The following is a 121,896-nucleotide window of genomic DNA, read 5'->3' as shown; positions in this document are numbered from 1 at the left end:
CCAAATCTGCCTCATTGGATGATGCAAGGACATGATGTCCAGCATGGATCCGATGAGAGCTCTAGGGATGCAGGAGGAGGCAGCAGAGACTTCTCTTGTCACTCGCAAGTTCTCTTCTAGCATCTTTTGTTGGAAGGAACTACGTAAAATTCAGGAGGACGAGAGCAAGAACACCAAGGAAAAGCCATGATCGCTATACTTTGGTGCTTTTGGCAAAAGCCTCTACCTTGCCTTTTATAGCCACAAGGAGACTTGCTGAAGGAGAACCCGTGAATCAACAGTGCATGTTTCACGGACGCATTCATGGCAGCATTCATGGACGCAGTCAAAGCTGCAATAATGTAGATTCTCCAAATAGTAACATCACATGTGAGTACTGAATAAAGAGCCGTACATCCCGGGTTTTATTCCTGAAATTATTTTGGGTGCAATCAGTGTGGCGGATCCAATTGTATCATTTTCCTGGGATTTTACCCGAAAAAGAGGTCTTTTCGGATTCCGGATCTGATGAATCCTGCAAATAATCTGAAGGATAAAATCTGATGCCATGACTTAAATCCTTAATTCCAAATCTACGCTCGGGGGCTACTCGCAGCAAAAGGGATTTTGATTCAAGGCTCGGGGGTTGTTGGATATAGGCATCACAGATTTATTTTTCAATTTTTTTTAGAAAATAGTCTGAAGTAACCCTCAGCCTGATTCAGCGATTCAACCTAAGGCTCGGGGGCTACTCCATATGGAGCGCGAGTACTTCGCGCACCATATATGATCAAGATTTCAGGGCTTGAGCACCTCACAGCCTCGAAGCAAACGGAAGTACTTGAAGGACTACTCGACGTATCTGAAGAAAGGACCAAAAGTAACCAGAAGGATGTTCTGACAACTTGAAGTACTCGAAGACGCCCAGCCAAGTACTCGATGCCTGCAGGACTCGGCTACGAAGAGCTAGGGGGCTTGTCAGACCCGGGACAGCTCATGGATGTACATTACCTCTTTTGTAACTACCTGAATAGACATAGAACTAGCTGCAGTACAAAGGAAACTACCCAATTGTGTTGTAGTAGGACTCCAACTGTACTCGACTAGAACTTTCCATGTAACCCTGTCCCCCCGGATATATAAGGGCGGGCAGGGACCCCCTCCAAACAATCATCATCAACACCTAAGGCAATACAAACCACACAGGACGTAGGGTATTACGTAAACTCGTGACCTGAACATGTCTAAATCTTTGTGTTCCTTGTACCATCGAGTTCTAGAGCAGTCGATCCCTACCTACAAACCCTACTGCTAAGGGTATCCCTGAGCAGGCTTGGCGGTAAACACCGTCAGAGTAGTCGACTAGATTTTTGATAAAGTTTCCTTTACCAAGGGTGCTCCGAGGGATTTGCGGAGTGTGTTGCACTCGAAAACTGTGTGGGAGCTCTTTGGATGCATAAAGCACTTGCGTAGGAGCATTTTGTTGATCTTGTCTCCTCCAATAGTGTTTCTCCACGGTGTTGACCGCGGGGCATGCCCTGAGGAGGGGTACTCACCTGCTTACATTTCCTGAAGGATCCAGAGACATGTGCCGGGATGTGATAGTTGGAAGAAGGGTTGTAAGCCTCTATTTCCTCACGCTCTTTTTTCCTTGAGATGATCACATTGCGTGCGTCACGGCCAATGTTGATCACATTGCGGAAATCACTGTTTGAGTAGTCGTAGTTGTCTCTCTGCTATTCTTGTTGACGGTTGGCGACACGCTGGTGCCTGAATGCCCTTTTCTAGTTGAGCACGCGATGGCGCTCATAGAGATCCTCTGCCACAGGCTCATCCTCCAATTGGACGGTCACCGTCACGGCTGGTGGAGCTGCGGGTGGATCTTGCTTGATAGTAGTCTTTACTTCTATGATTGCTGTGGGAGTAGCTTCCATGTTGTCAGAGAGGTACTCATCGTAATCATCAGAATTGTAGTCGTCGAGGTTGAGACGCTCCAACGAATCACAATCTGATTTGTGGAGCTCGGAGATGCGAACCATGAGAACTTTGCAGCAAAGATCCTTGCTGTACTGGTTCATGGAGCTCGGACTTGGAGTTCTTAGTCGAGTTGGATTCGACTTCCTTGCTGTACTGGATCAGATGATCCAGCTCATCCTTCGAGCCGTAAGAGTACTTGGAGTCGAAATCGGTGGCCTATCTGTTAGGCCACCGATTTTGGAGTATGTGTGTTTTGGGTGAGCGAGAAGTGGGATGCCCATCTCTACACGGAGAGCATTCTCGTTCATCCAATATAGCCAGGATTGGTTGGGCGTTAGCCCTTCTAGTTCTTTAATCCAAGGCTTGTCGAAAATCAACTCGCTGCTTTTTTCAGGGATTTTGGATGCTCCTTTTTTCTTTTTGAGCTTAACTAGCTCCCAGAGGGCATTTGCCATGTGTGGTGGGTGAGACATGACATCCATAAACAAGTTGATGTCGTCTGACCAGTCCTCTAGATCATCATATGGTTCGAGGTTGCCGAGACTTTCCATGAACTGGTCGAAATCCTGATTGAATAAGGGGTCAGAGATGTCGGTTGGTTCAGGAGTCCACTTGTGAGTAGGTTTCGACGGGACATTCTGGGGTTTCCCTGAGAGAGACGGTCCCATCGGATCAAACCGAGGGTTTGCCTTCTCGGGCTTCCCACAGATTTCTCTTCCCAGATTCTGCTTCTTATTTTGCAGAGTACTCTCGGCCATGTTAATGCAGTTGATGAGTGTAGAATCTACTCGATCAATTCCTGAGAACATGTCGCCCGACCGATCTTGTGGTGGGATTAGTGTTTCTGGGGTCTGCTGCATTTTGGATGAGCTGAGAACGGATTCTGCTAGCTTGATGCATCCCTCAATTGATCGTGATACTCGGTCTACTCCATCGAGTAGTTCTGGGCGTTTAATTGACTTGAGATAAGCCACATATTTTCCGAGGGTTTCGGAAAACTGAGGGTTTTCGGAGTCAGAGTTTGCGTTGGACTCAGCTAACTTGTCAATTCGAGTTGGAGTCGACACGCTCTCAGTAATGTCCGAGTCGGCTTCGAATAGAGCTCGGTTTCTGCCGAGTTCTGCATTGTTGCTGGTTTCGATGAATTGTTTGTGGGATTTAAATTCTAGTGTTTTGGGCGTGACGAGGTGGCTAGAGAAGCCGCCTGATCCATCAGCCATAACGGCCCAGGAACCGAAAATTAAACAAGGGTCGTGCCCTTGGGCACGATGTTGGCGTCGCTTGATCCGGCCATCGAATTCGCCGATAAACTCGGCGAATCCCCTACCTGGCGCTCCAGCTGTCGTTGTTTACCACCAAGCCTACTTAGGGATACCCTTAGCAGTAGGGTTGTAAGTAGGGATCGACTAGCTCTGAAACTCGATGGTGCAAGGAACACAAGGATTTAGACAGGTTCGGGCCGCGTGATGCGTAATACCCTACGTCCTGTGTGGTTGCTTGTATTGCCTTAGGTGTTGATGTCTTTTGAGGGGGTCCCTGTCCGCCCTTATATATTCTGGGGGACAAGGTTACTTGGAAAGTCCTAACCGAGTACAGTTGGAGTCCTACTACAACCCGGTCAGGTAGTTTCCTTGTATTGCAGCTAGTTATACGTCTATTCGGGTAGTTACAAGAGAGACAAGGTACAACCATGCGCTATCCCTTACTCTAGAACATTCTATGCCTATAAGCAGTCCCGCTGCCCTGGGTCTGACATTATGTTTGCCCGCCTCTGTTAAGTTCCCTATAAATATCCACCAGGCCTCTTCTTCCTTCGCGCAGCTCCTCTTCCATTATTTGGTGTTTTGAGCTCAAAACACGAAAATTTGCCATTTGGGGGGGGGGGGAGGTTTTGCCTTTGGATTTTGTGAAGGGGGCACCACTAGAGGTTGATTTTTTACTCTCCAACTCTCATCCTCTCTTTTTTCCATGATTTTCATGTTTTTTTCTAGATCTAGATCTAGACCTAGAATGAGGAGAGAGGAAACCAGATCTTGAGATGACACCACTTTAATTTTTCGCTGCGTGTGCGCAACAAGTCTAGAGGCCGCCAGGGTTGCGGCTGCTTTGATCGAGTGACCACAATCATCTAGGGGGGGCGATCCATCCATTGGAGTTGAGGGAGAGATGGGAAGGGTATGACAGCAGGAGGAGTGGAAGAAGGAACAGTAACATCGGGCGTCGGTGCTTAGGGTGGCGTTGGCCTTAGAGGGATGGAGGAGCGTCATGTAGATGAATCGACGATCGATCAATGTACAAAAGGCAGAAGGGCAAAAGGTTCACAAGTGGGCAAAATACATGTATTTTAGGTTAACAAATTGATTAAAAACACCAAATGTCATGTATAACAATGCGCCAGCATTAAAGATCATTTTAGCAAAGTCGGCATTTGGTGTTCTATAATTACAAAGCACATTGTTTCGCGTTCTATAATTGCAATTTTCTGTAGAAGGGAACCCGTGGAGCACAAGCGATTGACATTTTAAAGAAAAGATTTGGACACTGAAAATGCCTTGTTATACCAATTTGTTAACCCATATGGTTGAGGTCATGCAGTTGCTTTATTAAGGCTATGATGGTCTTTCTCTCTTTAATACAAAAGATAGATAAAAATATTGGAAATGTTAGGGATAGGGCTCCGACGGATCGGACACCCGCTCCCACTGCACTGCTTGCTCCCCCGCCAGCTGCGCTCGCATAATCCTCCGCCGGCCTTCTCGCTTGCTCCCACGCCGGCTACGGCTAGCTCACGCCGACCCTGCCGCGCCCATGGCCGGCCAGCTAGCCCCCGCCCGGACCGTCCCCAGCCATAGCGAGCCCCGCGGTGGCGGGGTGGCGTGGTGGCGCCGGGTGGAGCGATGGTTCCGAGGAGGAGCGGTGGCGCAAGGTGGTGCCACAGCGTGAGATCGGCGGCGGTGACCTCCGTGTGGCCGTAGCCAGCAGTGGCGGCAACCATGGCACAAGCATGGCCATGGAGTGCAGAGGCAGAAGACGAGGCCGAGCTTAACGGCGCGCATGCTGTCAGCATATGTTTCAAGTGAAGATATTCCAGAAAGAATATTGTAAGTGTTTCACGTGGATATTGCAAAATTAGATCTAAATATTGCAATGTTGTATATATTTTATATACATATTGCAAGTGTTTGATCTGGATGTTGTATCTTCAGTGAGAGATTTGAATGTTCCATATAACATAAAATAGATGTTACCTCACTAGCTGCATCATTGCCCCAAGCGCAAAGATCTATTGCTTTCATGCCCCTTCTCTCGTGCAGTATGGTTTCAGGTCTTGCGCGCGGTTGGGATATGAGCGCTGATTACATCCTGGATTGGTGGGCACATGCACGGAAGCTGATTCCCAAAGTTTGGCGTCGAGGATTTGACTCTCTAGTGGTGCTCATTTGTTGGCTTCTGTGGAAGGAAAGAAACGATAGAACTTTTGATCGCCGAAGTCACACGGTCGATGATATCGTGGGAAGGGTCTCTGATGAGATCATCACTGGGTCCCAAGCCGGTTTTAGGCATTTAGAATCGTTTGCAAATTTGGTGGTACCAGGTCGCGAAATTTTGGCCATGTAATAGGGACCGGAGAAAACTCTTAGGGCCGGCCCCAATGTGACCGGTTCCTCTTGTAGCTACTTTTTTTCTTCCTCTTAATGAAAAACGTGCCCAGGCACGATCGCGAAAAACATAAAATAGATGTTGCAATAGGTTTTTCCTCATCATCAAGGGATGGCTAATAATTTTTTTCAATATATTTTTTGATGTTGCAAACAGTGATTACCTATGTTGCAGATGCTTATTTCTATGTTGCAAACATATTATTTGATGCTGCGATGTAGCAACGGAGCATCCGAGACATCCGGGCCTGCCAAGTTTATGGTCGATCGTAAGGAGGGGTTACTTACCGTCGATCTTCCGACCGTTCATGTTTTTTCTAATTTTAGTAAGTTTTTTTATCTTTTTGTAATGAAAAAAAAAGTTTAGAAAAAAATTTAAGAAAACTTTTGGAGAGACAGAAATTTTTTCAAGGAAAAATTGAAGAGGCGGAAAAAATTCAAGTAAAAATGTTGGAGAGCAGAATTTTTTTTCAAGAAAAAATTGAGGCAGCGTTAAAAACTTTCAAGAAAAAATTTGAAGACACAGAAAAAAATTAGGAGAGAGGAAAAACTTTCAAGAAAAAATGTCGGTAAAAATTTTGTTATATCAAAAAAAACTACTGACCCCGCTCGCCCGCCGACGAACAACCCAGCGGCGGCAACCCAAGGAAGCGGCGCACGGCCGCACACACCCAGCGGCGACGGCCGTTCCGGAGAGGAGAGGGAAGCCACTTCGGTCGGGATCCCGATCTCACCTCGCTGCGCTGCCGCCGCCCCACACCAGCCGCGCCGCTCCGTCCAACCGCCGCCGCTGCGAGCTCGCGCTGAGGAGGTCGCCCCTGCTCCGCCTGGGAAGCTCGTCGCCGCCGCTGCCGCGCTCTATGCCATCTCTGCCGCCTGCCGCGCTCATAGAAAAGAGATAGAATAAAGAGAGAGAAGGCCGGTGGGAAGAAAAGTGAAGAGACCGAGCGAATTCTGATTAGATATCAGCAGGCCCCACCATGTGCGCACGGATGGGCGGACAGATTGACCGTAAAATCAGTTGCGTCCGGCCAACTGCAAAAGCAACACTGGGGAGACGTCCGGGCGCTGTAGTAAAAAGATATGCAAATCGGCTCTTCAAAAAAAAATATGCAGATCTATTGCATGTTCCGAAGAAAAATAGTTCCGCCCCCTTAGAGCAACTCCAACAGATTGATCTTCCTCTTTTCTTTTTCTCACCATATAAGGAATTCCCCTTTCTCAATTTCAACATATAAGGAAGAAGTGCTCCAACAGATTGATTTCCCCCCTTTCTATATGGAAAGGGAGATGTGATGTCTCCCCTTTCTATTGGGGATTGGAGAGAAATTATTGGAGATTGAGAAAAAATAAAGGGGAAAGGGAGATGGAAAATCAATCTGCTAGAGTAGGTTTTTTCAACATCAATCCCCTATATTGAGAAAAAATGGAAAGGGGAAAGGGGAAGATCAATCTGTTGGAGTTGCTCTTAGAAGTTAGAGCGATGGAGCAAATGAATCCCAACTAACAATTTTTGGTTTGTAGTAAAAAGATATGCAGATCGGTTCTTAAAAAAAATATGCAGATTTATTGCATGTTCCGAAGAAAAATAGTTCCTTCCCCTTAGAAGTTAGAGCGATGGAGCAAATGAATCCCAACTAACAATTTTTGGTTGCTGGATAGTTGGTGGTCTAGAATTAACCAAGACACAAAAAGTTACCAAAATGATGAAAATGGACTAAACCCCTATTATTTTTCCGTTTAAGTGGTAAACTGAAAAATAAATGGCTGTTTATTGTTGTCTTTGCAATACCAAAGCGAACGGGCCTCTAACACATTTGGTTAATTAGAAGCTCTTGTAGCACTCCTAAGGTCTTCAACTATCTGTGGGAGCGGATTTCAAACTGAGTTTAAAAAAAATTCCACTCGCTGGCGTAGCCAGGTTTCGGCTCGGCCGGAAAACCCAATGTTGCTTCCACTAGTGAAAAACGGTGGAGCCATGTTACCCCACTCAACCAGTGGCGGAGCTGCCTTGTACCATTGGGGTCGTCGGACCCCGATGAATTTTGCAAAAATGAGTGTAAGATACTGTTCACTAATGTATTTGACCCTGTTGTGCTAATAGAGCTGACCCTGGTGATTTGATCGGCTAGCTTCGCCACTGCACTCAACCCCACCTTACCCCCCCCCCCCCCCCCCCCCCCCCAGAAAAACAGGCAGTGGCAAACAAGTAGCTTGGGGATATTTTTGACAGTCAACAAGTTAGAAGTATTGACGAGAAAAGAGAACCAAAAAGAACATTAACCCAAACTGGTAGGATCTCCGTTTGTTAATTATTAATACAGGGGAAGTCTGGTAATGAGAAAAGTGTATTTGCACGATGGTAGAACTATAAGAGGTATATACTGGCTTAAATCAGCGATGAAAGAACTTACGAAATATCTCAAGTCTACACTTGTGCAAGATCCCAAATAACTTTGGTGTAATCAGTTAATTTAGAGAGATAGAAACTTGCACAAACAGCGATGCTCTGAAGATGACCTCACACCAAACACCAGCATCAATAGATTACTAGTCGGAACAATTTCATGCCCCCTTCGTCAAGTCAACACGCGCATTCGGTTACAAGAAGTTCCATTGTCAAAATCGTTCAGTTTTTTATGGTATATATCTAAAGATCAGCTCTTTTGATGGTATAGATCTAATTGTGCCTTTTTTGAACTAGGTTAATCCTGGTTAAATGCACAATAATTGGATCTCAAATAAACAAAAAATGCATGATCTTAGCCTACCAGGGCAACACACTTCACAGACTCAGACTTCGCAAACGCTGGTAGTTGAGAGAGCAACTCAAGCCATCCTATTCCTAGCTAATACTCTTCACACATTTTGGCGCAGCTCAAAATGCAGCCAAAACTGGAGGAGATGAATTCCCTGTTGGAGTGATACTAGACTTGGGTACGCTGGTGGGAAAAAATAGCCCGGACCAGCATTCAAATGGCCTGGAAGATTTTTATGCAGCTCATAAAAACTACAACACAAAGATAGTACTTCACATTGTTACGATATAGAAGAGGAAGAAGATGAGTGAAACTGTCTGTATGTATTGAGAGAGGTCCTTTGGGCAATATATAGAGTACACAGGACACTCTAAACCCTAAACACTAGTACATTTACCATTATACCCTTAACACCCCCTCTCAAATGCAACGTGAATGCAATGACGTTGTATTTGGAAAGTTGACACTAGACTTAATAAAAATGAAATTGATACATCCAAGTCTAAAATCTTGATGTCGTCAAAGCGAGCAACTCTTGGATATGTCGATATAGATGGGCTCCTTCACAAGAGGGTATTGCCTTCACAACCGTTCTTGAGCAAATACCACGAATCTTCACAAACGAGTACATCAACTCCTCAAACACGACTACACGAGTCTTGCTTTGGAGACTTGAACTTGACAATAACTTGAGATGTGTCAAACTAGCCAAACGGAGAGGAGAATGAGAGATCATTGCTGCAAGACGGCAAGCAGGAGGATGACAAGGTGATGACGACAAATAAACGGCATTGTTGCACCACAATGATGATGTGATTAGCTAAATCGACGGGACTCAGCTAACCATAAAACAAGCACAAAGAAATTAGCTAATCTGACAATGAATTAGTGGACATGCACAACTTTGACGAACTGGAGAAATATGTGGACTTGGATTGATAATGGTGGAATGTGAGACTGACTGAGATGCATACCGGGTTAAAAAACCGTTGTCAAACCGGTCCGGGCCGGTTCCGGTTTCGGCCGGTACCCAACCGGCCCAAATTCAAAATTCAAATTTGAATTCAAAAAAATGAAAATTCCCAAAACATTCCTAAAAATACTTCAATTTGCGACGAATCTAATGGTGTCAAATTTTTTCAAATATTCGTTCATTTAGTATACTTTGCGAGCATTCGAAGTTAAACAAAAAAATGTGCATACAAAAGTATACAAATACAATGTAAAAGTAGTACAAAAGAGAGTTGGAGGGTTCATTTAGGCTAAAACATGTTATACAAACATTCATTTAGTATACTTTGCGGGCATTTGAATTTAAACCAAAAAAGAAAAAAAAATTGAATTTGGCCGGTTACCACTCAAACCGGACGGTTACCAGTCAAACCGGACCGGTAACCGGTCAAACCGGTCAGTAAGCCGATCGGAACCGGTTGAACAGGCGCTTTTGAATTTGGTTTTGAATTCCACCGATTTCCAACGGTTTCCGATCAAACCGATCCGGTAAACCGCTACCGGAGGGCGGCGGTTTGACCGGACCGGTCGGGGAAAAAAACCCTAGATGCATATAGCAGAACATGAAACATGAAACTTGAGGTAGCATTTAGTTCACAAATTTTTTTGCACCGTAGATGTCAAATTAAGGTTTCGAACACATGCATGGAGCATTAAATACAGTTGGAAAAAATAACTAATTACACGGTTTAACTGATTCATACGAGATGAATCTAATGATGTTAATTAATTAATGATTGGATATTAATTGTTAAGTAACAACAAAACGTGATAGGTACCCAAACCCAAACTTTTTCGCCAACTAAACACCCCTTGAATAGAAGATACTGGCAGCAGCAAGCAACAAGCAAAAGATGATATAGATGGACAGTGATGGAAATATGACACAATATAGTTGAACCAGACAGATAGCAGCAGCTCCAAAAGAGCAGTTACCACCATGACAAATGAATCTGCAGTCTGCAGAGAGATAGCCAGCCAGCAGAGCAGAGTACGTAACAGAACAGAGGAACCTCATGCAGTAGCAGCTGCAGGTGGAGAAGTCACAGCAGCCACAATCAGGCGGACGGATGAACGACGTCCGCGGCTCCGCGCCTGCAGCAGACCTGAAGTGATGTCAATGCAGCTGCAGACCACCAGATACAGGTGGAGACGAGGGGCAGCCAGCCAGCAGCAGATGAAGACGGGCGCCGCAACGGGCGGATTCCCTGACGACGAGCGGATGGCGGACGGCGGCGGCGACGGGCTGTGGGCGGCGGAGATCCGCGCGGACGGCGTGGATGGGGGCGCGACGGCGCGGACGGGAGAGGACGGCGCGGACGGGCTCCGCGTGACGGGCGTGGATGGATGGCAGAGGGCCGGCGGACAGGGGCCGCACGTGCGCAGACGGCGCGCGGTGGCGGCAGGAGATGGCCGCGACGAGCTGATTCGCGACGGGCGGGCGGACGGCCGGCCACAGATGGCCGCGGCGGGTGGCGCCAGGAGGAGCTGCGACGGGCGGGCGGACGGCTCCGCGACGGCGGCGCAGAAGGAGGCCGTGACAGGCGGATCCGCGACGGCGGACGGAGGTGCTGCAACGGCAGGCGAGGGAGGTGGCCGCGGCGCGTAGAGGGCTCGCGGACGGGCGAACGGACGGGCTGCCGGGGAGGCCGTGAAGGTGAAGCAGATCGACGACGAGCGGGTGCTGGACGAGCTGCTGCTGCTATGCCACGAAGGAGGGCCGGTGACGACTGGGCCTCCTCGATCTGCGGCCGGGAAAGCCAAATCGAGACCCGACGGTGCTCGATCTGCGCCCAAGGACGACGAATCGAGGGCCAGACGGGCGGATGGTGGATGACGAATCGAGGGCCGAATGGGCGGATGGTGGAGATCCGAAGGCCGGGAAAGCCAAAGCGAGACCCGACGGTGCTCGATCTGTGCCTAAGGACGACGAATCAAGGGCCGGACGGGCGGATGGTGGATGACGAATCGAGAGCCGGATGGGCGGATGGTGGAGATCCGAATGGCAACAGCTACTACAACTCAACTACTAAAAAAGGAATGGGTTTGGGGCAGCTGGAGGAGATGCTGCCGCCCCCAGGAGCAAGACGAAGCTCCCAGGGGCAGCGCAGCGGGGCGACGAAGGTGGCAGACCGAATCAAACCTAGAACTGTGATACCATATTACAATATTTTTTTTACCATGTTACGATATAGAAGAGGAAGAAGATGAGTCAAACTGTTATGTATTGGGAGAGGTCCTTTGGGCAATATATAGAGTACACAGGACACTCTAAATCCTCGACACCAATACATTTACCATTATACCCTTAACACACATCAGGTATTCCCATAGCAATAACGTCCAAGCTGCATCAGCAGGTAATTAGTAATTGCTCTGTACGTGCATACAGCTATATTGTTTGACAGTTGAGATCACATCAGGGATTCCCATAGTCAGTCACTTGCTTTTGCATCTCTGCTTTGCCCAACAGCACGGCATACCGTTCGACAGTTGAGATCAATGATTTGATTTTTTGAAAAACGAAGTGAAAGATCCGGCACCAACTATATTTTTTTAACGAAACAGGAGGGGATCCCCTATTGATTATATATTAAATAAAAAGGTAAAAAGGCACCAACTATATTGTTCGATGAAAAATTCCAGTAAGAAATGTTCTATTACGTCAGGTTAATAAAAATCATGCCACTAAGAAATACTCTTCCAAAAAATAATTATTAACTAGAGAATATAACTACTTGCATGCTGTGCATCGGACCACTTCTGGTGAATGAAAATAGGTCATCTTAACTCCTTCGGAAAGCTTGGCATTAGCATGAAACATCGCAATAATCTCTATCATTCCGTGAAATGTAAAATTAGCCTTAAGCAAAAAGAAAAAGAATAAAAACTAGCATGCCTGAGTATTACTATCACCGTTGTCAGATAACAACGGTTCTGAAAGATTGGTCTGAGACTGTACCCTAACATCGATACAGTCTGAATCTACTCCGCCTTTCGAACCACTAGAATTGATTGCCAGACTCTCGCTCTTCACGTCATCAGCTTTGCCCCACAGCACCACATACAAGCCCACAATGATAGTAATAGCTCCTAATATGCTGCACAAAACAATGTTCACTATGAAGAAGCACAAGAAAAGCGATTATCTGGGTGCTAGTATCACATCGAAGCATACCTTCCAATATGGAGTTCTTCATGCAGGAAGAGCGTAGATAATATTGCTGTGATCACTGCACTCAGGGGCGTAAAGATTGCGCTATAAAGGGGGCCTTTCACAGATATGCACCAGGATTGGAGGAAAAAGTTTGCGCCTGAGCCAAACACTCCCTACAAAAAGGTGTCAATTTGATTAACCAGTATGCGGTGCAATTGAAAGTTTCCGACTAGTGTGTAGGCTATTGATCAAGCATGGATTTAGGTGAACTTACTCCGTACAAGATGCAGGGGACCTCCCAGAACGTGCTGAGCTTCCAAATTTGCAAGTAGTTTGACTCTAGGAAGAAGGCCATGACCACACATTGCAAGGTCCCTAAGAAACACATCCAGGTCGCTAGAGATAGTGGATCAAGATACGATTTGCAGAAAGGCACCTGCAACCATTTGATGCAGCAGCATCACTTGACCAGTCACCTAACCCCCCACCCCCAAAATAGCGTGCTGAATTTTGCCAATGCAGGACGGTTGCAAGCATCACAATCACCGCAATTGGTTACCTGGAGGATATACCAGATGGAGACGCAGACAGCATTTCCGACGAGATAGATCCCTCCTTTCACCCAGTCACCGGTCGCCGAGACCATAACTGCGCCGAGGAGCTTAGGACCCTTGAATAACGCCATGAACACCGCTCCGGCGAGGCAGATGGCAGTGCCGATGATCTTGGCGACGCTTCTCAAGCCTCTGATATCCACCTTCTCTAACCTACGAGAGCCGAATCAAAAAGAGGCCGGAGGGAGTAAGAAATCGGGCTGGTACGGCGAGGTCATAGTTCTATCCAAATGGGCTGGCTGTTCATGATGACATTGGGCTACTACCTTGGGCGGTTTTTTTATTTTTTTTATTTTTTATTTTCGTTTTTTACAAAAATATATTTTCGATTTGGAAATTTACAGGAATATACCCGGCCGCCCCGCTGCCGGGCGGCCGGGACCTGGCCGCCCGGCACCGGGGCGGCAGGGGCATTTCTGGAAAAATTTCGCGGAGAAAATTGCGCGCAGGTCCCTGGGGGCCGGTCGCCCGGCAGCGGGGCGGCCGGCCCTGGCCGCCCGGCTGCAGGGCGACTGGCCGTAATTTTTGCAATTTAGCCCTTTTTGCGAAATAATTTCACATATGTGCTTTTTTGTAACTTTTTGCAGAAATAGACCCTGAGGGTCGGCGCCGTAATATGTGGCGTCGAGATAACACGTCTTGGCGCCACAAATCATGGCGCCGAGGTGCCACGCACGCACAAGCAATCTAGTGAATCTTCGAACTTGCCTTTAATATTTTCGGACCTTTTCAGAAGACTAGAATACTGTGAACCACACATTAAATATAATGGTAAGAATTAAGAACTAAAAATTGCATTACACAATGTAAACCATAGGAATTACATCATAATACAATGTTAATGAAACACACATCAGACATGCATTGGCATGGCAGAACCCGTTGCAACTACGGTAAACAGATTCTGAACTAAGCTAACATGCCTTAGGTAATTTAAAAAAACACAACAAACACAACGATGCAGTATGTCACTAGCACTAGGTAGTCCTAGTAGCCGTACCCCCACGTAGCAAACTGCGTTGAGCCTTCTCTGCAGTATCCACCCATTGCAGGTGGTGCATGCGGTGGTGCCGAAGGGGCAGGGCCCTTCTTCTTGTGACAAGGGCAGTTGTAGTAAGAAATATTGCATGGTTCATCCTGTGAAGCGGTAGCATTGCTGGTATCATCATCTTCGTCGTCTTTGTTACCCTCGCTCACTTCCTCGTAATGGTTTACCTTGCATTCCAGATCAAAGATCTTTATCTGGAGGTACTCGATGAACTCCTGAACTGAATCAATTAGTGCAGGATCGACCCACCTGGTAAAATCACAGTTTTCTGGAGCATCTGAAGACTGCAAAATAAATTTCATGTAAGGTGTCTCAATGAAGATAAAGAAATAAAACAACCGAATATTACCCATGCGTGTGGGCATTTGAAGAAACGCCGACCGCCATCCATCCCGTTGGTGCACATCTGCACTAAGCAGTCCTCACCATGTCTGCATTTTGGCCACGGTTCTCTACGGTTATCGTATTGTCGAAGAGGAGTTTCATTGGTAAATTCACTCTTGTGCTGTGGCGAAAACTCAAACACTGGTTCCGGAAAGGAATCAGGTCCAAGAGACCCCTCCCATATTATGGGGTCTCCCTTTCTTCCCCCTTTTCCTTTCCCAAAACCGTAGTAATTCTTCCCGCTAGACTCACCTCCAGACATTGGGTATACAATGAGCTTTGGTGTTTGAGTGCTGCTGGGAGTTCACAAACTTCGAAGTTCACTGGCCGGTTGGATTGGGACATCAACACGGCCAAACTCTATTCACAACAACGACAGAGGGAAAAAGGCACAACCGCATCTTCCACATACCATCGCACTCTTGCGGCTATCGAAACAACTGAAGTGTTCCAGCATTGATAGAGGAGTAGAAGGGGCAGACACCACCACACCAGGAGGCCACTGCTGTGCAGGATCCAACGCCGCAGTGCTGCTGCACCCAAACCGACCGCCCGATGGCATGAAAAACACCAAGTCCGGAGCAACCCAACGCACGGGGCCTCGCCACTTCCGCCATTGGACGCCACTCTCGCGTGCGCGGGGACCTCCAACCCGCCACTCAGCACGCCTCGCTCGTGTGCGGGGACCTCCAACCTGCCACACGGCACCACGCTCCGTACTCGTTTCAGGGATTACCGTCGAGGCAGCAAGAAGAGGTGCCCCCCCCGGGGGAACAAAACCAAGCCGCCAGACCACCGCCGTGGTTCGAAATCATCACGTTGCTTCCCCCCTCGCACAAGACGCCGCCCTCGAGCCAGAAGACCGAAGATGTCGCCCGCGCCGTCTTTCGATGTTGTACCGCACCAGAAGGGTTCAGCCGTGCTGAACACCCCGCCGCGATCCGCTGCAGGTCAAGTCGTCACTGATTGTCGTTGCCGCTAGCGCCGTCCTTCAAACACTGTCCCGCACTGCACTGGAGACTGCTACACAGCTCCAGGCGCCGCGGAATGCTACAAGCAGGCGAACAACAGCCGAGTGATGACCCCCGGCCACCAACAGAAGAGCAAGCGTCTTGGCGTGAGGTAGGCAACCCCCTTCTCCGCACGCCCTCCGACAGATTTGTCATCACCGGCCGAAGTAAACCGCGAGCAGCAGGCCAGCCAAGTCGCCGAATGGTGTCTCTAGAGACGATGCCTCCAAGGAGGTCACGACGCCCACAGGCGCCGCCGTCGCTCGTCCAGGAGCTGGACCGGGTTTTCACCCAAAGACCTCGTGTATGAGGGTTACAACTCCAAAATAACGCCCTCAACAGGGAGAGCAACGCCCGGAGGCGCCGCCGCCATTTCACCAGAATGAATATGGCGAGGGCTTTCGCCCGGAGTGCCAGCACCATCACTGCACGCGTTTGCCGCCTCAAGCCAGCACCATCACTGCGGCCGCCCCAACCGAGGGACGTTACTGTCACAGTTCCACAAAAACCCGCTACCGAAGCTCCAACTCCCTCCGCCGTCCTCGCGACCCGGCAACGCGCCGGCGCCACACCGCACCTCCTCGGTTGCACCTCGCGCAGAAGGACGCCCACGACGCCGTGCTCGCATGCCGCCATTGGATGACGCCCGCACAAGGCACGCCTGCCCGCGCACGGCCGCGCCGCCCTGCCGCCAGGCCAGCCTACAGCGCCACCGCGGTAGCGGCCGCCGCCGCGCACCGCAGCCGCCCACGCAGACGACGCCCATGGCCCCAAGCGCCAGCCGGACCACGGCGTCGCAAGAAGCAGCCTACGCAGAAGGACGCCCACGGCCCCAAGCGCCAGCCGGACCACGGCGTCGCAAGAAGCAGCAATGCAGGCCGCCGGTGGCCACGCCACCATGGCATAACCGAGAGCTTCGCAGGCACAACCTCTCCACGCCACCGCTCCATTGCAGCACAACAGCACGCCAACGCCTAGCCGCTTGAGCACCCGCTCGCCACCGTCGCCCCCACATGGCGCGATGCCTCCTCATGGGCGCAGGGCCACCTCCACCACGGCCGCCTCCACCGCGGCCGCTTCCGCACTCGCGCGCCCCGGCGCCTCCTCGCCGTCTACGCTTGCGCGCACATGGTGCCACCGCGCCCATGCCCGGTGGCGCCCACGCTGCAGCGACAGGATTTAGGGTCGGAAGAGCATGGCCATGTCTTCCCCCGTTGGCCCCAACGCCAACCTCACCACCACCTCCCGCAGAGACGTCGTGCCCCTACCGGCCAAGCCTCCTGCACCGCAGTCGCGCTGCCACCTCCCCGCGGGGAGCTCGCGTCGCCGGGGGAGATTGCCTGTGGGGAGGTCGCATCGCCGGGGGAGCTCGCCGCCGGAGGAGGAGAGGGCCTTCACAAGAGCATTGAGGAGCCGCTCTAGGACCGTTGGCTCAACATCATCTCCACTGGCTCGAGAGGAATGGAGAAGAGTGAAGTATGTGGAGGATGGAAGCTCGTGAGAAAGGGAAGAGAGATCCACTTGCTCGAGAGGAATGGGAAGAGAGATATAAGCCATGCCATGATTGTGGATCAGGATGAAAATGGGTTGGCATTGGTTGACCCAAACACTAACCCACCATACCCAACAAATTATTACTGGGTTTTGGGTTGACCCAGTCGAGATCTATCCTGGGTTTTGGTGTTTTGGGTCGACCCAAAGAAACATCAGCAAGCTGTGTACACTCCTGCAGCAATCACCGAGAAGCCAACCTGCTCCTCATTCTTCGGGTCTCTGCTCCTCGTCGGCTGATATTGTTGTGCTCCTTGTCCACAGCTTATCTTTAATATACCGACAGTTGTGATGCCGTCTTCTTGCTAGGCCTCGCTGCCGTCGCGGGCGGCACTGCCACGCCGCAAGGTAGGAAAAGCTCAGCTCATGACGGTGGCCTCTGAGTACCAGTGCTGGCGGCAGGCCTCGCTAGGCAGCCATTGGCTTGGCCTCATCCATGGCTGCTCGCCGCCTCATCCGCAACTACTTCAACCACTGCGTCGATCCACCGGTGCCGCGAAGGATGATGGCGCCCGGGTAGCAAGCGAAGCGAAACAGCAGACAAGGCAGCACTGGGACGTTAGAAGGATACAGCTCCGTCAAGACGGACGAATGGACGACAAAACATGCTCAACACAAACTTGAATCCAGTGATTGGGTTACCCAATAACCCAATAGGCTCAACACCAATTGGAACCATTAAGTGGGTCAATTTATTGGGTATTTACACTACATTTTAAACTTTGGGTATTGGGTCATTGAGTTGACCCACTAAAACCTGCATCCTGAATTGTGGATGATGGAAGCTCGTGAGAAAGGGAAGAGAGAAGGACATATGCTTATCCTTTTTGTATAGGAAAATAATGTAGGAGGCAACAAAGTATATATGGTGCTGGAAGAGCTACGTGTCCATCTGATTTTTTGTTGCCATCCGTCGTATGAGGTAAAGCATTACCTTTTTTGTTTATAGGATATCTAAGGTAAAGCTGGTTCGGCGACACAGAATAAGATATCTGAGGTAAAGCTGGTTCAGTGACACAGCGCCCTTCCGCGTCGAGGATGACCGTTGGATATAAGATGACATGCTCATAACGAAATCGGTGAACCTTAACTTAGCCGCCGATTCTCTGTCTGATGAAACTGGAGAAGCGAGCACACCATGAGGCAGCGTTTAGTTCTCAAACTTTTTTCCACGGTACCCGTCACATCAAGTTTTCAAATATATGCATGGAGCATTAAATACAGTTGGAAAAAATAACAAATTACACAGTCTAACTGATTCATACGAGATGAATCTAGTAATATTAATTAATTCATGATTAGACATTAATTATCAAATAACAACAAAACATACTACAGTACCCAAACCCAAATTTTTTCACCAACTAAACACTCCCTCGTATTTAGAGGCACCTGACAAGCGGCGGCGCACCAAAGGGGAACCCTGAACGAACAGTGTATGCCAGGCTGCCGGCACCAGGAGTTCGCCCCACTCGCCCGACTGACTCCTGGAACTTGATATCATCTCTTGTCTCATTTAGCAAGGCTCATTCCACCCAAAAAAAATGGATAAATTTCCGCCTCACAGACGTGAGCCCTCGAAAAAAAACCCTCACAGACATTTGAGTATTTGACAAACACAAAGCTGATATTTTTGGTATCAGCATTGACATTTGAGTAAAACGAAAAGGATAGCATTGACATTTGAGTATTTGACAAACACAAAGCTGATACCTTCCTTTTTAGAGCATGATCCAGTTATTGACTCAAAATAAATAAACCTGCATGCTTCATCTCCTTGACCTTCTTGCCAATCCTTCCCTTTGCCTTGAAGTTTCATCATACACCAACAAGGGAGAAAGAACTGAACTTTTGATGGCCAGATTACGCTGCAGGTGGACTTCTTCACCAAGGTTAAATTGCACCTGTCACTGTGATCGCAAAGGTAAATATATCAAATGCCAGCAGAGGAAAACAACATCACACTGGGCCAACCAAAACAGCATGCACCATTTAAACTTTGCTCAGTCAAGTCAACCGTCACACTTGCCAACAAAAACGGCGTGGAGTAGAGGCAAGGCAGCTGACTTTGAGAAGGACAAATGACGGAGTCAAACCCAAGGTATGCAAATGAATGTCAACTACTGCACTGCTTTCTAGGTGATCAACTACCAATAATCAGTTAATTAGTAAAAGGATATCAGCAAATACATGATCAAGAAACCACAACTTGCAACAAAGAAAACTTAATAGGTTGTCAAATTGATGACAACAAAGTTTTCAATATCTAGGTCATCATCATTCAATATTCAAGTGATAGCAAGCTCAAAGCAACACTGTACTGGACAAACTAAACAAGCTAATTGTGCTAGCAGAAACACCTCGGAAAGAGACTCCTAAAACAGACAGTCTATATAACTGATAAGGGGTTACAATTAGATCCCGCAAACCTCACAACTCCCCAGATGGAGATAGCAAACAGTATCATCCTGCTCCTCTTGATATCAGCCGGCATTGGTGGTGCTGCACAAAATGCTTCTGGACGAGCACATGAGGTACATGTTGGAGTCATCCTTGACTTGGGGTCCTTGGTCGGCAAAATAGCAATCACCAGCATTTCACTGGCTCTAGAAGACTTCTATTCTGCTCACCAAAACTATAGCACAAAACTTGTTCTCCACATCAGGGATTCGATGAGCGATGATGTCCGGGCTGCAGCTGAAGGTAGATGTTCTAAAACCTTGCGCTGTGCCCATTGCATTAATTTGTTACTTTGCTCCTGCTGAATGAAAAGTTGCACGCACAGTTGCTCCATTGTCCACAATCCTTTTATTTTAAAGCATAAATCGATACAAATTCATTCAGCACAACTAAGTGGCCATGGGAGAGCACACATGCAAAGAAGCACTACTGTTCGCTAACAATAACATGACATTTTGGGACGACAGACAATACATTACTTTATAAAATCATGATAGATTGACAAAAAAATCATTCTGTGCATCAGAAAAAAAAAACTAATTGGAAATGCAGCCATTGAGAGGCCACGGTACATAGGATGATAGTGAGAAGATAAACCATTAATCGGTCAACCATAGTGGCAACTGACGAGTAAACCTTAATTACCTATTTCTCTTTCTTAAATTTTTTTTGAAGTGCCAGCATTTTTTCTGCAAACAGCTATTCCGACACTGCAGGTGCATCAATAACTTTCCGCATGTAGAAGTTCAGGGACTTCAGTGCTATGATTTGTTTCACTCGTGGCATGTATCCTTGCAACATGGATTGTCATGTTCCTCATCAACTCCACGTATTTGAGGGGTTTTATTGTGCAACTACTATAGTTTCATAATTTCATTGATAACGATTTATCTTCTACCAAGGTTTATCTTTGTATGCTATTTTGCAGCTCTTGATTTGCTGGAGAATTACAGAGTAGAAACTATCATTGGTCCTGAGAAATCTTCACAGGCTATATTTATCTCAGACCTTGGAACTAAAAGTCATGTTCCAATCATCTCGTTCACTGTAACAAGCCCAACTATATCCCCTAGCAGTCTTCCATATTTTGTCCGAGCAACATTAAATGACTCAGCACAAGTGAGTTGCATTGCCTCAACCATTAAGGCATATGGATGGAGAAAGGCGGTGCCTATCTATGAAGACACTGAATATGGTAGAGGTATCATACCATACCTAGTCGATGTCCTCCAAGAAGATAATGTTCATGTTCCCTACCGCAGTGTGATTCCTCTGTCAGCAACTAGTGAACAAATTTCTATAGAACTATACAAGTTAATGACAATGCAAACAAGGGTCTATATTGTGCACATGTCCTCAGCGTTGGCCTCCACCCTCTTCATGAAGGCAAAAGAACTAGGAATGATGGAAAAAGGATATGTATGGATCATAACCGATGGAGTAACCAATCTCATAGATTCTCTGCATCCTTCTGTTGTGGAATCAATGAACGGTGCCCTGGGTATCCAATTTTATGTTCCCAAATCAACAAAACTGAACAACTTCACTGTAAGGTGGAATATGAGGTACCAAATTGACAATCCGACTGATCCACCATCGAAATTGAGCATATTTGGACTGTGGAGCTATGATACAATCTGGGCACTAGCACAAGCTGCAGAAAAGGTTGGACTTGCCAATGCCACATTTCAAAAACCAATATCCAAACAAAAATCAACAGACTTGGAAACCTTGGAGACATCTAGTAATGGTCCAGAACTCTTGAAGGAAATCTTGCACAGTACATTTATAGGTTTGAGTGGCAGGTTTGACCTTTCAGATAGGCAGCTGGCCGTTTCAACATTTAAAGTAATAAATGTTATTGGGAGAGGATGGAGAGACATTGGATTTTGGACAGCACAAAATGGACTTGTACGGAAATTAAATCAATCACAATCAACAAGAATACATTCAAGCTTACTGCCAGATCTTAATCCTGTGATCTGGCCGGGAGAATCCATAGACATACCTCGAGGCTTTGAGGTTCCTGCAAATGGGAAGAAACTTCGAGTTGGTGTACGCTCAAGTGGATATCAACAATTTATAAAGGTTGAGAAGGATCAAATCACAGGTGCAACTAAAGCAACTGGCCTTTCAGTTGATGTATTTGAAGAGGCAGTAAAGATACTTCCATATGCAGTGCCTTATGAATATGTATTATTTGGCTCTCCGGAGGATACAAGTAGTGGAAGCTACGATGATTTTGTCTATCAAGTTCATCTTAAGGTACAATAAGTCTAGGATCAAAATGTGTCCTACTTGACTTTCTTTAGTAAGTAGTAAACTGTTTTCTTAAGGTACAATAAGATAGTTTTTCATGTATACTGATTTCATTCTTTGTTGTTAAATCATAACAGAGAAAATGAGCATGCTATATAGTTCTCCAGGTTAAAATTACATTAGTTGCATAACATCAGCTCCATGACCCTAGGTTGTTGATTATAGAGCCCAATGGAATAGCAAGAATCTATGATAGAAAATTATTTTCTTTATAAGAACATATACTACAATTGTTTATTGAGTGCTGATATGACACTATTTTATTATATTTAATAATTAGTCATTAAGCCCAGCATTTTGTTCTAACTAGTGGACTAAACGTTTTCTTTTTTATGCCTTACAGGTATACGATATAGTAATTGGAGATATAACAATCAGGTACAACCGAACTTTCTATGCTGACTTTACTGTGCCATACACAGAATCAGGGATAGCAATGGTGGTTCCTGTGAAGGACACTGTAAACAAGAACACATGGATCTTCTTGAAGCCACTAACACCTGGCATGTGGCTTGGGAGCATTGTGTTCTTTATCTACACTGGTGTAGTGGTATTATCATTGGAGTTTCTAGGCAACAACAAGAATGTTCGTGGACCAATTCCCAGACAGCTCGGGATTATGATCTTTTTCTCCCTATTTGAAGAGAGTTGAGTGCACTTATCACATTAGTTTTTTCCTTCAAATATATCATGAAATACAACATTTAGTATAAAGATGAGAAATCTATATGGGATGTTCATAATGTAACTAAGAGAGCTCCACATTGGTAGTTAGCAAAAAGATAAGTATTGCATCTATCTTACATTAACTAGGAAAATCAAAAACATAAAAATTTACAGATTGCAATCGGATAAGAAGAAAGTTCATGAACATGCATGCAGATTTGTTTTATGTTGTTAAGCCTGACGCAATGCTAATAAGTTTCTTCTAACTGCAATTATTTACTACTAAGATTCTTGCAATAAGTTTTATAAAAAGAATCCTTATCCAAAATCACCAGGTTTTCTCAAAACTGTGATATCCACAAAACTCACAAACATTATTGACCTACTTATATGAAAATTTCAGTATCTACTAACTGCAATCTAGTAGCAAGATTACTATATCTTTAGAGGTTATCTTATTTCACATTTTTTTTATGTTCTAACCATGGATCTAAATGAATTTTCACAACATAATGAAATTACTGGAGTTAGGAACCATGTTGTTAGAAGAAACTTGTTATGCAGTTTGGGTACGCTATCCTTAGTAATTAGTCTGATGTGGTAGATAGGTTGGCTAGGGTAGTAAGGGGCAGAAACATAGTCGACCTAACGAAGGAGGCCCTGAGTAACCTAATTAAGTAGATTAAGCTTCTCCTTTGCTTGCTAAACCTAGGACTCATCGGCTGCTTTTATAGACCAGGGACCTACTAATAAATCTTATCCAACTAATGAATCAATTCTAGCTGCTAGCAAAACCTGAACAAACTAACAAACTTCATCCCTAAGCTGCCAAACTGTTGGCTTAATGCTGGGACCGGCCCACTTGCCATAACATAGCCATAGTACATAGTAACATTAGTTACTTAGTGCTATCTTTCTTAAGTATAGAAAATATATGTGACCATTTCTAAACTTCTAAATGGTGCTGCAGTACATGCTGTGAGTCAGCACAGCAAAGTACAACTAGAAACTGACAGTGGACAAGAAAAAAATTAGTTACAAGCCTAAAAATGGTAAGTAAATGGTTCTCACAAAAAGAAAAATGATGGCTAATAAATGTTTAGTAACTTTTTATTATCTGTAGTGTAGTAAGTAATACTCCATGTTAAGCCTACAAAAAAGAGAGCAAGCACATGATGGTTATCCTACACTATACCAAGGAATATTCACACCAGTGAATAGTCCTGTAATTACAAAAAGTTACCAGATGAATTTCTATGACCTGTATATTGCGACATAAAGTTGCATTTGATATGGGTAAAAATATTAACTAATTTATCATAGTTGTTGCAGAAGAGATTGTGGAACGCTTTTTATCTCGGATAGTGATGATTGTATGGCTGTGTTTTCTTCTGGTTGTTACATCAAGTTACACAGCAAACTTGACATCAATGTTGACTGTACAACAGCTTCAACCTACTGTAAATCATATCCAAGAACTCCTAAAAAGTGGAGAAATTGTAGGATACCATCGTGGCTCGTATGTCAAGGGACTTTTAGAAGAACTCGGTTTTGAAAGTTCCAAGATCAAGCCCTATGATACCCCTGATGATTTTCACAATGCACTTTCAAGAGGAAGCAGCAATGGTGGTATTGCTGCTCTCATGCATGAAGTTCCCTATATTAAACTGTTCCTTGCAAACCACTGCAAAGGTTACACTATGGTTGGACCAATTTATAAGGCTGCAGGTTTTGGATATGTAAGTTGAATTGCATCTAATATGCTTCTTTTGCACTACATCTCTAGAGATACTATGAGAAGGAAAGACAACGTCCATTGTTGACTTATTAGAAAAGGAAAGGAAAAAAAAACATAGCATTCATGTGAAAGACAACGTCCTATAGTTCTTCTCTTAGCCTTTTATGGCCTGCTAAATTCCTGTGTCTTATCAGAATGTCTAGAGTCTAGACATAAGCAAAAATGAATTATTGTTTTAACTATCATCACATAAGACAAGACACGAACCACTGCTGTCATAGTTGCATACGAGTCATTAAAATGGCTATGTTCTTTGTCCAGGCACTTGCAAAGGGAAATCCTCTACTTGGTGACATCTCACAGGCAATGCTCAATGTAACAGGGGGAGATACTATGATTCAAATTGAGAAAAAATGGATGGAATATCAAAATGACTGCCAGAACGTAGGTCCTGTCACAGGTTCAAGCAGCCTCACCTTTGCCAACTTTAGGGGATTGTTCATCCTAACTGGAGCTGCTTCAACTTCTTCTCTTTTTATAGCATTGATCATTTACGCCTACAAGAAGCAGCACAGGTCAACAAACATGAAAAATGATAACAAGCAGGTAGGGGAAAACAGAACAGATGAAGAAAATAATGAGCCTCAAGAAGGAAATCAAGGAGTAGTAACTGAAGAATGCGTCCAGTTTAGAGATGGATCAGAACAGGTGTGTAATAGAAACCCTCACACAAGCACAGCTGCTTGCAATGGTTCAGCCGCCAATGAAATCACCAAATCCTAGGAGTCAAGAATTTCTTGTAAACAACCTGCCAAGAACTGGTTGTCCAACTTGCAAGTGAATAAAGTGGCATATTAATGGTTTCAACTGTTAGGCAGGAGTCCATTGTGACACTTGAAACGATCTCCTGATAGCAACTTGAAAATTGCCTATGCAGACACTGATCTGATTGAAAGTTGCTGTAGTACCGAACCGCATCCACTACTCATTGTTCGAGAAACTGCATCCCATAATATATATAAAACATACATGCGAACAAGAAACAGAATCGTCTCGTTGGCATTCCGTCGAACACCTGGGCTGCATCAACTGCTGCCGATTGCACAACGCTCTACCCGCAGCAATCCACCAACATCTCCACCGCGCATGTACATTCCAGAATCCCCAGAATCACTGGTAGTTGCCGCTCCAGTGACGTGCTAAGCATACGAGGCGAATCATGAACGCCCGGAGTACAGCTGCCAGGCAAAGCAGGCGAGAAGGCGGCCAGCCGGCCAGGGAAGCAGAAGCAGCTGAGCTCTACTGGCCTAAATAAAGAGGGCACTCACCCGCAAACTGACAAGAGAGCTGAGCTCCTCCGGCCGTCTGCTGCGCGTGACGATGTTAGGTCGAGGCGGTCAGCGGTGTGGAAGTATCTTATTTTGAAGTAGTATAAAATTTTAAATTAAAGAGAGTTAGAGGTGCACATGAGAATCACCGATTAACATCCCTAACAATGACACAGTTTGCCCAAGCCGCAAACTGACTGCTACTAACAAAACAAAAATGAACCAACACGAGAGAACTCATAGTGGCGCCATTGTCTTCGTACTACAAGGGATCAGCCTTTTTGTGATGACAATCATCATTAAGTCCATCTTTTCACTATTTCCGTCTTGTGATGAAATTCTTGGTCGTTAGTCGTTACAATGTCAACAGTACCACACCTTTGGCAAGGAAATTTGTGGCAACGAACAGTGGAGCTGCTTAACATTTTTCAGTTCAGAGATTAGCATTCGTCAGCAACTCAGCATCACAACATCCAACCACACGTGGAGGATGAGAAAACGCAGAGAACAACGGCCATGCTACAAACCGCTACTACCAAGTTTATCCCTCCACGCCAAGTAACCGTGCCGGTTCTGGTTCCCGGCACCAGGAAGAAGGGTGGCGTCCTCAACAACAATGTTGGAGCCTTGATCTATCCTGTATGACACATCGATGCCTTCGAGATGGAGGTGGTAGATGACCCCAGAACACGCTCCATCCCCATGGTTCTCATCAGCTTCACCATAATGGTGATTGGTTTCGGTTTCCATGTTTACTTGATGGGGGCGGATCCGCTGGGAGAGGGATCTGATGTCCCAAGAGAGGACCTGCTTGATCAGATCCTGAAACTAGTCTGCTGAAGCATAGAGCGACTGCTTTTGCTGAAACAAATAAATGGGTTTCAAAAAGTAAGTCAAAAATAATTATTTACAATTGACCTAGTGAACATGATCTAAAGCATGTCATTTCTCTCTCTTTCCAAAAGTAAGGCATAAGTTTAATTGCTACTCAGAACAAGGTTTTTGTTACAGGAGAGTATCACAGCATCACTTACTGCATGCACCCAACAAATGGGAAGCGCAGAAATGAATTGTTCAGAAAAATGGATAGACTCCACGGCTAATGCACCATCAACCTGCTAAAAAATCAACATCAGTACATGGTGAAGAATGAAGATAACTCAATTGTAGCATGGCAGCCAGCTTCCGTGAAGGTCCGGTGTTGCACTTCAACTACATGGTGCTATGTTGACAAGAGAACAAAATAAACTTAAAGAGACTACAAAATCTTGCAAGCCATTCGTTCAGTGCAGTTGAACAAGTTGGCTCTAAGCCTACATTCTCTAAATGAGATATAACCAGTGTTTTAAAGGCGGTAAGCCGAGGCGAGGCGAGCTGGGTACGCCTGGACCCAAATAAGGCATCCAACATTGTTGTTGAGGACGCCACAATGAAGGTGATCCAGATAAGGCGTCCGTTCCATATTTTAATTGATAAAAAAAAATGCATGACTTGATATGCAACATAGTACTTAGTACATACCTCTAACCAACCAGGAACAGCTGCACCTTTAACACTATCAGAATATGGCAGGTACGGTTTAACATCAAGAACAGGCTGTCCATAGGGAATCAACGTATTAAGAAGAGCTCACAGCTGATATTGCTAAATTATATCAATTCTCTGTATAATGCTGGTTGCTGGACCATATAAGCACTTAAAATGGTACCGTGCCATCAACCAAATCTACTCCAGAAAGCAAAACAGCATGCCCATCCACCGCCTCTACCTGTTAAATGTTGAAATGGAAAACTCATAACACAGTAGCGTAATGAACTAGATCAATTATATTAAGCAACAGTCCAAAGAATATAATAAGTGCATATTTTCTATGTACACAGTATTGTATACAAAAGGGCGGCCTGGTGCAAGTGGTAGTGCTTGCCGCCTGTGAACCGAGAGGTCACAGGTTCGAGTGGTGGCCTCTACACGTTACACGGTGTGTGGGAAAGACCTCCCGCTAATAACCTCCCCCAGACCCCGCACAGTGCGGGAGCCTACGGCACTGGGTACGTCCTTTTACACAGTATTGTATACATAGAGAATCAATCCTTATGTAAGTTAATGAGATTATTTGAATCAAAATTCAATCAGCATATTAGTTGATTTTCTTAAAGTTTAAGTGACATTGTAGCATGTGTCAAGCAGAAGAAAACATTTCTCCCAATGGAGAAGGATGTGTGCAAAACCATCCTCAACACAACACATAACAAGCAATACACATATATCAATGATTATTAAGGTTCTTGTCTACCTACAAGTCCATTCATGAATATTTTCAATCCTAAAATTGGCATCCTCAATTTGTGATACAGGAAGTAAATAAATATTAGATCATTTAAGGCTATATTTCACCGTTGCGGTGCATAGGCCACAGGACCGGCAAGAGGAATATTGGTTCAGTTCTATAATGCTTACTCTTACCTTTGCTACACTGAGTCCAATTGGATTAGGACGGTGCGGCGACCTAGTTGCCAAAACTCCCATCTTGCCCCCTTTCAGTCTCGGTACCCTTACCTTCCATGAGAAAATAGAAGATTTCATCAAGTTCAGCCTGTATCCATAATCCATTATAACAGTTCAAAGAATCTTTTTCATTACAAAAGGAAACTACCAAAGGACTGCGAACACAAACATACATTTGCTTTTAGCTTGGACCTGGCAGGATCTTTTCTTTCCACATTTTATCAAGATTGGTGTTCAGATGGAAAACATAAAGGATCCAGCAATGCGAGTAACTAGCAAGTCCCTCCAGCGCTGCAGCTGGGACTCGAGCTGGATCAAGCGCCACAGTTGCCCTGGCCAGCGTCACCACCAAAGGTTGCCTTGGTTTACCATTCCTGCGATTGTAGATCAACAAAGAAACAAAATGGATTAGGTCCATAACTTGGTTTCCACACATGAACACACCCGTAGCAATCACTACCTCTACTACTGGGGTGGGGGGGGGTCACTCACCAACCAATGACTCGCTGTCGATGCAACAAGAAATTGAAATCGACAGAATGCTAAAAGGCGTGAAAAATGGGAACAAAATCGAAGGCATATCGACACTTCGACAGCACCTAGGGGAGAAGCAAGATTGCACAGTGCCGATGGGCGCCATCGGGTATGATACCGGGGCGTCAGCGGCCTTGGCCGTCGCCTCGTCTGAGCGGGGCTCCTGCTCGCTCAGAGCCCTCCTCAACGACTGCAAGCAAGAGGCGTGATTCAGCAAACAAGCAGCATGAGACGGATAAAAGAGGAAGTGCGCAAAGCCTGAACGCGCGGCAAGTCGGCGGTTCCACTCCCACCTGCTGGGCGCGCACCCTGCCGCGGCGCTCGGAGGCGGCCTTCTCCGCGGCGGCCGCCAGCGCGGCCTCCAGCTCGCGAACCCGCGCGGCCAGGCGGCCGCATTTTCGCCTGAAGAGCAGGCCTGCGGGACAGGTACGTCGGTGAGGGAGGAGAGGACGGTGTTCGACGCGCGTGGGCGACGATGAGTTGTTGAGGGAAGAGCTGTAGATTGCTTGAGATGACGACGGCAGCGGCCGTGGCGGCGAGGGCGGCGGCGGCATGGCGGAAGCGGCGGCCCCAAGGGCGCCGAAGCAGCAGCAAACACTACGACATGGGCTCGGCAGGTAGTGGGCTGGGCTTCGCACAACCAGACACAAGCCTGATTGCGTCGTTCTCGGCCCGTTTGCTGAGACCCTCACCGCCAGTGACCAACGCTGAGACCCTCTCTCTTTCTTTTCAGGCATACCAGGCTTGTTTGGATCGAGTCTGGCAGGCAGCGATCATGAGTGATCAAAATCGAACGTCTTAGAGCGCTGCCTGGCCAGGCAGCTTTGCGAAGCCTCAAATCAAACAGGCTCATCATGCTCGACTACTGAGCTCAGGCCTAATGAAGTCTCCAACTCCCGGTGCAGCGACCGCATCTGGCAAGAGACTTCATTAGGCCGCGAAACTCACGCTCGGGCCATGTTAGAAGCAGGGAACTGGGGATTACAGTAGAGAAATGGAATTATTTGTTACATGAGTTGTTCGTTCGTTCAATGTGTATCGAGTTTTCATGATTTGTTCTAGGTCTATATTCTTTCGTGATTTATATGGTTTGTTCCATTTTTTTCTACAAGTTCTATAATTTGCTCCATCTATATATCTTTTTGTTCCGCATGATTTGTTACATATATAATTTTATTCCTCAAGTCATTTGATTTTTTCTATGCATAGTATTATTTTTTCCTCTTAACTTTTTTTTGTGGTTGAAACAATAGAAGAAATAAATTCACTCTTGTAGGGGAAGAATTCACCGTAAGACTTGATCTAATATAAAATTTTACTTAAAAATGTTTAAAACATAAAATTTTAGTCTTTAAGTATTCATAATTTGTTTTAGGTGTACATATTTATTAAAATAATTTTAATTTTGACTCGAAGTATATTATATTTCATTCAGAACAATTATCTATATTGCGGGAACAATTTATCTTAAGAGTGGAATGTTTTCTCATGGGCGTGGAACATTTATTTCTGATTGTAAGGAGTATTTCATCTTCAATAAAGAATGTTTGGTAACACGCTGGGCACTTATCCTATTTTCTAAAATAAAACATATAAATCGATAAATACATTTCATGGGTCACAATTACTTTGGAGTAGTATAGCAATCCTCTAATTCAGCGGTCCCCATCTATGTGGTCATTGCCTCATTGGTAGACGAGGCTGCTGTTTGTGAAACTATGGCTCCCCTAACAAATACCAGCACACACGCTCATGTTTGTGTGTGTTTGGATCCATGCACTAATTTTTATTCCAGGCCACATTGAATTGAATGTTTGGATGCCAATTAGGAGGATTAAATATTAATTAACTATAAACATTGTATAAGCCTAGGTTAATTCGTGAGATGAATCTATTAAGTCTAATTAATCTAGGTTTAATAGATTCATCTCGCGAATTAGCCTTCTGTTGACGCCAAAATTTTGTAAGGATAATTTTGGTAAGGAAAAATAGAAGCCGATGAAGAATCTCGAGGAAGGCTAATAACCCGTTCAACCCAAGATATCAGAAGACCTAGTCCAAGCTGGCCCTAGCATGGTCAAGGTGCAGTCAAGGGACTAGTCAAAGGCAACACAGCGGCTGGGCATGACTCCGACAAAGAGGTTAACGTCATCAGAAAATTTAGGAGAGTCCGATTACTTTTAGAAAGCCTTTATTTAGTTATTCTTTTCGGTCAAATTTTATCGAGCCATATTAAGTTAGGAGTTGTAACTTTAGGCTATAAATAACAGACCTTGGATTTTGTAAAAAAAAAATCATCAATCAGTATACATCTTCTTTCGACTTCATGACATCTTTTTTCAATGTCACGCTAAAATCCTAGGAGTAGGAGTAGGAGTAGAGTAGAATTTGGCTGACTTCTTCGGTGAATGGGCTGCATCGGTAGGTCCAACCTCCGATTTGTTTGTAAGCATCGTCTTATCATATTTGCTAAGCTTTAATTACGGACGCATCGCTATAATTTTATTTAGTTTATCTACCAGTTATCAATTTCTTTTAATTGCTCATAAGATTATCTCGTTAGGTTCGATCTTTTATTAGTTTTTATTAGATTTCACAAGTTATATCCAACGTTGAGAGATCTATCAGCTGTCTGCTTAACACTTCTTGCAGATTCACGATAGCCGATAGAATTAGTGATCTTTATTTTATATTAAATTGATCAAATCATGCACCTTTTCATAATCAATCTTGTCTTACCATCTCATACTGCCTCGGTTATATCTGATCTTTGAATGGTACGGTTGGGTTAAACTTGTTGATTCGATTCGACCTGTTATGATTCGAGTTATCAAGCGGCTATCTCAGCTGACCACAGTTACGAGTCAAGAATAAACTCTTTTATAGTTAGATTCATCAGGAAGTCTTATTTAATTTATCACCCTGGTTGTCAGCGTTGTCTCGGTTAAGTCTCGTCTGACTAATGGTGATGGTAGATTGAGTTTAACAAGCAAGATGTGTTTCGTGTACATGGTCGTTTAACCCATTGTTGTCGGTCAAAACCCGCCGGCGAGTAGCAACAGGCAACACGAAGAGCCGGGAGGTCGCCGGGGCGCTGGCAGACACTGCTCCCTCGTCAACGGCCCGCAATCCTGGCACACGCCGCGGCTTTCTAAGACGCAAGGCGTGCCACTTGACCTACAACGTGCTTGCGACGAATTGCCTACAAGCACAGACATGTGTAAACATTAGTCCGAGCCGTGGTCGGCTCCCCGGGACGACTCTTGCATCGGCTTTAAAGAGCCGATCGAGTCCCGGTGTCAGATTGGATCTACATATCCAGATGGTAATGAATAAAGCAAATAACTGTAAAGCTGCTTCAATTGAATCTAGCAAATCTAATCCACGACGGTAAAAATTTCACTGCTAGATCGGAACATCCTACACGTAATTGGGCCTAATGAGCGTAATAAATAACTAAACCTTAACCAGAATAGAGGCCTAAGAATAAGCGAAAGCCGATTTCCGGATCAATTCCCTGTTAAGACTAAGGCAAAGCATCTAATACATCACTGGATCATCCAACCCGTTTGCAAGGCCTAACCTAGCAGATATTACGCCGATTCTTAAATATAAGAACAAACCATAACAGATTAGATCTACTAGATAAAAAAGAAGCAGGGTGTCATCTCTACGCGACTAATTCCAAGAATTAGTATAAGATTAAAACATGATCGCGCAGAGATGACATGATGTTCGTAGATGATAAACAACCAAAGCATGATAGATCTACTAGAAGCCATGCTACAAACATCAGGATAACTAGCACTACTCGCCATAAAAAACGCTTCAGTACGAGTAATACCAAGGTAAAAATAAAAACAACGCTGCCCTGATCGCAAGAAGCGATCAGGGCAGCATGACGCTTACTTGGATGAAACCCTAAAATTAGGGGTGGCAGTGCGCCGAGAGTTGTTGTTTGCGAAACGTGATGGCGTTTTTTTACAAATATCATAGGGTACATATTTATAGTCCGGAGACTTGGAAAACAATATAAACTAATGTGTCCATATCGGACTCTATCTCTGATCAAACTGAATTAAATCTTTAAAGATACATGGCCCACACGGCTCAAATGCTCACGCAGGAGCCGATTCACAAGCCTTCTTTGATTCCTGCTTTAAGCCTAATTCGCTCGCGGCCCATTAATTAACCCTGTTAATTTATGGCGATAACACCCATGTTAATGCTACACAATAGTTTTACCATGTCCGTTTAATCAGCTGTTTACCCATTCAATCACCATTTAGTCTGTTTAAATGGACGTTTAGCCCGAATACCAAATAGCCAATGATCTTGTTGGCATATCGGAGTGCATGTTCAATATCGCACTGTATGAAATTATTCGGAACAACAAGGTTTCCTGTTAATTATTGATCAAATTTTTTTGCTTATCAGTTACAAAATTGACTGGTATGGCATGAACCTCGTAAGCAGGGTCTGCACTGAAGAAAAGCAGAGCTTTCTAGGCCTTAGCGTGCCATGCTCCGCAAAAATTTATCGTTCCGAATTTTGCGGCAACACTCCATTTATTCAATTAGGTTCGTGATTAGCCTATATTTATTAATACTCATAATAGGTGTCCAAACATCGTCCGATGTCATAGTGACTAAAGTTTAATCACCCATCCAAACACCCCCGTGCTGTCATCATGATCGATCACTAGTTCACTACTCATCAATGTGTGGTTAGCACGCAGTCAGCAGGGGTCACTATATATATACTCGTACCAGCGCCAGTGCACGCATGCCCAATCGATCGATTACGGGCTGGATGGCACTGTACTTGGGATCCATCGACCGGCGGCACGTCCGCACCGCATGAGCTCGCTCGATCATCAAACGAGCTAGAGGAAGGGTGCACATGGGCGTGCACGGGCCCGGGGCGCGCACGTGCAGGCCGGCTTAAGTGCTGCCCACTGGGCGACGGCGACGGCGACGGCGACGGCGACGGCGACGGCGACGGCGACGCCGCGCACATATATGCGAGGCCGGGGCAGCGCGCGCCCGGCTGGCCGGACGCGCGCCCTGTTCCTCCCCGGCTCCCCTCCGCGTCCGGCCGATCGACGACCCGAGCCGGCTCCCTGCATGCGCAGCTGGCGGTGGCCCATGCCCCGCCTCCCTTATTGGGTCGACAGTCCCCACCCTCTTCAACCTACCTCTGGCGGATGAGTATCACAGGAGGTTCACTGCCCACATAGATGCCGTCAGCTGACATATCGAACGGGTGTGAAGTGAAGCTACACCTACACTCATCAGCATATGCAAGTTGAACTGAGCCGCGTGATCGTAGCCGTCGATCGGGTAATTAACTTCCTCATGTGCAAGTGCAACGGCGATGATCGATCCATCCGTCAATCAAGATCAGCAGCACCGGAGATCGGTCGTCGGCGGGCTCGTGCGTTTGTTGCGCGATGCATGGCGGCCGACGACCTATTAGGCATGTTTAGTTCCAAAAATTTTCAAGATTCCTCGTCACATCGAATTTTTTGACATATGCATGGAGCATTAAATGTAATTTAAAAAAACAACTAATTATACAACTTAGCTGTAAATGATGAGATGAATCTTTTGAATCTAATTAGTCTATGATTGGACACTAATTACCAAATAAAAATAAAAATGTTACAGTAGCCGAATTCAAAAAAAATCGCGAACTAAACACACTCTTAGTAATAGTAGTATGGCTCCCCAGCGGCTCCAAGGGCTACGAGCAGCGAGCCAGCAGCCTTTTGCGCGCATCTTGTTTGCAGAAGGATTCGACCGATCGATCCGAGCCCGATCGAGTTGTCATTCGCACGCCGCAGTTGTCTGCTCTAATCTGACACCCTACATGCTCCGCCCATGCCCGGCCGCATGGTAATCTCTTTATCTACAACCAAATTAAAAGGGAGATGCAGCAGAGAGGTCGTCGTTTCTGGTCGATATAGTAGGTTATTTCTCTCAGCTTCAGACTGCGCAGCTTTATTTCGTCACAAACATGCATGCATCACCCGGATTGAAAAGGATTATATCCTCGAATCCGACTGGAAAAAAGAATTTCCACAGATCTGTACCGCACAACTGACGCGTGTGGTGGCTACACGCGCCACGTAGTTCCGCCGTGTTTAATTATGGAATTGCAGAGAGGCATTTGCATGCGTCTGTCTTTGTGTGCTTTGCGAGCAGTGCCTCGCTCCAATCCAAGCCCATGTTCCTCTCTAGTCTCCAGCAACAGAGCAGTGCTGAGATGTATGTATGGGTCACATGTGGTGTCCCCAATGGCCAGTTCAATCCATCAATCTCTCAGTTCCCTTTCCTTTTATATATGGCCCCAAACTCTTAAGAACTATTATATATCTTCTTTATTATTGTCCTAAAAAACTATGGCCTTATTTAGTTGACTCGTGTAAAATTTTTGAAAATAAATCTTTCTACATTTGAAGTATTAACATAGACTAATCATAAAATTAATTACAGAACTCGTCTGCAAATCGCGAGACGAATCTAATGAGCCTAATTAATCCATCATTAGAGATTGTTACTGTAGCAATATTGTAGCAATTTAGCATCTAATTACGGCCTAATTAGATTCATTAGATTCGTCTCGCAATTTACAGGCAAATTGTGCAATGCATTTTTTATTTCGTCTAGATTTAAGTCTCCATGCAGGTGCCGAGAAAAAAATTGGAATTTTGAATTATACAACTAAACAAGGGATATGTACTCAAGCATGTTCTAGAAAAAAAAAACAATTCACAATTAAGCATGGCCACAGCTTTATGATTTTTTAAGCATTCAGTCAAATCAACACAAATTTTGTTTAGTTTATTTGCACATATATCGACAGCCCAAGGGACGACAAATTAAAGGATGTAGTATACGGATAATCGAGTTCTTCCCCACACTAATAAGATATGTCATTCTCGATTTGTGAAGGCCCCAGCTGGCCGGATTGAAGGATTAATTACCATCCACCAGTTGCAGTTTCTTGCAGTTTACATGCATAAGCATAACGCAAGTTGGCAAAGATCACATGGGAATTCCTGCAATCATTGCGAATAATGCTAACCGTTCGATGATTATGATTATGATTAGGATAGGACAATGGATTTGTCCTAAACTCGCCTACTTGCAGGTGAGCAAGGACAGCTCGCCCTGTTGTTCGACCGTCAGGGCAAATCAAGCTCAGCAGCACCACATGTTTGTGCATTTATTTTCACCGTCAAACCAATGAGAGCCGCAGCTCCAACGATACAGGACAAATAGCAAATTGCATTTATGTAAGAATCACGCCTATCCATTAGAAATAAACTAGCCTATCAACTTACGCTTCTGCACGAACTTAATTAGAATTAATTATAATTATATATCTCATGCCCCTTTCATTTATTAAATATTCTAACACATACTCTAAAATATTTATTTATCATTATCTAGTTGCAATAAATTTTATTTTGCACCGTACCTCCATGTGTGTTTGATATATATTTAATTGAACCATTTGTTCTGAATTGATATTCTTATCTCTTCCACCATATATGAATACATGGTGACATGTATCGTAGATAGTATTTTTATATAAATAATATATTAATAATAAAAATAATAATTTATAATATTATATTTGTGCACTTTAACATTTATTATAATTATATAATTAGATTCAAATTTAGGGGTTACTTTAATTTTTTTATAATGACATAACTGGATAATTTATATGCAAATTTAGGGGGTTATTTGTATTGTTTTTATAATGGCAGAGGTGAGTAATTAGATATATATTTAGGGGTTGTTGTAGTCTATTTTTATAATAGCAGAGGTGTGTAATTTATTAGAAAAAATAACAGGTCGAATGACTATTATTTCTAAAATTTCTCTATTTTTTAAACTATCCACCTAGGATCTCCTAAAGCTTTTGTGCTTTGAAAAGAGCCTTCAATCAGTAGTAATAAAGATTGCTCGGAGCATGGACATAAACCCCAGATAGTTTTCCCCTGATCTATCCACGCATATCAGACAAGCACAGCAACAAGCCATGCAATGCCTTGTGAGAGCAATGCTTGCAGGCTGACAACTCATCAGTCTCTACTGGTTAGAACCAAGGTCATCCCACATGGCCAAGTGAAAATATATCCTTCGCCTCTCTCACCTATAAATGTCCCCTTGCCGCGTCATACACCGCACATCCTGATCTACACACCATACAAAAGTTTCAAGTTTGTAGCCGAGCGGCTTCGTTCTCTGGGGCGAATGAGAAGGAAAGCCATGTTCACAGTGGGGAGGAAGAAGAAAGGCCGCGGCGGGGCGTCGCCAGTGGGCAGGACGACGAGGCCCTTCCAGCACATGGTGCTCAGGAGGCTCAGGGAGCTGAAGAAGATCGTCCCAGACTCCCAGGACGCCGATGTGGACATGCTGCTCCGGCGGACGGCTGACTACATCAGCATCCTCGAGCTCAAGGTGACCGTCCTGCGGAGGCTCTCAGCCATCTACGGGGTGTGAATTGGTTGGGAACATCACCCACCTCCTTTGCCGCGTCGTGGTCCACTACGACGTCGACGCACGGTTAGAGATGAGAAGTTTTTGAGCTGAAAAGCTGTTGCAATTGTAAATTATTCGAGTAGCTATAGGAGGGGACAAATATTTCTTGCCTGCTCAGCTCTTGTGTAACACCCTGCCCGGATACTCCTGTATTCTGAAAGATATGTTGCGGGCCTGTGTGCTTTTTTATAGTAAGAAATGTGATGAGTGTCTGCCACTCGCTGAATTCTCTTACAACAATAGCTATCAGGAAAGTATCAAAATGGCACCCTTTGCAGCCTTGTATGGACGGAGGTGTAGGACTCCGTTGAACTGGTCGGAAGCCGGTGAAAGGAATTTCTTTGGGCCCGATATGGTTTGCGAGGCTGAGGACCAAGTTCATCTTATACAGGCAAATTTGAAAGCCGCTCAATCCCGCCAAAAGAGTTATGCAGATAAGAGACGCTGGCCTCTGATATTTGAAGTTGGTGATCAGATTTACCTTCCGGTGTCTCCAATGAAGGGTGTCCAACGGTTCGGAGTACGGGGAAAGCTAGCACCCCGTTATGTTGGGCCTTTTTCTATCATTGAGCGTTGTGGGCCGGTGGCATATCGTGTGGATCTTCCCCCACAATTATCAGCAGTCCACAACATTTTCCATGTCTCCCAGCTCAAGAAATGCCATCGTGTCCCCACCGAGGTGATTGATACAGAGAGTCTCCAACTAGAGCCCGATCTTGTTTATCCAGAGCATCCTATCAAAATTGTGGATCACAAGACTCGGGTTACTCGGAATCAAATCAGCCATTTCTACAAAGTCCAATGGAGCAATCACTCCGAACGAGAAGCTACCTGGGAAACAAAGGAGTTTGTTCAGTCAAAATGTCCGGAATTGCTCCAAACTCACCACGGTACATGATTTTTCCGCATTATTTTCAAATTGGCATTTTCACCCTAAATCTCGGGACGAGATTTCTTTTAGGGGGAAGGATTGTAACACCCTGCCCGGATACTCCGGCCGTAGGCCCGGATACTCCGGACATGGAGTTTCTAAGTCATCTAAGTTTTTCCATCTGGGCCCCACAACCATTAAAACTAACTCATCTCTCTCACAGCTCACTCTCACTCTCACTCGTTACTCTCACTCCCTCAAGAGCCCTCTCTCTCTCCCCAAACTCTAGAACTCAAAAATCCCCATCCCAAATCAATCCCAAGACCAAGGAAGCTCCAATCAGCATGGGGGATCATCTTCTCCAGGTATTCCACCATGGGGTGGCTTCGTTTTTGAGTTTTCTTGCAAGAAGAGCTTGCTCAAGGTACTAAGATCTAGGGCAAAAAGGGATTGATCGATCTAGGGTGTTTAAAGCAATTTCTTTTGGGTCAATCATATCCCTATGAACCATTCTATTAGGGCCTGAAAGGGTTTCAAATTTTGTGGGTTGGTTTTGCCAAAATCAAGATTTCAGTTTTTGGGGCGAAAATGGTGTGAAGCCCGGAGACTCCGGGTATAAGCCCGGATACTCCGGATTTGGAACACTCTGGGGGAAACTCCGGGAATAAGCCCGGATACTCCGGACATTGGAACACTCCGGGAGAAACTCCGGGTATAGACCCGGAAACTCCGGACTTGGGAGTCCGGATACTCCGAGCAGGTGTCCGGATACTCTGGGTTTTTGGGTATTTTGGGTGGACAAGAGCAATTGGGATAGATCTTTAGTAGTTGTACTCGGTCGATGGTTAATTGTAATTATAAAATCGTATTTGCATTAACTCATATCATATGCATATGTGTAGCAGCCGTGGCAGAGGAGGTGGTATACGAAGTGGTTGCGGAGCCACAGGAGCCCGAGGGGCAAGCCCCGCAGCAGGAGGTTCGCGAGGAGTCGGCCCAATGCCCAACTCACCCTAGTGCTGAGCAGCAGATTCAAGGCAAGCCCCTGTGCACATCCTGCTATTTCAAATTATGACACCTATATATGTCTCTAATAATTGTGCATTAGGTTTATTAATTATTTGAAACCTTAGTTGCATGATCCCTAGGTTTTCCTGGGCCTCATACTAGTATGAATAGGTCATTAGCACTGCTATGCTTAATAGGGCTCGATAGAAGTCGAGTGATAATTCTGTCACTCGCGAGATATAGGATGTCTTTATATTACAATATATGAATTATTATATTCAAGATGGAAGGTATGGGATGGGAGACCGGATAGAGGAAGGTGTAGCCCCATCTGTGTTGATTAAGGACCGTTTCGTTGTCGGCTGTGCTGATCGGGGATTAAAGTGTACTAACCGCATGCCGGGAGTAGGAGGTAGTAGAAACCGGTAAGCCGAGTACTGCATCGCTTGGAAAGTACAGAACTTCATCACCACCCCTTAGGGCGAGTCGAGTAGTCGCAGAGAATTGGGATGCATGTATTTATTTTAGGTGGTCTCACGTTGAGCTCGACTGACTATATGTAGATGGGGCAGGTTCTGTAGTTCGAGGCGGGGAGGGGAAAGGTCGGTGAGTGGGGTCCGACGGGGCTTTTGCGTGCCGTGTTTGTTAGGTCCACCTTGCAAAGTTAAATCGAATCGATTCGCCGTGTCTCGCGGTTATGAGGGCCTTGATTTCTTGGTCACATTGTAGAAAGGAATTGGAATAAGAATGAGATGAGATGCAATGAGGGCTGATATTATTTAATAAATATTTGCTCACCTTGATTGTTGTAACCTTGCAAATCCTAGATGGTTAGTCAATTTATTGATATAATTGGGAGCTAAAACTTGGAAAAATAAGGACTTACTTCTAGTGCTTGTTCTGTAAAATTAACCACCAGCCAAAAGCCTCGCATGTCTAGGTATGTGGGCTAAGTCATACCCACTGGTCAGGTAAGTCTTGCTGAGTACTAGTTGCTCAGGGTTTGTTGCCACCAATTTTTGTTACAGGACACCCGGACGTTGATTTCTGCCCCTGCTGCGTCAAATTCATCCGCAGAGATGCGGAGGGGTGGGAAGTGGTGGATAGAGACCCTTAGATTAGGGATTTGGCGGGTTGCACACTTGAGGGCAGGGTGTGCAGCCCTCAGTTTTGTTTCGACCGGTCTGACCGGTCAGTGGACCGGTCTGACCGGTGGTTGGTAGGGCCAGGTAGCACCGGTCTGACCGGTGAGACGAACCGGTCTGACCGGTGGTGTTAGAACTGAACCAGTGAAGTAAGGTAGTTGTATGTTTTCTCTTTCATTTGAGCTTGGCTACGCTATGTAAATTTGTAAATTATGTAATTTATGTAAATTTCGTGAGCTTGTGTTTTGAACTCAATTAGTAAAACTCTCGTTATCGGTTGTCATCCTTATATATTTTCAAGTATTTTGTCGTGCTTGTACCATCTGCGTACGCCTTCGCGTGGGACTTCCGGTGTTGTTTCGATCGGGCCGTGGGTTGAGAAAGGATCGCCAAATTAAACCATTAAACTAATGCGCCTGATGTATTCAAATGACGGCCGTTACGCTTAATTTAGAGTTTTAATTTGGCGGTTCCGTCACATCTTGTGCCTCCTATAGGTGTGGAACGTGTGGGGCTTAGTTTGGCACATCCTATGTGTGTGGCACATTTGGGAATTAGTTTGGCAGGTGAACCATCCATTGTTGTGGACTTGTGGTCACGGGAGTTGGCTAGAAGAACGTAACGAGGATCCCTGGGGTTGGTTGTAAGCAGTTTATGGAATTGTTTATGTTCAGTTTTCCTTTTTCAAAGATCTCATGAGTGAAATAATTATTTCTCAAATTGATGAACTTTTTGGATATACTGATTATTTCAGTGATTCAGTCTACATTATTTACCAAGCTATGGAAATGCCTAGAGTTTGTTTTTATGTGGGAGGATTCGGATGAATGATGGGGTTACTACCCTCGAACTGTCGAAAAGAACGATTCAATGCTTAAGAGCATACCTGCAAAAGGCCTCTACAAGAGACTGTGAAGAACAGGCTGATCTGAGGGCTCCGGAAATGGAGGCAGTAAACCTTCTGCGTACAGTACTGATCACTTTGGATAACATTACTCACACTACTACAGAAACGATTTGTAGCAACGTCCGATTTTTTTTTCTCCAATGACGGGTCCAAATGTACCCCGCTTCTGCAAAAGAAGGGGGCTACTGTAGCATTTAATCCGCCCCTGAAAATACATCTTTAGGGGGCGGGTGGCGGCATCAACCATCCTGAAAATGGGGCATCTGCTGTTTACTTTAGAAGAAAATTAATATAAGTGAGATTTTTCATGTTTGTTGTTGCAGCTAACTCAAAGATGATGAATAATGACATGGATCTATCATATTTCAGCCAAGGGCCATTCTTGCAACTATAAGGGATTCAAATTAAACCCTTCTAGTTTTTAACAGTGGACGGAAGATATGTGCTAGCGTAAGAGTCAAGACACGATATAATGACATGTTGACATCCTGGACAGGTCTTATCTTAGTACAATCCTACTTCTGAAGCACTAAGCATCCAGTTCCTGGCTTCCTGGAGATCCCTCAAACTTTTCCACTTGCGGCAAGGAAGTCACCGTTATCTTACCCCCCACAAAAAAAAAAACAAGGCGTCACCGTTACCTAGCCCTGGTCCAGATCATCAGCACCACTGAACACTTCAAATATTAGGTTCTGAAAGCAAAATGCAATAATAGAATTGCAAACATGCTAAATACAATAGCACAGTGTGAAGTAACAAAGTCAATATAAAATGATGACACGCTGAAGACAACATTAGAAATAAATAAAGTAAACTAAGATACTGAGCCAGAGAAGTCTTTCTCCTCTTTTTATTGACAGCTCTAAGATACTGAGAAACAGAAAATTTTTCTTCTCTTTCTAGTGACAGCTAATGCCAATAATTTGCCGGTTGTCAAGGCACTATTCATGCTGCCTACGACCTTACTTGAACACGATCTGTTCTATAGGATCGTACCGCTGCATCCTTGACTATTCATGCTGACTTTATATAGGCATAGTTGCAACTTCTCTAACAAACATACTACCTCCATCCTGTAATATAAGGTATTGAAGGATTCAAAACTTGTACCCAAATATAAGACGTTCTAGGAGTTTAAAAAAGGAATCATTTAGTTGTCCTTTACTCCTAATCGCATACTTACCTTTTTTTAATTGCTTTTTCTGCTGCTTAATTTTAGGAACAACTTTAATTATAGCTGGTAAACTAAAAGCTCTTGGAGGGTACATGCGTCATAATTTATTAAATCGATAGAATGCTTTATATTACAGGACCAAGGGAGTATGAAACAAATCTCACGCATACCAAGAGTTATTTTTTCTATTTTTCAACTAAGTAGCAACAATTTTCACTGATATTTTGAGCATAAGAGCAACTCCAATAGATTGATTTTCCCTTTCCTCTTTCCACTTTAGCCATAAAGGGGATTTAGAAGAAAAAATTTAGTTCCAACAGATTGATTTTCCCTTTTCCATTTTCCCCATTCCCTTTTATTTCCCTCCCCTATTCCCTTTTTAAAGGGGAATTTCACCTTCTCTCTTTCTATCCATTCTTTCCTAGCCACAAGATCCACATACATGAGAAGATCCTAGCCACTCATGAATTAAAGGGGAAAGGGAAAAATCAATCTACTGGAGCACATCTCCCCAATAAACTAAAATTGTGATGGGGGATTCCCCTATAAGATGAGAAAGAGGAAAAAAGAAAATCAATCTATTGAAGTTGCTCTAAGGTAGGATACTTTGAAGTTTTTCAGTCTTGCCTGTTTCCATGAGTTATTATTTTCTGACTTAAACGGAATTGAAAGCAAGACAATAGACTTACAGAAATAATGTTGTAGCCTGCTGTTATTTTCTTTTTTTTATCATGCATACCTGTATTTAAGCTAAGGAAAACATACACATACAAGCACACCGTACAGAAATACAGAGGACAACTGCTCCATCCTACTAACAGAAAGGGTCACTAGCAAAATAGAAATTACAAAAAGGTCCCTAGACCCTTTCCAGGCCGAGGAATAAATCCCCACCGCCACCGCCGGACGCCAGCGCCGTACGCCGCCGGTGACCCCGAGGCCGAAAGGAGCTCCATCGCACGCAGGCTTTGGCAAACCGCAGAAGACACCCGCCAGCAGGGACGAGCTGAAGCCAATGTTGTTCGTCCATCGGTCGGGGACACACCCCGAGCACCCTCGGCCATGGATCCAAGCTCGCCGAAGACGACGGCCGCCGCCCCGGGACGCTCGAGCTCGATCCATCCTCCTGACAACCGCAGCACCCGCAGCCTCCACCGCACCTGGACAACACGAGATCGATAGCAGCCGCCGCCAGCGAGGACGACGCGCCGCCACCGAGGACGACGCGCCGCCACCGACCGACTCCTATACAAATCTCCGAGCAAGGGAGACCTACCTCCACAGGCTCGCCGTCGGCGCCGGAGTAGAGCACCAACGGGGCGAGGACGAATTGGGGAGGACCTTATTCCACGAACACGCCGCCGCGACACCGCCGCCGGGAAACAAATCCTAACCCTAAGCCAACTGGAACCACCGCCTCCGACCGGCAAAAGCACAACGATCCTCAGCACCTCGCGAAGCCAGGGGGCCATCGGAGGTGTGGAAGACCGCCGGCTCCGCCGGCGGGGAACGAACGCTCGCTCTCGCCCCTCTCAAACAGTAGCCTGCTGTTATTTTCGTACCTATACATACATGTGCTCCAGCATATGTCGCGGCGTCGGCAGCAGCTGCTGGAGGAGGCTTTGGCTCTGCAGGCTGTGGGAGTTGGGCTTTTCAATTTGCTGAGATGGGCTCACTTCTCGTTTTTCATGGCCCATATAGAAATGAAACGGTATCTGTCGAGTAGCAGCAAATGCAATTATGCTTGTGCAGATGACATTCCATTTCTCACGTATCATGGTATGTATTCTCCCTCCTATTTTCCACATTATATATTTTCTCATGTATCGTAGTATGTATATAGTTTGCAGTATACATATTTTTGAAAGAAAAGAAAAAGAATAATTGGAACAACAAAATGAATAGCCAGGAACCAACCAACAACCAACCACACACCCCGGCCGGATGATAATGATGATGATGGTAGACTTAATTTGAAGCGACACAAAGGGGGGAAGGTAACAACAAAGCCATGCCGTGCCTTTCCGGTCTGGTCCGGCCCCTCCAATAAACAACAAGGCGCCCGACCGATCGAGCCGGCGGATCATGCGGGCCGGAGGCCGTGCCTGAGGGCGGCCTCCCAGACGACGTCGATGCGGTCGACGTCGATGGCGCCGACCTCGTGGTGCGCGTAGCCCTCGAGGAAGTGCACGACGCCGCCGGCGTGGCACGCGTGCACGACCCCGCGCTCGAGCGAGTACTCGCAGGCGCCGAGGCCCTGCACGTCCTTGGGCAGGCGCATGGCGGCGAGCTTGCCGTAGGTGCAGTCCCGGCGGAAGCCGATGATGGGCGGCACCACGAACTGGTGGAAGTGCGTGCCCGGCGGCGCCCACCGCTGCTCCCGCGGCGACAGCCACTTGCCCACGATCCACGTCCGGCAGTGCTGCGCCGACCGGTACTTGGTCACCTGCACCAGGTACTGCTGGAACTCCGCCGGCGCCTCCTTCTGGATCTTCTGGAACCGCTCCGTCGACAGCGTCATCATCTGCGTGCATGCGAGTCAAATCGTCAGTTGCATTGGGTCGATCGGGCGATGGATGGAGACGCATGTCGCGCGCACGAAGACGCACACGGACAGCGTGCCGCTCCGGCCCGTCGGCAATAATCATAAACGTGCACGTACCATGACGCGGACCCTCTTTTTGCAGAGGTAGAGCGCGATGGCCCGGCCGAGCTTGGAGGTGGCGCCGGTCATGAAAACCTCCGACGTGCCCTCGGGGATCTCGCTCAGGATCACAGCCGCCGTCAGCGTGTTGCCGTGGACGACGCGCACGCGCAGGTCCGGGTGCTTGTTCACGAACAGCGTGCCGCCGCCGTTGAGCGCCTCGTTCTGTGCGTGGCACAAAGCCGTCATCGTCAGTTTATTAGCATGACAATGATAGCACAAAACCAACCAACCAAGCACAAGTAGTAGTTAGTTACCTTGTTGAGAGCTGCAAGGCTGAGGACCTTGACGCCCATCTTGTCGGCCCTCAGGATGGCGAGCTCGATCTGCTTGTTGATGCCATCCTTGGCAAACGGCAGGAAGTACTGCAGGCAGGCAGGCATGGCGTTTTTCATGATTTCATCTCACCAGACCGTACGCACTCTGGAACTATTTCCGAATCTGAAGTTGAGGCAGACACGGACCTGGAAGCCGTATCTCGGCACGGCCCACATCTGGTGCAGGTGGCCGCGCAGGTTGTAGCAGGAGATGACGAAGGTCTTGGACCAGACCCACATGGCGAGCATGACGAGGAAGGCGAAGGGCCACATGGGCAGCAGGAAGAGCTGCACGGAGAAGGGCGTGGACGCGAAGGTCCGCAGCACGAAGGGCACGTGCAGCGACTGCATCACGTCCACCACGTGCGCCAGGAACACGAAGTCCGGCACCTCGTCCACCCCTGCCATCGTTTCGATCACGATCAGGAGGCAAAACCGTCGGCGTCGGGACGGATCATCGGCATCCCGTCCCCGCCGGACAGGAGGAGCGTTGCCCATTGCGGGTTTAATTTAATTCCCATCCGTCCCCGCTCGCTCCCCTAACTTGACATGGCAGCTACTGCTAGCTTGCTAGTGGCGGCGGCGACCCCGCCATGCCATGCCGTGTCATGCCATCCCCGCCGCACAGCTCGGGCGGCGACACCTGGGCGACACGGGCCGGCGCACGTCGCTGGCCCGGCGGTTGGCCGCTGCTTGCCGCCACTTGCCAGCAAGGCATCGACACCATCCAATCCAACCACGTCGCCGCGCGGCGCGCCCCCGAAAGTCACGCGTGCTCGACGGCCGGCCCCAGCCGCCAACACACGCCAGGTCCGGCGACGGGACAGGAGGGAATTATGGAAAGGAAATGATTATTATTGGGACGCGCAGTTGGCGGTGGCGGTGGCGGCGACGCGACGGCGGCGAGTAGGGAAGGGCCCGTCGCCGCCAGGCTGCTAGCGCCTTGAATGCGGCGGGAGGGCGCATCCCATCCGCCGGACATTGACCGGGGATTATTGGATTGGAGAACGCGCAACAGTGGGGGGACTCCCGTCTCTTGGCCGGAGGACGAGCCCGCGTCCCTCTCGGCGCGCGCTGTCCTCCACGGGATTTGGCCATCGAGGCCCTGTTTGTTTTCCAGTAGCATAGCATACCACACATTTCCCGAGAAAAGAATCTTCAATGCATGGAGTACTAAATGAAGTTTATTTGCAAAACCTTTTCACGGATGGGTGTAACTTTTCACGACGAATCTAATGATAGTAATTAATCGATGATTGGCTACAGTGATGCTACAGTAACCATCCTCTAATCGTGCGGTCAAAGACCTCATTAGGTTCGTCTCGCTAAGTAGTACAGCGCTGTGGAGTTAGTTTTGTAAATTACCTTTATTTAGTACCCTTAATTATTGGTCAAAGTTTTTGTGCTACTTGTGCTAGGGCAAACCAAACAGGGCACTCGATGGCCCAATCCCGGCGAGGAATCGATTGAGGGGGCTGCGTCGCGCAATCATGAGGAGCTAGCTAGTGCCTCTCCGCCAGAGAATTTCTAAGCTTGGGTTCACAAACGAGCAGAGCAGAAGCTTCTAGTTCGATGTGAACGTTGCCTAGCGCATACAGGCTGTGTTCCATTCCCCCAAACTCCTCCAAACTTTCCAAACTTTCCGTCACATCGAAATCACACCGAAACATTAAATATAGCAAATGACTCATGCATGGAGTACTAAATATAAGTAAATAAAAAAATTGATTACATAGTTTTGATGTACGTTGCGAGACGAATCTTTTGAGCTTAGTTAGCCTATAATAGGACAATATTTACCACAAACAAACGAAAAATGATACATTATGCTACAGTGTCCGATGTGACCTTTTCTACCAGATTTTCGCGGATCTAAACACACCCATAGATAGCTGTCGTCTCTAACGGCCTCTAGCCTTGTTTGGTTTCATTTGCGCTACTCGTGCTACAAAGAAATCTTGCATGTATGAAGTGCTAAATAAAGTTTATTTGCAAAAAAATTTCACGGATGAGTGCAATTTTTCGCGACGAATCTAATGATAGTAATTAATCGATGATTGGCTACAGTAATGCTACAGTAACTAACCTTTAATCGTGCGGTCAAAGACCTCATTAAATTCGTCTCGCGAAATAGCGCAAGGGTTGTGAAGTTAGTTTTGTAAATTGACTTTATTTAGTACTATTAATTATTGGTCAAAATTTATGCTACTTGTGCTACTGCACAAACCAAACAGAGCCTCTATTTGTTTGACGTGGAAGAGCGAGCACAAGAAAAAGGAACGCGCTAGCTTCTGCCTCCATATTCTTTCATGCCGTACAGCTCGTAACTTTTCCTTTTTTATAAAATAATCTATTTCCTCTCATTGCCATGTTGACGATCTCGCGGAGCCGTTGGGACAGCCTAACACAAACAGATGCCTCTCCCAACCGTCCAAGCTACAGTGTAGTTAGGTCCTTTACGTCGTCTACAGCTACGTTGCAGCAGACTCCTGTAGATAAGTACCACAGGAGCAGCCTCCCTCAGGATTCCCGCGTTTTGAATCTAAAACCAACCTAACAAACCAACCCTTAAATGTGATCTAACTGAATTTACTGTTGGAACAATTTTTTGTACAGCATTTTTTAATTATTCCAGCAACAAACAAAAATTGTTTTAGAACAAAAAAGTTATTCCACAACAAAAAAAATGTTACATCTTATGTAATAGTTTGACTACTAATCACACATGTGATTCCTAACATTTGCCAGGCGGCCTGCATATGACTTGTTTTGACTTGATTTCGATTATCTATAAGTGACACGGATGCATCTTACTGTAGATACAGCTAATTAGTGTCGCGCTTTCCACGCTCACCCTTATGCATGTGTAGCCTGCTATAGGCTGCATGCGCTACAGGAGCCACGCCGGCCGGGCACGCTTTTGGTGAACCAACAATATCTAAGGGCTCTCGTTGCAAGGAACTTCCAATGGAAGCAACCGGGTGCATGCGTATCACGCCGCCGACGTAAAAAGAGGCCTTGCTGCTGTATACGGCGTTATCATTTTTCTTCTTTTGCAGGTTCAGTTGTTGGTTGGTGCTAGGTCGGCTTCGATTAGGGTTGTAGGGTTGGAGGTGTTCTCCCCCGTCCTGCTTCTGCTGTCTGTTTGTGTTGGTTGTTGGGTGTTGTCTGTGTTTTTTCAGTCTTTTCTCTGTTTTTAGTCCTTTGTGATCTTGTGCCGGTCAAGCGCTGTTTGATCGCATCAAGAATTGTCTGTAAACTGCTTCTTCTTAATGAAATACGTGCTCAGGCACGGTCGCGAAAAAAAATAAACTACTAACCCTATGCCGCGCCTCATCTTGGAGTCCTAGGGAGTCCTTGGAAGGGCCATCTTGGTCAGTGTGGTGGGAAGAAGAGAGTTGACAAGCAACAACTGGTCCAGATATCAAGTTTCTAAGTAGACGAAAGGTGTGATGGAATAATGTTTGTGCGAAGATGTAGCAAGTTTGGAGTGGAAACGAAGAAGAAGATTGAAGCTTAGCCTTCTAGCATTCTTGTTTTGTTTTCTAGCTTTTTCTCTTTGTTGTGTGAAATCCCTCATTTAAGGTTTAGAGTCTAAGAACTCTTGTAAGACTTTAGCTGTATATATTCATATGGGTATAGAGGTCGGGTTTAATCCTTTATCTAAAAAATGTCGCGCCTCATCTCAGTTTGAATGAACAACCAATTTCTTTTTCAGTACCAGCATATATATACTTGTATATACGCATATTTATAATTTACGTGCAAGTGACAATTTTTTAGATTTGCATTAGCAGTGTGTGTGTGTTGCATCATCGCTTGAAGGCCACCGCGGGCTAGTGGGGTAGCCCCTACTCTTCTACTAGTAGCTATACTAGTAGCTAGCTACTAGCACCCATCCTTTAGATAATGCCAGTAGAGGGGAGGTCCAATCCAACTCTCTCAAAGTCCTATAGCTACCGAGTAGTAGTCGATTAGTTTGGTGACATGTCACGCGCAAGACACACACACAAAAGAAAACAGAGATGTAGATTAGCAGTGTCCGTACCTGCGCTCGTCTTCTCCTGCATCTCCCAGGAGCGGGCGTCGAGCGTGCCGCCCAGGAGATCAAACAGCGGCATGAACAGGCAGAAGTTGGCCTCCCTCTTGGTGTGGTGGATCACGTGGTACCTGCACGCACCAGCGCGACACGCGCACGGTATCAAAAAAGGGCTGCAATGATCCGAAGCTAGCTACGGTCGAGCATGCTGCAAGCGTGTCCAGTTATCTTTCAGCACGTGATTCCAGAGCAACGAGCTATAGAGTTAGTAGGTGGTTAGGAAGCTGGCTAGCCAGCTGCTGGGCAGATCCATCGTCGCTAAAAGCGAGCTGCGGAGCTGCCTCTCTCCGGTCGGCACCGTACGGGTTCAGAGTACGTTTCAAGCGGTTGCACGCTGCTGGCTGCCTGACAGCTACGTCTCGTCGCATATGCTGGTACTAGCTAGGAGTGCTAGCTCCCTCCATACGCACGCATGCTCGTTCCTCCGGCAGACAGAAGCACAATTTGATCACACTGACAGTGAGTTCAGGGCTAGACAAGGAGGATTAACGTTTGAGCGGTTGTACGTGCGTGTCAGCTAGCTCGTGGCACCGGCCTGTATGCATAGCTGCTGCATGCGGTTGCGGTGCACGCACGCACGCATCGAATGCAATCGCCATCGATCGAGATCCTTCTCTCCCTTGCATTGGCAGTTGGCTGGCTCAAGCGATGGCCTACCAGCAGTTGCACCCATCTCACCAAAAGGCGGAAGAATCAGATCGTGTGCATGCATGCGCACGGTAAAGAAAGAAACGGCGGGGATGACATGTACTGGGAGAAGATCGAGGGAGGGAGGGAGGGAGTAGTGGCACGTACGTCGGGGTGTAGATGAGGTATCTGAGGACTGGGATCGCCCGGAAGGGCTTGCTGGGGAAGACCTCGACGTTGCAGTGGCCCATGGCGCGGAGGCCGTCGAACGCCAGCGCGCAGCCGAAGGCCAGCGCCACGGAGCCGCACCCCGCGGCGCACGCGGCCGCCAGCGGCAGCGCCATCAGCGCGCCGACCACCAAGCTCTCCAGCGGGGTCGCCAACCCGGCTGCACACATATATCATCTATCGTGTCAGAGGATGATCAGGACCGGAGCCATGCATTCTGATCGATCGCCGCCGATGTCCTTGCTCGCGACCGACGGGTAGTACGGTGCGAGAGCAGGCAGGTACCTGTGAATGGCTGGGGCACCCTGCTGGAGTGGTGCAACGAGTGGTAGCGGGCGTAGAGGCTGTCGCTGGCGTGGAGCGCCCGGTGCGCCGCGTAGAAGAGCGGCTCGGTGGCCGCGACGTGGGCGAGGAGCGCGACGGCGAACCCGCGGGAGTCCCAGAGCGGGAGGTGGCGCAGCGGCGGGAACGCGTACAGCGCCGTGGCCGCCATCAGGGCCTGCATGATCAAGAAGTTGTCCCTGCAGCGCAGCATGCACACGGCCGGCCGGCTCTGGTTGGTTAATTGGCGGCCGGAGAAAAACGATCCAGCGTTGCTTGCAGCGAGCGGATCGGGATTCCGATCCTTTTCCTGCGACGTACAGTACATACGTACCAGTCCCACTCCCTGTCGATCTGCTCGAAGTCGACGCCGTCGCGGACGACGCGGCGCCGGCGCGTGGCGAAGAGCATGTTGCTGAAGGAGCTCCAGAGCTGGTAGGTGAGCGCCCGGAGGCCGAAGAGGACGAGCAGGAGGAGGACCCACCGGTCGGGGCTCGCCGCCTCCCACGCCCGCGACGCCGCCGCCTTGCCGACCAGCGGCCCGTACAGCACGTACTGCAGGCGAAGAGGGGGAGGAGGAGGAGCCCATCAATCGGGCATCGGCATGGCTCTAGCGCATGCAGCGCGCGGCGGCGGCGTTTGCGCTCGCACCCCCGGGAGAACAGGAGAAGAAAGGCACATACCTTGTAGAAGCCGAGGTTGTCCCACGGCCAGGAAGCCAGGAACGCGGCACCCATGTCGGCCCTGCTCCTCTCGATCAGCTCGCCCCCCCGCCCGGCGCCCTGCTCTGTTCTGCTGTGGGCGAGGCCGCGAGGAGCCGTGAGAGTTTGAAGAATATTTGGAAGGCGTGCGACACGGCCAGGCCAGACCAGGTGGTTGGTTCTGTTTCGGAGGCGAACGCCGGTGCTCGACTCGTCCTTGCTTGTGGTGTCTGGGTCTCTGGGTCATGCGCGCTGCCTCGCCGGCGTGGATTTATACATGTAACGTGGTCGCCAAGGGAGGCAACTGGAGGCAGGAAGGACACGCGGGAACAGGGACGCCGAGGCGAGCCGAAGACCGCTGCATCCTTCTCCAATCCAGCCGCCCCACCGGCCCCGGCTCCCCACCCCCACCTAGCTGGAGTTACGGCGCCGGGCTCCACCGGCCGGAAACCCGACGGGATCGCGACGGCGTCGTGCGTCGCGTGTCGTGTAAATTCCTGCGACATATCCAGGAGGCGTCGCCATGAAATGAAGGCCATCCTGCCGGGTAACGGAAGTGGCACGAGATGGCGCCGTGCTGGTACGGAAGGCGGTGTTGGTGTAAGACACTCTTCGGAGCGAAGTCTTTAAAGAGATGGCAAAGGATGTAATAATGGCACGAAAATCAAAGCAAAAGTCACAACAGCTCGAGTAGCGGAAGGCGAAGTCTTTAAAGAGATGGCAAAGGACGTAATAATGGCACGAAAATCAAAGCAAAAGTCTTTTCTCTATATTTCATAATGAATTCTACAATTACAGGGGGGCTATTTATAGCCCACGAACTCAACTACTCTCTAGACAAAATTCCCTCACTACCCCATAACGGCCAGCATCTTGGAATATTCTTTGTGCAAAAAACGTAATGATATAACACTCGACACAATCTAGTGGAGTTACAGCTGTACACCCCGTACAGAATTCTGACAGTGGGGCCGTCTCACTTCGCGCCTCTTCGTGGCCGAGGCCTTCGTTCCTATCGGCGAAGGAGCTGCCGGAACCGCTTCGCCGTTTGTCCCTTCGGCCCGCGTGCCGTCCCTTCGCTCTGCTTGTTGCCTCTTCGCTTCTCTTCGGGCTGTTTCGGTCAATTCCGGCCTTCGCTAAGTTCACTTCGTAGATCGTCCGCCTCCTCGCTCGTTGCCGGTCGCCTTCGCCGATGGCCTTCGCTGTACTCGAAGGTGGCGTCCCCAACAAGCGGCGGCATGCCGGAACAGCAAGTTTGGTTCCCGAATCGGCGTACGCGCGCCCACGGAGAAGAGGCGGCGGGCGGCGGCTTCGGGCGGTTGCAACGGTCGCGCGCACGCGACTCCCGTGCGCAGCCAGCGGTCGGTGCCGTCGCCGCGCGGTGCGACGCCGTCGGCGTCGGAGGTGTGGGCGGTCTTCGTCGGCCCCGCGATCTGCGCACGTGCGGCTAAGGGTCTGAGGAAGGAGGAGGACGCTGACCCGCCGGGCGGTCGGGTCGGCCGGGGTGGGGCGGCTGTGGTTGCGTGCAGCATTCGCCGGCATTAATTCGGCCCGCAGGCAGGCGGACGGGTGGGGCTGAGAGGAGAGAAGCCATGGCTGCAGGCCAGCCGCCCGGGGCGCCGAGCCAGCCAACAATCCGACCGGGCACCGGGGGCGGGTCGCGACCTCGCGGGTGCACGAGTCCTCCATCTGGTCGCATCGGCATTGAAGGCGCGGGCGCGGAGCTTTCCAGCGCTACCGGTGGCCAGCGCCGGCCGCTTGGAAAGTTCGAAGCCGCAACAAGCCAGTAGCAGAGGGCCCCTGTGCTGTGTGAGTGTGTGTCCCTGCTGGCTGCTGCTGCTGGGTGCTGGCGTCGGGGGACGGACACCGGGACACGGGCCTCACGTCCTGGCGCACGGCGCCGCGGCCGTCGGGCGCGGTCGTCATGCCTTCACGGGCACGCCTGGGCGGCGGACGTTCTCGCCGCCTGTACCTGTACGTGCCCACCGGGTACAGGCGGGAGTGTACCCGTCCACGGACGGCTGCGAGAAGGTCGGACTTATACGGACGCATCATGCAGGGCGCCGGCACCGGCAGCGCATCTATTCTGACCTCGCGTGTGTACCCGGGGATGACGAAGCCGTGCGGTGCGGAACAGGAGAGGGGAAGTGAGCATCTCCAAGATTGCTTAAAATGTAGAGTACAAAAATTCTGGTTTTAGTAGCTTGTCAAAAATTATTGGGAGTAAAAAACCTCCTCCTCCAACAGTTCCTAAAACCTACATTAACAAAATGATTAAATGCTGCCACATCATCAACAGGTAGGCCTAGATCTTGATTTTTTTCACATGAACAATATCGCCGCTGGCTGCTCACATTATTTTTTTTTTCTCGCCGCGCGCCTCGTCTGATAATTGCCTGGCAATATTGGTCCTCCATGACAGCGGCATCTCGTCACCCTCGTCTGCTTAGCGATGGCTATTGCTAATGACTTGTCTGTTTCCCCCTAGGTCGAATAGTGACCGAAACCTCTCCTTTTCGTTCCGAGTACCATGACAGAAACCCATTTCGCAAATCATTTTTTTAAACAAGAACTCGGCCACGCATGATTGGGTCGGTCGGCGCCACGACACGGAAAATTCGTGGTAGCTGTACGCAAATTAAATTTTATCGAGTCGAACAATTCAGAGGCTGTCCGCGATCAACCGCCCTGAAAAGAGCGCGGAACCACCACGCATTACTACTCGTCGCGCCCCGGCTTTGATTGCGTGGGTGGGGGGAGCGCGCGCAGGTGAGGAGAGCGCTACGGCCACCGGCGCGCTTCGCTCTCCGTGGGTGGCTCTCGCAGCCCCATCATTTTCTGGGCAGGCGCCGCGCCGGACGGCGGGCTGTTGCGCGTCGTTGGCGCGATGGGATGCGTGGCTGGTTGGCAAGTGGGGATGGGATGCGAGTTCGGGCATAGAAACAACGGAAATGTGTTGTGGGGTGTACATACTGAGGAGAGCTTATCCGAACCGTCCAGGTGGCGCTTTGAGATGTGCGCTTTCTCTCTGCCCCCCAGGCGCTCCTTCATCCGCCGCATACCCAACACTCCTCCGCGCCCGACGCCCCCATCCACCGCACAGTCCAGCAGTTCCTCTGACCCCGGAGCTTCCTCCTCCTTTGACGGCGAGATCCATCTCCCCTGCTGCCCTCCGGTTAGCTTTCTCCCCATTCGGCGGCGGCGCATTCCCTGAACAAGGTCGATGGATCTCGCCGGTCACCCCCGCTCTCCCGGATCTCGGCAAGAGAGAACCGCAACTGCGCACTTCGGCGCCGCGCTCCCCGGTGCCGTGTCCTGTAATTTTCCCTTCCGACGCCGCACTCCTCATCACCGTGTATTGACAATCTCATTCTGGCGGAGGTAGCGCTTTCCTCCTTGTCTCCGATCATATACACGCACTGGCCCCTGGCCTCCCTACCATTTTGGATCTTGAACAACATTCTTTGGCTGACTGTTGCATTCTTATCCGTTTACATCCCCTAACCGGCTACCCGGAGCTTCGATGCCAGTGCTAGCTTCCTACTTTCTGCCGGGTTGTGTGTAAGTATTTTGCTAATAAGCAGAATGTTAACCAATCTTTCACTCGCAGGTATGCAACTTATGGATATGGGAGGATGTTTTGAACCAATATGTATGCGATGTCGCCAGCCTGCTTACTGCTACATTGTCAATCAGCAGGTATGCCTTCAATGTCAAGTACGAGTTTTGCCCTGCGTACAGACGTGTTATTAGTTACCATTACCCCTGAGTACTAAATGTTAGCAGATATGCCTTGCATGGACCTCTGGTTGATGTTAGCCGACCCAAATGTCGCAGATATGTAAGCTAAGCATCCTTTTGTCGAATATCATGTGCCACCAAGATGGGCAAATGAAGAAAATCCCCATGTTATAATGTTAATTCAGCTTGTGCACCACATATGTTGTTAGTTGTATAACTGAAACCAACATTTGAACTACATGCTAGTCATTCCATAATTAGATAACCATTTAGGCAAGGATTCGCCATGCTAGCTAGTAGCACTACTCACTATTTATCCTGAAATTCCTGCTTGTGCTTTCTAATACTTTACTTAACTATACATGGAGTAGTTACATAGTACTACTTTGTTACTACACTACTTATATCTTGTGAGTTCTACTAAGCAATTCAAGTTTCAAGTTCTAGCTGTTGTAAATTTCTGACAATATTTTTTTATTGAAAGGAAAAGGATGGTAGTATTGGGTACAATGAGCATGCAGCTTGAAAAACAAGGATGTGACAGATTTAGCACAAGTTGTGTTTTCATAAGCACTTGGTGATCAAAAATATATTTCGGATTGCCTATTTCTTCAACACAGAGCTAGACTTTTACGAAGTGGTTTAGGTTGCATGTCCTGTAACACAAGGTTTCATTTTCTGATGGCAAGTATGGTTTGGACCGGTGTTGCATGGGATCATGTATTTACTTGCAAAGAATTGTTCTTCTCATGTTGTGTATGTTTCATATTTTGTATAGGGAAACCAGACTATGTAGGAATATATGATACAAATAAAAACAATATAATTTTTTGTGCATCTTGTTGTCAATTGTGGCTTTGTACAACAAGTTTGGGAGAGGGTCAGAATCTGGACAGATGACCTTGACACCTTGTTAAGGTCTCCACTGATGAGTCTGATGTGCTGGACTGGTGGCAGAAGACTTTAGCAGGCTTACCAAAGAAACTAAGAAGATTGAAGTCTGCCATCATGATGTACAGAGCATGGAATATTTGGAAGATGTGGAATTGGCATATTTTTTACCATCATCAGTTGGATGTGGTGCATGTCTTCGTGCGTAAGATGGCTTGTGGTGCACCTGAGCTCTCACTACCCTCATGATTAGTGTTTTCTTTTTCAGAGTGTACGAGTCTTTGCTTGTTTATGTAATCACAACATTGTAAGAATTAGCTTGCTTCTCCTTAAATGACAATTGTAAATTGTAATGCTGACTTTCAGATGCTAAGGCCTTGTTTAGATCCCAAAACGTAAAATGCAAAATTTTTGTAAATCGTTTGCATGGTGTACTAAATGTAGTCAAAAAATAAATCACATTACACAAATGGACTGTAAATCGCGAGACGAATCTAATGAGCCTAATTATGATGTGATTAGACACTTAATTGCTACAGTAAATATGTTATAAATGATGGATTAATTAGGCTCATTAGATTCGCCTCGTAGTTTACAGACGAGATTTGTAATTAGTTTTGTGATTAGTCTACATTTAATACTTCAAATATTGAAGATTCTCTTCAAAAAACGTAAAAATGCAAAATACAAAGTGATCTAAACACACCCTAAGTATGATATGTTGAATAAGTGGTAGAGTTTGATAATATGAAATGTGCTCTGTAATGTTTGCACTGCAAATTAAAATGTTTCAGATGATTTAAGCCCGTCATGGTCGCTTCAGCTATTGTAAGGTGTCGTTAGTAACGTGTGTGTGTGTGTGTGTGTAGGATGAGTTTTTTTCTACTGACGCGTATATCTACTACATCAGGATAGGTCCGCGCTTTAACCTTGGCGGGCGCTACTACCATGTCGGTGAAACCCGCTAATGTGGTTATGGTCCTACTAATCACTAGATCTGCGGCGCGTGGCTGGTTTGCATGGCCGAATTTATCTCCTAGATTTGCGAGACGATGAGTAGCACCCGTTTGAAAGAGAGTTGAAGCACACACATACATGTATAGGTGGAGTATGTGCATCTTCTAGTATGGGTTAATCTTGAGTATATATAAGCACATCATCAAGTATGAAAACGTATGAGTACACGTTTCAGGTCTGAAAGGAGGTAGTATATGCAAATCGATCAACGAGTATATGTATATACATTCACAAGAGAGTATGCACGTTTACATATATGCTGCCTACTGAGACGAGTATGTGCTGATACATGCTTAGGAGAGTATGTGCTAATACATGAATACGTGCTAATATCTGAATCGAAAATGTGTGCATGATCATGCCATAGGTCAAATGTCATCGTTGTACCTTTGGCTGCTCCAAGGTGCCATGAATGATTATCACTACAAATTTTCACCAAAATTGTCCTGTACAAACTTCAGTCAACAGCTTTACAATCAGAATTTGTGGTCACATCACTACTCTCTTTACTTTTGAGGATCTCTCATAACAGGACTGACAAAAAAAATCAGCTTTATAGATAAATGATGTAACCTCTCATACATGGAATAACACCTCACGGATTGGTATTTGCCTCTCACTGATGTGACCTGATGGAATAACAAAATCAACAGAAATTTGATCTGAAGGGTCATATGGTTCTTAGTGAAAGAAAGCCTGATGTTGATGTAAATTAGGTTGCAAGGGCTGCTGCTCATTACTCATTAGGGTATTACTGAAGAGGTGGCTTGCTCATAGCTCAGGCCATCGTTGACGGATGGGATGGAGTGTTGCAGATGACTTGTACCTACAACCAGAACATTTGCATAGTGATACAGAGATAAGTGAATACAAACATTTCACATTTTCAAAATGTGTTAAATCTATGATCAAATACAATAGATTGACCACATTTAACTAAAAATATTGTTGATGAGATGATAAATTAGTTTGCAAAATAAAGGGGAACAGAAGAATAACCTCAGTTTCTTATGTTGTGCCATAACGTTTGAACGAACTAGTGACAATAATTCACATAATAGTCTTGTTAAAGCAGAATAAGTAATGTGTTTATGTGTATACTTGAAATGCATATCCTTCTCTACTTTAGAAAGATTGGTTCACTGTGTATATTAAGTCATGGCATAGTTGAAATGGAACTGTTAGTAGTGCTCTAGTCCGAAATTTGGAAATTGACACTTCGTTAGCATCTCAACGAACTGGACAACAGTATTAGTGTTGCCAAAATTGAAGAAACATACATGAGTTCATCAATGCAAAAGGTTGGAGCAACTGGAATAGGATTTTGTCCTGGACGAACCCTAATAGAAATAACGATTATGTTGAGGTAATCTCACATATTCTGTTACTGGTGAGGGCAGAGCATACTCTACAGTCAGCTGCACCAAGAGATGCCAGTATAGTTGATGTGTATATTTTCTCGACATTGCCTACAAAAAGTTTTAGTTTGTACAAAGATGATCCTGAACTGGCATACCCAGACTCATCTCCACAGAGGGAGAAATCACTGTGGCCGCCATCAGGTCCAGGTGCCTCACCATCGCTACAGGCTACGTCAACCTGATCACAATTTGGCCACTGCTCATAAAGCTCAATGTCTTGCCCTTGCTTCGACGAAACCGGCTGCAGTAGTGCCCAAATGAGTATATACAACACCACACAGCAGCAGCTGATTAAAAGAAATGCTCAAGTGTGTCTGGATGGCACTGCTCAAAGTTGTTTTATGTGGCTAAAACTTGTTTTCATAGAGAAATGAACTACTGCTCAAAGTGAAAGTTTCTAAAGGACCACATACAGCAACAAATGATTTAAAAGAAATGTCTCTGCTCAAAGTTGTTTTATGTGGCTAAAACTTGTTTTCATAGAGAAATGAAGTACTGCTCAAAGTTAAAGTTTGTAAAGGACCACATACAGCAACAGATGATTTAAAAGATATGTCTCTGCTCAAAGTTGTTTTATGTGGCTAAGACTTGTTTTCTTAGAGAAATGAAGTACTGCTCAAAGTTAAAGTTTCTAAAGTACAACATACAGCAGCAGATGATTTAAAAGAAAAGATCTGCATCTGTGCAGGGTGCGGAGGGGAGCCGCGGCATCGATCAAATTACTGAAAGTTTGTAAATCACAACAAGCAGCATCAGGTGATTCGGAAACAATTGAGGAGCTAAACACATCCATCCTCTCCGGACTTGTAGATCTGCGTCTGGGAACGGTGCGAGAGGAGGGAGGTGGGACTGACCTGGATCTGCAGCTGGAGTTATAGCTGCACCGCAGGACCAGGCGAGAGTCGACGACTGATTCGAGATCCAAGGGAACCCCCTGGCGGAGGCTGAATCGGCCCACCATGAGCAACCCATGGTGCGCCATTGCCGCCGCCGACTCCGGAGCCCCCAGCATACAACCGCGGCTCTCGACGAGGGCGCCTCCAGCACCTGTGACCCGGGCGGCGGTGGGCGAGATCCGGCAAGCTCGGCCCCCTCCGGGCTGCCGCTCATCTTCCTACGCTCGGTCGAGGGTGGCAATGGCGCCGCTTTGGTCTGCAGCCGAGGCGGGGGGACGCGGGACACATCCTGGAGACGCGGCCAATATTTTTAGTACCGTATACCATCGTATATTCTATGCATTCTTGAAGTATATTGCACAACAAGTGGAATACCAGGGACTGCTGGTGCTGATCCCCAGGCCGCGGCCCGCCCGTGGAAGCGGCTTCAACGACCCAGATAAGCACATCCAGGGAGGTACGGAGTACTACACTCCAATTTACTGGGTCCTAGAAACAAGCGGCCGGGGCTCTTGAGAGCAGGTATTATGGTCGGCGTGGAGGTGGCTGAATCCGACGTGGAGTAGGAGAGAGATTGCGAGCGGGCGGTTCGGCAAACGCCCGCTGCGGCCGGCTGAGACGCGCGCAGACGCGCTGTGGCTTCCTTCTATTGGCTGACGGTGCTGCTGCAGCATTTAATCGCAGCCTCGTGCGCGCCTCCCCGCGCGCTTGCAGCCGGCCACGGGCTATATTTATAAAACTTGCTCTGACGACGACGACGGGTCTCGCGGAAGCCCAGAATCAGGAGTTGAAGATATTCGCTGCGGGGGAGAGAAGAAGAAAAGGAGGTCTGTGGGCACGGGTCACGCGGACCGGACCCATCAAGCGCCCGCCGCCGTGCAACAACACAACGGCAGGCCCAGATTCCGGCGAATGGCCGACGGCCCGCCGAACTGCTCCGCTGGCTGCTCCTGGCGCGCAACGTCGCACAGGACGCGGCGCTGGCGGTGGACCGTGGACGGATCCCGGGGACGCCGCCGCGCATCGGCGCAGGCAACTGCATTGTCCGACCGCCCATCATCGCTCGCACCACGGCAGGCATGCTTTACATGGCCTGCGTCCCCTTCGGTGGATCCAGTCACCGGGCGACGCCTGGCACCGGCACCCGCTGGCCGTGCCAAACCGAAAGGCGAGCCGTGCTGCCACAGCCGGCAGGTATACTCGGCAACACCAACAGGCGTCGCCGTCGGTGGATTCAGACAAACAACATGCAATACGTACGTCGACCCTGTTGGTGATATGCCCAAGAGCCCATCATCACAATACAGTTTAAAGGCCCAAGTGGATATTGATCCAAGAGGGATTAGGGTTACTAATGGGCCTATGAGATAGAAGCCAATTAGTACGCCCTATATATATGAGGGAGGGGCTAGGGGGCGATGACCTGAGCCGCGCCACCTCCCTAGCCGCCGCCCCTCCCTCTCTCTCGGCCGCCGCCCTTGCCGTGCGTGCGGTGCTAGCACACCGACGCCCGGCGTTTCATCCCCGTACGTGTGGACTCCGTGGAGGCGCTGCTGCGACTGCTGCGCTGATCGGCTGCTGGGATCAAGTACGAGGAGCTCGGTTCGTGGGACGTGATCGACTACTTCCTCTACATCGACGCGCGACTTCTTCCGCTGCGCTGCGCGTCTAGTGGTAACGATCTATGATCTTCTACTCACAAGTATCTTGGGTTTATGCGGTAGTGATGCTAGCGTAGCCTACCCGTTTACCTACAGTGGTACCAGAGCCATCTTGCGTAGTTTTTGGTCTGGATCTTTTGCATATGGGTGATATGTTGTTGTAGTAGATTGGATCTATTACTTTTGCACGGTTTGATTAGATCAATTGGTCATAAGGGGTTAAAACTGGAGCGAGTTGATTGCGCGGCATGTGACAAAAGATTAGTTTGTGTTCTTTCTCTGTTATGCATACGACATGTCCCTACCGGCTGGAATCACCATCGGGACTAACTGTGTGCATAGTCAGTAGATTGAACCAACAGATCAAGGTCATGTGTAGATGCAGTCTTCTCAAGTGCAAAGTTTGCACGGTCAAGGTGATTGACCTAGTGAAAATTGAGGCATTATGAATGGCTCGGATTTGAGGTGATGCGATCACTTTGATGAGATTTTCATAGGGATTCCATAGATTCGATCTGTGTAATTCCGTGAGGTTTTCAGGGCGCTGCCCTGAGACCGCCGTTGCTTTCTCGCTGTAGCGGCTTCCCAAGCGCTACTTTGGTAGAACACGTCGTACGCCTAACTTGTTTTTGCAGGGTGTGATGTGAATGGTATGGCCTCAATGTCATGTGATGATGTATGTGATGATTTGTGCGGCCTACGTGTCGCAAGTTAACACAACCGGGTTGAGGTTGCACCATTATTGTATAACGACCTGCGTGTCGACTTGTGATGTTTGAATCCTCATGTAATTATTTCACTAGCTATTAGATGTAGTAGCTTAGTATCTTTTCATGGAGGTTTCAATCATGATGGCGATGATGATCACCACAAGACAGGACGGATGGCAATGGAGGTCACCTTGGAGCCATGGCGATAGAGCCCATTGTGATGCAAGAGGCCATACTATTCACAATATAATATGATTATATGCCTGTGATGTTTATTTTCCTGTCATACTATTCTTTCATGCTTTTACATATGGTGGATGCTTTAATCATGATAGAATAGCTTCCCTCAGAAAAGTTTGAGTTTTTGATGCCTTTTACCAATAGCTGCACCTATAAATTTTGATCGTTGTGTGGTAGGTTTACCAAAGTAGAGTACCCTCAGCTATCACTTTTGTATAGGGTGGATGTCGGACATTCACAAGCATAGTATTGGTTTACTCAGCAAAGCTATCAAAACAGTTTTGGGCTTTAAGGCATAGGGTTGGGGCCGGGGCATTGGATGCCACCCAACAAACAAGAGTCGCATAGAGATGTGATTAGTAATTTGTTACTTACCTGTATCACTACTTTTCTAGCCGTGATGCTAAAGCTCACTAGAATTTTAGTGATTATGAATCTTGAACCACTATATGTCATTAGAGGGAAGATGACTTTGATATAGTAGGTTGTCTTTTGTTAAATCAGTTAATGAAAGTCTTTACATAAACTTAGTGCTGAAATCTTGCTTTACTTTAATGTTGTAGATCATGTCTGCCAGTAACAATTCCGCTTTCAATTTGCGTTCTGTTCTTGAGAAAGAAAAGTTGAATGGAACAAACTTTATTGATTGGTACCGCAACCTGAGAATTGTTCTCAGGCAAGAGAAAAAGGATTATGTTCTTGAGCAGCATATCCTGATGATCTCCCTAACAATGCAACTGCTGCTGATCGCAGAGCTTATGAGAAGCACTGCAATGACTCACTTGATGTCAGCTGTCTAATGCTCGCCACCATGTCCCCTGATCTGCAGAAGCGGTATGAGCATGCGGATGCTCATACCATGATCGAGGGGCTGCGTGGGATGTTTCAGAACCAAGTCAGGACTGAGAGGTTCAATATCTCAAAATCCTTGTTTGCGTGCAAGCTGGCAGAAGGTAGCCCAGTCAGTCCTCATGTGATCAAAATGATTGGTTACATTGAGACTTTGGATAGACTTGGTTCTGAACTTCACCAAGACTTGGCTACTGATGTTATTCTCCAGTCGCTCCCGGCGAGCTATGAGCCTTTTATCATGAACTTTCAGATGAATGGCTTGGATAAAACATTGAGTGAGTTGCATGGGATGCTAAAAACAGCAGAGGAGAGCATTAAGAAGAATCCCAATCATGTGATGATGATTCAGAAGGGGAACAAAAAGAGGAAGCGTTGGACGCCTCCTAATCCCAAAGGTAAAGGCAAGGAAAAGAGTTCCGGTGGTGAGTCCTCGGGCTCTAAGCTAAAGCCAGCACCTAAGGCCAAATCTGGCCCTACTTCTGAAGATGAATGCTTCCACTGTCATGAAAAGGGACATTGGTCTAGGAACTGCAAGAAGTACTTGGAAGAAAAGAAGAAGAAGAAGGGAAGTGAGACTTCCACTTCAGATATAAATGTTATAGAAATAAATATTGCATTATCTTCTAGTGAATCATGGGTATTTGATACTGGATCGATGATTCACACTTGCAAATCGTTGCAGGGTCTAAGTGAGACTAGAAGATTTGCAAGAGGCGAGTTGGACGTTCGGGTCGGCAATGGCGCAAAGGTTGCGGTGTTGGCGGTCGGCACCTACCACTTGTCTCTACCCTCCGGATTAGTTTTGGAATTAAATAATTGTTATTGCATTCCTGCTTTGAGCAAGAACATTATTTCTTCTTCATGTTTGGAAGAAGTTGGTGATTTTAAGATTGTAATTGAGAACAAACGTTGTTCTATCTTTTGCAATGGTATTTTTTATGCTCATTGTACATTGGTGAATGGATTATATGTTCTTGATCTTGAGGATAAATCTGTCTGTAACATTAATACTAAGAGGCTTAGACCAAATGATTTGAATCCCACTTTTATTTGGCATTGTCGCTTAGGTCATATAAATGAGAAGCGCATTGAACAACTCCATAAAGATGGATTGTTAAGCTCATTTGATTTTGAATCATTTGACACATGTGAGTCTTGTTTGCTTGGAAAGATGACCAAAGCGCCTTTCACTGGTCAGAGTGAGAGGGCGAGTGACTTGTTGGAACTTGTACATACCGATGTATGTGGACCAATGAGCTCAATAGCCAGAGGTGGTTTTCAGTACTTCATTACTTTCACTGATGACTTTAGTAGATATGGCTATATCTACTTAATGAGGCACAAGTCTGAATCGTTTGAAAAGTTCAAAGAATTTCAGAATGAAGTACAAAATCAATTAGGCAAGACAATTAAATTTTTGCGATCTGATCGTGGAGGAGAATATTTGAGCCTTGAATTTGGTGATCATTTGAAGCAATGTGGAATTATTCCGCAGCTAACTCCGCCCGGAACGCCTCAATGGAATGGGGTATCCGAACGGAGGAACCGAACCTTGTTGGACATGGTTAGGTCCATGATGAGCCAAGCTGATCTTCCATTATCATTTTGGGGTTATGCTCTTGAAACTGCTGCGTTCACACTGAATAGGGTTCCAAGTAAGTCTATTGAGAAGACACCATATGAGATATGGACTGGGAAGCGTCCCGAATTATCTTTTCTCAAAGTTTGGGAATGTGAGGCTTATGTCAAACGTTTGATGTCAGATAAGCTCACTCCAAAGTCAGACAAATGTTTCTTTGTGGGGTATCCTAGGGAAACCAAAGGATATTATTTTTACAATAAGGCGGAAGGCAAAGTGTTTGTCGCTCGCAATGGTGTTTTCTTAGAAAAGGAGTTTCTCTCAAAAGGATTTAGTGGGAGCAAGGTGCAACTTGAAGAAATTCAGGAAACACCCGAAACTGTTTCAGCACCCACTGAAGATCCACGGGATGTGCAAGATGTTGCACAACCCGTAGTTGAGGCACCAGCCCCACGAAGGTCTATAAGGGCACGTCGCGCTACTGACAAGCTCAACCTCCTTATTACGGAGGAGCGCCATGTATTATTGATGGAAAATGATGAGCCCTTGACCTACAAAGAAGCAATGATGGGACCCGACTCCGACAAATGGCTTGAAGCCATGGAATCCGAGTTAAAATCCATGCATGATAATCAAGTTTGGAACTTGGTCGATCAGATTGACAGTGTAAGACCTGTCGACTGTAAGTGGAGTTTTAAGAAAAAATTAGACATGGATGGAAATGTTCACATCTATAAGGCACGATTGGTGGCGAAAGGTTTCCGACAAATTCAAGGTGTTGACTATGAGGAAACCTTTTCGCCCGTCGCAATGCTAAAGTCTGTTCGGATTCTCCTAGCAATTGCCGCATATTATGACTATGAGATATGGCAAATGGATGTCAAAACCGCTTTTCTTAATGGACATCTAAGTGAGGATATGTATATGACACAGCCTGAAGGTTTTGTCGATCCTAAAAATGCTGGGAAAATATGTAAGCTTCAGAGGTCCATATATGGATTGAAGCAAGCATCTCGGAGTTGGAATATTCGTTTAGATGAAGTAGTCAAAGGGTTTGGCTTCATCAAGAATGAAGATGAGCCTTGTGTTTACAAAAAGGCTAGTGGGAGCGCACTTGTGTTTCTGGTCCTATATGTGGATGACATATTACTGATCGGAAATGATATTCCAATGCTTGAAGCCGTTAAAACCTCATTGAAAAAGAGTTTTTCGATGAAGGATTTAGGAGAGGCGGCTTATATTCTAGGTATTAGGATCTATAGAGATAGATCAAAAAGGCTAATTGGATTGAGCCAAGACACGTACATTGACAAGATATTGAATCGGTTCAATATGCAAGATTCCAAGAAAGGTTTCTTGCCAATGTCACATGGCATTACTCTAAGCAAGAGTCAGTGTGCTACGACCCCTAATGAGCAAAAGAGGATGAGTACGATTCCTTATGCTTCAGCCATAGGGTCGATCATGTATGCTATGCTTTGCACGCGCCCAGATGTTTCCTTTGCTCTAAGTGTTACGAGCAGGTATCAGTCAGATTTCGGTGAACCTCACTGGACAATTGTAAAGAGTATCCTTAAGTACTTGAGAAGAACTAAGGATATGTTCCTAATATTTGGAGGCGAAGATGAGCTCCTTGTAAAGGGTTACACCGATGCTAGTTTTCAAACAGACAAAGATGACTCCAAATCGCAATCCGGTTTTGTTTTCTGCCTCAATGGTGGGGCAGTGAGTTGGAAGAGTTCCAAGCAAGATACGGTGGCTGATTCGACGACAGAGGCCGAGTATATTGCAGCTTCCGAAGCTGCAAAAGAAGCTGTTTGGATCAGAAAGTTTGTGTGGCAGAACCGCCTAAATTATCCCGGCTCAAGTGCGTAAACCATCACCATAAAGGCAACATTAGCTTAAACACACTTCAAACGGAACAATTTTTGGTCTGTCGGGTAACGTCCCGATACAACCACCGATTCTCGGATCGAACAAGCATACCTCGCACGAAGGCGAGTCCAGAGATATTACAACCACAAATTTTACAACACATGCAAGTTCAGTAGTGATTACAAAATAGTTCAAACCCTTATTACAAAACCAACTTAAGTAATACAGTTATACAAAACATAAGAGTAAGTTCAGAGTTTAAACAGCGGAAGATAAAACACGACGGCTACAACACGTCGCAAAAAGGATACCAGGCTAGCCCAAGCATGGTATCACTCGTCATAGTCATTGCCGGCCGAAGACGTATCCCACTCTACGGACCAGCCAGGAGGCAACGAGCAAGGATAGGTTAAGCTAGCGATCTGATCCTCAAAACTCATACCTGAAAAAGGGTTTCAACAGCAAGGCTGAGTATTCTAATACTCAGCAAGACTTAACCGACAACGGGTATAAATAGCCCACCTTAGGTAGACTATGCAAGGCTTTGTAAGGCTCTGGTTTTCCTTTGCTGAAAAGCAATAAAGAGTAGGTCCTTACTTTCCAGTTTTAGCTTCAAGATTCTAGTTGATTAACCATTCTATGTAAGCATCTACTAACCAAACATGGTGGAACTTCTAAGCAAACATCAAGATTAATAAGAATATTGTTGCTCTTATTACTCTGTGTGGCAAAGAGATCAAGCAGTCTCATTTCATCGTGAGAGGCGGACGATTCTGAATCGAAATTCAACCTTGCAAGGGTAACCTAGCACACACGTCTGGAATACCGTCGGGTCATTCCCAAACAACCGTTAACCTTTCTTTCCGGCTTGTGGATAGTGCCACTCTCCCCGACTACAGGGCTCCAAGGCCGAACCTTGTCCCTAGAAGTCGTAGTGTTGCGCAACATATAGTAAAAACCTATCCCTACTGAGAGAGTGGGAGGTATATCCACTCCCCGGTCCAATCAGCTACTAGGCTTGCCGCGTACCATATTTACGGCATGTGACTAGTACTTTCAAAAACTTAACCAGCACTACCACACACCGCGACCTTAGCAAGTTCATCAACACAGACGGGGTCTCACATAGGACATAATATCGAACATAACCCCGTCCGTCGTCCTTATATTGATAACAGAAAGTAAACAAGCAATTCCTATAAAGCTCGCGAGTGACAGGCAATCACTCGACTTTTACCGTTCCTATAAGCTTAGCAGATAATCGAACTCAGGTCTAGTGTTCAGTACATAGGTTCCTAGGATCATGCATCTAGGGTTTCAATTCAAATCCTAAGAACTGTAAATGCACAAGTAAGTAATAACAGTAAATGATAATAATTTGAAATATAGGTTATGTCCGGGGCTTGCCTTCTCGGTAATTGCTAACTATTTCAGCGCTAGGCTCTTCCGAACTTTGGTTCGGGGCTTCAGTTAGTTCCGCAGTGTTCACTTGAGCTTCGAGATCACCTCCGTCAGATTCCGGGATAAGCTCGTACGTCCCGTCCGATAAGGCAGTCGTGTCTATATGCAATGCAAGAACAACATTATAAACAAACATGGGCAATCGTTTATAGAGTAGTTAAATAACAAATTTAACTACACAAGGCATCATGATCAACAGCACAAAAGAAGTTAACTAACTTCATAAAATGAGTGGTGGTGATTTACTATACCACTAAGTCATGGTTTGTAAATAAAACAACAACTCAGAGTACAAATAGTAATAAAATCTACCAAAATTACGCTAAACATAACATTAACAAACTAAGCTACCCTGCAAAAATCATGCCAAGAAATGAAACCATTTAATCACAATAAATCATTTATGCAGGCAACACCTAACACAAGCTTGAATTATACAGACTAAAATAGATCAAAACAGAAGCTCAACATTTAACAGGAGATCTACACAGGGATGATCTAGCTACTGTGAATTTTTCATGATTTTATCTACAAAGAATTAATTCGGAGAAAATAAACAAAATAGACATCAGTTTAGCAAGATTCAATTTTAGCTCCTGTTCTAGCCATTAACTGATGCTCATACTTCCTGGACAAGCTAATATACTCCAGAAGATCACTCAGGAATATTTTAACGATTTATTAAGAACAAAAACTATTTACCAAGAATAAAGTACACTAAACAAGGATTAAATCAAATAAAAAGTTACAACAAAGAACTGATCATGAAATTTTTATAGCAGAGCTAGTGTAACAAGAGTAAACTACCACCAAAATTTCAGAGCAATACAAACTTTCAAGCATCAGATAAGAAAAAGATTAAAGAACAAGTATTTATATACCTAGTAACACAAAACAAAATCTACAGCAAAAACTTGCAACTAAAGCCTAACATATTCTGGTTCTACTGCATAGAGCTCTTCAAGAGGATTCCAAAACATTAAGATTTGCTATTTTACGAATTTTGTACGAATTGATATTGAATTTCAAAGTTCACTGAAAAACATTACAAAGCAGTCCTTAGTGGCACTATTCAAATGAGTCATAGTCTATTCACATAACCCCCTGGCCTTTCTCTAATTCTAACAAACAAGTCCCCGGCCGAGTCAGAGCAGGGGGCGGTGGTTTGACCGGCCAAAACCGGCGACGGCGATTGCCGGCGGCGAGGGTGGGGTTGGGGGAAACGGAGAGCAGGCCAGGGCGGACCTCCTGGTGTACTTAGCGCGTCGGGAGAGGGTTGGAGGAGGGCGGTCGACGATGGACGGCGGCCTGCGGGCTCGGAGCTCGGCGGCGGGATGGCTCCGGTGAGGTTTGGGCGAGGGAAAAGGCCTGGGAGCTGCGCGAGGTCGAGGCGGTGCTAATGGTGGGGGATGTAGGGGTGGAGCGGGTCTGAATTGGCGGCTCCGCGGTGGGGTGGAGCTCGCCGGGGTTAAAGCGGGGCGGCGACGGCGTTCTGCGGCGTGGGAGCGAGGGGAGAGGAAATGGACGAGCGAAATCGACCTCTGGGGTTTAAGTATTGCTTAAGCGCTCGCTAGAAGAGGGCGGCGTGCTCTGCAGCGGCCGTTCCACGGCGGCGTCGCGGTGGCGGCCGTCGGGGAGATTCTGGGCGCAGCGGGGATGCGTGGCGAGGGGTGGAGGCTCCAGCGCGAGGCAACAGGAGGGGGAGGAGCTCGCCCGCGACGCGTGGGAGCCAGCGCACGGCGAATTAATGGCCGGGAAGGCCGGGAAGGCGCTCCACGGCGGTGACGGGCGGCGCTGTCGGCGGCGAGAGAGAAAACAGAGCAGGGGGTGGAGGTGGAAGAAAAGGTTCGTTTTGCAATTACCAAAAGTTCCAGGGACCCCACTGTAAAACAGCGATAACTTTTAAACCAAAGCTCAAATGAAAAAGTGCCCAACATGAAAGTTGTTCAATTTTTCAAGAGCTACAACTTTGATGTTGTGCAAAAATTTATTTGACCAAAGGATAGAGAGCTAAATTTGAAAACACAAGAGGGATTTTAAACTCTAGGAATTTTGTCTTTTTCAAAGCAAAATCACTTCAAATGTAGACTTACAAGCAAAATGACTACCATGCATTAAATGCACTGAAATTTTGCACAAACACCCTCCACTAAAACTATAATTACACAACCTATTCAACACAACTGCAAAAAGGACCTTGCATAAAATCATAATTACACATATAACCTTTCATAATTACAAAAAGATCCTTTTTAAGCATTTCAAGCACAAGATGCATATCAACAAACACAATTACTGTGTAGACACCTATTTAAATTACTGTGCAAACACCCGGGGTGTTACAATTTGTTTCTGACTTGGGTGTTGTTCCTAGTGCGTCCAGTCCAGTGGACATCTATTGTGATAATAGTGGTGCCGTTGCACTAGCAAAGGAGCCTAGAACAACTAAGAAGTCCAGACATATACTGCGAAAGTATCACCTCATCCGTAATTTTGTTGAGAGAGGTGATGTGAAGGTTTGCAAGGTGCACACGGATTCAAACGTTGCTGATCCGTTGACGAAGCCTCTCCCACAACCAAAGCATGAGGCGCACATGAGATCTATTGGTATTAGATACTTACATCAGTGATTCTAGTGTGCGTGGGAGATTTTGTGTCATGAGTATGTTTATGTAATGATAAATAATTGTTATTTGTTCCATGGATGATTATTTTACATTGATTATCAAGTATGTGACTTGTTCGTGAAACTCTTTGTTGAAAATGATATGATTCTAAATTATCCCTAGTTTATGTCGTTGTGTGGGACAACAACGACGTTGAGACTACCACATGCATTAATTGATGATCATGTTTCACGGATCATGGATATGTAGATATCGAATTAATGATGTGGACACATGTTGGTGAACATGGTGTTGGATTGACCCACTCCAAGACAATGTTGGGATTGTTATTTTGTATGTGCCATCAGTTGTTCTTGAGTGTTATACCTACTGAATCCTTAGACCTGAGATCGCCATTGTTTCTCACTGTGTGTAGTGGTGCATCTTGGGGCTGCTAAACGCTACTCCGTGACTGGATAGTTACAAAAGCAGCTTACAGGTATGTCATGAAACATGGAATGGGATGTGAGCGGATCAAGATGGAATTTGCCCCTCCTAGATAACGGGAGAGATATCTCTGGGCCCCTCGAGATAGTTGGATTTGAAAGTGCATGGCCATGCCAAAGTGATTAAAGAGTTAATCATGATGACTAAATGTTAGTTATGAATAGAATCCACTATTAGATCGAGAGAATGGTCGAGCTATCACAAAGGTGGCACGCATCTCGCTTTGAGCTTGACTGGTATCGTGTGGCAAAGGGATCGGTGTATGAGTATATCTATGGTTCGGCCGATATGATCTTTATGTGTATTTGTGAGTCACTATGCCCTGTTAGGTGCCGCTATTGACTTGTGATTCGGAAATGATTTCCGATCACGACCACCTACACATGAACCTAACGGGTCACACACTTAAGGGGTTTGGAATGTTGGAAAGCTTGCATGTATGATTGTCTCTAGTGCAAGTGAGAGATTGTTGGTGATATGCCCAAGAGCCCATCATCACAATACGGTTTAAAGGCCCAAGTGGATATTGATCCAAGAGGGATTAGGGTTACTAATGAGCCTATGAGATAGAAGCCCATTAGTACGCCCTATATATATGAGGGAGGGGCTAGGGGGGCGATGACCTGAGCCGCGCCACCTCCCTAGCCGCCGCCCCTCCCTCTCTCTCGGCCGCCGCCCTTGTCGTGCGTGCGGTGCTAGCACACCGACGCCCGGCGTTTCATCCCTGTACGTGTGGACTCCGTGGAGGCGCTGCTGCGACTGCTGCGCTGATCGGCTGCTGGGATCAAGTACGAGGAGCTCGGTTCGTGGGACGTGATCGACTACTTCCTCTACATCGACGCGCGACTTCTTCCGCTGCGCTGCGCGTCTAGTGATAACGATTTATGATCTTCTACTCGAAAATATCTTGGATTTATGCGGTAGTAATGCTAGCGTAGCCTATCGGTTTACCTACAGACCCAACCCTGTAGGCTGTAGGTTCCCGTCCTCCGCAAGCAAGTGAACCAATGCGCTGCGCTCCCTCCCCCACGGCCGTTACGTCGTTGCACGTGTCCGATGGGGACGCGACGAAAACCGCCGGCAATTATTGGTGCTCGCCTCGCAGGAGCCACTGGATCGACCTCCTCGCTCAAAAGCCGCCGTGGGCGCAGTGCGTCGATGGCCCCGGCCCGGCCCACCGGTTGAATGTGGCTGGGAATTGGGGGCGGGGCTCTTCGACTGCCGGAAAATATCCAATGGGCCCTCGTCGTTTGGACGCCACACACGCTGCTGCTGCTTGCATTGCTTGCGCGAGGGATCCGATCTGGGCTACTCGCGGCTGTTATTAGCAACAAATGACCACCGGACAAACTAGTCGTCAGGTTAGGCTTTGTGGAAGTGTCCAGCAATCAGGCAGACTCCCCACTAGGAATCAAGGATGGGGTAGTCGCAGCTTCTCAAGATCCTCTCAGGAAATGGAAATTATTAGTTTTATGGTGTTCACAGGGCAAGTGCGCCCACCGTGCCAGTTTTTCGTACCTTCTGATTACAAAGACATCCATTTCAGATGCAGATGTCATATGGTTTCTGTCTATGATGAAACATGACTTTGGTCACTAATTTTATGTGGCATATAAAATCCATGATTTTTTTTCTCTTTTGCAATCTACTAGTTGTTTGTACTTTCAAGGTAATACTTATTAGGGGCTACCAACCTCTGGCAGCTTGTTCGGATGGTTGATTGTAGCTGGCTGATTCACTGTAGCGGTTGATTTTGTGAGAGGACATGTACTGTAGCGACTGGTTACTATAGCAGCTAATTGCGGTGTATAACCTTACGCGTGGAAAGCCATTCAGTACAGGCTGTGAGTTCTACAACTGGAGATACAAGCCTGTGAATGGTACAGTACCACCAGCACTTATACGCCAACCACTACCACCAGCAGCTACACTACCACCAGCCAGCCAGCGCTTATACGCCAACCGAACAAGACAGGCTGTGGGTTCTACAACTGGAGATACAAGCCTGTGAACGGTAATCATACAACCAAAACCAATAATTGTACTTCCAGAAACTTATTAGGGGCTACCATGCTTGCCTGCAAAACTCGTCACAACTGTCCGCTCAAAATAAATATGTTCAGATTTGTACACATGGGCCAGATTAACCTGGGCTGTGTTTAGATGTTTTGAAAAAAAAAATTGCGATGGAATCTTGTGAATTTGAAGTACTAAATGAAGTCTATTTACAAAACTTTTTACACAGATGAGTTGTAAATCGCGAGATGAATCTAATGATGCTAATTAATTCATAATTAATTAATAATTAGCAGATGGTTACTGTAGCATCACTGTTGCAAATCATGGATTAAGTAGGCTCATTAGATTCGTCTCGCGATTTACAGCCCATCTATGCAAAAAGTTTTGCAAATCATGGATTAATTATTAGTGCCACTATGCATTGGTGTCTAAACCGAAATCGACACTGATAGGGGTTTCAAACTGATATTGATGGGGGTTTATGGTTCCAAGAATAATACTGTCCTAGCTAGTACACAAACTTTCCCAAGTTCCATAAGTTTGCTAGCTAGCTACCATGTGAGCACATGTCCCTGGAAACTTTTGCGTTGTGCAACCAATTAACCGCAGATCCTTATGATAGCAGGCACGTCCGAAAGTATGGTACCCTGTGAGAGCTCATGTAGGAAGGAACCTTTCTCTGGGTCTGGGCTATGTAAAAACCACCATCGCCTTCTCTGTTACTCTGTGTGCCAATGTGCCACTCGCCCACTCCTTCCTCCCCATGCTACATATAACCCTCCCGCGTAGCGCTTCAGCACCGTGTGCCACAGCCAGATCGAGCCACCGAGCGAAACAAAAACTGGCAGCGCCCGGAATTGCAGCCGCGCGCAGCTAGCCGCCATGGAGGAGTACAAGCCGGCGGCGGCCATGGTGGTGACGCAGTGCATCTATGCGGCGCTGGCGCTGTGGTCCAAGGCGGCGTTCACCGGCGGCATGAGCCCCCTGGTCTTCGTCGTCTACAGGCAGGCCGTGGCCACCGTCGTCCTCGTCCCTGTCGTCGTCGCGGCCAACAGGTATACCTACGGTGCATTTCTTCCCCTAGCTGCGGACAAAGCGAACCAACGACTGTGTTCCACTGATAATTCTGATCGTCGTCGGTCGTGACTGGTGATCGATCTGCAGGAAGAAGATGAAGGAGATGACGACGGACCTTGGAGTGGCAGGCTTCGTGTTGGTCTTCGTCGCGTCTCTTGTCGGGTATGCAAACGCCATTGCTAACGCTTGGAAGATACTAGTAGAGTAGTAGTAGCCACACATTCACGTCTATAGTAAGCTTGTATCGCCTATCCACATCGATCACCATATATTGAGTTATTTACAGGGTTGTGGTGGAACATTTTGTGATTCTTGTTTGCGAGCTTTGACATCAACTAACTGTGTTTTCATTTTGCTCTGTTCCATGCGACTGACGACAGGGCGACGGCGAATCAGTGTTTGTACTACCAAGGGGTGCATCTGGGCTCGTCGTCGATGGCAACGGCCATGACCAACTTAATTCCAGCCATCACCTTCGTCATGGCTGCATCAGTCGGGTGAGTACAAGGAAGAGAATCCGTTTCAGCTCACTAGTAGTGTCGGTACCCCAGGACTGGGGTACCCCCTCTTGCTGTGTCTGGGCAAGGATATTGTAGTTATCCTTAACTACAACCAAACAGCCGGACCCCTGCGGTCCGAAGACCTGTCCTCCCGACAATGGACCGGACCAGTTCCACGGCCGGGGAAGGGCCGGGGACGCCACGTATCCCAGGAGAGACAGGCGCTCAAGCGCAAGCAGCCGGGGCTCCGGACCCCCCGAGGAGTCCGGACCCCCGCGGGGTCCCGGACCCCTCATAGGGTCCCGGACCCCCCGCATAGCAATCGGACCCCTCTCCAAGGGAAGGTTTCGGCGCCCCGCCTCAGGATGGTCCGGGGCCGACACGTGTATGAGGCCCTTGGTCTCCATATTGAGGCCCTTAGTCTCCATATTGAGGCCCACCTACCTTCGCATTCATTGCGGTAGGTGGACGCCCGCATTGATATAGCAGAAGCCGAGGCGTTCGACTAGCCAGGGGACACTATTGATCGCGTATTACCAAGGTAGTGGGGGCACTGGCGCCGCCCACGCCGCGTCTGCCAGTCTGCCGTAACAGATGGATACGACGGCTCGGCTTCGCCCTTTATGACACTACGTAATAGCCTCAGCAGGCCACGCCGCAAGCTACGCTACTCCAACGGACACCTAGCTGACGGGACAAGAGAAGACCCCCCCTGAGTCAGAAGAGCAGCAGTACGCCTATCGGAGGAAAAGATTCGCTACCGCAGTAGCCACAGTCACGTTGGGCCCACCTGTCGGGGCTCCAACATCCTATGTATCTGCTCCCCCTTTGATCTATAAAAAGGGGGGGGGGGGCGCTAGAAAACCTCAGGCTGAGCGAGAGCCAAGGCCAGCGGAGGATAGGTTCATACACACCACCAAGAACAATACATCTCCCAGTGGACGTAGGGTATTACGCTCCGGCGGCCCGAACCACTCTAAAATCGTGTGTTCTTGAGTCCTCTTCTCAGCGTAGATTCAGCCCCATCGCCTAGTACTTCCCCGAGTACTCCCTCTCCGGGAATAGGCGGGTGCGCTCCGCCACCCGGCTGTGGGTACCCCTAGAAACCCCACGACATTTTGGCGCCGTCCGTGGGGAAGACAGGCGTTGGCTGGATTTTCGGGCTTCTGGGCCGTGTTCATCCTCTGCAATGACGAGCGAGAAGATGAAGGAAGGCAGCGCCACACTCACTTCACATGCCATAGCACCGGCGCTCCAACGCCCTCGGTGCGGCGGCGCACGGCAGCGACGCCTGCTGTGCGTCGCCACTGCGACACCTCTGAGCCGGCGTGACAGCGCGCAGCGGAGGCGCCGCTGCGCGCTGCCGCCCCTACGTCGACTCAAGGTTTTCTCTCAAGCAACAGCCACGCCTCCTCTGCGGTGGCATGGCGTCGACTCAAGGCTTTCTCTCAACATGGAGCCTGGAGCCGACGGCCATCCCGGAGGAAGTTGACCGTGTCGTCCTGCCGTCTCCAGCGCCGGGGATCCACCTCAGCGTTGCTCGGCGCTGCTGCAGACAAGACCCCGCCTCCTCGTGCGGGGGCCCCTGGCGCTAGCACCAAGGACAAGCCGGCGAACGACCGCACTTCTCCACGCGTCGCGCCGGTCCATCTGCTGCGCAAGCGCTCTGGTTTCCATCGGCAACGGCGACAGCAGGGGGAGGGGGCCTCTTCCATTCAAAGCCAAAGAATTTGTCTCATGCCATGTAAGCATGTGACAGCTCTCAGGCAAGAAGGGGTCCCCCGAGCTCCCGAAGTGATGCTGGATGATGCGGTTCAGGCACGTCCAGGGCGCCTTCACCTCCGAAGAACACACTGTATAGCATGCAGCTGTAGGTTACTCCTAAGAAAAAAAAAACTAAGAGAATTCCTCCTTTGTAATAGCGTGGCGTCTACGTGTGTGTCCAGAGCGGTCAAGGTCCGACCTTGTAAACCCGACCTCTGGCCCTATCACACAAACAGGCAAAAGCGGTCCGGAGCGGTGGAGGTCCGACCTCGTAATCCCGACCTCCGACGTATACCGTGACAACCACAATAATAAAGGAGACTCTCTTTTTTAGTTTTACCTAGGCTCCACCCTGATTACATCTATTCGCCTTGGTTTAACTATTCTTCTCTCTTGACCGGAGTTTCCCTTATTGCTAACAATCCAAGTTAAGTTGCTGGCTTGTGGTCAGGTGGAGACACCCCTTCTAGCTGGAAGGCGGTCCGGACCCCTAGGGACCTGCTCTGGGGAAGTGGTATTTGTATCCTGGGGTAGAGAAGCTCCGCGTGGCTTAGCCTGGTAATGTACCCTAAAGTTTACGTACTTCACTACCCTGTTACAAGTACTCTAGTATCCAAGACTGCTGTCTTTAGAGGTCCCGGGCTCTCTTCTAGTATAAGGCTTGGTTTCTTTGCACCTTACTATGAGGTCCGGTAACAAGCTTCATCGGATTGTCAGCAACGGTCGCTCCAAGTCCACTCCGGTGGCCCGCTCCGGCGGAGACCGCTCGCCACGGTCGCTCCAAGTCCACTCCGGTGGCCCGCTCCGGCGGAGACCGCTCGCCACGGTCGCTCCAAGTCCACTCCGGTGGCCCGCTCCGGCGGAGACCGCTCGCCACGGTCGCTCCAAGTCCACTCCGGTGGCCCGCTCCGGCGGAGACCGCTCGCCACGGTCGCTCCAAGTCCACTCCGGTGGCCCGCTCCGGCGGAGACCGCTCGCCACGGTCGCTCCAAGTCCACTCCGGTGGCCCGCTCCGGCGGAGACCGCTCGCCACGGTCGCTCCAAGTCCACTCCGGTGGCCCGCTCCGGCGGAGACCGCTCGCCACGGTCGCTCCAAGTCCACTCCGGTGGCCCGCTCCGGCGGAGACCGCTCGCCACGGTCGACAAAAGCCAGGTCCGGGAAGCAGTGCTTGCTCCCTGGGCGATCCGAAGTCTGTATAGCCGCTTAGCTTGGTTCCGTACCCTAAGCCTACACCTTCGTCGCCCCATGGAGAGCGCTCTAGTACCTAAACCTAGCAACGGGCATACCGGCCTCAGGGGTCCGGGATGCCCGCACTCTCCATGAGCTCACCAACGCAATCAACCTGCGTAGGAGCTCATCACGATGGTGGCCCCACCTACGGGTTCGTACCTCACCCGAGGTGGGCCCGGGGGCCACTGTCGGTACCCCAGGACTGGGGTACCCCCTCTTGCTGTGTCTGGGCAAGGATATTGTAGTTATCCTTAACTACAACCAAACAGCCGGACCCCTGCGGTCCGAAGACCTGTCCTCCCGACAATGGACCGGACCAGTTCCACGGCCGGGGAAGGGCCGGGGACGCCACGTATCCCAGGAGAGACAGGCGCTCAAGCGCAAGCAGCCGGGGCTCCGGACCCCCCGAGGAGTCCGGACCCCCGCGGGGTCCCGGACCCCTCATAGGGTCCCGGACCCCCCGCATAGCAATCGGACCCCTCTCCAAGGGAAGGTTTCGGCGCCCCGCCTCAGGATGGTCCGGGGCCGACACATGTATGAGGCCCTTGGTCTCCATATTGAGGCCCTTGGTCTCCATATTGAGGCCCACCTACCTTCGCATTCATTGCGGTAGGTGGACGTCCGCATTGATATAGCAGAAGCCGAGGCGTTCGACTAGCCAGGGGACACTATTGATCGCGTATTACCAAGGTAGTGGGGGCACTGGCGCCGCCCACGCCGCGTCTGCCAGTCTGCCGTAACAGATGGATACGACGGCTCGGCTTCGCCCTTTATGACACTACGTAATAGCCTCAGCAGGCCACGCCGCAAGCTACGCTACTCCAACGGACACCTAGCTGACGGGACAAGAGAAGACCCCCCCTGAGTCAGAAGAGCAGCAGTACGCCTATCGGAGGAAAAGATTCGCTACCGCAGTAGCCACAGTCACGTTGGGCCCACCTGTCGGGGCTCCAACATCCTATGTATCTGCTCCCCCTTTGATCTATAAAAAGGGGGGGGGGCTAGAAAACCTCAGGCTGAGCGAGAGCCAAGGCCAGCGGAGGATAGGTTCATACACACCACCAAGAACAATACATCTCCCAGTGGACGTAGGGTATTACGCTCCGGCGGCCCGAACCACTCTAAAATCGTGTGTTCTTGAGTCCTCTTCTCAGCGTAGATTCAGCCCCATCGCCTAGTACTTCCCCGAGTACTCCCTCTCCGGGAATAGGCGGGTGCGCTCCGCCACCCGGCTGTGGGTACCCCTAGAAACCCCACGACAAGCAGTCAATGTTTTCAAGCCGTATTAGGGAACCTAGGCATAAGAGCACCGATAAGATGACTAATCATACATGATTAGTTGAGGGTAGTCGAAGCTAGTTGGTAGTCAAGTCGTCCTTTCTAAATCCCCTCATACTTAGGATGTATATAAATTAATTAAAATAGATGGTCAATTATAAATTACATAACCATAAAGATTAAGATTCAACAATGGTTTGGTAGTCCATCACATAAATATCTCACTGAACAAGTATCCCTAAGCAAATTGTCAAACGCTAAACTATAGTTATGAGAGATTAGTAGTGAATTAGAAACCTGAAAGAGTGTATTATGAATCAAATATTAGTCGCTCTATGTCTAACCAGACAACTAATTGTGATTAGTTGATGACTAATTGGACAACTTGCAATCTAGTTGAGCAAATCGAGTTGCTGGATATAATTGGTACAAAAGAACCGATAAAGGTGATTAGTCTTAATTAGTCGGACGATCACACAAACGAGTACTCATTAATGGCTGCTGATGGTACCAGTGGCACTGCTTCTCACTTTCTCTGCTCCACTTAACGGCATACTGCAATTGTTTGGCTGCATACGTGGCTGCACGCCTGCACCTGTGGAGCTACAGCCGCGCCGGTGCCCGGGACCAACGCGCCACCTCATCATCACTCAATAATGCAACTCTTTTTCGGCGACCATCATCTCCACCACATGAACAACACATGATGCTGCCTACCGGAGTAGCGAGTCAGATCACTCCCTTTCTTCAAGGATAGATCAAGATCTCAGGCCGCCTTTTAATCAAGAGAAAAGTCTGATTTACACCTCAAACTATCGCAAAAGTTCAATTTTCAACTTTTAACTACGAAACCAGATAACATAGGCCATCCAACTATCAAAATCGGGCAAATTTAAGGGTGGTTTTGAAGGTGGATTTATATTATTTTATAAAAATTAAAATTATATTTAGATCTAAAAATTAAAACTAATTCATTTTAAATTAGAAAAAAATATGAAAGTAACCTATCGACTATTACTCTATTTGAATATTAATTATTAAAAAAATAATAGGCATAATTACAAGAAATAAAATATTATGAAAAAAATGGATCTGAATAATTGACAAGTATCATGCATGCCAATAAATAGGTTACAATTTTAAGAAAAATTCAGATGCCTATTTAGTAATTTTTTATTTAAAACGAATTACTTATAATTTTTAGTTTATATATAAATATTTTTTATTTTCACCAAATGGAAAACTACCTAAGGAGCTTAAATTTTCCGGTTTCAACATTTAGATAGCCTGTTTTATAGTTAAACGTTGAAAATTGCATTTTTATGATAGCACCCCGAGCTCGAAAGAGAGGTCTGGAAATTTTCAGCTGTGAACTCTGAACAGATCGGATGTAGTTGTAGTATCTCTGTTATGCGAAGTAGAGTCCAAAACCAGACGATGTCAGCCTCACAGGCGGCCTGGAGTTTCTTCATCCCATGCAGAACTAACACTTTCCAGCTTGCTTCGCAGTTTTCAGTTAGGACAAAACGTTTGTACGTTCACGGACGCACTCTTGTATGCCATGTTAAATTATTATGTAGGGACATTCACTAGCTCCCACCAGAGTACATGCCACTCATGCAATACTATGGATCGTCTTCTCCTCAGTCAGATCTATCTGTACGTCTCCGGTATCGTGACTTGGCGAGACGTACTATCTTGATTTGTCTGAAACTTTTTGTTTCTGACGAGGTCAAAATTCGCTCGGCAAACGTCAAATTACTGCCACTATCAATATCTCTGATGCCTCTGTACTGTCTGATTCGATCAACAGCCTTGAGAAGGTGGAGGTGAGGAGGCCGAGGAGCCTGGCCAAGATATTCGGCACGGCCGTCTGCGTCGGCGGCGCCATGGCCATGGCCTTCTTCAAGGGCCCCAAGCTGCTCGGCGGGCTGCTCGCCCTCCTCCACTCGCCGGCGCCGGGCAGCCAGTGGGTGACGGGCGCGCTGTTCCTCGTCGGCAGCAGCTCCTGCTGGTCGCTCTGGCTCATCCTGCAGGTGCCCATCTGCAAGTCGTACGTGGAGCCCCTGGCGCTGTCGGCGTGGATGTGCCTCCTGTCCACGCTGCAGTCCGCGCTGCTCGTCTCCTTCCTCCAGCCGGACCCGAACGCCTGGAGGATCCGCTCGCTCTTCGAGCTCTCCTGCTGCCTCTTCTCGGTACAGCTACAATAGATGATGATTCGTTCCTCGCTCTGATCGGCCGTTGCCATGGAACCTTGGAGATGACGCCGTCGTGGCCGTGTGCGGTCGGTGGTGATGCAGGGCGTGTTCGGGTCGGGCGTGACGTTCTACCTGCAGTCGTGGTGCATCTCGGTGAGGGGCCCGCTCTACTCGGCCATGTTCAACCCGCTCTGCACCGTCGTCACCACCGTGTTCGCGGCGACCGTTCTCCGGGAAGAGCTGCACGTCGGCAGGTCCGTTGCTTTGCTTGGGCCCCTGTCCACTTTCAAGTTTCAAGAGCTAGCCTGCAGATTGTTGTGTTGGGGGTGGAGTTCTGACGATGCATCTTTTTCTGCTCTCTTATTCAGCTTGTTGGGGGCCATCGCCGTCATCGCGGGGCTGTACGTCGTGCTGTGGGGCAAAGCGGGCGACGGAGGCAGGAGAGGGAGGGAGACGGAGCACACGGACGATTTGGAGAAGACGATGACCCGGTCGGATTCGATGCTCGACGCCGGGAACGGTATCGCCGAGCCGCTCCTGCCGGCGGATGGCGATCTAACGGAGAAGTAGATGCTTTTCTTTTTCAGCCGCTACCAGCTAGCCCGTTTCAGAGCTCATCACGGCTGTGTGAGCCAGCAGTTTCGGAGTGTCTTCTCCGTCATTGTGTATCATCTATGAGTGCAGTGCGCTCTCATTTTGGTCTCTAGCCCGCACGAAATAATTAGAATTAATATAAAAATAAATTTTATGGTTAATAAATATAGTTATATATCTTATATTCTCTTGCATCTATTAAATATTATAATACATATTTAAAATAAATATTTCTTATTATTTAGTTGCAATAGATTTATTTTGCATTACACTTTCATGTGTGTCTAATATATATTTAATTGAACCATGAGCAAATTTATGTGATTTTTTTAAAGAAATCCCCTCACTGATAAAGTTGCGAGAATGTTGCATTTTTGTGGCTGACTCCTAACTGAGTTGTGGGCTTCCATGAACTTGCACTACAAGGTATCATAGAAAACTCATATTATCTTTGTGACTTATATTAAGTAGCGGTATGTTTTATTTTATCATATAAATATAAAAATGAGCTCACCTTATATACTATTTGAATGATGTATTAAGTGTCAAGCCCAACAACCTCGATCGCAACTAGCCACCTGGACCACGTCTCCTAAACATTTTTTTTGAAACGCATGTTGAACACATCATGAGGTTCAATGAGAAAGGGAAAGTCCAGTTTAAACATTCAAACTATCACAAAAAATCCAATATTCAATCTTCAACTACAAAATTGGATAATAAGGACCATTCAATTGTCAACACCGGAAAGTTTAGCCCTTAGGATGATTTCAAAGGTGTTTTTGTATTTTTGAAGAAATTAAAAAAAATCAATTTATATCTAAAAATTAAAATTAATTTATTTTAAATCAGAAAATAAGTAACAGGTACAATGTTTTTTTTCTAAATTTATAACCTATCTATTATTAATCTATTTAAATCTTATTTATTCAAAATTATGGGCATAACTACAAGCACATATATACTAGAAAATATAAAAAAATGGATCTAAATAACTGACAAATAGAGTGCCAATAGATAGGTTACATTTTTTAAAGTACTAGTTTTATATTTTTTTTCTTTTTAAAAAATTCAATGCATATGATTCTTTTTGTTTAAATTTGAATATTTTAATTTTCACAAAAAATGAAAAAAAAACTAAATTTGAAACCAACCTAAGGGCCAAACTTGTCTTGTTTTGACAGTTGGACAGCCACTGTTATCTGGTTTTCTTATTGCATGTTAAAATTCGAATTTTTATGAAGGTATAAATGGACTTTTTTAAAAACAGAAACTATGACCATGAATAGAAAAACATAGAGAATTGGTAACTGAGTTCCATCGTTATAGGAAAAGATAAAAAAGAATCCGTAGATAAATATTATGTCAGGAAATGAATAAAATATAGCAATAGAAAAAGAAGTTTTGAAAGGTATTAATTTTGAGGTTAGATATGGTCCTAAATGTATGTGTCTATTAAAATTGTTGGGTATCATATTTGTATTTCTCGCTCCAACAGGCGGCAAAGACGCGGTGCGCGTAGCTATCCGCGCCGATCGAACGCCGACCGCGCGCAGCCGGACTGCGGTCGCCCACTCCCCAGGCGTACACAAGCACGAGCCATTTCTTTACCACCGGCCACAAGTGGAGAACAGAGTAATTGAGTGAGCATAGCGCAACTGCACAAAGCGCGAGCTGATCTTGTTAGCAGCAGGAGGAGGAAAAAGGGTTCGAGAGGAGCAGCTTGACCAGAATGTTCAGCGTTCGGATTACAAGATGGTTTCCTCGCTTACGCTGGCTCATCTTTAACCCCGCTCACACGGCCAACAGCCCACGTGTTCACGCAGGCCCTTCATGCGCGCATACACTGAGTGTTGGGCCTCCTCATCCGCGACTCACGTCTTGGCCCATTTTCGTACATACCACACCTGCTGCATGATCCTTGTACATACAATTCTTTTGCAGACGTTTTGAAAAAGCCAAGTCAAGGATACTCAAATTGTAGCTATCTTAATGGACAAATTAAATTTTTGTTAAGAGAAAGTACCACCTTGGCCGGGCACAAATAATTTTGTGTTTTCCTACCTGTATTTTCCAGTCGAAAAAAACCTGGGGGCTGACAGAAAAGTAGCTAATTTTGTAGAAAACTACTACACGATGAATCGAAGAAAGTTCAATTTCTCTGATGATGTGTTTAGTTCGCGAAAAGTTTGAATTTTGGGTACGGTAGCATTTTCGTTGTTATTTGGTAATTAATGTCCAATCATGAACTAATTAGGCTTAAAAGATCCATCTCGTACTAATCAGTTGAACTGTGTAATTAGTTATTTTTTTCAACTGCATTTAATGCTCCATACATGTATCCGAAGATTCGATGTCACACCCGGTTTTAAGAACAAAACCGAATGCATAACTATATATATATATATATATATATATATATATATATATATATGCCAGGATCAAGTTTCATACATATAGAGACATTATAAGTGAATAATCAGTAACAGTATCACGAAAAAGAGAAACTAAAACAATTAAAAAACTATCAGAGTTATACAGCTTATCCTGGAAACGAAGACTTCCAACTTCACAGGCAATCGACTGGGGGTTGCGTACGCCTAGAACTCAGCAACATCTTCAGAAATCTTTATACACCTTCTCCTTCTGAGCAGCAGTAAGCAAGGGTGAGTACACTTATGATTGGTACTCAGCAAGGCCACAAGAAATAACCAGAATGTGATTTATATCTATCTTTAAGTTTATTAATCATGTGAGGGTCCAAGCCGTTCTTGACCGTGAGCACGGCTGATATATCAGTTTTACACTCTGCAGAGGTTGTACACTTGTCGTGGTGTGGCAAACCACAGCCGGGTGGCGGAATGCACCCGCCTAAGCCCAGAGGGTGAGTACTCGGGGGTTAGCAAGCAACTAGTTCGATCTTGCTCAAGAACACGATGAACACAGCAGGATTAGAGTGGTTCGGGCCGCCGGATCGTAATACCCTACGTCCACTGTGTGTTGTATTGTCTTGCCTCGAGAGAGTCTGCGAGAGCATGTCCCCCTGTGTCCGGCGATCGCCTCCCTTTCATATCTCAAGGGGACGCGTACATGGCTGTTGGGTCCCCGACAGGTGGGCCCAACGATGTAGTACAAAACAACGTACTGTTCATACATTATGGTGCTGCAGGGGAAGGAGATCATACTCCTGGATTTCCTTGACTGCTCCTGGAATCCCCCGTTCAGCATGTCTAGGCGCTGTCTTGTCGGAGCGGCGCCAGGTGTAGCTAGCGGCGTTGCCTGCCACGTAGCTGAACGGGCCGCGTAGCTTGCGGCGTAGGTGGCATGATGGAAAAGTGTCGTGCCGTCGTATCCAATTAATGCGACAGACGGGCTCTGCGTGGGTGCGGCGCAGGCGGCTGCACTGTATACCTTGGTAATACGCGGTCCACAGTGAGGCCTGACAAAGGTTGCCCCGCGTGCCGCGGCGGCAGAGCACGCCTCAACCACCCGCATTGAATGCGGTGGGTGGGCGAGTCTTCCAGCGGAAGACTCGCGCTCGAGCCTGCGCCCGCGCCTGCGGGACACGTGGTGGCTCCGGACCCCCTGGTGGTATGATGGTTCTACCGCGTGGGACGTCCGGATGGACGTGGGAGGTACCGGACCCCTATGGGGGTCCGAGGCCTCGGCTGTCAGCTCGGAGCTTTCCTTCCTCAGGGACACGTGGCGTCTCCGGACCCGTCCCCAAGCGGGGAGCGGGTCCGGGGCCGTTGGCCCGGTGAGGTAAGGGCCAGATCCGTGGGCCCGGCTCCTCCTCCCTTTACTGCGTGGTTACGGATAACTACCCGGGCCTTGTCTTGCTGCAGTAGAAGTGAGTATCCCTGCTACAGGGTACCGACAGTGGCCCCCGGGCCCACCTCGGGGGAGGTACGAGCCCGCAGGTGGGGCCACTACTGCGATTCGGCTCTGCATAACTTGAAATCTCTTACTGCAGAGGTCTTGACCGTCTTTGACCATCCATCGGGTCGTTTGCTACCTCATCACGTCGCAACGGCTTACTGACTCGTGACCCCCACGCTCAGTGGTTCACCTAGTCATGCGCGCGACGCTCGGTATTGTTGCGGCCGGAGTAAACAGGATATTTACCACCGTCGCAGTTTCCGAAGAGCTTGGTCATGCCAGCGCTTAATACGCGCACGTCAGCTCAGCTTCCGCCTCGCTTCGCGCGCGAGCGACGGTTCGGATCCCGCATGTTCACACCTTTGTTTGTTACCCGCTCTCCCTGACAGGTGGGCCAAGGCCCCCCTTGTCATGGACTGGGCGGTTAACACTAGGTGCGGGCGTCGCTCGGGTTCCAGCGACGGTTCCGGGGTGCGCCGGTTGAGTCAGGCTTTATAAAGGGGTGAACCGTATACCGCGGTTACTTTCCCGCATTCGCCTTCTTCCTTCCAACCTTTGCGCCCCTTTGCCTTCGATTTTCTTCGCCGTTGCTCCCCTGCATAGATTGCTCCTCTCCTCCGCAGTGAGATGGCATCTCTTGCTCATCCCCGCCGTTTCCAGTCCGAAGAGGAGCTGAGCACGGTGCGCCGCCTGCTTAGATGGAGCGCACAGGAGACGGCTTGGGGATCCGAGCTGGCTTGGCTCCCCTCGGCAACCTGCGCACCGGGGAGTTTGTGCTGTTCATCTCGCACATCTCCACCGGCTTGGGGCTGCCAATCTCCTCCTTCTTACTGCTGCTGCTGGAAGATTTCGGCCTCCAACTTCTATACCTCACGCCGCACTCCATCTTCCTGACGGCCATCTTCGTGCACCTGTGCGAGATGTTCGTGGGGGTGCGGCCCTGCGTCATCCTCTTCCGCTACTTCTTCCAGTTGGTGAAGTCCGGGAAGAGCAAAGACGAAGTGGGGGCCTACTATTTCCAAACGAGGAGCGACCTGCAGTCGCCGTACATCCCCGGGCTCAATGGCGGGAAGTGGGAGGAGTGGCGCAAGGAGTAGGTCATCGCCACCACCGACATCAACGAGCGCCTGGCCATGCCGACCGAGGGACCCGCCTCTGACCGTTCATCCTGGAGGGCCAAGCCATCCTTGCCGCCGGATTTCGACTCTGTGTTGGGCAAGATCAGGTCACTGGCGGAGAGCGGCCTCACCTCGCTGCACGTACTCGTAGACTTCCTGAAGCGCCGGATCGTCTCCCTGAAGTAGCGGCCACGCCCTTCTTGGAGCTTCACCGGCCTCAATGACTGCAGCAGGACGCACCGCGGAGAGGGGAGCGACCTGACCCAGGAGGCCTTGGAGGTCCTGGTGCGGGCGGTGACGGGGGAAGTCTTCGTCCCGGAGCACCTAATCCTTCCTCAGGGCGTCGTCCCCCTCTGCGAGGACTCGCGCCTAAGGACAGCGATGCTGGCTACCCTGCCAACTCTCGACGACAGTGGGCTGGTCGCACGCCAGACCGGAGGCGACCCGAACCGTGGGCTCCGGATCCCTGGCGCGTCCAGAGACCAAGCTATTCTGAGAGCTGCGGGGTCCAGCCCCACTACGAAGGGCAAGCAGGCCGTGGCCGGGAGCGCCGCCACAAGCGGTCCCAGCCAGGCCCGGAGCAGTTCTGGCGCGTCGTCGGGAGATGCAGGCCGACTTAGGTTACTCAGGGGCGACGGGACCCCAGTCACGGAGCCCGCCGCAAAGCGTCAGAGGACCGCTGGGGGCGCGGGCTAGGGTAGCTCCCGGGCCTCCGGCCCTCGCGGGACCTCCGGGGCGACCGCGCCGCCACCATCACCGCCGAGGGATAGCTCCCTCCAGCAGCAGCAGCAGCCATGGGAGCAGCAAAGGGAGCAGCAGTGGCAACAACAGCAGGAACAGTCTCGGGTTGCGCCTCCGTTGCCGCCACGGGAACAGCGGCAGCAACAGAAGCAGTCGTCGAGCCTCCGTGGTCGCTGGATACCCGACGCTTCTGGGTTAGTGTTATTCTGCTCACTCCCCTTATTCCAGGTGCTCTGTTTTTTGCTGAAGGCTTCTTCTCCTTGTTGCCAGGTCTCCTCGCCCAAGCAGTTCTTCCACCATCGCTGGCTCGTCGGCTGGTGCCCAGGCGACCGGGGCCTCGGTGGCGACAGCGGGAGCGACGGCGGGCGGAAAAACATCAGGTTCGGCTACGCCCGACGCAGCGGCGGCGGATGCGCCTGTGCCAGACGCGGCGGCTACTGATGCGTCGATGTCGGGCGCAACCACCCCCGATGTAGTGGCGGCAGATGCGCCGGTACTGGGCGCAGCCGCACCCGGCGCAGCGGCGACGGATGTGCCAGTGTTGGGCGCAGCCGCACCTGATGCAGCGGCGGAGGTGCCAGTGCTGGGCGCAGCTGCACCTGATGCAGCGGCGGCGGATGCGCCAGTGCTGGGCGCAGCCGCACCCGACGCAATGGCCCTCGAGACCCCGGCTACAGCGATAGTTGTGCCGGCACCAGATTTGGCAGCGGCGAGCGCGACGGCGACCAGTGCTGCAGCGGCAAGCACAACGGCTACCGAGGCCCCGATGCCTGCGCCGGAAGCTCCCACCTCCAGCTCCGGTCCTATTGCAGAGGAGGAGTTGGAGGTGGTCTTTGGCAGGCAGCTCCTGCAGCTCCAACCCCCGGAGGAGGAAGCGACTCCCCTCCCCCAGGTGCTGGTCCAGGTCCGGCGGTCGATAGAGGAGGCAACCTCTTCTGCCGAGGCGGCCTTCCGGCGGGAGTGGCCTGCCTTGGAAAGCGAACGCCAGCGCCTCTTCGACTGGCACACCCGCCTGGAGGCGCACATGAAGGCTGAATCCTCCCATGCTGCGGAAGCTCGGTCAAAACTCAAGGCCGACCAAGAGGCCTACCGAGTCAACCTTCGGAAGGTGTTTGACCGGGAGTTCACAGTATCGAGCCGGGAAAAATCCCTTGCGCAGCAGGAGGAGGCTTTTGCCCTGGAGGTTGTCGGCTTCGCGGCTCAGCGGTCCGAACTTGAGATTGGCCTCGCGGCCCAACGGTCCGAGCTTGAGACTCGCAACCAGGGTCTCGAGGTCCGGAGGCAGGAACTCGACAATCTCTCTACAACTCTGCATGGATGGCGCGAGCAGCTGCAGGAGAGGGCCAGCATGCTAGCGGTTGCCGAGTTGGAGCTGGAGGACGATAGGAAGTCCCTTGATAGGCGGGAATCCCTTGCCGCCAGCATGGACAAGCAGCTTGGGCGCCAGCACGACTCCCTCAAGAAGCTGAAGGAGTCGGCGGAGAAGAGGAAGGCTGAGCTCGAGGAGAGGTCCCGCGAGGTGGAAGCGGCCAAGGCAGCTCTGGACACCCGGGTGCAGGAGGCGGTCCGGAAGCTGCAGGAGGATCAGCGCCTGGGGGCCCAGCGGATCGCCGACTGGGCAAACGAAGCCAGCTTAGCACTGGTGCCACTTGGAATGAGCCCAATCCAAGTGGCAGAGGCGCCAGCTTCGATAGCTGATGCCCTTCCAGCACTGAACTCTGCTTCGGATAGGCTCAGGCGTCTAGAGCTGGTCCTTGCTGGCCAGCTTGAAGTCGAGGGCCGCGAGCTGATCCGGATGGTGGCGGAGCACATTCTGACGTACCTCCGGAGCCACGATCCGGCCATCTAGCTAGCCCCCGTGCTCGATGGTCCTGTGGCGGAGACGGAGGCCGCCGCTCGGGACAGCGTGCGGGAGGTCGTCGACTTCATAGCCGCCTACTTCAAGTGGGAGCCTGCAGACTCCTAAGCTGCACATTGTACCTTTGCTTTGTTTTTTGAGTTATGTAACAAAACATTGTACCATAATGGTTGAAATTTAATTAGAGGAAAATTTCAACTTAGCTGCTTGTCAATTGCTCTGGTTGCGGTATGCAACTCCTCGGCGCCCTGGCCCCCTGGCAGATAGGTTCAGTTGCTAGGACCTATCTGCCATCCGAGCCGCAGAAGACACTCTGGACCCCCGGATCCGGTGGGAAAAGCGTCCTTAGGCATAGGTGTAGCATAGTTTGCAAGCCCAGCAGGCATCTTATTCCCTTCCCTGTGTAGCAGAAAGAACTACAGAGAGGAGAATCAAACTCGCTTGTTTGGTAGTAATGATACTGCGACTTAGCTGCTTGATGCATGCAGGATCGATCCTTGGTGTCTGGCTCAAAGCAAACGCCCCGGCCCCCTGGGAGATAGACTCAGTTGTTTTGAGTCTGTCTACCACCAAGAGTGGACCTCGATCTGCATGAAACCTTTTAAAGCGGATGCCGGGACCCCTGGTAGGTATGCTCAATGGTTTGAGGCTGGCTACCACCAGTCAAGGCTCAACCTGTGTACCACTTCAAAGTTACAGCTTAGTAGCAGGCCCGCGGGACCTATTCTGGACAGGCCCCCAGGCTAGTACGTGGTCCGGAGCTCTAGATGCACAGGTCCAGGCAATTCAGTGCTTGTTACAGAGTGGTGGAGAGTGTAGGCTTAGGGTGCGGAACCAAGCTAAGCCGCTACACAGGTGTAACACCCGGTTTATAAAAGAACATAAACCGAGCAATCATATACGTGCCAGGATCAAGTCACACGTATATACAACAGAATGAACAGTATATCACAGCACATATCACGAATAAGACATAATAAATCGAAATACGAATGTTATTTATTACATTAATGACATAAATGTCTGATACAGCGGAAGCGAAGTACAAGTACGATAAAAACTCTTCGAAGCTGAGCAGGGCGCCACATGGACGTCGACTGGGAGACGAACACCTAGAAGTCCTCGTAGTCCTGGTAGCGCTGGACGAACTCCCTCGTGTCGGCAGGAACTGAGCAGCAGTAGCGTAGCCAAGAGGAAAAAGTAGAGAAGATGCAAGAGTGAGTACACAACCTGTACTCAACAAGTATAACACAAACTATGAGGCTCTAAGGTTGGCTGACTCAACTGCATTAGCTTTTAATCTTGGCAAAATTTTATTAAAGCTACTTACTACAAGTTGATGAATTACCATTAACCCAGTTACATAGTAATTAGTCAAATTTAATCATGATACTACTGAGAACCATACCAAACCAAACCAAGGTAACCCCGAGAGGCACCTCCCTCGTCGGAAGGAGCTAACCCCACTAATCAAAAGGAGGATCTGGGCCGCTCATAATCGTGAGCACGGCTAGTATACCAGTTTTACACTCTGCAGAGGTTGCACATCTTTACCCACAAGTCGTGAGCTACGCCAGTTGTTCATCACACTTCCTTAGGTGAGATGACTAGCGACTCACTACGAGGCCTTTACAAAGGATCTCGTTGGTAGGGAGTAACCGCGAGGGTGGATCGGCGACTATGGAGCAGGTCTAGTGGGCGTCAAGACACGAAGCACAGACGAGGCCACTCAGCACGAGGGCCATAGAAGCTTACCGCCCCTGCCCCGCAGGTAAGTTACTCCAAACCAAAAAGACCTAATTATTACGCCAAGTCTATCCCATTCTAGCCTTGTGGTAGCGCTGTTGTCCTAGGTTGTCGCTCTATGAACCGGTCCTTATGGAGAGTGGCCAACCAAGCACTAAGCACCATGCTGGCCCCCTAAACCATGTTTCTACAAAAACCATATTTTAACGAGGCGTGAGCCACTCATCCACACAGAGGGCCACTCTCAGAATTAAGTTCAAGTAAACCATTAATCAAATTAATTAAAAAGGACCAGAGTGTGTTATAGCGCAGCAACCTAGCACAACTAACCAAAATGCAACCCAAAGGTATATATAAAGGATATAAAGTGGCTAGGAAAGTCCTTATAGGCATACAATATTAAAATGCAGTATGAAATTGTATTTAAAAGTGATAGGTTGTTCATGTTATACTTGCCTTCCTCATACTGCTCCTGCTGCTGCTCAAAGTGCTCGGAAGACGGCTGCTCCGGGTACTGGTACTGGGGCTCCTCAGATGGATCAACGTCTACTCACGAACACATGGCCAAAACAATGCACAATAATAAGCATACAAGCAAACACTAGAAAAAACTAAGAAACAGTACATCAATACATAAAAACAGCACAATAAACTAGTCTAAAACTATTCTACGTGTTACAATGATCGCGTGGACATAAAGAACGCTTAAAACGGAGCTAAAACGCGTAATCTAGGCTAAAAACAAGGTTCATGGGCTTATTTGTAAGAAAAACTGAGGTTCCAGGGCTTTTCTGCTAAAACAGAGGGACTAAAATGCAATTAAATGTTAACTCCAGGGTCTAACTCGCAAAATCAGCAGCAAAGGACGGCGGGTTCTATTTCCAGAAAGGCTAGGGGGTTATGTGCTAAAAACAGGACCAAACCGTAAATTCTTTTGACTAAGGCTGGACCGCGGGTTGATATTAACAAAAGACAGGGGCTCTTATGCAAGAAGGACAGGCGACCCGGTATGTTTAGATCTGGGCGCTTGGATCTAGATCGGACGGTTCAGATAGGGTTGGATTTAGATCTAATCTGGACCGCTGGTCCGAGATCGTGCGGCCAAGGGGAAAAGGGAGCGTGAGGCGGCGGTGGGCTGCCGACGGCGACGAATCCCGCGGCGGCGCTTGTCGGGGTCTCGCCGGAGAAGGCCTAGGCGGCGCCCTAGGACTCGGTTTGGGCCGTGGTTTTGCCGGGGAGGTAGCCAGTGGCATGCGTAAACCACTGGTGGCGTCAGGAGGAGGATTCGAGGCTCCGAGCGTGAAGCCCGTCGGTGATGGCGGCTCGGCCGCGCAGGGCTTGCCGGCGAGAGGCGTGAAGGCCACTCTGGGCGCGGGTTGTGGTGCAAAGGGGGTGCTCGTGCGCGTGCGGGGTCAGGGCGAACCCAAGCCAGGGTCACGCGAGGCTGATGTGGTCTGCAGAAGGCGTGGCCATGGCGGAGCGGCGGCGAGGGGAACGCCGGCGGCGGTGCTCTGCCAACCAAGTGGCCTACGACCCAATTGTCCTGGCGCAAAAGGAGGCACGGGTCTCCAGGGGGCTCACTGAGGGGTTGCGGTGGACGGAGCTGCGGCGCAGGGTGGTCGTCGGCGAAGTTCGGGCGGTTGTCGCGGGCGGCCCTCGCGGAGAAGGTCGCTGCAGAGGTTGGAGTGGAGTGCAGCGGGCCCGGGGAAGCTCCAGAGGTCGAGGCGGAGCCGGTACGCTCCTCGGCCGGGGCTCCGGTGTGGCGGAGCGGCGTAGCCGCAGCGGCGCAGAGCTGCGGCACGGCGGAGTGGGGCGGTGCGGCGGCAGCTAGGTTTAGGGGCGGCCGCAGAGGTGGAGATAAGGTTCCTGGGGTGCGGGCTGGGGCATTTAAGAAGGCGCCGGGGATCTTGGGGGGGGCGCGCCCGAATAGGAAGGTCGCCGGAGATCACGGGGACGCGGCGCGGCCGTTGCGCGTGAGGAAGACGGATCTGGCAGGCGGGGCCCACGGGTCAGCGAGTGCGGCGAGCGGCACGAGCGGGCGTGGGCTGCAGCGCGGTCCGCTGGGCCGTGAGGGGAGGAGTGGCGCGCGCGGGGGCTAAGGAGGTGGCGTGCGGTCTGGGCCGCCAAGGAAGGAAGGGCAGGCCGAACTGGGCCGCGGGGAAAGGGTTGGGCCGGTGCTGGGTTGACTTTGGTTGTGGGTTTGTTTTCTATTTCTCTCTTTCTATTTCTTTTCTTTTCTAAATCTAAATCAAACAAAGTTTCAATTCCAATACAACTTTGAATTCAAACCACACTCAAATAATTAAAACCAAGCACCAGCATGAATGCAACATCAAATTTTTAAACTTAGACAAATTTTAATTACTTGAGGAACAAAAATTTAGATTAAATGCCAACTAAACACAATAAACCTTAGAAATTTGAATAAAGAAATTTAAATTTATTAATAAATGTTGGAATTTAAATTAGGGTGTTACATACCCTACCCCCTTAAAGAAATCTCGTCCCCGAGATTTAGCTGGGCTGACTAGCAAAGAGATCTGGATATGTCTTCCTCAGCTCATCTTCTCGCTCCCATGTAGCCTCAGCTTCACTGTGGTGACTCCACTGAACTCTGCACATCTTGATGCGCTTGTTCCGAGTAACCCTCTCTGATGTCTCCAGAATCTTCACCGGATGCTCAGTATAAGTCAGATCTTCCTGCACATCCACTCCATCCAGTGGTGCCTGCTCCTCGGGTACTCGCAGACACCTCTTCAGCTGAGATATATGGAAGACATCATGAACTCCCGAGAGGCTGAGAGGTAACTCCAGGCGATAAGCAACTTCGCCTTTCCGCTCTAGCACCTTGAATGGACGCACATACCGAGGTGCTAACTTCCCCTTGACATTAAACCTGCGGATTCCTCTCATCGGAGACACCTTCAGGTATACATGATCACCAACACTGAAAATCAGGTCTCTCCGTTTGCCATCTGCATAGCTCTTTTGTCTGCTCTGTGCAATCCTCAGATTTTCTCGTACAGCCTGAACCATCTGCTCTACATCATCTATGATCTCAGGGCCAAAGAGCTGCTTCTCACCAATATGATCCCAATAGAGAGGAGTCCTGCATTTTCTGCCATACAATGCCTCGAAGGGGGACTTCTTCGGACTGGCCTGATAGCTGTTGTTATATGAGAACTCAGCATATGACAGGCACTTATCCCAACTAGTACCGTACTGAATGGCACAAGCTCTCAGCATATCCTCCAACACTTGGTTGGTTCTCTCTGTCTGCCCATCTGTCTGAGGGTGATAAGCCGTACTGAAACGCAGCTTCGTATCTAGTGAATCATGGAGCTGCTCCCAGAACCGAGAAGTGAACTGAGACCCTCTGTCGGATATGATCTTCTTGGGCACACCATGCAAGCAGACAATCCGAGAGATGTACAACTCTACTAGTCTAGCACCGGAGTAAGTAGTGTTCACTGGAATGAAGTGAGCAACCTTCGTCAATCGATCCACTACTACCTATATGGAGTTGTACCCTTTCTGAGTACGAGGCAATCCAACAATGAAGTCCATGGTGATTTCTTCCCATTTCCACTCTGGAATCTTCAAAGGCTGTAACAGACCTGCTGGCCTCTGATGCTCAGCCTTGACACGCTGACAGGTGTCACAAATAGCCACGTACTCTGCCACTGAACGCTTCATCCCATACCACCAGAAACGTTCCTTCAGATCATAATACATCTTCGTGCTGCCCGGATGAATAGAGTAAGCTGTATCATGGGCCTCACTCAGAATCAATTTCCGGAGATCCTTCACATCTGGCACACAGATCCGGTTCTTGTACCACAAAGTACCCTGATCATCCTCTCTGAAATGAGGAGCCTTGCCCTTCTTGAGCAACTCCCGAATCTCCTGCAGCTTCTCATCGTCTTTCTGATGCTGCCTGATCTCTGACTCTAGAGTCGGTACTGCCTCAAATGCTGCACTGGAAGTATGATGCAAGAAGCCTAGACTCAACTGCTCGAACTCCTCACATAACTCTGGAGGCATCTGGAAAGCCACGGCCATGTTGACATAACTTCTTCTGCTCAGAGCATCTGCTACAACATTGGCCTTGCCTGGATGATAGTGAATCTCCAGGTCATAATCCTTGACCAACTCTAGCCATCTTCTCTGCCGCATGTTCAGCTCATTCTGCGTGAAAATGTACTTGAGGCTCTTGTGATCAGTGTAGATATCACACCGCTGCCCATACAAGTAATGCCTCCAAATCTTCAGAGCATGCACAACTGCGGCTAACTCAAGATCATGGGTGGGATAATTCGGCTCATGCCGACGTAACTGCCGTGAAGCATAAGCGATCACTCTGCCCTCCTGCATCAGGACACACCCAAGACCATCCTTCGAAGCATCACAATATACCGTGAACCTCTTCGTCTGGTCTGGCAGAGTCAGGACTGGCGCCGTAGTCAACCTTTTCTTCAGCTCATCAAAGGCCCTCTGACGCTCATCTGTCCATATGAATGCCACATTATTCTCTAGCAAGGAAGTCAAAGGCTTCGCGATCTTGGAGAAATTCTCAATGAACCTCCGATAATATCCAGCTAAGCCCAAGAAAGACCTGACTTCCTTTACTGTCTGCGGTGTCTCCTACTCGAGTACATCCTTCACCTTGCTCGGATCAACAGCAATGCCTCCCTGAGAGATAACATGACCGAGGAATGGGACATCGTCAATCCAGAACTTGCACTTGCTGAACTTAGCATACAGCTGATGCTCTCTCAATCTCTGCAATACGAGTCTCAGATGCTCCTCATGCTCTTCTTCTGTCTTGGAGAAGATTAGAATATCATCAATGAAAATCACCACAAAGACATCCAGATAATCCATGAAGACCATGTTCATCAGATGCATGAAGAAAGCCGGGGCATTAGTCAAGCCGAAGGACATGACTGTATACTCATATAGCCCATACTTGCAGGTGAATGCCGTCTTCGGAATATCCCCAGGACGGATCCTCAGCTGAAAATAACCCGAACGAAGATCAATCTTCGAGAATATACGAGCACCTCGAAGCAAATCAAAGAGATCCTCAATACGGGGCAGTGGATGCTTGTTCTTGATAGTGACTGCATTCAGCTCCCGATAATCCACACACATCCTCTTCGAGCCATCCTTCTTATCTACCAGCAATAATGGAAAAGCCCAAGGAGAGAAGCTGCGACGGATATAGCCCTTGGCTAGCAACTCATCAATAGTCTTCTTGACTTCTTCATGCTCTATAGGTGCCATACGGTAGGGCCGCTTTGCAATAGGAGCTGTGCCCGGCAAGAGATCAATACAAAACTCAATGGCGCGTTCAGGCGGCATACCTGGCAGATCATCCGGAAAGACATCCGGGAATTCAGACACCACGCGAATACCGTCCGTGGGTCTAGCCACCATCTGATGAAGAAATCCAGAAGGCTCTGAAGCACTGACTGTCACCTCTTGGCCATCAGATGCTGACAAGTGAACTGTCCGCTGAGCACAATCAATACGGACTCCCCATCTGGTAAGTGTCTCCATGCCCAAAATCACATCTATCCCTGAGGAGTCAATAACTATCAAGCCAGTGCGGAATTCTACCCCCTTTATGACAATACTAACTCTGGAGCATATAGAACATGTACGAATCTGACCCCCAGGTGAGGTAACTACCATAGCTGTCCTCATACAAGACACCAGTATACCATGCTGCTCGGCAAATGACTTGGAAATGAAAGAATGAGTAGCACCGGTATCGAAAAGCACTGTAGCGGGGTGAGAGTTGACCATGAACGTACCAATAACCACGTTAGGAGCCTCGGCCGCTGACTCGGCCGTCACGTGGTTCACCCGACCCTGTGTTGGCGCCCTGGGCTGAGCTGGGCGCCCCTGCTGTCCCGTCTGCGCCTTCCGGGGGCAAGTGTTGGCGTAGTGCCCCGGCTGGCCGCAGTGATAGCAGACGCGTGCAAGTGTCGAAGCCTGCTGTCCGGTAGGAGCTGCCGGACGTGGAGCCTGAGGTGCTGGCAGAGCTGGTGGAGCACGAGCCGGAGGTGCCGGTAACCTCGGGCCCTGACCTGCCTGCTGCTGCTGTCGAGGCGGGTACTGCTGCGGCCTCGGCTGGTACTGCTGGGGTGGTCGGTACTGTTGCTGGTACTACTGAGGCGGCTGGAGGCGAGGACGAGTGTTGCTGCCGGAAGCAACGGGGACAACCTTCCTCTTCTTGTCCTCCATCTCCAGGTGCTTGCGCTCAGTGTTGAGCGCGCTGTCAACCAGATGGTTGAAGTCGTCGAAGCGGAGGTTGAGCAGCGCATACTGGAGGTAGTCCTCAAGGCCCTCCATGAAGTGCTCCTGCTTCTTGCGGTCATCTGCAACATCGGCAGGGGCGTAGCGAGCAAGCTGCAGAAAGCGATCACGATACTCCGTGACCGACATAGTCCCCTGAAGTGACAAAGATAGATAGATATCGAAAGATTAACTCAAGATTCATGAGGATAGAACAAGGGGCATTAGTTCAAAAGAAACCGCTGAATGATTAAATTTAAGATTACCTGCTTCAGTGCAAGGAACTCCTTCTGCTTCATCTTCATAACGCCCGCGGGGACGTTGTGGCTGCGGAACCGCTCCCGGAACTGGAGCCAAGTGAGAGCCTCGCGGTCCTGAACTGGGTGGGACTCCCACCAGTCCAAAGCTGCCCCTCGCAGCTGTCCTGCTGTGTACAAGACGCGCTCACGATCATCGTACTGGGCGATGTCCAACTGGCGCTCCACTGCACGGAGCCAGTCGTCAGTCTGAAGAGGGTCGGACGTGTGAGAGAACGTCGGCGGGTGAGCCCTCAGGAACTCAGCACGCCTGTCGCGAGGCTGCGGCGGTGGAGGAGGCGGAGGCTGAGTGTGAGCATGCTGAAGTGCCTGAACCGTGTTGTTCATAGTAGCCATCATCTGCATCTGGAGCTGGAAGTACTGCTCCGGAGTCAAAGGCGGAGGCATCGGGATCCCGGTCCCCTGGGTGTTCTGACCCTGGTTGTTCTGCCCCTGCTGGTCAGAACCACGCCTGGTGTTCACCATCTGATTTTGGACAAAAGATTTCACGAGTAAGGATATTGCAGGAATAAATTCAGATGGGTATGATAACTGTTTGCGGAAAAAGACTCAGCCATGATAAAGTAGACAGGATAGAGTGGACTGTTTTACCCCCAACGATCTAACTCATTTTATTAATTAGTTAACTTTAACATGAGAGTAATTTTCTCTAAACAAATTTAAACTACTAAGCTACGCAATCAATCAAAAATCCAAATCAAACATGTAGCATAATAACAAGCAGACAATTTTCACAACTTAGCCGAGTTTAACATACGACTCGACTAACACAACGCGTCGCAGAACGTGCTATCGTATTATTATAAAAGGGTCACCTAACTAATACTCATGGTGGTCAGATGACAGGTCCAGGCAAAAATCTACGAAAACTATTCTTTAGAGAGAGAAATCAAGGCAAGACGAGTAAAAGTCATAGAATTCAAGGGGTATAATAGTAAAATAGTTTCAGCAGGCAAGGATTGGAGAGAAAAAGTCCTACAACTCGACCAGTTCTATCTAGCCTTCGTCCTACAGTCGATACGGCTCTGATACCACTCTGTAACACCCGGTTTATAAAAGAACATAAACCGAGCAATCATATACGTGCCAGGATCAAGTCACACGTATATACAACAGAATGAACAGTATATCACATCACATATCACGAATAAGACATAATAAATCGAAATACGAATGTTATTTATTACATTAATGACATAAATATCTGATACAGCGGAAGCGAAGTACAAGTACGATAAAAACTCTCCGAAGCTGAGCAGGACGCCACAGGGACGTCGACTGGGAGACGAACACCTAGAAGTCCTCGTAGTCCTGGTAGCGCTGGACGAACTCCCTCGTGTCGGCAGGAACTGAGTAGCAATAGCGTAGCCAAGAGGAAAAAGTAGAGAAGAGGCAAGAGTGAGTACACAACTTGTACTCAACAAATATAACACAAACTATGAGGTTCTAAGATTGGCTGACTCAACTGCATTAGCTTTTAATCTTGGCAAAATTTTATTAAAGCTACTTACTACAAGTTGATGAATTACCATTAACCCAGTTACATAGTAATTAGTCAAATTTAATCATGATACTACTGAGAACCATACCAAACCAAACCAAGGTAACCCCGAGAGGCACCTCCCTCGTCGGAAGGAGCTAACCCCACTAATCAAAAGGAGGATCTGGGCCGCTCATAATCGTGAGCACGGCTAGTATACCAGTTTTACACTCTGCAGAGGTTGCACATCTTTACCCACAAGTCGTGAGCTACGCCAGTTGTTCATCACACTTCCTTAGGTGAGATGACTAGCGACTCACTACGAGGCCTTTACAAAGGATCTCGTTGGTAGGGAGTAACCGCGAGGGTGGATCGGCGACTATGGAGCAGGTCTAGTGGGCGTCAAGACACGAAGCACAGACGAGGCCACTCAGCACGAGGGCCATAGAAGCTTACCGCCCCTGCCCCGCAGGTAAGTTACTCCAAACCAAAAAGACCTAATTATTACGCCAAGTCTATCCCATTCTAGCCTTGTGGTAGCGCTGTTGTCCTAGGTTGTCGCTCTATGAACCGGTCCTTATGGAGAGTGGCCAACCAAGCACTAAGCACCGTGCTGGCCCCCTAAACCATGTTTCTACAAAAACCATATTTTAACGAGGCGTGAGCCACTCATCCACACAGAGGGCCACTCTCAGAATTAAGTTCAAGTAAACCATTAATCAAATTAATTAAAAAGGACCAGAGTGTGTTATAGCGCAACAACCTAGCACAACTAACCAAAATGCAACCCAAAGGTATATATAAAGGATATAAAGTGGCTAGGAAAGTCCTTATAGGCATACAATATTAAAATGCAGTATGAAATTGTATTTAAAAGTGATAGGTTGTTCATGTTATACTTGCCTTCCTCGTACTGCTCCTGTTGCTGCTCAAAGTGCTCGGAAGATGGCTGCTCCGGGTACTGGTACTGGGGCTCCTCAGATGGATCAACGTCTACTCACGAACACATGGCCAAAACAATGCACAATAATAAGCATACAAGCAAACACTAGAAAAAACTAAGAAACAGTACATCAATACATAAAAACAGCACAATAAACTAGTCTAAAACTATTCTACGTGTTACAACGATCGCGTGGACATAAAGAACGCTTAAAACGGAGCTAAAACGCGTAATCTAGGCTAAAAACAAGGTTCAGGGGCTTATTTGTAAGAAAAACTGAGGTTCCAGGGCTTTTCTGCTAAAACAGAGGGACTAAAACGCAATTAAACGTTAACTCCAGGGTCTAACTCGCAAAATCAGCAGCAAAGGACGGCGGGTTCTATTTCCAGAAAGGCTAGGGGGTTATGTGCTAAAAACAGGACCAAACCGTAAATTCTTTTGACTAAGGCTGGACCGCGGGTTGATATTAACAAAAGACAGGGGCTCTTATGCAAGAAGGACAGGCGACCCGGTATGTTTAGATCTGGGCGCTTGGATCTAGATCGGACGGTTCAGATAGGGTTGGATTTAGATCTAATCTGGACCGCTGGTCCGAGATCGTGCGGCCAAGGGGAAAAGGGAGCGTGAGGCGGCGGTGGGCTGCCGACGGCGACGAATCCCGCGGCGGCGCTCGTCGGGGTCTCGCCGGAGAAGGCCTAGGCGGCGCCCTAGGACTCGGTTTGGGCCGTGGTTTTGCCGGGGAGGTAGCCAGCGGCATGCGTAAACCACTGGTGGCGTCAGGAGCAGGATTCGAGGCTCCGGCGAGAGGCGTGAAGGCCACTCTGGGCGCGGGTTGTGGTGCAAAGGGGGTGCTCGTGCGCGTGCGGGGTCAGGGCGAACCCAAGCCAGGGTCACGCGAGGCTGGGGTGGTTTGCAGAAGGCGTGGCCATGGTGGAGTGGCGGCGGGGGGAACGCCGGCGGCGGTGCTCTGCCAACCAAGTGGCCTACGGCCCAATTGTCCTGGCGCAAAAGGAGGCACGGGTCTCCAGGGGCTCACCGAGGGGTTGCGGTGGACGGAGCTGCGGCGCAGGGTGGTAGTCGGCGAAGTCCGGGCGGTGGTCGCGGGCGGCGCTCGCGGAGAAGGTCGCTGCAGAGGTTGGAGTGGAGTGCAGCGGGCCCGGGGAAGCTCCAGAGGTCGAGGCGGAGCCGGTACGCTCCTCGGCCGGGGCTCCGGTGCGGCGGAGCGGCGTAGCCGCGGCGGCGCAGAGCTGCGGCACGGCGGAGTGGGGCGGTGCGGCGGCAGCTAGGTTTAGGGGCGGCCGCAGAGGTGGAGATAAGGTTCCTGGGGTGCGGGCTAGGGCGTTTAAGAAGGCGCCGGGGATCTTGGGGGGGGGGGGGCGCCCGAATAGGAAGGTCGCCGGAGATCACGGGGACGCGTCGCGGCCGTTGCGCGTGAGGAAGACGGATCTGGCAGGCGGGGCCCACGGGTCAGTGAGTGCGGCGAGCGGCACGAGCGGGCGTGGGCTGCAGCGCGGTCCACTGGGCCGTGAGGGGAGGAGTGGTGCGCGCGCGGGCTGAGGAGGTGGCGTGCGGGCTGGGCCGCCAAGGAAGGAAGGGCAGGGCGAACTGGGCTGCGGGGAAAGGGTTGGGCCGGTGCTGGGTTGACTTTGGTTGTGGGTTTGTTTTCTATTTCTCTCTTTCTATTTCTTTTCTTTTCTAAATCTAAATCAAACAAAGTTTCAATTCCAATACAACTTTGAATTCAAACCACACTCAAATAGTTAAAACCATGCACCAGCATGAATGCAACATCAAATTTTTAAACTTAGACAAATTTTAATTACTTGAGGAACAAAAATTTAGATTAAATGCCAACTAAACACAATAAACCTTAGAAATTTGAATAAATCTATTTAAATTTATTAATAAATGCTGGAATTTAAATTAGGGTGTTACATACCCTACCCCCTTAAAGAAATCTCGTCCCCGAGATTTAGCTGGGCTGGCTAGCAAAGAGATCTGGATATGTCTTCCTCAGCTCATCTTCTCGCTCCCATGTAGCCTCAGCTTCACTGTGGTGACTCCACTGAACTCTGCACATCTTGATGCGCTTGTTCCGAGTAACCCTCTCTGATGTCTCCAGAATCTTCACCGGATGCTCAGTATAAGTCAGATCTTCCTGCACATCCACTCCATCCAGTGGTGCCTGCTCCTCGGGTACTCGCAGACACCTCTTCAGCTGAGATATATGGAAGACATCATGAACTCCCGAGAGGCTGAGAGGTAACTCCAGGCGATAAGCAACTTCGCCTTTCCGCTCTAGCACCTTGAATGGACCCACATACCGAGGTGCTAACTTCCCCTTTACATTAAACCTGCGGATTCCTGGGAGATAGACTCAGTTGTTTTGAGTCTGTCTACACCAAGTGTGGACCTCGATCTGCATGAAACCTTTTAAAGCAGATGCCGGGACCCCTGGTAGGTATGCTCAATGGTTTGAGGCTGGCTACCACCAGTCAAGGCTCAACCTGTGTACCACTTCAAAGTTACAGCTTAGTAGCAGGCCCGCGGGACCTATTCTGGATAGGCCCCCAGGCTAGTACGTGGTCCGGAGCTTTAGATGCACAGGTCCAGGCAATTCAGTGCTTGTTACAGAGTGGTGGAGTGTGTAGGCTTAGGGTGCGGAACCAGGCTAAGGCGCTACACAGGGCTCCGAGCCACTCCAGGAAACAACACGACTTTTCCGGACCTGGCTCCAACACTCCAGACCCTTCCTAGCAATGGGTGAGGTCACTCTATCGCACTCGATCCTTTGAGATATGGAGCTGGACCTGCCGTGTAGGACTTAGGAAGCCAACCCTTGAGCTTAGGACGAGGTCCGGGCCCCTAATTACCCAGCTTTAGGTACTAGGACACTTGTTACAGGGCGGTGGAGTGTGTAGGCTTTGGGTACAGAACTGGCTAAGCGGCTACACATGACTCCGGACCACCCCAGGAAACAAGCACCCCCTCTCCAGAGCAGGTCCCTAGGGGCCCGGACCCCTTTCCAGCAGCAAGAGGGTCCGGATCGGTACGACAGTCCAGCAACTCAATACAAATCTTAGTTGGAGCGACAATAGTGGCAGTCCGCGCGGGGGTTAGGAAAGTAAAATCTTGAGAATTGAAATGCGAAATTAGATTTTGACACAAAGACAGAACTGGGAGAAAATCTTTCCTTTGCATCTTGATATACATGGCTTGCACGATGGATGCCAGAGGCTGGGTTTACGAGGGCGGACCTCTACCGCTCTGGGCCGCGCATTAATGCTAGTCGTTGGTGCGATGGATGCCAGATGTCGGGTTTACGGGGGCGGACCCCAACCGCTCTGGGCCGCACGCTGACTCTATCTTATTACAAAGGAAAAATTCATTTCCCTGCTCTGCCTAAGTGTAAAACTTACGCAAATGCTCTATGTTCCATGGGTTGGGCAGCGGTACTCCATCTTCTGTGGCAAGGCGAACGCATCCGGGCCTGCAAACTTCTGTAACCTTGAAGGGTCCCTCCCAGCTGGGGGAGAGTTTGTGGAGCCCTGCTCGGTTCAGGATCCGTCTCAGGACGAGGTCGCCAGCCCGGAGCTCCCTACTGTGCACGAACCATTGATGATAGCGCCTGAGCGCCTGGTTGTAGCGTGCATTTCAGATTGCAGCTCGCCACCTTCGTTCGTCCACGAAGTCCACATCGTCGCGTCGTAGTTGTTCCTGCATGGACTCGTTAAAAGCCTGGACCCGTGGTGAGCCCAGGTGAATTTCTGGGGGAAGGCATGCTTCAGCCCCGTAGACCAGGAAGAATGGAGTCTTCCTGGTGGCTCGGTTGGGTGTAGTCCGGTTGACCCATAGTACGCACGGAAGCTCATCAACCCATTTGGCACCATGCTTCTTCAAGCAGTTGTAGGTGCGGATCTTGAGTCCCTTGAGGATCTCTGCATTCGCTCTCTCAACCTATCCATTGCTGCGGGGATGTGCCACGGACACAAAGCATAGATGGATGACGAGGTCCTCGCAGTACTCTTGGAAGAGTCTGCTTTTGAATTGGGTCATGTTGTCCGCGATGTTGCGATTTGGGACGCCAAATCTGCACACAATGGACTTGAGAAATGCGACTGCTGAATTTTTAGTGATATTCACCACAGGGGTAACATCCGGCCACTTTGTGAACTTGTCGATGGCGACGTAGAGGAACCGGTACCCGCCGACGGCCCGGGGGAATGGCCCCAGGATATCCACGCCCCATACGGCAAATGGCCATGAGGGCGGGATCATTTGCAGAGCTTGAGCCGGTGTGTGTATTTGCTTTGCATGGAACTGGCATGCTTTGCAGGACTTTACCAGCTCAGCCGCATCCTGGAGTGCTGTCGGCCAGTAGAAGCCATGCCGAAAGGCCTTGCCAACAAGCGTGCGAGATGAGGAATGACTTCCGCACTCGCCTCCATGGATCTCCACGAGCAACTCGCGGCCCTCTCCCTGGGAAATGCACCGCATGAGGATACCATTGGCGCCATGGCTGTAGAGATCCACTTCTACCACCGCGTAGCGTTTAGCCAATCGGATTATGCGCTCAGTGGACACATCGTCATCAGGGAGGATGTTGTCTTTCAGGTAGCCCCGGATCTCAGAGATCCATGCATCGGGGCTTCCCTGAGCAGGTGGGGGTGACTCCACGAGGTCTCCAGGATCCTCGAAAGAGCTCACAACCCAGAGCGGGCACCACAGGTGGTATGCCGCTGGGACCGCTAGCTTCGAGGTGCTAGCTTGATCCCCTTCACCCAGCTCGGCAGGCTGGGCGGTAGGTCTCAGCAACCATCTTTCGAAGATGCCCTCGGGCACGGATGCCCAGGTAGATGCTCTCGCGGAGAAATCATCTGCTGCTGAGTTGAGTTTGCGGGGAACATGTTGCAGTTCCAAGGCGTCGAAGTCCACCTTGAGCTTCCTCACGTGGATGAGGTATGCCGCGAGCTGGGGATTGTTGCAGCTGCAATCCCCTCGGACCTGCTTGATGATTAGCTGAGAGTCCCCCTTCTCCAGAAGCTGCCGGACCGCAAGAGACAGGGCTTGTGTCAGGCCAAAGATCAGGGCTTCGTACTCCGCCATATTGTTGGTGGCCTTGAACTCAAGGTGCACCATGTACTTCAACTGATCTCCGTTTGGGTCGATGAGGACCACACCAGCTCCAGCCCACTTCTTGCAGACGGACCCATCGAAGAAGAGTGTCTAGTGGGCCTCGGTGAAGACTGGTGTCCTGATTTCCGGCTCCGGGGGTCCGGCGTTGAAGTCCGGTCCCCCAGAGTTGCTTGGGGAAGGAGTCCACTCCGCTATAAAATCAGCCAGGATCTGGCTTTTGACTGCATGGCGAGGCTGGAAGTCCAGCTGGAACTCAGCCAGCTCTACCACCCACTTGGCGATGTTGCCCGTGGCGTTGGAGTTGTGCAGGATCGCTCTTAATGGGTAAGAGGTCACTACGACAACTCGGTGTGCCTGAAAGTAGTGGCGCAGTTTCCTGGACGCAATAAGTATCACATAGATAAGCTTATGCATCTCAAGATACCTGTCCTTCGCCTCGTGGAGGACTTCGCTGACATAGTAGACTGGCTTTTGGATGGTCTGGGCCCTGGTGACCGGGTCCGGCTCGCCCTTATCCACCATGTCAGGTCCTTGGGCCCCCAGCGGTTCTGGGTTCCCACTGGGACGAGGCTCCTCCGGACCCCCTTGTCCGGGGTTCGGACCTTCAGGCAGAGGTGAGGCTGACGGGTCCCCGTGTCCAGGGTCCGGCTCACCATCCTTGGCCGGGGAGACCCTGGCGTCCCCCTGGCGAGCTTGCTCCGTCCTCTCGGCGACCAGCACCATGTTGACCGCCTCCGCAGACGCAACAAGATACAGAAACAACATCTCACCCGGCTCTGGAGCCACCAATACTGGCAGTTGTGGCAGAACTAGCTGAATTATCTCGGCTCAAGTGCGCAGGCCATCACCATAAAGGCAACACCGGCTCAAACGCACTTCAAATGGAACAATCCTTGGTCTGTCGGGTAACGTCCTGATACAACCACCGATTCTCGAATCGAACAAGCATACCCCGCACGAAGGCGAGTCCAGAGATATTACAACCACAAGTTTTACATCACAGGCATAAAAGTTATTACAAACCAGTTCTAAAGTATTATTACAAGACCAATCTTAGTAAACAGTTATACAAGCCATAACTTAAGTTCAGAGTTTAGACAGCGGAAGATAAAACACGACGGCTACAACACGTCGCAAAAGGATACCATGCTAGCCCAAGCATGGTATCACTCGCCATAGTCATTGCCAGTCGAAGACGTGTCCCACTCTACGGACCAGCCAGGAGGCAACGAGCAAGGGTAGGTCAAGCTAGCGATTTGCTCCTCAAAACTCATACCTGAAAAGGTTTTCAACAGCAAGACTGAGTATTCTAATACTCAGCAAGACTTAACCGTCAACGGGTCTAAGTAGCCCACTATAGCTAGACTATGCAGGGTTTGTGAGGCTCTGGTTTTCCTTTTGCTGAAAAGCAATAAAGAGTAGGTCCTTACTTTCAAGTTTTAGCTTTCAAGATTCTAGTTGATTTAACCATTCTATGTAAGCAACTACTATCCAAACATGGTAGAAAACTAAGCAAACAACAAGATTGATAAATAATATTGTTGCTCTTATTACTCTGTGTGGCAAAGGGATCAAGCAGTCTCATATCATCGTGAGAGGCGGACGATTCTGAATTGAAATTCAACCTTGCAAGGATAAACCTAGCACACACGTCTGGAACACCGTCGGGTCGTTCCCAAACAACCGTTGACCTTTCTTTCCGGCTTGTGGATAGTGCCACTCTCCCCGACTACAGGGCTCCAAGGTCCACCCGTGTCCGGTCCACCCTTGTCCCTAGAAGTCGTAGTGTTGCGCAACATAAACATAAAACCTATCCCTAAGAGAGAGTGGGAGGTATATCCACTCCCCGGTCCAATCGGCTACTAGGCTTGCCGCGTACCATATTTACGGCATGTGGCTAGTACTTTCAAAAACTTAACCACCGCTACCACACACCGCGACCTTAGCAAGTTCATCAACACAGACGGGGTCTCACATAAGGTCATGATATCGAACACAACCCCGTCCGTCGTCCTTATATTGATAACAGAAAGTAAACAAGCAGTTCCTATAAAGCTCGCGAGTGACATGCAATCACTCGACTTTTACCGGTCCTATAAGCTTAGCAAGTAGACGAACTCTGGTCTAGTGTTCAGTACATAGGTTTCTAGGATCATGCATCTAGGGTTTCAATTCAAATCCTAAGAACTGTAGATGCACAAGTAAAAAATACAGTAAATGATAGTAATTTAAAATATAGGTTATGTCCGGGGCTTGCCTTCTCGGTAGTCGCTAGCTAACACAGCCTGGGGTTCTTCCGAACTTTGGTTCGGGGCTTCAGTTAGTTCAGCTGCGTTCACCTGGACTTCTGGATCACCTCCGTCAGACTCCGGGATCAACTCGTACGTCCCGTCCGTCAACGTAGTCGTATCTATATGAAATGCAAAAGGTGACATAATTATAAACATACTCCTGTCATGGTAAAGTTGTAGGCTAACAACTGGCAAACAAGCATAACACATGGGCAATTTTTTATAGAGTAGTTAACTAACAAACCTAACTACACAAGGCATCATGATCAACAGCACAAATGATGTTGACTACTCCATAAACAAGTGGGGGTGGTTTTCTATAACAAACAAAACATGGTTTGCTAATAAATTAAACACTCAGAGCATAACCAGCAATAAATTCTGCCAAAACTACACTAAACAGAACATGAACAAAGTAATCTACCCTGTAAAAATCATGCCATAACATCTAACCATTTAATCAGAACAAATCAATCATTCAGACAGCACATAGAACAAACTTGAATTATACAGGTCAAACTAGAACAAAGCAGAAGCTCAAAATTTAACAGGAGATCTATAAAGAAATGAACTAGCTACTGTGAATTTTTCATGATTTTATCTACACAGAGATAATTATGAGAAAATAAACAAAACAGAACAACAGATTAGCAAGATTCATTTTTTTAGCTCCTAATCTAGCCATGAACTGAAGCTCAAACTTCCTGGACAAGCTAAGATACTCCAGATGAACACTCAGGAATATTTTCAGGATTTAACATAAATAAAGTCTATTAAACAAGGATTAAATCAAATAAATAGCTACACCAGAGAACTGATCAAGAAATTTTTATAGAAAAGCTAGTGTTATAAGAACAACCTACCATAAAAGTTTCAGAGCAATACAAGCTTTCAAACAGTAGATAAGAAAAAGATAAAAACAACTAATATATATGCACTAGTAACACAAATCAAATTTTTCAGCAAAAACTTGCAACTAAAGCCTAACATATTATGGTTCTACTGCATAGAGCTCTTCAAGAGGATTCCAAAACATCAAGATTTGCTATTTTATGAATTTCTTATGAATTAATATAGAATTTCAAAGTTTGCAGCAAACTATTACAAACAAGTCCCTATAGCACTATTCATATGTGTCACTGACTACTCAGAAAACCCCCTGGGGTTTCTCAAATTCTAGCACCGAAGCCCTTGCCCGGGTCAGAGAGGGGAGGCGGGGTTTGACCGGCCAAATCCCGGCAAGGGGCTCACCGGCGGCGAGGGTGGAGGGGTGTGGGGGCTTCACGGGTTCAAGGCACACCTCTGGGTGGTCTAGGGGTGCGGGGAGGGGCTCGGAGGCGGCGGCTCGACAGAGCAGGCGGGTCGGCGGTGGAGTTCGACGGCGGCTAGGGTTCTCCGGTGAGGGTTGGGCGAGGGGCTGTGGTCGGGGAGCTGCGCGGGGGCGATGCGTTGCTTTCTAGGGGGTCAGAGCGGGCGGAGGAGTGGCGGTAAGGCGGCTCCGCGGCGGGGGTGAGCTCGCCGGAGTTCTGTGGGTGGCGGCGGCGGCGTTCCGTGGCGTGGGAGCGAGGAGAGAGCAAAAGGAGGAGAGGAATAGGTCGCTGGGGTCTTTGAGGTGCTCGGGCGCGCACTAGAAGGGGTCCTGGAGCTCTGCCCGGGGCTATCCACGGTGGCATCGTGGTGGCAGAGCAAGGAAGCTCCAGCGCGAGGAAGGGAGGGCGGCGAGGAGCTCAGGCGCGACGCGTGGAAGCCAGCGCGACGCAGAACGCGGGCGGGCGGGCTCTCCACGGCGCCGGCGACACTGCACAGCGGCGGCGACAGAGAGAAACAGAGGAAAGTAGCTGGAGGTGGAAGAAAGGGCTGTTTTGCAATTTCCAAAAATTCTAGGGACCCCGCTGTAAAACAGCAATAACTTTTAAACTAAGGCTCAAATGAAAAAGTGCCCAACATGAAAGTTGTTCAGTTTTTCAAGATCTACAACTTTGATGTTGTGTAAAAATTTATTTGATCAAAGGATAGAGAGCTAAATTTGAAAACATAGAAGGGAATTTGAATTTAAAGGAATTTGTCTTTTTCAATGAAATTTCATTTCAATCTTGGGCTGATTTGAAAAGTTCCTTGCCATGTAATGATTACACCACATTTTGCAAAAACACCCTCCACAAAAGCTATAATTGCACACCCAGTTCAAATATAACTACAGAAAGTACCTTGCATAAAATCATAATTACACATATACCCTTTTATAATTACAAAAAGATCCCTTTTCAAGTAAACTATGCACAAGATGCATACAATGAGTGCAATTTGATTGTGCAAACACCTAGGGTGTTACAGCAGTGAGGTGAGATGCTGCTTCAGTTCCTGGAAGGCTTTCAGCCTCTTCAGTCCAAGAAAATGGACCGGACCTCCTCAATAGCTTGAAGAAGGGGAGGGCCCTCTCAGCCAGCCTCGATATGAAGCGGCTAAGTGCGGCGAGAGATCCAGTAAGCTTCTAGACGTCCTTGATGCGGCCAGGAGGCCTCATCGCTTCGATCACCTTGATCTTGGCTGGGTTTGCCTCGATGCCTCGATGTGAGACCAGGAAACCCAGCAGCTTCCCTGCCGAGATGCCGAAGATGCACTTCTCGGGATTCAGCTTCGTGCGCGTGGTGCGCAGCCGGTCGAAGACGAGGGACAGGTCTTCAACTAGTGTGGACCCTACCTTGGTCTTGACCACAATGTCATCAACATACACCTCAACAATATCTCTGACTAGATTACAGAAAGTTTTGTTCATAGCTCGTACAAACGTTGGTAAGGCATTCCGTAGACCATATGGCATGACAATATAGCATTAAAGCCCATCTACTGTACAAAAGCAGTATGCTTCCTATCATCTCTAGACATCTGAATCTAGTGGAAACTAGAGTATGCATCTAGGAAAGACAAAAGGTCGCACCTGGAGGTGGAGTCCACGATCTGATCGATACGTGGAAGAGGATAGGGGTCTCTAGGACATGCCTTGTTGAGGCTGGTGTAGTCGATGCACATCCGAAGCTTCCCGTTAGCCTTTGGGACGACGACCGGGTTGGCCAACCACTCGGGGTGGTGGACCTCCTCGATGAAGCCAGCATGCAGGAGCTTGCGGACTTCTTCACGGATGAAGTTCTGCCGCTCCATAGACTGCTTCTGAGGCTTCTGGCGCACCGGCGTGGAGTCGGGGTGGATCATCAGATTGTGCTCGATCACTTCCCTGTGGATCCCGGGCATCTGTGACGGTTCCCAGGCGAACACATCCACATTTGCCCGGAGGAAAGTGATGAGCGCGTCTTCCTATTTGTCCTCCAGGTTTCCCGTGATGCGGGTGGTCCTGGTGGAGTCCGCTCCGATCTGGACCGTCTTCACGGGAACATCGTCCGGATCAGACGGCTGAACCATAGGTGCCTTTGCAGGCGCCCTGGGTTGTGAGGTGGATGGATCCTCCTCGGAACGTGCAGCCTCTGCCGCTAGAGCATGCAGTCTCTCAACTGCGGCGACGGCAGCGGTGCGGTCACCCCGCACGGTGAGGACACCGGCAGGGGAAGGCATCTTCAAGACCAAATACCCATAATGGGCAATGGCCATGAAGCGGTATAGAGCCGGCCGGCCAATGATGGCGTTGAACGGGAGGTTCACCTCCGAAACATCGAACTGAATGCTCTCTATGCAGAAGTTCTCCTCGGTCTCGAACGTGACCGACAGTGTGATGCTCCCCAGAGGGAACACCAGATGTGGGCCCACTCCGGAGAATGGGCGAGATGGAGTCAACTTGGACTCTGGGATCTGCAGCTGTTTGAATGCTGCATAGCTGATGATGTTGAGGCTGGCCCCACCGTCGATCAGCACGTGATAGAGCCTCATGTTGGATATGACAGGGGCGGTAACTAGAGGTAGTACACCGGCCCCAGCCATATTCTCCGGGCAGTCAGATGGCCCGAAAGAAATGGTGGTGTTCATCCACCTTTGGTGCGGCACCGCCTTCGGGACCCCCGGCTTCACCGAAAGGACCTCTCGGTGAAGGGTCTTCACGTCCCGCCGGGAGACAAGCTCCTAGATTCTGCCGTACATTGCGTATAGCTTCTTACTGCGGTCGTCGTTGTCGGAGTAGGAGTTGTCATCGTGGTACACGCCCTTCAGCTCCCGAGCGGGGGATTGGTACCCCAGCTCCTTCTCCCCGGCCGCGGCCCCGCTGTCGGAGGCCTTCTCCTTGCCAGGCCGTTGTCGAGGAGGGGCTGAGCCATCCTTGGAGGACTGCTCACGCCGCCCATTGACCCACTTGGCGAGCTTCTGGATCTTGCGGCAGTCAACGGCGCTGTGGCGTGCGGTGGGATGCACCGGGCATGAACCTCCGCTGCCACCCTGCGGGCGCGGACGCTTGCCATGCGCGTTCTGGCCCCCAGTCGCTGCCGCGGCGGCTGGTGCCGCTGCTGCAACGGCTGGGCCGCCAGGTTGCGGCTCCCCGCGACTCCGGTTCTTGTTCTTCTTCTTCTTACCACCGCCTTGGGCGGTAGCACCGAAGCCACCAGCTTTGGTGTCTCCGACTTGGGGGGCTGAGTGCCATGCGAGGCCCTCAGCGGCCCTGGCACACTTGTCTGCCAGGGAGAAAAGCATGGTAACGCTTTCCACCTCGTGCGTCGCCAGCTTCTCGAGCATCTTCTCGTCACGTACCCCCTGTTGGAAAGTAGTGATAATAGATGCACCGGAGATACAAGGAATGGTACCCCGTACCTTAGTGAAGTGCGAGATAAATGCCCGGAGCGTCTCTCCGGGTTTCTGCCTCACGGCGTGGAGGTGGGCCTCCACACCATGTTGCTGGTACGCACTGGCGAAGTTCGCAGTGAACCTCGCACAGAGCTCCTCCCAGGACTGGATTGTTCCAGGAGTAAGGTTCATGAGCCAGGTCCGGGCTGGCCCAGACAAGGCTACATGAAAGTAGCTCGCCATGACGGCGTCGTTACCACCAGCTGCTGTGATGGCGGTAACGTACACCTGCAGGAATTCCGACGTACCGTCGTACTTTTCCGGCATGTGCGGGCGGAACTTGGATGGCCATGCCACCGCGTGGAGGTGCTCCGCCAACGCAGCACAGCCCACCCCAGCCACCGAGGCGCCCGTCTGTATCCGAGCGTTCACCGGAGGCTTGGGTGCCACCACGTCCAAGTCGGCGTTGAGGTTGCGGCCCTCAATGTTGAGATGGCGCTCGCGCGCCCTTTCCACGGAGATGCGGGCGTCCTCACCCACGCGCCTGCGGTTGAGCTCCGCCCGCAGGTCTTCTGTTCGTGCACCCCTCACTGTGGGGGAGCGCACAGATGCCGACGCTCCGCCCTGGCGCTGGTGGTAAGGCACCACCGCATTGTCAGGCGGAGGTCGTTGCCCAGTCCTTGCAGAACTGGGGGAGGCCTGAGCCAGATGGAGGACACGGTCAACGTCATCCCGCCACTGCCTCCCGGAGGGTTGCGAAGCAACTCTCTAGCCGCCGCCAACGCTCCGCCGCTCGCAGTTTGTGAGGGGGCCCTTGACGGGCGCCCTGACTCTTGCCGGCGAGCAGCGCGCGCTACCGCCGGCGGTGGCTGCTCCACAGGCACGGTTGCCCCTGGAGCAGGAACGTGCGAGGCATGTGGCATGGAGGACGCCACACCCTCCATCACCTCCATGTCGTCCGCTCGAACCATGGAAACGAGCAAGAGATGAACTGAAAACCAGCTAAAGGTGCCCCTACCTGGAGCGCCAAATGTCGTGATGTGACAAACCACAGCCGGGTGGCGGAATGCACCCGCCTAAGCCCAGAGGGTGAGTACTCGGGGGTTAGCTAGCGACTAGTTCGATCTTGCTCAAGAACACGATGAACACAGCAGGATTAGAGTGGTTCGGGCCGCCGGAGCGTAATACCCTACGTCCACTTTGTGTTGTATTGTCTTGCCTCGAGAGAGTCTGCGAGAGCATGTCCCCCTGTGTCCGGTGAGCGCCTCCCTTTTATATCTCAAGGGGACGCGTACATGGCTGTTGGGTCCCCGACAGGTGGGCCCAATGATGTAGTACAAAACAACATACTGTTCATACATTATGGCGCTGCAGGAGAAGGAGATCATACTCCTGGATTTCCTTGCCTGCTCCTGGAATCCCCCGTTCAGCATGTCCAGGCGCTGTCTTGTCGAAGTGGCGCCAGGCATAGCTAGCGGCATCGCCTGCTACGTAGCTGAACGGGCCGCGTAGCTTGCGGCGTAGGCGGCATGATGGAAAAGTGTCGTGCCGTCGTATCCAATTAATGTGGCAGAACTAACAGAAAAGGGTTAAGGATTAACAGAAAAGATTTGTAAGACACAACAAAATGTGCTCACAGAGAATAACGAGGTGATAAAACTATTGCACACGTCACAAGGATCACGTGAGTGTAAGAATCGATGAAAACGGAGTTAAAACGAAGAAGTTATAGCCAAAACAAGGTTATAGTGGCTTATTTGTGAAGAAACAGAGCTTCCATGGGCTAGATCTGAAGAAACCAGAGGTCTAAACATAATTAAACCTAAACTTTAGGGGCTAACTTGAAAAATTACATGCTAAGGATGGCGGGTTCTATATTAGAAAAGTTCGAGGGGTTTTCTAAAAAGTTTTGGATTAAAACAAAAATACTTTTGAACTCAGAAGGACTGTAGGTTTATTTAAACAAAACGGAGGGGCTCTTTTGCAAAACGCACCCTGGTTGACCAGTATAGGTTTAGTTGACTTGGATTGGACCTAATCGTGGCCGTCCGATCGCGATCTAATGGTCAGGACGGGTTGGGGCGGCTGGCGGCAGCGCAAGCGACCGGCGGCGAGCTAGGGGCGGCGGCGCATCGCCGGACTTGGCCGAAACAGCCGTCCGGTGCTCGATTCGAGCGCGGTTTGAACTAGGGGCAAGCGCGCGGCGCGAGCAACTCATCTAGGGCGGCGGCGCAGAGCTAGAGCGGGCGGAGCAGAGCTCGCGGCGGCGCACGGAGCGGCAGCGTGGGCGCCGGCGGCGAGCAGACCGCGGCGGGGGCTCGCCGGCGTTTCGCGATAACGCGATTCCGGCTCGGTTCAACGCGGGTTTTGCACGGGGAGGTAGCGCACGACACCTGGAACGCGATTGCGGCCTCTACATGGCGGATCGGCGGCGGTGAGGCGGCTCTGTGGCGAGCGGCGGCGGAGCAGAGCCGGCGGGCGCGCGCGTAGGAGCGAGAAGGGGAGGGGAAAAAGGGGTCGGAGAGCTCCCTTGCTACCTTGCGAAACTCTGGGACGGTGAACTTGTCGAGAAGGCACGGGGTTGACGGCGAAATGGCGACGACTCGCGAGAAAGAAGACACCACGACGAAGAGGATGACGAGCTGAGCACTAGGGTGGTGTCGGATTTCACCGGAGATGCACGGATGCGGAGGATGGTGGGATTCTGGAGAAAAGATAATTTTAGAGATTCCCAAACAAGGAGCCTCCCTATGAGTAGTCTATATTTTTGTATGGAGTTGACATGAGAGGTTGGTTTAATATATAGGGAGAATAGTCTCACCATCCCACATCAACTAGTAATGTGGTATTAAACCTCCCTCCCATGCTAATGGGCTTTACGTGACTTTAGCCCATTAGGGAACACATGAATGGGCCCTTGAGGTCCATTAGAGATTTATGTACTTTTGATAGACTTAGTCCATTTAAAATTCGGAATTAATTATTTTCGAAATTAAAATAATTCTAGAAAAATCTAGAATTCATATTTAAAGTCCGAAAAATATTCCAAATGGCCCGAAAATTCTAGGGAAAATCCTAGAAATATATTGGGACCTAACAAACTCAAATAAAATATTTGGAGCTCATGAGAAGATTTGGAAGAGCCTCTAAAAATTAGAGTTTGCTCTAGGGAAAAATGGGAAAAGAATCCAGAAAAATCCGGAAAATCCCCAGTAAGAACTTTTGATGATAGAACACGTTTTGAAAAGTTTTCACACTCAACAACACTTTGCATGTGACATGAATGCATCACCCGAAGAACAACTTCATTTAATTTGAAAAACAACCAATATTTATTTTCTTTTACACTAAATTCTCTGTGAAGAAAAATAAATGTTGAGATAATTTTAAAATTGTGAGAAAATTGTTATTTTATTTTTAATTTTAATCACATCCTGAAATTCAAAAATTTCAGGGTGTGACAGATGGGTACTATAGAAAAAAGTTTGGAAACTAAACAGGCTCTGAGATTCTGAAATGTTGCATCGCTGACATTAGCGTTTCTTGCATCTAATTTATCAAACGGCAAGAAAGAGTGAATATCAAAGAAGCAAGTGCTGACGACCTGCACGGCTGCACCGTGCTCAACTGCTCACCACCGCGCTCTCCGCCGTCATCCTTGACGAGGAGCTGCACATCGGAAGGCACGTTTCTTTCTCCGAACAACAAACCCCCAAAGCTTTTTTTTTGATAAGTCTATTTTACAACCTCGAACTAGTCCAGAAATCCATTTTTCAACCTCCTACTACGAAACCGGGTAACCTAGGCCCTCGAACTGTCAAAACCGTCCGAATCACCCCCTCGAGCACTGTAGCAAGCTGTTTTGAAGGTGGTTTTGCACACGTGGCACGCGGGGCCCACAAGTCAGTCCACGTCAGCACCTCCCTCATTTCTTCCCTCTCAATGACAAGTGGGTCCCACTGCCACCTCCTCCTCCCTCCCTTCCTCAGCCATGGAGGCGTAGGCCGAGCTCACCCCGCCGCCCCACCCGGCCACCTTGCCCCGGCACCTCGCGCCCCAGCGGCGCGGGCCCGTCGCCTCCTCTCCCTCTCCACCAGCGGCGGCACCCGCGCGCGCCGCCTCCGCCTCCTCCGCGGCCTCCTCCCTCGTCTCCCTCACGCCCGCTCCTTCCGTCGCACTGCCGCCCGCTCCCTCCGCTCGCACAGCCGCCCGCTCCCTCCGCTCGCACAGCCGCCCGCTCCCTCCGCTCGCACAGCCACCCGATCCCTCCGCCGCCGCCCGCTCGCACCGCCGCCCGCTCGCACCGCCGCCCGCTACCTCCGCCGCCGTCCGCTCCCTCCGCCACCGCCACTGCCCGCTCCCTCCGCCGCGCCTCCCGCGCGTTGCGCCGCCACGCGGAAGGAGCCACCTCCCGCCGCCGCCACCGCCGCCCGCTTCCTCCTCTGCCGCCGCCGCCACCCGCTCGCACCGCCGCCCGCTCCGTCGGCGGCGTAATCGCGCCCGTGGTCCGCGTCCTCGACGCGGGCGCTGGGAGCGCGACGGCCAAGGAGCGGGCGGCGCGGGTGCTCTGCAAGCTGGGTTCCTCGACCGCGCCCTCTCCCTCCCGCCCGCGGTGGCGGTGGGAGCGAGCGGCGGCGGCGGTGCGAGCGGGCGGAGGGGCAAGCAGAAAGGAGGGAGTGGGTCCCACCTGGCAGTGTGGAACGGTGTGATGACATGTACTGCCATATGGCCCCATGATGCCACGTCACAAAACAGCCCTAGGAAACCGCTTGCTACAGTCCTTAGGGTTGTATTTCGGACGGTTTTGATAGTTCGAGGACCTTGGTTACCCGGTTTCGTAGTTCGGGGTTCAATTTCGGACGACCCGACGAGTTCAAGGTCCAAAAATAGACTTTTCCTTTTTTTTTTGTGTTTCGTTATCAGGAAGATCGAGTCTGCACCAGAGAGTTTTGACAACAGATAGAGCGTCCGTTTCATGGCAGCTTGTTCGGCGCCGTCGCTGTCGTCGCCGGCCTGTACGCCGTGCCGTGGGGCAAAGCAGAGGACGCGAGGAAGGGGAGGGCGCTGGATCGGACCAAAGATTCGACGGACAGGGCCGCACGGCCCGATGCCCAGCACGACGTCGAGGACACTCTTGCCGCCGCACAAGGACGCAGCTGATCGAGAACAGATCAGGTGGTCCATTTTCAATCTTGCAGTCTTTTTTTTTTGCTGCTGCAAGTTGACGCCTGATTTATGCCACTCGTCGGCAATAAACTGAAGAGTTTGATGCGACAATCACACTGTACACACTATAGCAGTATGTGGTGGTGCTTAGCTGCTCGCAGGCTCAAAGCACATGTGTTGCAGATGCTACCTGCAATGTAAAAATGGCGGCGCCATCGGAGACGAGGAGAAGAGAAATCGAGCAAGTTTGCTAGCTAATTAAGCAATCATGTCCGACAGAGACAGTAAGTAATTCATGATGAGATACAGCAGGGCATGGCGCACACACAATTCTCTATCTCCACGATTGGTTTGACCACGGAGCTCAAACTCCGCAAGAGAAAAACAACAACAATCACCCGGGAAACCATAAACAAAGAGGAGTGACCCGCGCAGCTGAGTCAGCTAGCTGCTAGTTTGTCCGCGAGCGCGCGCACATGGATGCTCCTACATAGCTGGCGAAGCGGCGAGTCGAGTGAGCGCCCCCAATCTCCTCACCTCTCTCTCTCTCGCGGATCTCCGATCACGCCAGCCATGGCCGGCGGCGGCGGTCCATGGCTGCAGCGGTACGGACCGAGCGCGGGGATGGTGCTGGTGCAGCTGTTCTACGCGCTGGTGGACGTGGCGCTCAAGACGGCGAGCGGGCTCGGCATGCGCCCCATCGTCTTCGTCGCCTACCGCCAGGGGATCGCCGCCGCCACGCTCCTCCTCGCCTCGCTCGCCGCCAGGGGGTGCACGCTGCGGCCCATGGCCGTCGGCGCCCGGGCCTTCGCGCTCATCTTCGCGGCATCCCAAGCCACGTGAGTATGCGCAGAGCGAATGGAGCAAGGGAATTTCGGCAGTATGGTTGTTGGTTGGGCTCACCCCTTGGCTTGTTCTTGTGCTTCTAACGGCTCGATCGGGCAGCGCGACGGGGCAGTACTTCTACCTGCAGGGTCTGCTCCTGGCGTCGCCGTCCATGGCTAAAGGATGAAAACGGACGGAAACGGACGGGAAAATCCCTCACCCATTTCCGTTGCCGTATTTTTTCACCGAAAACGGGATCGGGATGGGAACAACCGGAAACGGGATGGGAACCGGAATAAACGGGTATACGGAAAAGAACAAATACGGAGGGGATACAACGGAAACGGACGGAAACCGGAAACTTACACCGGGATAACACATTACAACTTACGCCTACACCGTTACACATTCGAAGCGCAAACTTGTGTCCTACTCGAAGCACAAAGTGCTGACGATGATGCTGGCGCACAAGGAGGGAGCAAAGTAGGCAAGCAGCAACTCACGAGCGGGCGGTGGCCGCGCATGGAGGCTGGAGGCAGCATCGCAGGCTCGCAGCGGCCACCAGGGATTCATGGACGAAGGGATGAGTCGTGAGGGCTGAGGGGGTAGGAGTTTGGGTTGAATGGACATGTAGTATAACGTGAATGAAACTTGGGCCTGTTCAAGTGATGGGCTGGCTGGTAGGCAAAGTTATTTGGCCCATCCCGTATAGATAGAAAACGGGATGAATACGGGTTCATCCCGGCCAAAAACGGGATCCCGGCAATACGGGCGGGATAGACCCTCTCCTGTATCCCGTCCCATTCCCGGTTACCTCTATCCCGTTTTTCGTCCCGTTTCCGGAACTTTCCGTCCCGTTTCTATTTAACTATAAATATAGAATGTAGAAATACGGACGGACGGAAATGGAATTTTTTCCGTCCGTTTTCATCCTTAACCACCAACCTCGCCCTCGGCATCACCTTCGCCATCGCGGCTGTCATCGGGTGCGTACGTGTACAGTTTTCTCCCTTTCTATCTGTTTTGTTTTGTTTTCTTTCTCCCCCCCCCCCCCTTTTGTTGACCGGATAGTTGGGCCCAGCACTTTGCGTTTATTTGGGCTACTAATGGGCCCAGAATGAATTCTTCCATCATGGGCCTATTTGTCTCGTGGGCTAGGGTAGTAACCCAATGTCGTCAAGAACAGCCCATATATATGGCTGTGTACCATCCCAAATTCTTACTCCCTCCCGCCTTTTTTTTTATTCGGATCCCGTAGGTTAGAGAAGGTGGATATCAGAAGCTTGAGAAGCGTCGCCAAGATCGTCGGCACTGCCATCTGCCTCGCCGGAGCGGTGTTCATGGCGTTCTTCAAGGGTCCCAAGCTCCTCGGCGCGGTCCTTGTCTCGGCGACCGGTGACTGGGTGAAAGGAGGGATCTACCTCGTCGGAAATGCTGTCTGCGTCTCCAACTGGTATATCTTCCAGGTAACCAACTGCAGTGGTTGTGATGCTTGCAACCGTCCAGCATCGGCAAAATTCAACACGCTATTTTGGGGGGTTTTTAGGTGTCTGGTCAAGTGATGCTGCTGCATCAAATGGTTGCAGGTGCCTGTCTGCAAATCGTACCTTGATCTGTTGGATACTTCGGATCGAGTAGTGGTAGATCGAGTGGGTGACGAACCTTGCCAAGAGGAATACCTTGCTGTTTCCATGGTGTGGCCACGTTCGTCGATGGAGGCAGCGACGGGCGGTGTAGATGCGTCGTGGTGGCGGTGCCGGTGTGGCGCAGGGGCGACGGGCTCGCGGTAGCGCTAGTAGCGGCTTCCCGTCGCTTCAGTGCCTCCCTCTCGATCGGACTAGGGTTAGGACGGTGGGACACTGTGGCTGCAACGAACCTCATTTCTAGTGCCACAGTCCCCACCTCCTCTATATATGGCACTGCGCGACGGGGGCCCACCAGCCGTCTATTGGGCTGGGCGTCTCCGATCAGGACGCGAGTCAAGAGCCCAGTTCGCCGTTGGGCCAACTGGTGGAGATCAATACTAACATGATCCGCTATCTCTAGCGACCTGGATGTGCTTCTTAGCGACCTTGCAATGTGCGGTGATGGCCTTCTTCCTGGAGTCAAACTACTTGCAAATTTGGAAGCTCAGCTCGTTCTGGGAGTTCCCCTGCATCTTGTACGGAGCAAGTTCACCTGAATCCATGGTTGATCAATCATCTGGACACTGTTCTAAAACTTTGAATTGCACCGCCTACTGGTCAATCAAATTGAACACCTTTTTACAGGGAGTGTTTGCCTCGGGCGCAAACTTTTTCCTCCAATCCTGGTGCATATCTGTGAAAGGCCCCCTTTACAGCGCAATCTTTATGCCCCTGAGTGCAGTGATCACAGCAATATTATCCACACTCTTCCTGCATGAAGAACTCCATATTGGAAGATATGCTTCAATGTGATACTAGCACTCAGATAATTTCTGTTCTTGTTCTTTTTCACAGTGAATATTGTTTTGTGCAGCATATTAGGAGCTATTACTATTATTGTCGGCTTGTGTGTGGTGTTGTGGGGCAAAGCTGATGACGTGAAGAGCGAGAGTCTGGCAATCAATTCTAGTGGTTCGAGAGGCAGAGTAGATTCAGACTGTATCGGTGTTAGGGTACTGTCTCAGACCAATCTTTCAGAACCGTTGTTATCTGACAGTGGTAATAGTAATACTCAGACATGCTAGTTTTTTTGTTATTCTTTTTGCGTAAGGCTAATTTTATATTTCATTGATACACGGGAGAAAAGCATACCATTTTTGGAATGATAGTGATAATTGCGATGTTTCATGCTAATGCCAAGCTTTCCAACGGAGTTAAGATAAGCTATTTTCATTCACTAGAAATTATGGTCCGATGCACAGCCTGCAAGTATTTATATTCTCTAGTGAATAATGATTTTTTGGAAGAGTATTTCGTAGTGGCAAGATTTTTTTTAACCTGACGTCATAGAAAAAATGAATTGATTCCATTTTCGCTACAATTCCAGTTCATTTTCCCATTGGCACGGCAGCTTGCTCCTTGAATGCTTTTGTTCAAGCGAACAATTCATCGATGTGGACTCACCAGATCATTAGTTATTCATGCGAGAATTGATCACTGGTGGGGATCTACAGAGAGTCCGTTTTATGAAATATCTGAGAAGGCAAAAGAAAAAAAAGGGAGATAGGTGGTTTATTTATCACCAAATTTCTTAGTGGAATTTTCCATCGAACAATATAGCTGGTGCCGGATCTTTCACTTCGTTTTCTGAAAAATCAAATCAGTGATCTCAACTGTTGAATGGTACGCCGTGCTGTTGGGCAAAGCAGAGATGCAAAAGCAAGTGACCGACTCCAAACCCAAACGGTGTATAAAAGTAGAGTGCCATATCGAAAAGCTTTCCAAACAGTTGTCATCTGAGAATACTCATTCGTGCTAGTATTCACTAAATGTTTGACGTGTATTATTTTGGGCATACCAATGGTAGTTGAATGTTTTTTCCTTAACATCTAACCTACCTTAGGAAAAAAAAAGTTGACAATTAGCTATGCTTAATCTACCTAGCTGGCCTGTTGATAAAACAGTTCAAGGCACAGCCTGCAAGTTTTCTCTAGTTTACAATACTTGAGTATCGCAAAGCGAAAACAAAAGAAAGATTTTGTGTGGACAAAGTGTTGACGCCTTTTACGGGCCAACACACGATCGCGCTAGGTCGCGCGACGTGAGGAGAAGCTCCTTGCAGCACCTCCTGCGTGGAACGGTTAGACCGGTCAGAGAGACCGGTCAGACCGGTCGCCGTGCACAACGGTGACGATCCGACGAACGCTCGCCCGGGAGGGTCCCCGTCGGGGCAAGCGCGCGTAGGGTTGCCCTAGGCTCGGCAGGCCAGCTA

General features: G+C 49.0%; 5 protein-coding genes, 2 long non-coding RNA genes and 1 pseudogene across 10 annotated transcripts; 4 read left to right on the top strand and 4 right to left on the bottom strand.

The window, feature by feature from the left end:
• Positions 1 to 12,179: 12,179 nt before the first annotated feature.
• Positions 12,180 to 16,498, bottom strand: LOC120662675 (WAT1-related protein At4g30420-like). Its single transcript, XM_039941771.1, has 5 exons — positions 16,176 to 16,498; positions 13,102 to 13,309; positions 12,817 to 12,978; positions 12,564 to 12,715; positions 12,180 to 12,486 (listed from the first exon to the last, which is right to left on the bottom strand). Exons 1-5 carry the CDS (start codon positions 16,496 to 16,498, stop codon positions 12,276 to 12,278), a joined length of 1,056 nt encoding a protein of 351 aa, XP_039797705.1. The 3' UTR covers positions 12,180 to 12,275.
• Positions 16,499 to 18,800: 2,302 nt separating this feature from the next.
• LOC120660720 lies at positions 18,801 to 29,309 on the bottom strand (annotated as a pseudogene).
• LOC120662674 (glutamate receptor 2.8-like) lies at positions 19,594 to 25,199 on the top strand. Its single transcript, XM_039941770.1, has 5 exons — positions 19,594 to 19,852; positions 20,538 to 21,874; positions 22,272 to 22,470; positions 23,918 to 24,333; positions 24,654 to 25,199. The coding sequence occupies exons 1-5, from the start codon at positions 19,594 to 19,596 to the stop codon at positions 25,113 to 25,115; spliced, it is 2,673 nt and encodes an 890-aa protein (XP_039797704.1). The 3' UTR covers positions 25,116 to 25,199.
• Positions 29,310 to 36,842: 7,533 nt separating the features above from the next.
• LOC120658853 lies at positions 36,843 to 37,488 on the top strand. Its single transcript, XM_039937003.1, has one exon. It carries the CDS (start codon positions 36,970 to 36,972, stop codon positions 37,216 to 37,218), a length of 249 nt encoding a protein of 82 aa, XP_039792937.1. The 5' UTR covers positions 36,843 to 36,969; the 3' UTR covers positions 37,219 to 37,488.
• A 6,637-nt stretch (positions 37,489 to 44,125) lies between these two features.
• Positions 44,126 to 51,598, bottom strand: LOC120660719 (very-long-chain aldehyde decarbonylase GL1-1). Its single transcript, XM_039939346.1, has 9 exons — positions 51,342 to 51,598; positions 50,993 to 51,213; positions 50,623 to 50,858; positions 50,278 to 50,497; positions 49,432 to 49,553; positions 45,531 to 45,784; positions 45,324 to 45,431; positions 45,025 to 45,231; positions 44,126 to 44,886 (listed from the first exon to the last, which is right to left on the bottom strand). The coding sequence occupies exons 1-9, from the start codon at positions 51,393 to 51,395 to the stop codon at positions 44,446 to 44,448; spliced, it is 1,863 nt and encodes a 620-aa protein (XP_039795280.1). The 5' UTR covers positions 51,396 to 51,598; the 3' UTR covers positions 44,126 to 44,445.
• A 2,762-nt stretch (positions 51,599 to 54,360) lies between these two features.
• Positions 54,361 to 56,350, top strand: LOC120660718. The gene is made up of 3 exons (XR_005669711.1): positions 54,361 to 54,740; positions 54,970 to 55,058; positions 55,585 to 56,350. It is a non-coding gene; the product is annotated as an uncharacterized LOC120660718 (long non-coding RNA).
• Positions 56,351 to 57,389: 1,039 nt separating this feature from the next.
• Positions 57,390 to 59,841, bottom strand: LOC120660717. 4 transcript variants are annotated; one of them, XR_005669710.1, is made up of 4 exons: positions 59,701 to 59,841; positions 59,284 to 59,614; positions 58,525 to 58,670; positions 57,390 to 57,834 (listed from the first exon to the last, which is right to left on the bottom strand). It is a non-coding gene; the product is annotated as an uncharacterized LOC120660717 (long non-coding RNA). The 4 variants fall into 4 exon arrangements; XR_005669709.1 differs by having other exon boundaries at positions 58,525 to 59,614; XR_005669708.1 differs by having other exon boundaries at positions 57,390 to 58,670.
• A 13,718-nt stretch (positions 59,842 to 73,559) lies between these two features.
• On the top strand, positions 73,560 to 81,661 carry LOC120660716 (WAT1-related protein At4g30420-like). The gene is made up of 6 exons (XM_039939344.1): positions 73,560 to 73,890; positions 74,000 to 74,074; positions 74,293 to 74,409; positions 80,499 to 80,880; positions 80,986 to 81,137; positions 81,252 to 81,661. The coding sequence occupies exons 1-6, from the start codon at positions 73,718 to 73,720 to the stop codon at positions 81,451 to 81,453; spliced, it is 1,101 nt and encodes a 366-aa protein (XP_039795278.1). The 5' UTR covers positions 73,560 to 73,717; the 3' UTR covers positions 81,454 to 81,661.
• Positions 81,662 to 121,896: the final 40,235 nt, after the last annotated feature.

Source organism: Panicum virgatum, chromosome 2N, assembly GCF_016808335.1.
Source record: "Panicum virgatum strain AP13 chromosome 2N, P.virgatum_v5, whole genome shotgun sequence".
Taxonomy (NCBI): domain Eukaryota; kingdom Viridiplantae; phylum Streptophyta; class Magnoliopsida; order Poales; family Poaceae; genus Panicum; species Panicum virgatum.
This window is presented reverse-complemented; position numbering and strand designations above follow the sequence as displayed.

Coding starts and splice junctions, on each gene's coding strand:
- LOC120662675 (XM_039941771.1), bottom strand. CDS start 16,498: ATGGTGGCGTGGCCACCGGCGGCCTGCATTGCTGCTTCTTGCGACGCC. Junction 13,310..16,175: donor CGCGAGGTGCAACCGAGGAG/GTGCGGTGTGGC, acceptor CGGCTCTCGTAG/GTTAGAGAAGGTGGATATCA. Junction 12,487..12,563: donor GAAGAACTCCATATTGGAAG/GTATGCTTCGAT, acceptor TGTTTTGTGCAG/CATATTAGGAGCTATTACTA.
- LOC120662674 (XM_039941770.1), top strand. CDS start 19,594: ATGGAGATAGCAAACAGTATCATCCTGCTCCTCTTGATATCAGCCGGC. Junction 19,853..20,537: donor TGTCCGGGCTGCAGCTGAAG/GTAGATGTTCTA, acceptor GCTATTTTGCAG/CTCTTGATTTGCTGGAGAAT. Junction 22,471..23,917: donor TGTGTTCTTTATCTACACTG/GTGTAGTGGTAT, acceptor AATTTATCATAG/TTGTTGCAGAAGAGATTGTG.
- LOC120658853 (XM_039937003.1), top strand. CDS start 36,970: ATGAGAAGGAAAGCCATGTTCACAGTGGGGAGGAAGAAGAAAGGCCGC.
- LOC120660719 (XM_039939346.1), bottom strand. CDS start 51,395: ATGGGTGCCGCGTTCCTGGCTTCCTGGCCGTGGGACAACCTCGGCTTC. Junction 50,498..50,622: donor GGTGCCCCAGCCATTCACAG/GTACCTGCCTGC, acceptor ATATGTGTGCAG/CCGGGTTGGCGACCCCGCTG. Junction 45,232..45,323: donor GCCTTGCAGCTCTCAACAAG/GTAACTAACTAC, acceptor TGCCACGCACAG/AACGAGGCGCTCAACGGCGG.
- LOC120660716 (XM_039939344.1), top strand. CDS start 73,718: ATGGAGGAGTACAAGCCGGCGGCGGCCATGGTGGTGACGCAGTGCATC. Junction 73,891..73,999: donor GTCGTCGTCGCGGCCAACAG/GTATACCTACGG, acceptor ATCGATCTGCAG/GAAGAAGATGAAGGAGATGA. Junction 74,410..80,498: donor GTCATGGCTGCATCAGTCGG/GTGAGTACAAGG, acceptor TTCGATCAACAG/CCTTGAGAAGGTGGAGGTGA.